At 36.5% G+C, this 144179-nt stretch overlaps 1 long non-coding RNA gene across 2 annotated transcripts; it reads right to left on the bottom strand.

Annotated features, from left to right (window-relative positions):
- Nucleotides 1-59805: 59805 nt before the first annotated feature.
- On the bottom strand, nt 59806-133098 carry LOC119620064 (uncharacterized). Of its 2 annotated transcripts, XR_012092663.1 has the most exons (6): nt 132930-133098; nt 131384-131461; nt 67693-67781; nt 66718-66781; nt 60806-60986; nt 59806-60053 (listed from the first exon to the last, which is right to left on the bottom strand). It is a non-coding gene; the product is annotated as an uncharacterized lncRNA (long non-coding RNA). The 2 variants fall into 2 exon arrangements; XR_005236452.2 differs by having other exon boundaries at nt 59806-60986.
- Between the last annotated feature and the right edge of the window lie 11081 nt (nt 133099-144179).

Here is a 144179-nt window from a genome sequence, read left to right as displayed (position 1 = left end):
AACACTTTGTTTGTGAAATTTTGCTCCAAAGAAATAAATATAGAAAACTTGGATCTTTAAAATGATGATACCTTCCTTAGACATTTTTCATTACTGTAAGTAATGAAACAACCTTCATTATAAGAAAAAAATATTTAACTTGGTTAATTTGATTATTTGTAATAATTAGATGAATTTGGAATAATTTTGCTATATAGGGATTCGGTTTTATTGGCATTTGTTAAAAGGGATTTGATCCCTGTGAGATATATAAAATCAGAAGGTATAATACAAATATGATTACAAAGTTGTATATAACAAAACATGGGGAAGAACATAAAACATTTTAATATATGAGGGCTCACAGCCTGCCTTCGCTCTTTAGTCCTTGCTTGCTTTTAAATCTCATTAAATTCTGTTCCTTTATTTTGCTTTTTTTTTTTTATCCCTTTAATCACTTTAAGCATAAGTATTTTATAATATCTTTCATATTTTTCCCCGAAGTTCTTGCTAGGTAACTTCTGACTCTCTGCAGTGAATCATTTCCTCCTGCGGTTTGTCATTTTTACCAGGGATTATTTTAACTCTGGGAGTTCTGTGTAGCCTGGGTTGTATAAGATTCCCTATGGAGTGGTGATGTGTTTGCTTCTACAGAACAATTCATAGGTTTTATCAGTATGGGACTAATTTTTACAATTAATTTCTTGGCCTAAAGATTTTCACCCCATGCCAAAAATATAAATTTGGTCACATAATCCAAACATGGTACAACTTGTGGCTTTGATTACTTATGGGAGACTCCCTCCACCTCCAGGGCTTTAAGCGGAGTGTACAGAATTTCACTGACCGGCCAGTGCTTCCAGCGTTCTGCTTTATGTCTGAGTCTCAATGCCAGCTCCCTGCTTTCTGCAAGTGAAGGCTCCCATCTCCTGTCCCAATATGGATATAAGAACCTCAGCCCTTGGCCTTAGGCCATATGACCAGCAGTTCTGGACCCCAGTTTGCTGTGACATCAGCATGGATGCTTACTCCTTTGGCTTTAATCTCTAACGTGGATATTTGTGTTTTCTTTTCTTTTTTTGTTTTTTTTTAGCACTGTGTTCAGGTATTTCAGTTTTGTTGTGTTTCATTTTGTTTCTATGGACTTACATTTTTTTATTTCTAATAGTAGGAGGTCAATGTTATATCAGTCTTCCATGCTGCTAAAATCAGAAGTCTTCTCCCTACTCTCTAATAATGGGGGAGGACAGATTTTACACACACACACACACACACACACACACAAAGAAGTGAAAGAAAGCTGTCAAGAGGAAAATAAATCCTCAAAAAAATATTGTAAAGTTACAATATTCAAAGCCCTTTAAAATTATTTTTAAAAATACGAGTATGAGGCCAGGTGCAGTGGCTCATGTCTGTAATCCCAGCACTTTGGGAGGCTGAGGCTGGCGGATCACTTGAGGTCAGGAGTTCAATACCAGACTGGCCAACATTGTAAAACCCCATCTCTACAAAAAAAAAAAAAACAGGATGTGGTGGTTGGAGCACACCTGTAATCTCAGCTACTCAGGAGGCTGAGACAGGAGAATTGTGTGATCCCAGGAGGAGGAGGTTTCAGTGAGTTGAGATCCTGCCTCTACGCTCCAGCCTGGGTGACAGAGCGAGACTCCATCTCGGAAAAAACATAAAAGGAAGAAATAACGAAAAAGAAAACATGAGTATGATAAAATCTTATCTAGAAAAGACTTATTTAAAAGAAAGTAGTACCAGTCATATATCAAACATGTTTTTCTTGCACCAAGAAGGTGGAAGCACATTGGTGTTACTGGAATGTGACAAATGGGAATTACTGATATAACTTAGTCCAATTCAAGATTTGAATGACAGTGAGACACTTTCATTAGTTTTACCAAGTACCTGTTCTATATCTCTTAACCCAACAAAGACCAGAATGCCAAAATGAACTGGGGTGGTGTAGTGGAAGCAAAGGGATATGGGGCAGTGAAGAACTACAGGGCAGTAGATACGGATTCAGTTCTTTCCTTTATAGAAACTTTTAGGGAGTAGCAGCTGCAATCAACCACCACCAAATATGCCCAAGAAGCATTCTATCCATGCTAGTACTATACAAAGGTAAATAGCAACAAGTCGAAGAGTCAGGCAGATAAGAAAGCCAGATTCTGGTATCGGAGATGAATGAAAAAGCAGGGAGCAGCGAGGCACAAGGAGTGCATCCAGAAGGCAAATCTGTTCTGACAGCTTATTTGCAATAGTGAACAATTCCTAAAGTTCTAATCCAGTCTCTGGGTAAGAATGCCTAGGATGGAAAATGCCTGATCCTTGTACATAGCCATAACCTACCTCAACAATACATATTCTACTGCTTTCACAAGAGTACCATCAAAGTATAGGCACCCAAAAAGTATATCAGCAGGGGTTTTGTCATAGGCAGGATAGGAAGTCTCTTTGCCTAATATTGACAAAAGAGAAAAGAGCTTCTATCCAGCCTTTTTTTTCCCCGATAAATATTAACTATATTGCTTCTAGTAATCATATATATGTGTGTAACTCTTGCTGCATGTATAAATAAACTAACATGTTCATATCAAAGTTTAAAGCCAGAAGATATGTTGCAGAGCATGTTATCAAATACCTGCATTTGGAGACATGAAATTCAAGTCCAAAAACTGATATGGCTTAGTCAAATTTGCACTGCCAGGCAGCAGCATAGCAAATATGGCAGAGAAAATACGAGAGAGTCAAATGTTCTGCTCTCAATTCAGTAGTCTTTCCAGAAGGGCAACATTGTTATGCAGATTTACCCTACTGGTAAAGAGAACTGAATTAATTATAATCCTCATAATCCTCAACTATTGGCACGCTGTCATCCTTAGTCCATATAAGGCTCTAAGTAATTTAAAATATTTTTCCTTCATTTTTTCCTTCATCTTTGACCCCCACTCAATTTCCCCTGTTCCACAGAAAAATCCATTCAAATGTGACCAATATATGACTTTGGATATGTAAATTTCCTTTGCACATTGTATGTCTGTTTATAAGTGTACATCAATGTGTTTTTAATTTACCTCAATGGTATTCATATAGTTCTCGTTCTTACTCCTCTTCCTAGAATCTACATTTTAAGAATTGAGCATGGTGTTGCATACACAGCCAGTTCATTGCTTTTTTAAAATTTTATTTTACTTTAAGTTCTGGGATACATATGCAGAAAGCGCAGGTTCGTTACATAGTTATACATGTGCCATGTTGGTTTGCTGCATCCATGTCTACCATCAACCCATCATCTAGGTTTTAAGCCCCGCCATGTATTAGGTATTTGTGCTAATGCTCTCCCTCCCCTTTCCCAGTATCCCCACACAGGCTCCGATGTGTGATGTTCCCCTTACTGGGTCCATGTGTTCTCATTGTTCAATTCCCACTTACAAGTGAGAACATGCAGTGTTTGGTTTTCTGTTCCAGTGTCAGTTTGCTGAGGATGATGGTTCCCAGCTTCATCCATGCTCTGGCAAAGGACATGAACTCATTCTTTTTTATGGCTACATAGTATTCTGTGGTGTGTATGTGCTACATTTTCTTTATCCAGTCTATCATTGATGGGCATTTGGGTTGTTTCCAAGTCTTTGCTATTGTAAATAGTGCTGCAGTAAACATACCTGTGTACGTGTCTTTATAGTAATCATTGCATAGTAGTCCATAGTAAATATCTATCACATTTTATTTATTCATTCTCCTGATGATAGAACCTAACAATTTAGAGATGATTTTTTAATTAATGTCTCTTTTTTGCTGAAATTCAATCAGTGCAATCCACAGCCATATTTTTTGGTTCAATAGGCTGGTTTTTGTATGTTGATATTGTTATTCTGGATGACATATCAAGTAGATGTCTTATGGGCTTCCTGTCTTCAATTTATGGACTCTTTCACTCACTGTGTCATTTCTTAAATATACTACTAACAGATAATAACATGGAAAAACGTCAGTGGTTATAGGAATTTGTGATATGTACATATCATTACCAAGATGGGTGGGGTGCAGATTTTCTATAAGATTATAAACATGGGCCGGGCTCAGTGGCTCAAGCCTGTAATCCCAGCACTTTGGGAGGCCGAGACGGGCAGATCACGAGGTCAGGAGATCAAGACCATCCTGGCTAACTGGGTGAAACCCCGTCTCTACTAAAAAATACAAAAAACTAGCTGGGCGAGGTGGCAGGCACCTGTAGTCCCAGCTACTCTGGAGGCTGAGGCAGGAGAATGGCGTAAACCTGGGAGGCAGAGCTTACAGTGAGCTGAGATCCGGCCACTGCACTCCAGCCTGGGCAACAGAGCGAGACTCCAACTCAAAAAAAAAAAAAAGATTATAAACATGTTCTCAAGTAAATTCATTTGTGGCAATTAGCACTAAAGTTATTGGTTCACAATAGAAAATGGCTTTATAATGTCTAGAAATATCATTTGTTCGTTAAAATTCTAAAAATACAAATGAGTTATTCTCTTCATGACTTTAGTCACAAGTAAATAGTGAGAAAGTATTCACAGTACAATGTTCAGGAGCAAATATTCAAAGCAAACAACAAACTAATGATCCAATATCCCAAAGACTAAATGTTGCCAAATGTTACCGACATGAAAAGAAGAAAGTTTGATTCTGTTAGGATATTTATTCAAATTTGATTATGTATTTGGTTCAATATGCACAATGCATTTTTACTGATAATTTTAAACTGCAACTTAGAGAGGAAATGATAGGACATCAGGCATGCAAAGATTGAGATGAATGGAGACTCTGGACAAGCAACCCAGCATGGCAAGCTAAGAATTATTTCATACATATTTAAGAGCTACATTAAAATGCAGCATCAACCCCAAGCAGTACTGTCAGGAAAGCTTAGTTCAAAATGGAACACCTTGTTTAATTGATGTATGACTTTAGGTTAGTCATCCAAACTCTTCAGAATATTCTGTTCCTCTATTCAAAGAGAGAAGGAACATGTCCCACCCCACGGAACATGTTTTGATCATAAAATCCAGTGACATTAAAGCACTCAGAATAAAAATGAACATAAGTATTTTAATATTCACATAGAGTGATTCACAACTGAAGTCGATGTGCTGACCACCAAGAAGGAAATGTGAATAATGTGAAAACTGGCGCTATAGGCTTTTGAGAATTTTCCCTTGCAGTTAAATTTCTTTCTATTGTAGTTGATGTGTTATATCTTGGGAATAATTTAGGATAGAAGAGTATTTAGAGACCAAGGAAAATTATTTAACAATATGATTAGGCTAATACACACTGAATCATCAACCAAGAAGTGTTATTGGGTACCATTAAAATGTGAACTACTACATACAAAGGAGTGAGAAAGATCACAATGAAGCTTACATGAGGGACAGAGTGATCTAAAGCTATCTATACAAGGAAGGTATCTCCATACCACCCACTCTACAAAACAGGTATACACACACACACACATAAGAATCAGGAAACAAAAATAAGTATAAAAATTACCTTGAAAGAGCTGAGGTAAAAATGACAATAAAAACGATGCAAAGAAAGGTAAGAGACTTCCAGGACAGACCCAGTATACATTTAAAAAGAATTTCAAAATAAAAGCAAGATGCAATGAAAATGTAAATAACACAAGAAAAACTATCTACCAGTAAAAGTTGAGTTTGCAAATTTAAAAGGACCTTTCCTAGCAGAATTCAAGACAGAATACTCATTTCTAGATCTATCTTGGTAAACTTTTTATCATGAAGAGTAAAAATTCAAAATAATCATGAAGGTAAGAAAAAGTAATCACATTTACCTACTAAACAATAAGTAGCAGACCATAAAAATTAGGGTAAGAGGAGAAGGAAGAAAGCATAAAAAGTTCTTATCTTACATTGAATAGATTAAATAGCAATTCTATTCTTTATAATTAAACAGATTCAGAAGAGATTTTTTTTTTTTACTTAAAGGTAATAATAACAGAAGTAAAAGAGGGTGCATACCTTCCACATCACTAATGAAGAAAAGGGAAAACAAATGTCAAAAAAAAAAGAAGGTATAAAAGCAAAAAATGGGAGAAATAGGAAGAAAATATCACAATTGCATCATGTTGTTCCCCTATAATTCTGGAACTTAGAAAAAAGTAGAAGAGCAGGTATGAATTGAGAAGAAGACATTACAACTCAAGGATCCTCTATCAAACCTAGATATCATTCAACTACTGGGACTCAAGAAAGCTATTAAGGATAAATAGATTAGATAGATAGGTAGGTAGGTACATAGGTTGGTAGGTCAGAAGATAGACAAATAGAGTAGGTTGTTAATATAGGAGTATATTTTTGTAGGGAGCAGGAAATAAGAAAAACTACTTCTTTTAAAAATGCATGTATATAATTACATTTATTGCACATTATATTTATGTACACATGTACAAATCTACTTATAAAATCCTAAATCAAAAGATATTTTTTGGAACTGTGTCCTCATCTCTCGCCTTATACAAAAATCAACTCAAGATGGATGAAGAACTTAAATCTAAGACCCAAAACTATAAAAATTCTAGAAGATAACATCAGAAAAACTTTTCTAGACATTGGCTTCGACAAAGACTTCATGACCAAGAACCCAAAAACAAATGCAACAAAAACAGTGATAAATAAGTGGGGCTTAATTAAACTAAAGAGCTGCTGCACAACAATTGAACAGTCAGCAGAGTACACAGGCAACCCACAGAGTGGGAGAATATCTTCACAATGTATACATCCAACAAAAGACTAATATCCAGAATCTACAAGGAATTTTTTAAATTAGCAAGAAAAAGCAAATAATCCCATCAAAAAGTGGGCTAAGGACCTGAATTGACAATTCTTAAAAGAAAATATACAAATGACCAACAAATTTGTGAAGAAGTGCTCAACATCACTAATGATCAGGGAAATGCAAATCAAAACCACAATGCGATAGCACTTACTCCTGCAAAAATGACCACAGTCCAAAAATGAAAAAGGAATAGATATTAGCATAGATGTGATAAAAAGGGAACACCTCTACACTGCTGGTGGGAATGTTAACTATTGCAACACTCCAGAAAACAGTGTGAAGATTCTGTAAAGAACTAAAGGTAGAACTTCCATTTGATTTAGCAATCCCACTACTAGGTATCTACCCAGCAGAAAAGAAGTCATTATACAAAAAAGATACTTGCATACACATGTTTATAGCAGCACAATTTGCAATTGCAAAAATATGGAACCATCCCAAATGCTCATCAATCAACAAGTGGCTAAAGAAATTGTGGTATACGGAATACTGCTCAGTCATAAAAAGAGATGACTTAATGGAACTCACAGCAACCTGTAAGACTGGAGACTATTATTCTAAGTGAAGTAACACAGGAAAGGAAAACCAAACACTGTAAGTTTCTTACTTATAAATGTGAGCTAAGCTATGAGGATGCAACAGCATAAGAATGATATAATGGACTTTGGGACCTAAGGGGAAGCGTGGGACGGGGCTAGGGATAAAAGACAACAAACTGGGTGCAGTGTATACTGCTCGGGTGATGGGTGCACCAAAATCTCACAAACCACCACTAAAGAACTTACTCATGTAACAAAATACCACGTGTTCCCCAAGAACCTATGGCAATAAAAAATTTTTAAAAATTAAATGGAGAAAAAGATATTTTTATTGAAAAATTGAATTCCTAAAATTGACTCAGGAAATGGAAAATATTAATAGGTCAATAACTAAAAAATAAAATGTTTTAGAAGTATTTGAAAGATGTTCAAATATCTGAAACATCTGAAAGATGTTTTAGAAGTATTTAAAAGATGTTCAAATATCTGAAACATCTGAAAGATGTTTTAGAAGTATTTATAGGAAAAGGTGTCAAAATATAAAAAGCTAAAATTCTAAAATACTAAAAATTCTAAAATAAAAGGAAAATACAGGACATTGGAACAGCATCCTTGTGATAGGACACAAAAAATACTGACTAAACAGAAAAAAAATACAAATTAGAATTCTTCAAATTAAAAACTTCAGTTCATCAGAAGACACTAGTAAGAAAATGGAAATAGAAGTATCTGAAAAAGAACATGTAGTCAGAATACACAGAGGACACAATTAGATCAATGATAATTTAAAATAATATTAATAAATGAGAAAATACTTGAAAAGATATTTCACAAAAGGAGATTAATAAATGCCCAACTAGTATATAAAATGTTGTCAGCATCATAAGGCAACAGAAAAATGTAAATTAAGACCACAAAGGAGATTTTATTTCACACCACTAGAATAACAAAAAACAGACAATATGAAGTATTGATGATGATTGCAATAACTGTCATTCTTACTCATTGCTGGTAGTAATGTAAAATGGTACAACCACTTTGGAAAATGTTTGACCATTTCTTTCTCTTCTTTTTCTTTTTTTTCTTTTTTTTCTTTTTTTTTTTTTTTTTTGAGATAGAGTCTCGCTCTGTCACCAGACTGGAGTGCAGTGGTGCAATCTCGGCTCACTGCAACCTCCACCTCTCAGATTCAAGTGATTCTCCTGCCTCAGCCTCCCTAGTAGCTGGGACTACAGGCATGTGCCACCACACCCAGCTAATTTTTTTTGTATTTTTACTAGAGACAGGGTTTCACCATGTTGGCCAGGATGTTCTCAATCTCTTGACCTCATGATCCTGCCACCTCAGACTCCCAAAGCGTTGGGATTACAGGTGTGAGCCACCATGCCCAGCCACCATGTTTGGCCATTTCTGGCAAAGCTTCAGGTATGAGCCAGTAACCATACTTTTATGTATATATAAAAGATAAATAAAAGTATATTTCTATAAAAATGACTGAACACAAATATATACACTGCTTCACTAACACTTGACAAAAACTAGAACTAGCCCAAATATCTATTAACTCATAAATATGTAAAAGAAATGATCACCAAAATAAGCAACAGCTTGAAAGAATATTAAAATCATTACACTGAGTGAAAAAAAGTCTCAACACAGAAGACTATATGCTTACTAATTTTATTCATATGAAGTTCAAGAACTGACAAAATTTTTGATAGAAATGAGAATAATGATTTCCTTTGGAGTGGTTACTACAAAGTAGAATGAAGAAATCCTTTGGGATGGCAGACACGTTCTACTAGATGGTACTTTCAAAAATGTATTTATTTGACTAACATCAACAAACATTTTACTTAAGATCTAGCCATGTTGCTGTATATAAGTTATACTTCAATAAAACTGAGTTTAAGAAGATGATCACATACAAAAATATGAATTAATAAAATTGGCACATATAAGAATATGAATGAGTAAAATCAGCACAGAATATTAATGCTGGAAGAAAAATTAGAGCACATTTTGCAGTTAAGAAAATTGAATCTACAAGAATTAAAATAAGATTAATAATAGTTTTAGTTATCATTTATTAAGAACCTTATCTGTGCCAAGTGCTGTTTAATGCTCTTTTCAACATGATTCATTTTAATCCTAATAATAATAATAACAACACTATTGATTCTGTTTCTCATTCTTTTCTACTAGAATTTTGTTTTTGTGCAAGTTCCCAGTCCTTTCCCACTGAGCCAGGTGCCTCAGGAAATCCTGCCCTCATCTTCAGCTCCACTGGGTGGCCCAAGTTCTACTTGATTCTCCTTGAAAATGATCCATTCAGGAATGGTCAAGTTATCAAATCTGACCAATGAGATGTAAGGGAAAATCTAATGAGATGCTCTTGAGAAACTGTCTTCACTGTAAAGCAAGCCACATAAAATTATCATTTCTCTTCTTCCTCTTGACATTGTTATGTCTGGATGCATGCCATCTTGAAGTCATCGTAGTGCCATCTTGAAGCTATTGTGTGGTTATTCATACCTAAAAACAGCCTAGGTGACATAGTTATTAGTAATCTCTTTTTACAAAATAAAGAAATTGACACTCAGGGTTTTGACAACTTGCCTGAGGTGACATTGTAAGTGATAAAATCAAAATATATCTCTGAATCTGTCTCATTCTGAAACTAATGTTCACTCTGACACCCTTATTATCTCTAGCCAAGTTTATGGTTAGAGCTAATATTTACTTTATATGTTTATAAAGCTTTATAAATTCTAGTCTATCATTTAGTCTACTACATCATAATGTAAAATACCCGGGGACACAGCCAAACCATATCACAAGGTAAGCCCAAATGCAGTTTGGGTAAGAACAGGCTTACCTTGTGATATGGTTTGGCTGTGCCCCTACCCAAATCTCATCTTGAAACATAGCTCCCATAATTCCCATGTGTCATGGGAGGGACTCAGTGGTAGGTAATTGAATCATAGGGTGGGTCTTTTCCCATGATGTTCTTGTGATAGTGAATAAGTCTCACGAGATCTGACAGTTTTATAAAGGGCAGTTCCCCTGCCACACACTCTCTTGCCTGCCACCATGTGAGATGTGCCTTGGCTCCTCCTTCATCTTCCACCCTGATTGTGAGGCCTCCCCAGCCATGTGAAATTGTGAGTCCATTAAACCTCTTTTTCTTTATAAATTCTCCAGTCTCAGGTATGTCTCTTTCAGCAGCATGAGAACAGACTAATACATTTTGCCACTGCTATTCTTGTCTTCTCTAGACTATCTCTTATGATCTCTCTTTGCATTATTGGCAAGACTCAAATGCTACCTCTGGTAAATCTTTTTGACTTCTGCAGACTCTATTTAGCTTCCTTTCTTTTGTCTTCCATACACCAAACATACATCTTCCCTTGTGAGCTTTTGTTCTAGTCCTCTCTTGTTTCAACATAGTGCCATGCCTGGCACATCATAAATGATTAATGATAAGGGAGAAGTCCTTGAATGAACTGTTGAATGAGTGAGTGAATGAATGAATGGTGGTAGATGCATCATCCTACAGTCAAGCTCTATTAAAGCTCCAAAAGAGTAAATTGCCATTGTTAAGCCCACTTTCTCTGAGTCTCAAAGACATGTTATTCCTCTCTTACTACACGTGCATCCTGCCTTATATTAAATTAATGTGTACACTTGCTTTCCTCCTTATCCGTAAGCTTCCTGAGTTTCAGATCTTTGTCATCACTAGTGATTCACTCACAGCACCCAGCAGAGTGCCTTCCACTTAATAAAAGCATATGAAATATATAAATGATTTAGAAGGATCTTGTCAGTAATGGGAGAGATTTGGAATAGTCAGCATTTTGAGAATGGCATCTTTAAAATCTGGTAAAATTTTCTGAGCTCTATTCATGGTAAAGCAGATCTCCTGCACTTGTAGACCTGGCATCCCCCTAATGTTTTTTTACATTGTTATAGTACTTAGCAGCTACTCTTCAAAAAGTAATACTTGTTTACAAAGCTTGATATTGTTGACTAACCATTCACCTACTGCAAATCTAGCTTTCTCAAAAAGATTGCAATTCTGAAATGAGAAACTGGAGTGCATAGTCTCTGGCCCTTGCTTTCCTTGAGAGTCTATTTCCATGTTTCTATTCCAGACCAAGACATGCATTATCTTATATGGTATCTATCAAGGTGCTTGGCATAGTAAGTATTTGCTGATCATTTGAATATCTGGATGAGCATGCCATCAAATGTGGGAGACTGGCTATCACACTAGTGGGGCATTATTAGAAGAGGGAGCAATGCTCATGTTGTTATATCGTGACATTTTTAATACCTCGGAAAAGTCATACTCTGATGATTAAAATTATGAGACAGGAAGGAGGATAACAATATGCCCAGTTAGGCTCATTGTGCCAGTGTGAAGCAGGGATAAAAGAATATGTGTATTAAGATACAAATCCATGCATAATTCTCCAGAGACACCAGAAAATAGCAGTATTTAAAGTGACCTATAAGATAAATTTGACTAAAGAACATAAATAATTTAGGTAGAGTATTTGAAAGTGATAACATGTTTTCCACATCCCCATGCTCCAGCAAATAGGTAAATGAGAGGGTCAGAAAACTATGTCTCACAAGCCAGCTAATTTTTAAATGAAGAGTTATTGAAAAATACGTATACCCAGTTGTCTATAAGTTGTGTATGGCAGCTTTTGAGCTACCATGGCAGAATTGAGTAGTTGTAACAGAGACCATATGTCCTGCAAGCCTAAATATTTAATGTCTAGCTCTTCAAAAAAAAAAAAGTTTGCAAATCCCTAGTCTAAACTATGTGCAAATATCAAGTTATTATGGAGGTGTTCCATCACAGTTAAGACACGTTTTAAAAGATGTGAAAGAGTTTATGTTTGACATGATTAGGATTAATCAAAAACTCTTCTCTAGCTTTGAGGGACAATTCAAGGGGTGTAGAGAGCGTAGGCACAGCACAAGCATTTATCGAATTACCCAAAATGAAAATTTGTCTTTAAAATGCCAAGTGGCCTGTTTTTCTTCATTAGAAAACAGTCACGGATACATGTACAGTATGGATTCATCACAGCAGCAACATTCTAATTGCAGGCTGTGAAGAGTTCTAATTGAAATAAGATTAATGAAGAGCCATGCCAACCTCCTACAAAATCACAATCTGTATGAACACTTAGCTTCTATGAGTCATTTTCTTCCCCAAAATAACTCAGATTAAACAGTGACTTCCAAACTAATGGCAACATTTCCGTCCAGATTTCTTTTTATGTCTTGCATCATGTTCTAGGATATAGCACACAGAGCAGCACTCATTTTCTGCCATCAGCTAATGTTGTTAAATGTCAGGCATTTTATAAAGTTAAAGGGCAAAAAAGTTTTAAAGGATTATTCTGCCTGGCAATCAGGAAAGGTTCAGGATAACTCATTGCTTTATTGACTGGATCAGAAGAAATTTTCTTATTAGGTCCTCAAAACATAACCCAATGCCCTTAGAAATTCTAAATCTCTATGAAGTATATTTATATACGTCTATGTATGCATATTTGTGTTTGGTTGTACATACCTATGTATTTAAGAATACTTAATATGATATTAACAATAACCTTGTACACACTAAATGTGGAATTTGCATACTAGGAAAGAGAGTCAGATTTGTTTGCAAGCCAGGATACAGTTCCTAAAAATGGCTAGTGATATGTTTCAGTTTCCCAAATAAGACTTTTCTGTATGAACCAAGACAACGGGAGACAGCAGAAGCCTGCCAACTCTGCAAACTGAAATAAAGGCTCTCTCTCTGGTCATCTTCCGAGTGTCATTCACAGAGGGTATCCCCTCAACCTGCCTCCTGTGTTCTCCTATTGGACCTGAATGGAAACATGAGGTTTCCTTTCTATTGCCTTGATTTTCTCTTTAAATATGCCATAAGGGGAGAGGAAATAGTTTCTTCGAAATTGAGGAGTAATCATTTAAAATACTATCTTAGAATAAAAATTCATATTTGCTAGGAAAGGTTGGTAGGAAGTGTTGGCAATGTCAAGTGCTCTGTTTATTGAGTTTCTGTGCTAAGATAGATGGTATCTATCTACACACACTCGACTGTAGGTATTTCTAGTTAAATTTTAACATTGTAGGGATTCTCCTTGTTTTCGGTACATTCCATAGAATTGATATCTCTATTAGCTATCTTAAAATGGAAATTCTACAAAGAAGAGACTTCTTTTAATGATATATGTATAATGAACAACACATCAGTGACAGACTACCCTTCTACTCCAGGAGCAAATTTACATAAAATATATATATATATATATATATATATATATACTTGGAGCTTTTTTAAAACCTCCAGACCAAGGTGCCATGAGTCTAAGAAATTGTTCTTTCTGATCTCTTGGGTCTTAATGATTAGCTAGTAGCATTCAATTACAAACCAGCCATTAACAAGAAATCTATTTGCTATCAGCTGACAGGTAAACAACTCATACTGGTATAAAAAGTACATGGAGGGTTATTTTATAGTATCAAGTGAAATATGGGTTTTCTTGCCAAAAAAAGTAACAACATTGTATTTATTAAACTGTGCTAACCCTCCACTTCATATACTTTGAAATACAGGAAAAGACAACAATGAAGAACAATGATACCTCATTTTTTAAAGCACAACACAAATGAAGCTGATGAATAAAAAGCTGATAAGTCACAAGGGCCATTCTGTGGGAATTACATCTCTACCATTGTTTAGGGATTCAAAAACTTAATCCACTACTGAAAATTAATCTTTTAACCAAAGGTGATCAAGAAAGTTTGACTCTGATTGTATTATGTTATTTAAAATATGTACTCATTTATTCTTTCAGTTATGTTTATTAAATATGTATATTATAGTTATATTTTTATTAAAACAAAAAAGGAAAATATTTTTTAAAGTATCAAGAAAATGTGATTTTAAGATAACAAAAAATTATGCGTTTTATTCCAACACTGTTTCAAATTCTTTTAAAAAGATTAACGTTGGTTCCTTGACTGGAGTGCCAAAGTTATTCCCCACCTTTGCGGAGTCTCCTAGGTGATTTTGCATCAGCTTCATCAGTTTATCAGTTAGAACTTAAGAACACACACACACACACACACACACCCTCCCTTCCAAAGTGATCAAACATCTTCCAGAATATTTTCCTCTCTAGGTAGAATCTTTTCCTCTCTGTGAGTTTCAACTTGCAAAGAAAATCTTATGCTAAAACCATACAGAATCCTAGTGAAACAAAAAAAGACCTATTATAATAAGAAATGTATTTATCCACATATAAACTCCATCTCACTGATAAAATATGTATAGTGATGACCATGTAGCAAGATAAACATGCCTAGAGTTTCATCAACAATTTAAAGACTCTTATGGCATTCTTTTGTGGCCGTAAATGTTCAAAATTGAGTCACAGTGGAGAAAAAGGTAAATATTCTGCTATCAATGTCATCATCGGGTTTGGAAAAACTAATTTTACCTGAAATTATTTTTAAAAATAGACTTCTTAGTGTTAGAGAGGCTCTGAAAAAAATAGTAAAGGTCAGGCAGTGTCAAAGCCATCTCAGATGTGCCCTAGGAATTTTGTTCTCAATATTGTATATCTCTGGCTCAGAGAAGGGAGGTTACTAAGTGATGTTCACCCCAAACATCAGTTTAGAAAAGTCCACAGCCCCACTCCCCTAGAAGTTGCCACTTTCACCATTGAATAGTCCTCATGGTTAAGAAAATTATATAATAATCATGTTCTTGTCTTTAGTCTAAGTTCTTGCCACTTTGCAAATTCATTTTCTCTTGTTTTCCTCTTTAGAGACAGAGAACAGCTGGTTGTCATCTTCCAAATGCTGTAACAATCCCTCATATACTTGAAGATAGTAATTAAGTCATCCTCTCAGCCTTCTCTTTTTGAGAAACTCAAATTTCTTTTTAACACAAATTATCAAAAAAATTGCCACAGCCATGGACGTGAAAAATTGTTATTACATAGACTTCCTCTGTAAACCCTTCTTGTTTCTGTAAATACTCCCTCTTTAGAAGCAAAAGAAGCAGCACATTTGCCTTGATGATTTTGAGCTCCCACTGCCTGGCTTTCTACTTCTTACAACATAACATCACCAGTGAACTTGGGTTCTCCATTAGCCTCCCACGCGTACTTTGCAGTTCTCAGGTAAACTTATGTGACTCTTACCTCCCAGTCACCTTTCACTCTGTACCTCCACCTCCTCATATTCTAAAATGAGAAAACATCATGAGGAGTAGGTTCTTTGGCAACCACGACAGGAGTGCAGTACCAAATATTAGGCTACTTGAGCCAAGTGTACCACTCTCAGCTGGGTGAAGTTTCATCAGAAGATATTAGTATGGCAATATGATTTTAAAACAACAAATACCTTTTTTAGTCATATCAATAGTTTTTTAGAATAGCACTCAATGCACAGGACATAAAAGAAAAATAAATCATGCTTACTAGCTGTGTGATCTTAGGCAAATTATTTAATCTTACATTTTCTTCATCTGTATGATGGGAATATTAACCCATCGAGTTGTGTTAAGAAACGAATTAAATAGTATGCTACCTGCCACACTGCTGAAAAAATTTTTCTGTCTGGCACCCAGATGGCATTTTCATCCTTTGGTGTAGTGTTCCTCATGAAAGTACAAAGAATTTATGAATGTATTCTCCTGGGTCACATATTTGCATTTAAAGAGGAGCTTTCTAGAGTTTTAACACAAAAAAAGTGACTCTAATAAGCATTCCAAGTAGAAAGTCAAACTTGTAAGGATGATGTTTTGAGGCAGGATTACCCCATGAATACAGCAAGCTCACTCACAGATGTGTGGTTTTATCTCATACGGAAGACATAAACATGTTTATTTAGAGAAAATATCCTCACCCTCAGTGATCCTGTGTAGTTTATAGCAAGATTTTCTCTGAAATACAATACCACATATTTTGCATTGTATTATCCCACACTAGTAAAAAGGATAACCCTAATCTTGGAAAGATTTGACATGCCAATTTATCTGCAGTATAGATCTAGAATATTAATGCATCATGCTTTTACTTCATTTTGCTTTGAATAAAGTAAGACAATTACTCTGCTTGAGAATGGAATATTTCGATTGTGAAAAAGTTTAAAATCTTTTTGCATATAACTAAAATTTAACTATTTATATTCTCTCTCATTCTCTGTGTGTGTGTGTGTGTGTGTGTCCCCTGAAAATAAATTGAGCAGGTAGAAAGAAGATCCACCTTATATGCAGATTTTAATAAATATTATTTGAGAATATATTATTTGAGAAGAATTTGACCATCAACTTACATGGAGTTAATGGATGACTTTTAAAGTTTCAGGATTCCATGATTTACCTGTTTGCTAGTATCCATAGATAATGATTAATGATCTGTCCATTAATTAATGTCACTTAAATTTAGGGACTGCAGAGAAGAGGTAGAGGAAATGTATCTCGTGTAGGAAACAGTCATCATTTTTGTTGGAAAAAGAGGGCAATATTAATTTTCTAAGTAGGCAAGTGAAATGGCTCAACTAGCTACAAGATGAAACACTTATTTATCTAATATAAACATCTTAAATGTGAGCCAAGACAAGCCATCACTTTGCTAGAAAGTTTATCCTTTTGTGTTTACAAGAAAACTATCTGACTAGGTACACAAAAATGTGTGTGTGTATGTGTGAATGACATTTGTAAAATGTGGGCTGAGTGGAGAATTTTATATGTATATATATATTTAAAGCTATTTCTGCTCTTCCCTAAGTCGCAATGTTAACTTGCTACTTAGTGATTCATTTAATATTTCACTTTCATTTTTGAAAAAAAAATTGACAGTAGCATTTGAACAAGCTGTGTTTGGTTTATGAAGTGTTCTACCTTAAAATGACTATCAACCTCATAGACCCACAACAAATGAGCACTGAGAGGTAAAACAATATTGATGTGAATGCGGAAAATATGAGCATTTTCTCTAAGTATTTCAGCAGCATTTTACCACTCTCATTGGCAATGCTTACTCCATTCCCCCTGCAAATGATATACTTTGTTGTTTGATTAAAGTTTAATCAATGTTAATACCTTTTCAGGAATTATAAAATTTTCCTTCAGGAAAATATGAGTCATATACCTCCTCTTTGGCATCCTCAGAACTGTACAGAGGAGGCAGATGACTGGGAAACTATTCAATAGCTAGCCAAGATGCCTGGACAGAGAAAGTTGAGAAATGCAGAAGGCCAGACTCTTAGGGCAGCAGAGACTAGTACAGAAGAGTGCAAGATTTGTTAAAGTAACTTTTACCTTAACACTCTTCTAGGTGGCAATTAGACCATTTATTTTGTTTGATCACCTGTTTCCTTAATATTGTTTGAAAGTTCTATGCCATTTCCTGGCCATCGTTTCTTCTGCCGTTCAACCCCTCCTCTGTCTGGCTTGTACTTCTTACTGATTTGCAAATGTTGCATATACTTTAGTTGTGATTTTAAAGGTTACATTAATAGGAAAAATGGTCTCCAAGACTTTCAAAGTTATCTTCTATGGCATGTTGTATTCATTTTTTGAATGTTCTCACTCAATCGGTATGCCTTTCTTTCCTAGTCTTCTACCCTTTCAGGTCTTGCTTTCAATAAGATTTTGGCTTCCTCTCATATGACTCCTTTCCACTTGTTATCTTCTCTTTTTTTTTTTCTTGCTAAATATAGTCATTGGACTATTGATAAGGCACCTATTTTATATCACAACTGAATCCTTCAGAATTACACAAATATATTTCATTTATACTTTTACTCATTTCACAAACTCTTAAAATATACTAGAGCTATATTGACCAGTAGGGATACAAGACACATGTATAATACTTACCAAGAAAATTCACAAATAATTTCTAACAATGCACATCAGCCACAGTCCACACAGCACTGCTCCCTGTAGCACAGAGCAGCTCCCCACCTCCTAGAAGTCTATAATAACATGTTTCCCAACCTTCTTCCCAAGCCAAAAGAAAGGAGATGGGAGGAAGAAGAGAATCAGTATACTGTGTGTCAGAGCAGCAGTGGATCTAAGAGGCAGTATCAGACATAGACTAGTGAAGAATAGAACTTGTGAACATGATGAATCAAGTGTAATAAACTTATTGAAAGAAAATAATCAATGTGCACCATATATACAGCTGAAGGGGGAAGGATATACAAAATGATGAGTTCCCTTAAAGAAAGAGTGTATGTGTCCAAAGAGCTCAGAGAATGAACTTAGGCAGAAGTATACTGAATCTGTCAGCAATTTGCTTGGGAAACTTTTGGTATAAAAGCAAGGGTACGCATGAATCTTCCTAAGTAAACAAAGGAGGAAGAAGAGAATAAAGAAGAAAGTTGAGTCAAATGAAGGTAAAAATGCATAAATAAAGGAAACGATAAAGGACACGTTTTTAATAAAAGGAAGAAAATTAAAAATCCACGAGCATATTACTAATATAATGATCATGTACATATATATACACCTGTGTGTGTTTACATATGTGGAGAGGAGGATAAGAATATATAAAATTATCATTTTATATATATATATATAAATAAATTGGATTAGTATTTGAATAAATTTTGTGAAATTTATACATTCAGGCTATTAATGAATTCAGATTCATAGCACGATGGAATAATGGACTACACCTACCAGTATGTAAGTTTGAACTGCTTTTCAATTCCTTTTGTGTTCAGGTAACTTTGCAAAAACATATAAATGCATAAGTAAAAGTAATCAATTAATATATAATGAACACATTTATTATGACCTCGTTATTATAGTGTACAGGCAAAACTCTCATTCCATGAAGCCTATGTCCAATTCAGCCTAGCCCTTTCAAATTCACAATCCCGAATTTTTCTAAACAACATTTTTCAAAAAGAGTTTTAATTTTTGCAAGAGTTAAATCAATCAAAATGCTAAACTTGGAAGAAAATGGTATACAGTACCAAAATAAAAGGATAATTAAGTATAATATTCTAGAATACTTAGAACTGTTTACTTCTTGCAGGCAATGATTTTTCCAAATAAAAGCTCAGGGTGAATTAATTGTTGTAAAATAAATACACAATCAAGCAAATAACATTTTATAATTCAGAATCAAGCATATAATGGAAACCATTTCAAAGATGCCTCATTCAAAGGAACTGGCAACTGGAAGTAGATTTGTGAATTAGCAAACGTGATGATCTGGCACTCTACATCTCCGGTTTTCACTGTTTAAATCACACTATAGAAAAAACACACAGGAAATTAAATATATGCACCGTATGAAAAATTAAGCAGGTGGAGGAACAGGGAAGGGGAATGAGTGAACAAGTCTAGCGGGAGCAGAAAAGCAGGGAAACTGGAGAAGGAAGAAGAGAGGGAAATGAAAAAAATATTTGAGTTCTCAGAAAATATAATTATCTTCTTTGTTCAACATCTTCTATTGATCACCATCAGTGTTGGCAACTAGCTTGAAGCTGTGATCCTGAGTTGATATTTAATTAAAATCTAGTTCTATTTTAATAATATGGTAAACACATCACAATTCTGTTTGTAAATAACATCAGCAGATGAAGGATAAAAGAAGAATCAAAACTAAGTGGTAGGAAGTTTACAAAGAAGGCAAGGAGCGAATCATGCAGAGAAAAACAATAATTAAACCCTGCTTCCAATTTATTGTTATTGTGGCTTTTATTAAGATTCTGCTTTAGTACAAAAGTTATTTTCTTTCTGTCTTATTTGTCTTGCCAAGGAGGAAAACAAGCCGAAATAGCATTACAGTCCTCTTATCAGTAATATAAGAGTGAAGTTTCCCTCAACAACTCACTCCCAACTCTCCATGGGCTGGGTTATTTTCTTGGTGGTCACCCTCAACTCCCTCTGAGTAAAATTTTTTCTCCAAATTCTTATGCCTAATTACATTAAAATACCAAGTAATGGGAGTTATACGTGAATTATCTAGGAACCATTGTGCATCACAGATAGATTCCACCAGTCAGCCTAGCCAACTTCTTTGAAAAATCACCATAATTTCTAAGAATCCTGACAGATTCTACTTCGTAGATATGGTACAGACTCCTAGGAGCCACTGTCATGCATATATGTTCATACTTATACCTTGTATGTATGTGCATGTATAAAATGAGAAAATAATTTTTTTTTTTGTAATTTGCAAACTTCTTTCTAAATTTGAAATAACTTTATATCTATAATGTTCATCAGTATCATAAATCTGTGGGCATCAACCCAAAAGTGGGCTAAACTATGATTTCTTAGTGGCCTGAAATAGTTACATCTATAGCAAATCTTTGTGTTCTCCAAGCAGGAAAGACTTGCTAAATACCACAGCTTTTCTTTCTCTCCCAGTTATTGGGAAAAGTTCCTCATAAAAATAGAACCATTGAAATTTCTACTTTATCTCCTTCTTCCCATTGATCTATTGTGCCTCAGTTCCAGAGTAAGAAAATGGTAAGCAAATAGAAATATCAAATGGATAGCCTCCAACCATTCAAGGTTGAAAGGAGCAGTTGGAAATGCCTTCCAATCCTGTCATAAAGGGAATAAAATGTAAGTTTACTGAGAAAGCACAGTCAAATCATCTATCTCCATATGCTCTACCTCACCTGAGCATCCCATCAGGCAAAGACTTCACAGAAGCTCCATGGATTTGCAGAAAGGAGAAGGAAAGCATCTGTCCCTCCCCTTTTCAGACTCCCATCTCTTCCAAAAGCATAGGGTCTAGTGCACTTCTGTGCACCATTATTCTGTTCCAAAATAAGCAGATCTTAAAAACCTAAGATTGCTGTACCAGGGGATTCTCAGGGTGAAAGGAATCACCTTTATCATTTGCATACATCTCAGAGATGTGTGTAGCAAAGTGTCTGCACAGGCGGTAGCAAGAGGAGAGGCTTGTTTTACTTAGTTATTCTATTCTTGAACTAGCCAAAAATTTCAGAAAAAGAACATTGAAGGGGCCAAAAGGGACGATTTTTCTTTCTCCAAGAGAAGGAAGACTGGCAGAAGGAAAGTAAAGCCAGAGCTCCAGCTCCTCCGCAGCTAGGCACACTCTAATTACTTGAATGGAAAGAAGCACACCAATGCCAGAAACATAAAACAGACAGAATAAATTCAAACACTTAAGAAAAGGATGTGATTTGGCTAAATTATTATTTCTGCCTTTCTACACTTCCAACCCACTTTAATTCAAGCAGTTCACATCTGGTGTTTTATATGAAGTCAGGAAGAAAACCTCATTGAACTGATGCAGAGCAGCTCTAGGCTGGGAACTAGGCCCATGTGCTCACAGAGGTAGAGAAAATCACAGAACAGACTGGCCTGCCAGGCTCCAGCTTTCAGAGCCCAGGATTTGCACCTTGAGTACCTTCACTTCAGTTAGAAGAAATTTAAAAAGAAGACATAAAATGTTTATAGTAAGTAAAAATCATACTGGACCCACGATATTAAAGAGTGATGACCTTATTTTTCTGCTTTGACCTCTAACAGATTAGGATGCTATTTTTTATATTCTTTTAGAATATCCTTACTTTTGTATTCAAAGTTTAGAAAGGGATTTAATTTTTAGTCATAAAACTTTTAAGGCTGTAATTACAAAGTTAGAGTTGAGATATTCTACGTACAAATCTGTAGGTCAAAACAAAATATAGCCATATGGAAGCTTGACCCACTGTACTCTCTACCTACATTGTGTTAAAATGAGCTCTGATAGCACCATGGGTCTCTACTAATGTTTAAAGTTGTCAGGCTAACAAAATAATCGAAGGAAAACACTACGTTCCCAGTAACATTTTTCAAAAATCTGGGTGCATAATTTGAAAAACTAGATTGATGCATGGTATTCCCTCAAGAACTAAAAGGAGAATTTCTGCCCTAGAAAATTCCATCTCTAATCTTACTCAGAAGGCTTGCTGCCAACATCTTGTATTTTTCTGTCCAAGTTTTATTCCCATTTATAAATGAGTATTTCAAAGTGATTTATCAGAAGCTCCTTAATTCTGAGTCCAATCTGAGCTGATAAGATAGGCACCATAAATTTGTGAGTACTCCTGGGGTATTTCCCAGTTTAGCCTGGCTTCAAGTTGAGATCCTTTTGTGAGTTAGCTCTCATTATTTTCTTCAATTCTCAGGGATCAGTCAGAGCTTCAGTTCTTATTGCCTATATTCCCTTTAGAGGAGTTCTGAGTTATTTCAGATTACTCTCTGTTTGCCCAAATTAAAACACACACACACATACACACACACACACAGAGAGAGAGAGAGAGAGAGAGAATTTTTATTTTCCTCAGGATGTCAGTATTATATGTACATCTGGTCAGACAGGGACACATTTCGTACTCTGCATGATAATGGTCTTGTATAAAGAAAGGGTCAGCCGGTCCCACTTCCTCCCAAAATCTGAACTGTATGTGGAGCCATTGCCAAAAATGGATGGTGAATTCTGTGATTGGGGGACTAGTCAAGGCCTTGGCTGGGAGAGGAGAAAACATGGTTCAAACTTCAACCATGGGCAGGAAGGGATGAAGAAACAATTGGACTACAATAGATGTGTTTATTGGATGTGCAAGAGGCAGGGAGTGTTACAGTAATTGCAGGACCTGGTGAGAGGTAATAAAGGGAGCAAGTAAAGTAATCCAAAGAATGCATAATGCATTGGTCAATTAATCACACAGGTAAGGGCACAAAGGAAAGGCATCATGGTATTTATGAAAAGCAAGCCACTAGTTAGACATACCTCTTTAAAGATGTTGCTGATGGCTGGACAATCTTCAAAAACCAAAATACCTACATGCATGACTCCTATTAATCACCAATTCAGTCTTGCAAGCTGCAACTTTACTTCTTACCTTTGTTTTCCACCTAAAGCTTTGGAGTCTCTAGGATTTTTCAATTCCTGGAATCTGAATTCTTTCAAAAAATAATGGCACCACAAAAGTATATTCACTTTAGCAATTGTCCTCCGTCCTATTTACTAATGATGAAAAAGCATCCAGATATTATAGAAAATGTGACCATGACTCTAAATGAATTAAATCAGCATTATTCAATAATATGAAACATACCCTGTGGCTACAAGTGTGTTTGTCTTTCTTTACAGCTCCATTAGTTTGGACCTGAACTTCAGCCCTTTGAAAATGTCAGTCCTACATAGGTTGTAGAGATAGTCAAATTTCTTATATTTGATTTATTAATATGAATCCAGTCATGAATTGGTTTGAATTCACATTAAGGGCATTATGTACCAGCACATTTTCAAAAGATAGTAGAGATGAGACAGAGCTGGAGATAGCAATTGGAAATGGATGTTATTATAGATAAATGAAATATAAATCTTGTATTATTTACACATCTGCACAGCAAAGAACTTTTTAAGAAGATCATGAATATCTCATTAAGGAAATATTTTTGATACTTTCTTAAAGAAAATGTCCCTAAAACCACTTTTAGTTACCTTGTAATCTCTATAGCATGTATTGTAGATTCTACTCTAGACTTGATATTTGCTTAGAGTTACCTTCAGAAAATAGAATTGTTGAAAGGTTATTGTCAAAGCTTAAATCAAGGGTAAACTCTTCGAGTCTGAAAGAGCAATCACAGATTTTCATTCTATTAATGGATATAAAAACTACAGAATACCACACACAGCTTGGCTCAAGTGTTAATTGCATAGAATAGAAACAGCAGATCAGGGTTTGGGGGACATGTGAACAAGCTATGAAGAAAAGAAGAGAGCAAAATGTCGAGTCAGAAGGAAAACAGGAATGTAAGTACATTGATGTGACAGAAAGTTAAGAAATGAAATTAAAATGTACAGGAAGGCAGATCATTTTTCCTTCAATTTTTAACATTTCCTTTTTCTGCCATGGCCTCTGATGTCATAAAAACTATGTTCCTGTATTTAAACTTTGCAAGTACACAGAGGCTTGAGAGTTCGTTGTTTAAAAATGAAAACAAAAGTTAAGCAAAACTTGACCAAATATTGAAAAGAGATTTCACTTCAATTTAAAATAGTACCTAATTCATCCCTGCTGATTTTTCATTCATGTTGGCAAGGTTAATTTGTGTCTCATATTATTACACTCTTTACTCACTATTTTTGCAAAGAAATAAAAATAAATGCAATCTCACCTTTGAAGAGTGATAATTATGTTTCTGTCACTTATATGAAAGATCTTAGTAACTCTCTCCTGCTTGAGACTTTTTGAGTTATGGGTCTTTCACCTTCATGACAGAAAGATAATAACCATACTTCACAGGTGAGGCATTCTGTGATTGTGAATGGGAAGATAGACTCCCAGTTTCTCTTGGCAAAATATCCTCCACTGGAGGTTGGAAGAATCAGCCTACTCATTCAAGGCGCTGATTCCTCAGGGAGGTATTCTTTTCATCAGATAACAGTTTGTGGATTGAAAAACCCAAGATTATCTGAGAACGGAAAACGGAAACACATATACACACACAAATGTGTATATATACACATGGTTATACATAAGCATACATAATCTATTAATTTAAATAATATAAATATATGTAACATATATATATATATGAAAATAAGCTTCAATCATGGTACCATTATATATGGCCTCACAGCAGGCCATATATTGTCAACATAATACCTTCTTCTCCATGACAGTCCACTAAATAATTGAAGATGTTAATATGCTTATAACCTTAAGCATAATTTCATAATTATCTCATAATTGGGATACAAAATAGGACTTTTGTAAAGATTAAATGAAATTATTCACCTATCATAATCAACAAACTGACACATAATAAAAATAATTTAATTGCTATATTATATCATTTCTTCAGACAGAATGACTTTGTTCTGTCGCAAAGATTTCATGGAAGAAATTAGGCTTTTAGTTACAATTAAAAAGTGATAACCCACTTGTTAGGTTCAACCGGTAAATTGTGTGGCACAAAACAAATTTAAAATTTTATGATATGGAAGAACTTTAAAGAGTCAGTTTAACATACTAAACCATAATATATCTGGGAGGAACCTCATTCTGAATTTCATTTTAAAAAACAAGGTTATTCCTTACCAAATATTCAAAGTGCTTCTCCTTCCTTTTTATTTCCCAGCTTCCTTGTATTTAGGATGGGGTCATGTAATTATTTCTGGCCAATTGTTAATAACCTCATATGTATGCTATTGCTGGTACAAGAGATTTAAGAGTGGTTGAGTTCTTCAAACTCTCCCAGCCATAAGATGGTACGTCTTATATGAAAATAACAGGGTCTTTGGATGGAAACAGCCCAGATTTCTCAAATATGGTCAGAGATTTCAACACCGCTATTTCAATAACTGAGAGAACAAGTAGACGTAAAAGCAATTTTTAAAAATTATAAGGACTACTTTGAAAAAAACACTGTCTTGACCTAATAACTTGTTCTAACCAACTTGACATAACAATTCTACCCCGTAACAGCAAAAAATACATTCCTTTAATACATCTGGAGTACTTAGCAAGCTAGACAAATTTCTGTTACATAAAAGAAATCTAAATAATTGGAAGAGTGTGTAAACCACACATGTTTTTTAAGTTAGAAGTTAATAACAAAATGATAAATAGCCAATCCCTTAATATTTATAAACTAAATAAAATAATAAAATTCTAAATAACTGATGGGTAAAAATAAAATTTAAAAATCAAATAAATTTTAAAACTATTTTGAACTGAATCAAAATAAAAAATAAAACATATTAAAAGTTGTGGAATGCAGTCAGAGTAGTATTGAAATGGTAAACATAACATTTATTTACAGTATTAAATAACTGTATTACAATAAAGTTTTCAAAATTGATGACTTTTGTTTTCATCTTAAAAATCTTTTAAAAATATAGAAATTTAAAGCACATACAAAAAGAAGAAAATAATAAAGACAGGATCAGAAATCAATGAAATAGAAAACAGAAAAGCAATTAATACAATAAAATCTGGTTATTTGGGGAAGTCTATAAAACTGATAAAAAACTAAACATATCATTAAGAAATGAAAGATAGAGACATAAATTACCAATGTGAAAAATGACAGAGATGGTGACACTATATCTTCTAAAGATATTTATAGAGAAATAATGAAATATCAATAAATATGTGCCAATTAAAAAAAAAAAAACTTTTTGCAAACACTCGACCACTTCCTTCGGTGCCAGTAATTCTGGCAATCAATATAAAATGTAAAAACTATTTGACTGACACAAACTATCAAAGCTCACTCACGAAGAAATAGGTAACCTATGTAGCTCTTTATCTTTTTTAAAGAAATTAAATTTGTAGTTAAAAACATTTCCCCACAGAACACTTAATCCATAAGACCTTGCTAGTGAATTTTAGAAAATATTTTAAGAGAAAAACAATATGAATTTTACATAAACTCTTCTAGAAAAAGGGAGAGAGAATACTTCCCAATTAATTCTACAGGACCAGCATATTATGGTATCAAAATTGGACAAAGACATTGTCTTAATCCATGTTGTGTTGTTATAAAATAATAGCTAAGGCTGGGTAATTTATAAGGATAAGTTTATTTAGATCATCATTAGGCAGGTTGGGAATTTCAAGAAGCATTGTGTTGGTATCAGCTAAGTTTCTGGTAAGGGTCATGTGCTATTTCAAAACACGGCAGCGAAGGTCAAAGTGGAAGTGGATATTTACAAAGACATCACGTGGTAAGAAAAGGAAGCAAGAAAGAGAAATCAAGCAAGGAAGTCAGACTCCAACAATCTACTCTCTTGGGAACTAATTAATTCCCGTGACAGAAAAACTCACCACTACCTCCCCTAACCCCTACCTTGGGAATCTGTCACATGACCCAAACATCTCCCACTGAGCCTCACTTCCCAACGCTGCTGCACGCAAGATCAAATTTCAGCATGAGTTTTGGTGGGGACAAACCATATCCAAACCATAGAAGGCATTAAAAAAAACCTATAGGCCTTTAACTCTTATGAACATAGATGTAAAAACTATTTGAAATTTTTTTAAAAATCTAATATAATATAACAATATATAGAAAAGAGAATACATTACAACCAAGTTGATTTTATCCCAGGAATGGAAGATAAGCTTAGTGTCTTAAGGTCAGTCAATGTAATTGACCATATTAACAAACTAAAAATGAAAAGTAAATGATCATCTCAATAAATACAAACAATAATAATTTGACAAAATTCAAAATGCATTTCTCATCAGAAAATCTTAACAACAGTAGGAAAACCTATAACTAACAGCATGTTTCATGATGAAAACATGAATCATTTTTATCTAAGAACCTTAATAAGACAAGAATGTTCACTCTTACCACATTTATTCAGTGTTTTTCCATAGATTCTAGCCTCCACAATGGGTCAACAAAAAAGAGTTTTAAAAACATCCTTAATGGAAAGGAAGAAATAAAGTGTTTTTTTTGTATTTTGAGACAGAGTTTCACACTCGTGGCCCAGGCTGGAGTGCAATGGTGTGATCTCAGTTCATTGCAACCTCTGCATCCCAGGTTCAAGCAATTCTCCTTCCTCAGCCTCCCGAGTAGCTGGGGTTATAGGCATGCGCTACCAAGCCCGGTTAATTTTCTATTTTTAGTAGAGACAGGGTTTCACCGTGTTGTCAGGCTGGTCTCAAACTCTTGACCTCAGGTGGTCTGCCCACCCCAGCCTCCCAAAGTGCTGGGATTACTAGCATGAGCCACTGCACCTGGCTGAGTTTTTTGTTTGTTTGTTTGTTTTTGAAGACAACATGACCATCCATGGAAAAAAAAAAAAAAAAAACTATATGAACTTTATTTTAAAAGCACTAGAACTATTACGTTTAGCAAGATTACAGGATACAAGATCAATATACAACAGTCAATTGCATTCCTATATTCTAGCAACAATCAGAAATTGGAGTTATAAAACACATGATGCCATCAAACAGTATTAAATTTATAGGGATAACTCTGGCAAAAGATTTTGAAGACTTGTACACTGAAAACTACAAGACATTCCTTGGAGAAACTAAAGAACACCTATATAAATGGAAGGATAAACCATGTTCATGAATCAGAAAACTTGTTAAAATCAAGAGACCTTTTTCCCAGTTGGTCTATTGATTCAGTACAAGCTCAATCAAAAGTGAGCACCTTTATTTGTAGAAATTGAAAACAATTCCAAAATCCATGTGGAATAATAATGAGCCTTAAATTTTAAAAAATGTTTTTGAAAGAGAATCATAAAATTCTGTGAAAGAAGACAAATTTTCAAAAGCAGTCAATCAAGAAAGGATAGTCTTTTCAACAAATGGTGCTGAAACAATTGGATAGCCATATACCAAAAAGAAGAAGAGAAAGAGGAGGAGAGAGGGGGAGAGGAAGAAAGAACTTTGAGTCACACAAATATTAACTCTAAAAATGGATCATATACCTAATTGTAAAACCTAAAGCTATAAAACTTACTATAGAAAAAAAAAGTAGAAAATATTTAAGATTTTTTGTTAAACAAGGCTTTCCTTGCAACAACACCAAAAGCACAATTTATAAAACTTTAATAAAAACAATAAAATTGGCAATTTTATTTCACTAAAATTAGGAAAGTCCTCTTTGAAAGGCACTGTTCAGAGAAAGAAAACATAAATCCAAGACTGGGAGAAAATATTTGCCCATCATCTATCTAATGAAAGACCAATATTCTCAAAACTCAACAATAAGAAAAAGTTAATAATCCAATAAAAACAAGAGCAAAAGATTTGAACAGATGCTTCATAAAGAGTATATAGAGTGCAAAGAAGTACATGAAAAGGTTTCTAACATCAGTGTAGTTCAAGCCATATTGGAACCTGAAACGAACAAATCAGTAATATTAGTACTATACTTAAAATTTAATATTTTGTTTATTGTATTTTTGCAGTAATTTTGTTTTAAAATATTGTACTAGAATATGATTTATGATGGTTACTGAATTTTTTGGTATCCCTTTAAATTTTGTGTCCAAAGTTAATGTCTCACTCACCTTATCATAATATTGTCTCTGATTAAAATTATTAGTTATTAAATAGAAGGAAAATAAAACCCACAATTAAATATATCTACACCCTATTAGAATGTCTAATGTTTTTTAAAATATTAATATTTTGTAATATTAGTAAGGGCAAAAAGTGACTGGGACTCTCATACACTGGAGATGGGAGTGTAAAGTACTGTAAGCCCCATTTTGAAAAGCAGTGTGTCAGTTTCTTAAAGAGTTAAACATACTGCTACCATATGACCAAATTGTTCCACTCATATATTAACCCCAGATAAATGAAAGCATACTTTCATAGAAAGACTATATACAAATGTTAACAACTTAATTAGCAATGGCCCAAATCTACAAACAACCAAAATGTTCAACACATAAATAGATTAACAAACTGTAGTTATCCCTAAAATGGAATACTGCTCAGCAACAAATAGGAATAAACTACTAATATGTGCAAAAACAGATAAGTCTCATAAATATTATGTCATTTGGAAAAAAAAAAACAGAAAAAATAGCTACCAAATGATTCCATTTACATAAAATTCAAGAAAATATCAACTAATCTATAGTAATAGAAAGTAAATCAGTTTGCTTGGGGTGGTGGAGGAAGTTGCAGGGAGAAGTGGGAGGTAGATGACAGAGGGGCACAAAGAAACTTTTGGTGGAAATAATATGAACTTTGTTTTCATGGTAGTGATGGTTTTTCAAGTCAGCACATCTGCCAAAACTTACGGAACTGAACACTTAAAATTTGTACCATTTATTGTAGGTCAATTACACCTTAATAAAGCTGTTTAAGAAACATATGGTTGTACAAGAAAGGAGTCACTTACTCTATCCCTTGATATATATCATTTAGAAGTGTCAAGGGAAATGTCTGGAAGTAATCAATGTTGGACTCAAGAAGATAATACATTACGCATGGTGATAAAAGAAATACAAGTGAAGTTCAGGGTACAGAAAGAGGCTGCTATTTTTCATTATAAGGCGTTTATATATTGTTACTTGAAAATTATCTATATAGTGTATTGGTTTAATACAATTTAAAGTAACTTTAAAAAACAAATTGTTGGTTTCCCTATAAATTCTGAAACTTCTTAAATTCTGAAATTTCCTGACAAGAAATTCTGATGCAAGGTAAAAGTTAAAACTCACATTATTTTGGTGGTGATACTAAATACTAAAATACTAGATACAATAATACTAAAAAATACAAGATAACAGTGTGTAAAAGAAGTTAAACTTTATTATTTTATGCGAAGAGCTACTGATTATTGGCCCTGTTTTTTATCTAGAATTATCTAGATATTAAACAAATGCTATTCGTTTTCCCCTAAAATAATAGTTCCTGAAATATTAGGAAACCACTACTATACCCCAAAGTACTTTCAATATGTTGGTTAAAAAGCCATAATTTTATACTTCCTGGGAGGTTCCCAAATATGAAAAGTACTTTATCACCTTTCTTTGTTTGATCATACAGTACTCTTATATTAAGAAAGAAATATGCTCACTGTATGGGTAAAGATAGCATTTTATTAAAAGTAAATAAACTTCATTCACAACAGTTGTTAGTGGTGACCTCTGAAATAACCTCGGTGTCACCATCATACATCAGAGAGCTGTATAATCGTGGGCTACTCATTGAATTTCTTTGGGCCTTAATTCCTCAAATATTAAATGGAGAAGTTAGACTAGTTCTCTAAATCTCTCCTGACTTTAGATGTATTTAGTTCTATAATATGATGACTAAAGGTATATTTTATTGAATCTAAAATGCCATTGATTTATATGATGTATTATTATTAACCTACCACAGAGAATAAAATAAATGCCAAGTAAACTACATTTTACTGTCCTTTGAGATTTTTGTTTTAAACCTATTGAAAGAGCATTTAAAAACATATTAGGTTTGGCTATCCTCCCTCCATGTAGTGTTCTTGCTTATATATCGAAAAGAGAAGTGTAAATTAAATAAATTGTTAAAGGTTTTGCAAAACTTCTTGGTATTCAGAAATCTATTCTTCCAAACTACATTTTTTACTCAGCCAAGAACATGGATGCAGCACTTCTTAAAACAGCATTTTGCTATTTTTTCAGAGTTTTCTCCAAGCTTCTTGTACCCATTCTTCAAGATTTCATCTCAGTGCATTCTTAGAAGAGTTTCAGACTAGCAATCTCATATTCTTTTTTCAAACCGTTCTTAAATGATGTGTTGATTAACATGTCAAGGAGTTACACTTTTTCAGTTATGCCAATACATTCAAATGTGGATAGGCAATGACATCCATGGCAAAACTGTCCCCAGACACCATTAGCTGGAAAATGTTCTTGATTTCAGAGGAGTTAAAATATGAGGGAAAACACATTCATCTTAGAACTGATAAAATATGACAATAGCAATGAAGAATCAGTGAAGTATGTAAATTACTAACCTAGAGCTTTATGGCAGCTGTACTAATTAAATTAACAAAGGCTCAGGACATATGCCCATGGATAGTCTCTCTCTGTCTGTCTCTCTCTCTCTCTCTGTGTGTGTGTGTGTGTGTGTGTGTTTCTCTCACACACACACACACACACACATACACACACAGACACACGGCGGTGGGTGACATAGAGAGAGAGATGTGCATGCCTTAAATAGACCAAAAATTAGGGTATGTGCAAGAAATATTCTTAATATAGGAAAACACCTTTGTCAATTTAGGTTTTTTCATCAGAGTATTAATGATTTTAGTCATACATTAAATTAATTGTGGTTATGCTCAGTGCAAGGAAAAATTTGAAAGAACTTCAAAATATACATCATCATCTTAGCCATGTAATAATTTCTGGTGTGCATGCCTCTTACATATACTAAAGTATAAATATGAACATTTAAATACACAATTTCCATTTCTCCCATCATACATTCTCACGAATGAGCTACTTCAAATGGAAAAATTCTCTGTTGATTTCTGCTTCCCAGTAGTCTCTGTGTTTTGCCTGCTCAACTGGATTTCATCATATCTCATTGCTTGAATGAATATTGGTTCCTCTCAGGAGTCAATAAGGACTGTTTCCTCTAAGAATTAGAAAAGCAAAGCATTGTAAGGTCATTAGCAGTATTATTGGGGGGCAGGCTATAAATAGGAAATAAATATACATGGGTCTTCATCACTTTTACTGAAAATGAATAGGCAGAAAAAAATACCCAGCTGATCGGTAACAAAATATGTATTTACTTTTGCTTGCTCAAGCTTGGGAGTGAGAGCAGAAGCAAGCTAGCTCTGGGGCCAATTTCTCTCTGCCCTTGCTGCCCTGCAAATGACATTCTTACCAGACCATTAAGAAAACTGTTATAACTTCTAGTGAGACCACCTGCTAGGTCTCAGTGCTGGGACGATTACATCTATCGGAAATAATGACCCATAACTAGAATAAAACACATTAATAACATCACATTTACCCAGGATAATGCATTTCACCATTTTATATCGCAGAGACCAAGTTAATCAGTAAAAGCATTACCAAAAAACGACGCAACTAACAGGCACAGAGTAGATAATGAATATAAAAGCAGAATGTTCAGGCTATTTTTTTTCCTTTAGAAATGAGAAGATGTATAATGGGCAGTAATGGATGAAGCATTAGGTTGGGAATGGCTAATCCTGCCTTCTGTCTGTGGCTTTATATGTTAAGGAAAAGCTGGACGTGCCTTCCTCTGGACATAAGAGAAAACATGAGGTTGTGCAGTACAATGGAAAGAGCCCTGGATTAGAAGTTGGAAATCAAGGTCTTATTCCAGCTGTGTTGTTAATGAGCTGTGTGACCCTGTGCAATTCACTTCACTCTTCTGAGTCTAAATTTCTTATCTGCAAAATGAGCAGCTTAGATGAGGTGATCCCTGAAATCCCCTCCAATTCTCATATGTTGTGATTCAAAGCAGACTGTCGACCTGACGTGGGAATGCTGCGAGATGTAATAAAAATGCCTGTAAAACCTTGAAGCTTCAGGATCCTCAGAGCTGCAGGCAAAAAGGATAAGATTGCAATGGCATTTAGGAGGCTACTTCAACTTTGGACCTAGGCCCTGGTAAAACACGGCGACTCTCAAAAAATGACACACCTGAGCCACAGCAGGGCAAGCCTATGGTTCTTCTATTACTCACTTTCTTAGGCAAGAGTTTGGGTTGACTGTATTTTGTTTTGGAAATTTTCATATGTAGAATTACAGGACAAAACTAGCCCAAAATAAAACTGAGAGTATGCAACCTACATAAACCTCAATTCTTACAATATACAACACACAAAATTTAACCTAACAAGTCCGTATTTTTGGAGTTTAAGGAAACACGAGAACAGGAAATTATTTAAGGATCTTGAAGCCCTTGATCTTTCCTACTTTTCTGTTTTGTTTCTGTGACTAAGAACAGTCGTCTTAGAAAAACACATTTCCTAACTCACTGCAGCAGCATTTCCACTGAGACATAAAGTAATCAGAACAGTCATGAGGAATTGCATATGATGAAACCCAAAGATCTAAAGATTCCAAGGCCAATGCCTAGTGTATCTCTTATCTGCTTCATCCTGGTTTGTAGATACTCAATTCTTAGGACTACTGTCAATATTTTGGAGGAGAAAAGTCAGAGTGACCTTTTCATTTCAATCAAGATGCAAAGTGTTGAGTTGATTTTAGGGAAAGGGTAGAAGTGGTTACAGTACATGCTGGCATTTTACATGCAGAAAACTGCACTGACACCTGCACACCAAACCCTCTGGGACATTAACAACTCTAATCTTGCTACATAATGCTCTTTCATTTCAGCCTCACATTATTACTTGAATCGAATTTTAAATTAGTCCACTTTAAGAACAAATTACCAAAAGTTTAATTTTCCTGTTTCAACAAATCCCACTACAAGCACCAGCCACCTGAAGCCAAGTGAATTGTACAGTTTTGTCCAAATGCTAGTGTATTAAATATTAAAATCAACTAATTCTCCCTCAAAACAAATATGCAACCCATTTATACTAACAATCTTTGGTCAATCCGTATTTTAGCCAAACATAATCAGAAATGGTTCATAAGTCAAGCTCTCCTTGCTACCCCAAAATAAAATACAGAAGATAATAGAAAAGCTGATAGCTTCTTGTAGTGAAGCAAAGTGACTGAAAAAAGATGTAAAAATTAATGATATCTGGCTGACATTATTTAAATAGACAATGGCTCTATCAATAAAAAGAAGCCCTAACAAATGTGTTTCATGACAGAAATATATTAACCACTTTTCATCATCTGGAACCTTCATAAATCAATAAGAGATAATATTTACTCTATCCTGCTGGGGTGGCTTTTTGTATTTCTAATAGAATTCATTTAATTCTGGTTTCCATAGTTACGACAGAGTTTTAGAATGAGTTTGTTTCATCATAATTGCTGCATGTTCGTATATAAACAGCTGAACTCTACCTTCAACTAGCAGCATTCATTTGTGAATAAAGAAAATCTCTTATCATAAAGTAATTGAACTAGAATTCAAAATATACCACTAAACCCTCGCCCTCCTCAGAGAGTTGGCAAATATGTCTCAAACTTCTTTTTTTAGCATAGTTATCTCTGAACAGCACATCAGGAGTACAAGAAGAAGTTAGAGGAAGATTAAAAATGTTTAAAGTGGTGTGGATATTTGCAGAATTTAAAATAATTTATTTTTGGCCTGTACCATAAGGCATAAAGAAAATTTTGTTTCTTCTAATTGCAACCTTTGATATGTCTTTTTACTAGATATTTGTCAGTTCATGTAAATATTACATTTGAAATGTGTTCTTTCCCAGCCAATTCAGTGCCAATTGGTTCAATATAACTTTATCCATTTTAAAAGCACAACAGCCGGAGAAATTACTGTTAAGCCTGATATCTTTTTCACATTAATTTCAAAAGCCACAGGTAAAGTAAAGGAAAATAAAAATGTGTTTTTTCTTGTTACTTGTTTAAAGTAGTAAAGAACCAGAAAACATAAAATCAAAAGGGAATAATTGGATCCCACTATCTTAGAAATCACAAGGAGCAGTATTTGTGCCCTAAGCAGAGCTGGTACAAAAATTTCATGGACAAACAAATCCATGCCAGTAGTAAGTAAAATAACAGTTAAGTTAAAGATAAACTGTTTAATTTTTTTTTTTTTTTTTTTTTTTAGAGGGAGTCTCGCTCTGTTGCCCAGGCTGGAGTGCAGCAGTGCAATCTCGCCTCACTGCAAACTCCGCCTTAGGGGTTCACACCATTCTCCTGGCTCAACCTCCTGAGTAGCTGGGACTACAGGCACCTGCCACCATGCCCAGCTAACATTTTTGTATTTTTAGTAGAAACGAGGTTTCACCATGTTAGCCAAGATGGTCTCGATCTCCTGACCTCGTGATCTGCCCATCTCGGCCTCCCAAAGTGCTGGGATTACAGGCGTGAGCCACCGCGCCCAGCTACCCTTTAATTTTTTAAAAACAAATATGTATGTTTATCACTAAGTTTTTTTCAGATGTATTTAACCACTTGTAAAATTCTACAGTGATGCACGTGAAATCCAAAAGAACAAGTCATGAGAATATGGAAGGACAAGGAACTTAAACCAAAATTGTCTTTTCCCAAATGGCAGCTTTAAACAAATAGTCTTAGCCATGCTATTTTGAGAGATACACAAGTTTTAAATAACTGTAGATACCTCAATTATTCTAGAAATGAAAACAAATACTTTCACTTACTTGCCTTATACTTTTTGTATTTAGAGGTTACTATTCAATGTATTCTACTTGAAACTCTTCATTCTCTTTATATTTGTAGAATGTATTGATTTTGGGGGGAACGAGTTTCCTATGTACATGTTAGATTTGAATTGTGACAATTTGCATGAAATTCTATTAAAATGCATGGTTTTGAGCATAAAGAAAATGATGTGCTAATAATTCAAGAGATACAGTGGTAAATAAGACAGTTCTTGCCCAAAGGAACAGATACTAGAAGAACTTAGGAAAAAAAATGGGGAGATATGTTATAATAGGTAATACTATATATTGTCATGAGTCGCTTAATGACAGAAATACATTCTGAGAAATGCATCTTTAGGTGATTTTGTCCTTGTGTGAACATCACAGAATGCACTTACACACATCTGGATGGTATAGCCTCCTACACAACTAGCCTGTATGGTATGGCCTATTGCTCTTAGGCTACAAACATGTACAGCATGTTACTGTACTGAATACTGTAGGCAACTGTAACACAATGATAAGTATTGTATATGGAAATATGGAAAAGACACAGTGAAAGTATGATATTATAATCTTATAGGACTACTGTTGCATATGCAATCAGTTGTTGAACAAATCGTCATTATGCAGCACACGACTGGTTCCATCATATAGGCTGGTTTTGGAATGTGGTAAAAGAAAATGGAGCAGAGTTTGTTGTGGGATTCAACACAGCAAAGAGATATACCCTTTGAAGAATTAGAAAAGCCTTCAAGAAAGAGGTAGTGTTTGAACTGAGTGTCCTATTAAAGGTAAAGTCGACAGGCTAAGAATAGTGAGAGACATTTGGAAAGAAGGGAAAATATTAGCAAAAATAAAATTGATGACCAGAATAAGATATGTGAAAGTTTGTTCCGGAACCTGGACCAACTTTTCGATGTTGTTACAACCAAAGGCAAGTGTATTAGTCTGTTTTCACACTGCTAATAAAGACATACCCAAAGACTAGGTAATTTTCAAAGGAAAGAGGTTTAATTGACACACAGTTTAGCACGGCTTGGGAGGCCTCAGGAAACTTACAATCATGGCAGAAGGAGAAGCAAACACATCCTTCTTCACGTGGTGGCAGCAAGGAGAAGTGCTGAACAAAAAGGGGAAAACCCCCTTATAAAACCATCAGATCTCATGAGAACTCACTCACTATCATGATAACAGCGTGGGGATAACCACCCCCATGGTTCAATTACCTCCCACCAGGTTCCTCCCACAACACATGAGGATTATGAGAACTAAAATTCAAGATGAGCCAAACCATATCAGAAAGTTATTAAAAATACATTTTGATTTTGGCCAGGCACAGTGGCTTACACCTGTAATTCCACACTCTGGGAGGCTGAGGCGGGCAGATCACAAAGTCAGGAGTTTGAGACCCGCCTGGCCAACATGGTGAAACCCCATCTCTACTGAAAAATTAGCCAGATGTGGTGGTGGGCACCTGTAGTCACAGCTACTCGGCAGGAGAATTGCTTGAACCCAGACAGCAGAGGTTGCAGTGAGCCAAGATCATGCTGCTCCACTGCAGCCTAGGCAACAGAGCAAGACTTCATCTCAAAAGAAAAAAAAAAAAGAAAGCCATGCAACATTTATGAAAATTTTAAGTCCTTTTTATAAATTGAGGGTATAGCATATTTTCACCATGCAGCAGGGACCTTGGGAGAGGAAAAGCAATGTTTGAGTGATGCCAGGAAGCCACTGCAGAGGTAAAGAACTGGCTTTGAAGGCAGCCTGTTTCTGCGTGAATACTTGCTCTAGGTGAAACTAGAAAGTTCCTTAACCTTTTTGTGCCAGTTTTCTGATATAAAGGAGGATTATTAATAGTACTTACAATTTAGTATTCCTAAATTGTCATAAGTATTAAATGAAAATATGGACAAAACACGTAGATGAACGTCCTGCAAATTGTAAGTGTATATTAGTTCTTACTATTATCTGTACAACAGAGCTGAAAATATTTCGATTCAGATACAAATATTGTTTTGAAAACTATCTTTTTTTCTTATAAGTAATATCATCCTGCTCTGGAATATCTAAGAATTTCAGTAATGAGGGGAAAACACAGTAAACTAAGCTAGTCAATTAAAGATAACATCCAATTTAAAAGTCTTCTTCAAGTATCTTTTTTCTTGTTGCAGTGGTTCTAGAATCTGGCTGTACTTTTTAATCATATGAAGAATAATCAAAGGTAAGAATGCCAGGATGCCAACTTCAGAGATCATAAGTTAATTGGCCTTGGCTTTACGGAATTTTAAATGCTTCCCAGGTGAATCTGATGTGCAACTAAAGTTGATCGCCTCTGATCTAATGGTTAAATCATCTACCAATTTGAAATTTAAAATCCCCATGAGAACCATTCACCCCTTTTCACCAAGGTTTTCTCTTCATTATGTCTTTACCCATCACATTGATACTGGGGAAATTGTGACACCTTATAGTTATGTATCTTTGATTTGAGTCTTGACTATTCTCCCCTATCATGAGTTTGGTCCACTTTTATTGGGAGAAGCTTGCACTGATGCCTACTAATGTATAGACCCCGTATGAACCCTGCATTCCCTGTCCTGATATCAGCCCACATAGCACTTAATCTTACCTAGTCTTGGTAGGCACTTTGCTTGACCTCCTGCTAAGGCCCACAGTCTCACACATGTGCCACATAGGCTCTCTGCTAGTCACTGGTCCTCTTGAAACCTCCCTAAACTCCCTACTCTATCCTCAAAGCCATGCACATGAAAATCTTTGGGTATCTTGCAAACTCTGTGTAAGCCTTGGTGGTTTGTGGTCATTTTACAGGTGTGTCTATCTAGACATCCCTTTCCCTCTGCTCTTGCTCTTCTACTCCTCTTGGGCAATACTGGAAGCAAAAGACAGAATAATCTGTGATTTGGCCAGATTTATATTATCTTATGACTGAGACCTAGGAGTGTAGATTCTAGTTACGCACAAGGGACTCGGGAGTCACCCCACTCCAGTCTGTCCTCTTCTGGTGTACCTCTTCCTTCCCCACTCCTCATCTTGTTTCTATTTCCTCTTTGCCCCAGGCTTCTCATTTCTATTATTAAGCTTGACATTGGTCATATCCTCTACACTTTCTATACTATAGCTAAAAGAAAACTCTGTGATCCAAGTCTCCTTGGATTGCCTCTGGAAGTGAAAAGGGGAAATTTCTGGAATTCAGAAAAATCTTTTTTCTATTAGTGAATGCTGGCATATTTTCTCACCACAGACTGAAAACTCTTCATTTGTAGTCCAAACTTGAACAGTAAACAAATTCTCTTTGTATTCCAGCCCTAACATTTCTGCCTAGATCCTTCCTGAGGCAATGGATATATCTGGCTGAATCAGGGGACAGCCCAATACAAGGAAGTATAAATAAGATAAGTATATTAATATATTTCAAACTATATTATTGCCATGATATATGTAATTGCAAATAATTTCAGCATGAATCTTCCACTTATCCTGAAGCACTTAAACCTTCTAGCTCAGTAGACAGAATATGCTTTTTTCAGTCTCATGCATTCATACCACTATTTTTTTCTTTCTATCTCTCTCAATTCAAATCTATGTCTGTTAATTCTTATATATTACTCTCTAGATGCTTTATGTACGTGTCACAACATGCCAATATATTCTAAGCATTTAAGAGTAGGAATCCTGTCTTGACTATCTGTTGTAGTCAGCTTAAGCTACCATAACAAAAATACCATAAACTAAGTGACTTAAATAAAATTTCGCTTCCTTACAGTTCTGGGGCTAGAAGTTCATAATCGAGGTCCATGGAATTTGGTTTCTGGTGAGGGCTGTCTCTTTGTGTTGCACATGGCCATCTTCTCACTGTGTCCTCACGTGACCTCTGTGATGAAGTGAGGGAGTGCAAGCTCTCTGGTGTCTCTTCTTATAAGGGCTCTAATCCCATCCTGAAGGTTCACACTCATGACCTCTCAAACATTCCACCTCTGGGTGTCACCATTTGAATTTTGAAGGAACATAAACATTCAGTCCATAACACTACATCTTTGGCTCTCAAAAAAAAATCTGCATCCTTCTTATATGCAAAATACAACATCATTTGGGGCTATCTCAGCCCCAGAAGTCTTAATTCATTCCAGCATCAACTCTAAAATCTAAGGTCTGAAGTCTCATCTAAATATTATCTTAATTTGCAGGTGTGTGTTAATATCAATGTGAAGATTTGTCCTGAAGTAAAATTTCTCTCCAGTTGTGAATTGGTGAAACCAGACACATGTTCTTCCAAAATGTAATGGTTGAGACAGGCATAGTATAAACATTCCCATTCCAAAAGAAAGAAATATGAAAGAAAAATGGAGTGATAGGTACTATACAAGTAAAAAACTTAACAAGGCACATATTATTGGACCTAAAGCCTCAAGAATAATCCCCTTTTTCAGTTCAACTTTCTGACCTCCAAGCCCAATATGGGTGACAGCATACCCCAACACAGCTCTACTGGGCAGTGGCCCACCCTTTGAAACCTACGTGAGGAGAGCCTTGCTTTCCAAGGCTGTGCACTCTAAGAAGCCTGTGGTAGGAGTGTCCAACCTAATAATCTCTGAATCACCTTTGGTGTCCTTCTTCCCTTTCCTTGAAAGACAGCACATGTTCATATCTGAAGAACTCTATGGTCTGGTCTCATAGAATCCAAGTCCAGCAGCTATCTTTTATCTCATCTAACATTCTCTGTCCCCTTTAGTTCAAGTTGGCAGTGTTTAACTGACATAATTCCATGTTTATTCCTGTCTTCTGTTGAGATGACTGACCCATGAGTAGCATGGTTGATCTCTTTTTCAAATCTAGGTTCACGCTCAGATGGAAAGAATGCATATTCTGTTTTTGTTGGGTGGAGTGTCCTGTAGATGTCTGTTAGGTCTATCTGATCAAGAGTCAAGTTTAGATCCTGAATATTTTTGCTAGTTTTCTGCCTCAATGATCTGTCAATTACTGTTAGTGAGGTGTTGAAGTCTTCCACTCTTATTGTGTGGTTATCTAAGCAACTTTGTAGGTTTCTAAAAGCTTGTTTTATGGCTCTGGGTATTCCAGTGTTGGCTGCATATATATTTAGGATAGTTGAGTAGTCTTGTTTAATTGAACCTTTTATCATTAGGTAATGCCCTTGATTGTCCTTTTTGATCATGGTTGATTTAAAGTATGTTTCATCTGAGGAAACATATCTCAATAAAAGTGTTCTATCTTACTGAATGGGAAAAGCTAGAACCATTCCACCTGATAATGAAGCAAGAAAAGGATGCCCACTCTCACCACTTCTGTTGAATATAGTACTTGAAGTCCTGGCCACAGCAATCAGGCAAGAGAAAGAAATAAAAGATATTGAAACAGGAAGAGAGAAAATCAAACTGTTTCTGTTTGCAGATAATATAATTCTATACTTAGAAAAACCCGTAGTCCCTGCCCATAGGCTCCTAGAGCTGACAAACAAATTCAGCAAAGTTTCAGGATACAAAATCAATGTATAAAAATCAGTATCATTTATATACACCAGTAAAGTACGAGCTGAGAGTAAAACCAAGAATGAAATCCCATTCACAATAGCAACAAAAAATAATGAAATACTTAGAAATACAGCTAACCAGGGAGGTAAAACTTCTCTGCAGTGAGAATTACAAAACAATGATAAAAGAAATCAGAGACAATGCAAACAAATGGAAAAAAATTCCATGCTCATGAGCAGGAAGAATTCATATTGTTAAAATGGCCATACTTCCCAAAGCAATTTATAGATTCAGTACTATTACTATCAAACTACCAACATCATTTTACACAGAATTAGAACAAAACTGTTCTAAAATTCATATGGAACCAAAAAAGGCCCAAATAACCAAAGCAATCCTAAGCAAAAAGAACAAAGCTGGAGTTACCATACTACCCAACTTCAAACTATACTACAATCCTACAGTAACCAAAATAGCATGGTACTGGTACAAAAACAGATGCACAGACCAATGGAACAGATTAGAGAACCCAGAAAGAAAGCCATGCACCCACAGCCATCCGATCTTTGACAAAGTCGAAAATAACAAGCAATGGGGAAATTACTCCCTATCCAATAAATGGTGCTGGGATAACTGGCTAACCATATGCAGAAGACTAAAACTGGACCCCTTCCTTTCTCTATATACAAAAATAAACTCAAGATAGATTAAAAACATATGTAAAACTTAAAACTATAAAAATTCTAGAAGGTAACCTAGGAAATACTATTCTGGACATAGGAACTGGCAAAGATTTCATGATGAAGACACCAAAAGCAATTGCAACTAAAGCAAAAACTGACAAATAGGATCTAATTAAATTAAAGAGCTTCTACACAGCAAAATAAACTACTGACAGAGTAAACAATCTACAGAATTAGAGAAAATATTTGCATACTATGCATCTGACAAAGGCCTAATGTCCAGAATCTATGAGGAACTTAAGCCAATCACCAAGAAAAAAAAAAATTAAAAATGGGCAAAGGCCATGAACAGATAATCCTCAAAAGGAGACATATAAGTGTCCAACAAGCGTGTGAAAAAATGCTTAATATCACTCATCATTAGGGAAATGCAAATTAAAATCACAATGAGATACCAGTTAGAATTGCTATTATAAAAAGTCAAAAAATAACAGAATCTGGTGAGGTTGCAGAGAGGAGGGAATGCTCATACACTGCTGTTGGGAATGTAAATTAGTTCGGCCACTTTTGAAAACAGTTGGGAAGCTTCTCAAAGAACTTAAAACAGAACTATGATTTGACCCAGCAATTCCACTACTGCCTATATATTCAGAGGAATATAAATCATTCTACCATAAAGACACATGCATATGTATGTTCATTGCAATGCTCTTCACAATAGTAAAGACATGGAATCAACCTAGGTGCCCATCAATCTAGTCCTAGGTGGACTAGATAATGGAAATATGGTACACACACCATGGAATACTATACAGCCATAGAAACGAACAAAATCATGTCCTTTGCAGCAACACACTTGAAGCTAGAAGACATTATCCTAAGTAAATTAATGCAGGAACAGAAAACCAAATACTGCATGTTCTCACTTATAAGTGGAAGCTAAACATTGAGTATACATGGACACAAAGAAGGGAATAATAGACACTAGGTCCCACTTGAGCATGGAGGGTGGGAGGAGGTAGGTGAGGATCAGAAAACTACCTATCATATACTACGTTCATTACCTGGGTGATGAAATAATTTATACACCAAACCCCAGTGACATGCAATTTACTCATGTAACAAAACCCCTGAACCTAAAATAAATTTGGAAGGGTAAAAAATAAAAAACACATAGACAGACCACAATAACAATACATCTTTAAAGCACCTAGTTGATTATTATAGTCGAGCACAAGAATTATGTGAAGAAAGCCTCACTGACATATATTTGTAAGTCTTTAAAACGATTCATATAAATGTAAGATTTTTCAATGTCCTCAGGAACAGTAATAATATTTAAGAAAATAAGACCTTGATCTACACTCAAACTGTTGTTGTTATTAAATGTAACCAAAAGACAAAACAGCCACTTTGAATATACTGGAGTACAGATATTAGTGATATGTTAACATGATACTCTTTTTCTGAGTTGTAGTGGAAGAGTAAGCACAGTAACTGTAGCAACCTGAAACTCCTTTTAAATAAAGAAGTACTAAGAAAAATTATGCACCTTCTTTTGGGTTGCCTTTAGTTCAAAGTGAAATGGTATGAGATGGGATGAAAAACCCACAAGACATTAGAATGATAAATAATAATAGTGTCAAACCTAGTGTACTCCAACATCTGAGATCTGCTGCTTGGGCATTAGTTGCAATTAATAAACATAGGATTGAAAGAGAAACTCTGGCTTTAGCCTAATGGTTTAATGTTATAGGGAATAGCCCTGTCTCTTCTACCAGATCACACAAAAATGGAATATGATATCAGAAAAAGACAAATGCATGTTCAACCACATCCTTAGTATCCTCTTAAGAATGAATGTTCTCATTTTTTGCGGTATGAATAGTCTGAGAGTTTTCCAAATCTTTATTTTCTGGTTCCTTTTTGCTTAACAATTTTTTTTCTCAGTTCATCTCTTTTCTTTCACATTTTATTATAAGAGATCAAGAGGAACAAAACCATTCCTTCAACAATTTGCTAAGAAATCTCCTCAGCTAGATACCCAGTCTTGTTGCTCACAAGTTCTACCTTTCACGAAACACTAGAACACAGTTCAGACAAAGTCTTTGACACTTTATAGCAATGATCACCTTTCCTCCAGTTTCCAATAATACATGTCTCATTTCTTTCTGAGATCTTATCAGAATTGCCCTTATTGTTCATATTTCTAGCATGTTTCTCAAAACCTATCCCAAAAACTGACGTCAGCAAGATGGTAGAATAGGACTTCCCAGCCCATATCCTTCTACTGAAACAGCAACTTGAACAACTGTCCCACATATAAATACAACTTCACAAGAGCTAACAAAGCCAGGTGAAAGATTACAACACCTGTGAGTAACAGAGAAATTTTAAAAGATGAATTGAAGAGGTTAGAAAGGAAAGTTTTATATTAGCCAAGTTTTCTCTCTCCAAATCCCAGGCAACACAGAATGGAAAGGAGAGAGGGAAATGAGCACTAGACTTTGCTTCAGACTCTGGGTTTCTAGGCCTATCCCACGGCCAAGACGGTCTGGCAGCCCTAGCCTCTAGACTACTCTCAACATCTGTCTGATCCACAGGGCCTCAGGCCTCAGCTTAGCATCAAGCCAGCTTAGAAACTCTAGTCATCTGGCCAGCACTTGCGGATCCAGTCTTCAAGTCAGTCCCTATGGATACAGGCTCCAGGTCCGCCAGCACCAGGCAAATCCCTGAAGCTCCAGGCTTCAGACCTACCCCAGATTTCAGACTATCCCAGAGCATAGCCTCAGGCTTTGTACCCTTTGTACCCTTCCCCCGCAGTCAACAACACTAGCCTCAGACAGCAGGCTGCAACCATGGACACAGGCTCCAGGCCTACTCTAGCAGATCCAGGGTTCAGGCTCATTCTAGTAGACCCCACTGCCAGGCCAACCCCCAAGGATGGAGGCTGCAGGTCTGTCCCTGCAGAGCAAAGACTCAGGCCCAACCCTGTGGACTCAAGTCCCAAGCCTGTCTCAGTGCCATGTCAGCCCCCATTAATTCAGTCTCTAGACCCACCTAGTGGCCACAGGTGCCTGACCCATCCCAGCAACTGTCAGCTCCTTTGGACTCAGGCTTCAGACCAACCTCCATTGATACAGGCTCTAGACCAACAACATAGACCCAGGCACCTGGCCCACTCACATTCTGACCCAGGCACCAAGACAACTTTGCTGAGGTCTCCAGCAGCTGGCCCATCTGTGGGCCATGCCAGACAGGCTGCCTTGAATCTCTGGATGGGGTGACTGGTGAAGGACTTTCCTAAACAAAGCCAGTCTACAAAGGCTGGAATTCATCCCTATTTCTTCAAACGTACACAGATCAATATAAGGCAATAAGAAACGTGAAAAACCAAGGAGACACAGCACCACCAAAGGAACCCAATATGCCAATAGCTTACCCTGAAGAAGTGGAGATAAGCAAAGTGCCTGACAAAGATTTAAAGATAATTTTTTTCAGGGAAGCTTAGAAAATTTAAATAAAATATAGAAAAATAATAAAATAAAATCAGTAAAACAATAAATGATCAAGATAAGAAATTTAACAAAGAGATTTAAATTATTTAAAAAATCAAAATTTGGAGCTGAAAAACAATGAAACAAATAAAAAATGCAATAGGAATGTCACCAAGAGAATTGATCAAGCAGGAATATCTGTGAACTTGAAGATAGGTTATTTGAAAATATCCAGTCAGGAGAAAAATAAAAAAGAATAAAGAGGAATGAATAATGCTTGTGGTATTAATAGCAGGGCATCAGAAGAGAAAATATTTAATTTATAGGAGTTTGTGGAAAAAATAGACAAAGGGATAGAAAGCTTATTTTAAAAGATAATAGCAGAAAACTTTCCACATATAGGAAAAAATATAAATATTCAGATACAGAGTACAGAAAGGCCAAACATCCCCAATCAGATTCAATCCAAACAAGATTACATCATGAGATATTATAATGAATCTGTCAAAAATCAAAGACAAAGAAAATATCTTGAAAACAGCAGGAGAAAAGAAGCAAATAACACATCAGGGAGTTTCAATAAAGTTAGCATCACATTTCTCAGTAGAAACATTACAGGACAGTAGATAGTGGGATAATATATTCAAAATGATTAAGAAAAATAACTGCTAATCAAGAATACTGAATATTAGACCCACTTGTATGGTTCCTGAAAGAGACTCACTTCAAATGTAAGGATACACATGGATAGCAAATAATAGACGACAAAAGATATTCAGTGCAAATGGAAAGTCAAACAATGTAGGGGTGACTTTATAGGTTGAGTGTATCTTATCTACAATGCTTGGGACCAGAAGTGTTTCAGATTCAAAATTTTTTTGGTGGGGGGAGGGGAATTGGAATAGTTGCATTATATTTACTGGTTTTGCATCCCTAATCAGAAAATCTGAAATCCAAAATGCTCCAGAGAGAATTTTATTTGAGCATGGCCATTGAGCATCACATAGGCATTCAGAAGTTTCGAATTTGGAGCATTTCAGATTTCACATTTTCAGATTAGAGATGCTCAACCTGTACTGTATACCACAAGTACCATTGTTACCATTTTGGTATATTTTCTTTCATGAGTTCAGAATACATTATGATCAAATACATAGCTGCCTTTTTCACTTTAGAATATTGTGAGGATATACTCATGCTATTAAAATGTCTGAAAATGCTTGTTTCACCTGTTTTTACTCTTATAAATAAAACTGATGAAAACAGCAGCAACAATATGAACAAAATGTAATATTACTTAAATTTATAATTGTCATGCACAAGTCTCACTCTTCAACATGTATTACATCATATAATCCTCAAAGACACTTTGTCAGTCATTATTAGCATCATATGCATTTTATAGATATGGAACCTGGGAGATCCAATTATTAAAATAATATGGCCCGTAACACAACAAATATAAAGATGTCTTCTGTGGCATGTGACACTACATTTTATAGTTACTAAATCTCTATTTATGTTTGAGTGGTGTGGACAGTGGGACTCCTGTTATAAAGTGATTTGTGTTAATGTGCTCTTGCTCACTCTAGGCTCAATTATGTACCACTCTTTGAATGAGGGTGTGAACTTTTCTGCCCAATACAGCCTGGCAGTCATCTCCAAGGGAAGGTTGAGTGAGGTCAAGGGATAGCCATAGGCCCTGTCTACTAACACCACCGCTTTTGAATATACCTCTCTTTACTCCACGTCACACAGATGGCAGGACCCACCTGAAGCACCAGACATACCAAGTGACCTACATGTAGGACTGCAAAGTAAGTGGCCCCACCCATGCTGCCCACAGCACTGACAGAATTTTTTTATAACTCTTCATCCTTGGTGTTCTCATGAAACTCCAGAGTAACAAAGATAAAGTAATAGACTGAAGAAAGTATTATTCTCCCCCAATGAGTATGGCTTTTCTTATTCCTTCTATTCTACTCTTATCCTAAAGCTATCTTGAGTAAGGCTCTCCAAATGGAAATGAGCTAACCTGAGATGGACTTATTAAGCAGCCAAGTTCTTTCTCCATAAAAACCTAACTTGTAGATTTTTTTTAAAAATGTTTCTCGAGCTGTTTAATTTACCTTAGTTTACATCCAACAACAACTACAACAAAAATGGAAAAGAAAACCTCTACCAAATGATATGAATACCCATATATAGATTTTTCACATTTGCTTTCAAAAGAAAATAAGATTTGAAGCTAATTTATGGTGATATAATACCTTATCTTTAGACTAACACCTGAATCAATGAAAGCTTTCACAATTTGAGCTACCATGGATTGTGCTTGAATTAGGTTAGGCAATGTCTAACATTCTCTACTTCAATTTACATTCACCAATAATTACCATAATATTTTTATTCTCTCCCAGAATTCTGCTACTGGCTTCTCTGCCCTGGCCTCTAACTTAGCCTGCCACTGTGAAGTTTGTCTTGGTTCATTAATTCCTATGTAGGTTTCTGACATGCCTCCAAGTCACGGAGAGGATTTGTGGCTCTGTAAAGCTCTTGCAAGCACCTAATCCATGAGGGTCCTTATAGCTGTGCAGGAGTCACCTCTGGCTCTGGGCTGCCCATATCCACAGGCACAGCTGACTGGTTTTCTCTTAGGTCTCAAGGCCAAGTATTGCACTGGACCCAAGACTTTAAGGCTGAGTAAGAAACTGAACTCCTTAGGAATGGAGGGAAGCCTTTAAGCCTTTTTACCTTATTACCCAGCTCTTCTCTTTGGGGTAGTGAGAGCTACAGCAAACAAAGACACTTTCTCTCTCTTCCCTGTAGAATTTCTTGACTAATATTAAAGCTGTCTCAAATATCCAAGTTCTGCTATCAGTTTTATTTCTGATCATGTCGTTTGTGGCTATTCTTTCCCACCAGTCAGAACAGACTTGTCCATGTTACCAGTGCACTTCATTTCCTTTATTCATTCTCAAATCCCACCTGCCAACACACTTAAGGATTCTATAAGAAGTCACTCAAGTTTCTTATTTATTTCCTTCTCACATGGTCTAGTTTATCGAAAAGAAAACTAGCTTAACATTTGAAATAGATACAAAAGAAAAAATCTATAACCAGCTAATAGAAATATCATCATCATCATCATCATCTCTAACAATTACGTAGTATTAAAAGGTACCAGGCACTAATATAACTGCTTTACACATATGAATTCTTTCAATCCTTACAAGTTAACAAGGGAGGTAATAGTATTGTCCTTATTTTACAGATAAGGAATCTACAGCACAGAGAGAATAAATAATGTGTGCAAGGTCACAAAAACAGTAAATCATAAAGGCAGCATCAAAACTGGATTTAGACAGCCTACTCTAAACCCCAGCAACATGCAGCTTTCCTACAATGTCAATTCTTGATGGCTTCCACAAATCACTATTTCATGTAACCAAACACTCTGTCTTTTGAGTTTCTAATTCTCTCCTGAGTGCGTATCATGGTGAATTTACCCTAAAGGGATACTCAATGAGAAATTGAGCAGGTATGATTATCAAACAGGCAAGTATAAAAACTGAGCTTGAATATCCACAACAGAATAGAAACTTTGACACCTGCATGCCAATATGTAAACTATATCAAAACATTTTTTTTAAATTTCCAATACTTATTTTCAGTTTGGGGGTACATGTACATGATGGGCAGGTTTGTTACATAGGTAAATGTGTGCACTGGTGATTTGCTGCACAGATCATCCCATTACTCAGGTATTAAGCCCAGTATCCACTAGCTATTTTCTTCCTGATTCTTTCCCTTCTTCCACCCCTCACCCTCCAATGACCCCAGTGTGTGTTTCCCCCACACTATGTGTCCATGTGTTCTCATCATTTTGCTCTCACTTGTAAGTGAGAACATGTGATATTTGGTTTTCTGTTCCTGTGTTAGTTTACTGAGGGTAATGGCTTCCAGTTCCGTCCATGTCCCTGCAAAGTACATGATCTCATTCTTTTTTATGGCTGCTTAGTATTCCATGGTGTATATGTACCACATTATCTTTATCCAGTCTATCACTGATGGGCATTTAGGTTTATTCTATGTCTTTGCTGTTGCAAATAGTGGTGCAGTGATCATATGTGTGCATGTGTCTTTATAAAAGAACAATTTATATTCCTTTCAGTATATACCCAATAATTGAATTGCTGGGTCAAATGGTATTTCTGTCTCTAGGTCTTTGAGGAATCACCACACTGTCTTCCACAATGGTTGGACTAATTTACACTTCCACCAACAGTGTAAAAATGTTCCTTTTTTCTCCACAACCTCACCAGCATCTGTTACTTTTTGACTTTTTAATAATAGCCATTCTGACTGATGTGACATGGTATCTCATTGTGTGGTTTTGATTTGCATTTCTCTAATGATCAGTGATGTTTAGCTATCAACAACTTTTATGTAACAGTATGGAAAGCATTGCCCCATTTTATGGAGGAGAAAACTAAAGCTCGGAACATTCAAATATCTCGACCACCGTCACATATGTAATGGCTGAACTATTTGATTATCAATTGTATGTTTTTTTTCCACTTTAACACACTTTCCATTCAATAAAGATAGTCTAGTAAATTGTATAAATGTCATAACATACTCTCTTACACTTAATCCTAGAGGCAATTTTCTTCCGCTATCAATATCCTGTGGTACTCGGAAAACAGATCCACCATCTCCATAGCCTTCTCTTCAAATTCAGATTACCCTCCTGAGACATTCAAATGTGGGCAGTGGCCTAAGGTAGAGGTAAGAGGAACTGTTAGATGGACCCGGCAAACATTATACAGAGACAGTCTATCATGTATGCTTCACAGCCACACCCTTAAAGTTTTCTGTGATTCCACAAACAGCTGAAAGTATTTTCTTCAATTTCTCTAGTCAGCTCATTCAGTGACAGAACATTCAAACTAACTTCTCTGCTAGGGGATAGCCAATCACTTTGCCCAAAACACATTTGCAAAGAGCAAAGTTTCACTGTTCACATTTTTTAGAGTCACTATGGTGTGAAGTACAGAAAAAAAAAAAAAAAGCTTCAAAAAAGCAACAATCAACTAATTCAAGTCCACTGATAGTAATTCACTATCAGTGAGAACATGGGAAAATATCCCCCAACCCCAGTTTTAGTTAATTTACCTATAAGTATATGCAAATAATATGTATTGATTAAAAAATAAAATAAAATAAAAAGGAAAGAGGAGATGGAACAAAGTTTGAAAGTGCTAATATCTATCTTTCAAATCATAGAGATAATAAGTATATTCTTTAAAATTAAAAAAATCTATATATGAGGTGGGAGGATTGCTTGAGCCCAGGAGTTCAAGACCATCGTGGGCAATATAGTGAGATCTAGTCCCTACAAAAAAAAATTTAATTAGGCAGGCATGGTGGCATAAACCAATAGTTCCAGCTACTCAGGAGGCTAAGGTGGGAGGAACACTTGAGCCCAGGAGGTCCAGGTTGCAGTGAGCTGTGATTGTACCATTGCACTCTGGCCTGAACAACAGAGCAAGACCCTGTCTCAAATATATATATATATATATATATATATATATATATATATATATGTATACATGTGTGAAAATATATATATATATAGGCTTTATGCCTAACTCTAGGCTCTATTATGTACCACTCTTTGAATGAAGGCTTGAACATATATATTTTTATTATTTACATCAATATATAATACACATATATGCATACACACAATATTGATATTAATTTTTTGGATTAGAGAGAGGCAGTAAATGTCACTGTATCTTCCACTGTAGAGTTTAGAACCAGCTAAGAAATAAGAGAGAAGAAAAGGGTAAATCCTTAACAAAATGCCTGATTTATTGACAAAACTGTTCAAAGACCATAACTTTAGTTCTGCAGCTGGGTTGGGTTCCTTGAATGTCTCCAATATTGGGCATGATTAGTCCTCTACTTATAGGTAGAGTAAAATAAGCTCTAGCCACTGGCATCTAGCCCAAATGGAAATCTACTCCTGTGTCCTGAAGACATGTGAGCTCTGCCAAGAGCAGACCCAAAAAGCACAAAGCCAAGCATGCTAAGCTCCTTCTACCAGATTTATCAGTAAGATAAGTCAATAAATTCCCTCAAAAGAGGAGTCAGTGAGGAGGAAGAGCTGAAAGTGTTCCTTTAATATTTTTCTTCTGTGGAGTGGAAATTTGCTCCTCATTATAAATTCACAAGGATGATGTTTTTAGCTCAGAACTCTCTTATGCATACCTAATTGCATGTTGAATATTTCAATTCGGATATAACACAAGTACCTAAAGTTTAAAAGCCTGAAATTGAATTACTAATCTTACTTCTTAATTTATTCCCCCTCTAAAGTGCCCCATCTCAATAAAAGGTACCACCCTCCTTTCAGGGACTCAGACCAAAAATCTAGGCTTTCCTAATGCTTCTCTATCTGATTTTATTGAACTAAACACAAGATCTTACTTAATTCTACCTTCTAAATATTTCATATAAATCTCAATTCTCTCCCCATTCCCACCATTATCATTCTCTTCCAGGACATTGTCTTCTCCTGGATTTTTGCCTTACGTCCTATTTTTCTTTTTCTACTCTTGCCCTCTACCTTATCATTTACTTGAACTAATTCTCCTAGCAATTCCCAAATTTACTTTCCAAATATGTAAATTGAGTTCCATTTATCTGATGCCAAGCTATGATTTCTTTGGATTTCAGCTTAAATCTTAAAGGACTTTATAATCTTCTGTAGAATTAGTTTACAGCATCCTATTATTTACTTTGTCTTATGATAATATTCATCATTCTTTAATTGCTTTTAATATCTGTCTTCTCCACTAGCTTCTGATTTTCATCAGAGAAGAGACCAGGGTCAAATTGTTTACAACTGTACACAGAAATTCAAGCAGCATAGCTGGAGCATAACAGGTGCATAAAAATATTTAATGAATGAGCTCTAAATTATCATATTAATCTTGGCTGATATTGAAAATATCTAATATGAACTACAAATGAGTCAGTCAAAAACCTCTGACCAGCCATCTTGCAGAAATGATACTCTAAGAACTTATCAGATTTTTCTCCTGCAGAAAATAACTATAAGATCTGGAAACAATACAAAAAGCAATTTCATAAAAGTACTGGAAGTTAAAAAAAAAGCAGACAGATTCTGGCATGAGTACATACTCAGAGGAAGAAAGTGGGGTGATTTACAAATAAGTTCCCATCTTTATGGCTTTTAGCTTAGGAAAGTACAGTTGGTACAGTGAGATGCTGATTGAAAAAATATAGTCTCTGTTGCCTAGGTAACCAGACAACTGAAGCAAAGTGAAACATGGTTGTTGAAGACAGCAATGAAATCTCAGAAAGAAAAGAGAGAAGGGGGATTCCCCATTTGTGTCTACCCACATCTCTGATTGAGGGCTGGGCCGTAAATATTTAGAACAAACCAAAGCAGAATTTCAGCTAAAGCAGAATTTCAATTCATGTAATTCTGAGCTGAAATCAGAGCTACCACCCAAAAGTCTGGGTTTTCCCTTTGTGTCCAGATTTTTTAAAATGCCTGCTCAGAATGAGGAGAAGGAAGAGGAAGAAGAGAAACAACAATACTAGTTGAAAAAAATAATAGAATCCTGAATATTCACAACTTTATATTCACAATGTCTAGGATATAATCCAAAATTACCTGATGTCTAAAGAACCAAGAAAATGGAAAATATTCGCGAGACAAAAGAAAATCAACCTTCCTCAATCCCTAAATGAACATAATGCTAGAACTACCAAATAATGACTTAATGATTACATTTTAATGCTAACAGTACTATCACATCACATTTCAGTGCTATAGCAGTTAATCTAATTAACTGTTAGAACTTTTCTAAATACAAAGTAAAATAAGTGTACAATACCTTTTTAAATATATATAAATCCAGCAAAGAAATAGAACATATAAAGAAGAACCAAATGGAAAGGTGAGAACTGAAAAAATACAATATTGAAATTTGAAAATCATTGGATGGACTTAACAGACAAATAAATATTACAAAGGAAATAGTACATGAACTTAAATGTACATCAATAGAAATTACCTTAGGGACTTCTCATGAAAACCATGGAGGCCATTAAGAAATTGTAACACATCTTTAAAGACCTGAAACAAACAAACAAAATCTTGCCAACCAGAATTTTCTAACTAGTAAAAATATTTGTCAAGAATCACAGAAAATAAAGATATTTTGGATAAAACAAATTAAGAACATGTGCTGTCAACATTACTCCATTAAAATAAATGCTAAAGGAAGTTCTTCAGGTTAAAGGCATACGATGTAACGTGAAAACTTAGACTCTCAGTGCAGAAGAAAGAATATCAAAAATGTTACATATCTGGGTAAATGTCGAAGACTTTTTTCTTTTTGATTTATTCCTCTTAAACTATACAACTGCTTAGAACTAAAATTGTATTGTCTTATGGGCTTTATAAATGTATTTAGATGAAATTAATATTATGATATACATTAATTTTCTATAGCTGCCATAATAAATCACCAAAGCTTAATGGATTAAATAGCACAAATTTATTACATTATAGTTCTGTAGGTCAGAATATCTGATTAGAATCTCACCAGGCTAAAATCAAGGAGGTGGTATGTGTTTTTCTCTTAAGGCTCTAGGGAAGATTCTGCTTCCTTGCTCATTCGGTTATTGGCAGTAGTCTCTTGCATGTATAGGACTAAGATCTCTATTTCCTTCTGGCTGTCAACTAAGGGAATTCCTAATTTCTATGGGATACACTTATTCCTTGTCTCATGAACCTCTTTCTTTAGCTTCAAACAAATAGCAGGTCAAATCCCTTTTTCAATCTTTTTTTCTTTCTTCCATTTCATCTCTGTAACCTAGCTAACAAAAACTCTCCTCCTTTAAAGACATTATGATTAGATTTGGTCCACCATATAATCAAGGGTAGTCTCCCCATCTCAAATATATCGGTGAAATATGTTTTCCCATAGAAGGTAACATATTTACAAGCTCAACATATTTACAAAATACAACATATTTACAGAAATTAGGACATGGGGATCTTTGGAAGCCTATAGTTCTGCTTATCACACAAAAGTACTAAAATTTGGGGAAAGAGAATATACAACTATAGCATTGAAATTTTAAAATATTTTACAGAAAGTAATACAATATTAATTGTAAGAAAAATATAAAAAGTTAAAAAAATGCAACTGCAAAGAAAAACATTTTTTAATATTGCAGAAAAATATAGCTAAAATTTTATAGACAATTTTTAAGAATTGTAAAACAAATTCAAATTTTTTAAAGTCTGTCAAGAAAGGAGGAAGTGAGGACCAAAAACAAAGACAAAGAGAAATAGTAACAAACGGTGAAAATAAAATTCAAACACACTGATAGTTACATTAAAGTACAATGAACTAAACACACACCAATTCAAAGGCAAAAATTGTCCTAATAAAATTTAAAAGATAAAAACAATTATATGATACTTGTAAGAAATGCATTTTTAATATAATGAACAGACTGAAAGTAAATAAAGAGAAAAGGACACACAAACAGTAAGCATAGAGTGGAGTGACTGTTTTTACCAGATAAAATATATTCAAAGACAAAAATTATTCTCAGAGGAAAAAAAGTCTGACACAGAAGGCCATATAATATATGATTACATTTATATGAAGTGTCCACAAAAGGCAAATCTGAAGAGACAGAGAGTGAATGAATGGTTTGCAAGTGCTTGAGAAAGTAAATAATGGAGAAATACTGCCAATAGGTACAGAATTTATTTTAAGAATGACAAAATGTTTTGAAATTAGATACTATTGATGGATGTAAAACTCTGTGAATATACCAAAACTAACTGAGCTCTGCACCTCAAAAGAGAAAAATTTATCATATGTGAATTATATATCAATACATCTATTATTTTAAAAGTATTCTGAGAGTAAATGTATAACTCATAATAATAAAAGGGTCAATTTATCATAAAAGACAGGATAATCATAAATATGTTTGTACTAATTAAAGAGCTTTAAAATACATAAAACAAAAATATTACAGTATTTAAGGGAGAAATAGACAACCTCACAATCATTGTTAGCTATTTAAAGACCCTCCTCTTACTTGATAAAACAACTAGACAAAAATACAGCAACAATATAAATGATCTGAACATTATCTAACACATTAAATTAATAGATAGACAACTGATGATAGATGATAGATTCGAGAGAGAGAGAGAGAGAGAGAGATAAAAGAAGGGAGGGAGGAAAGGAGGAAGGAAGGATGGAAAAAAGGAACTATACCCAACAGCAAAATACTCATTTTTTAGAGTACTTAAGGTGCTTTTCCCAGAATGTATCATATAATGTGCCATAAAAGAAGTCTCAATACATTTAACAATACTGAAATCACACAAAATTTGTTTCTGAACCTCAATGAGACTAAATTGGAAATCAATAGCAATAATATAACTAGGAGAAATATAAATATTTGACAATTAGAGAACATACATTCAAACGATAGGTGCATTAAAGAAGACACTCAAGAGAAATTATAACATCATTTAAACTTAATGACAATAAAAATATAACATATCAGAATTTACAAAATATAGTTAAAGCAGCATTTACAGAGATATTTATACATGTAAATGTCTATGCTAGAAATAAATTTTAGAAGATAATTATTTTAATTCCCATCTTAAAAACTAGACAAAGAGAAAAATGAACCTAAATGAAATGGGAAAAAGAAAATAATAAAGGAAGAAATCAATGAAATGCAAAAGAAGAAAAACAATAGATTATTATCATTAAAACCGAAGTTAGTTATCTCAAATATAAGTAAAATTAAAAATCACTTGTCTATGCTAATAAAGAAAAGAGGGTCCAGGCACAATAGCTCACACCTGTAATCCCAGCACTTTAGGAGGCTGAGGTGGGCAGATCACTTGAGGTCAGGAGTTTTAGACCAGCCCAGCTAACATGATAAAACCCAGTTTCTACTAAAAATACAAAAATCACCTGGGTGTAGTGGCACACACATGTAATCTCAGCTACTTGGGAGGCTGAGGCAGGAGAATTGCTTAAACCTGGGAGATGGAGGTTGCAGTGAGCCAAGATTACTCCACTGCACTCCAGTCTGGGTGACAGAGCAAGACTCTGTCTCAAAAAAAAAAAATAAAATAAAGGAAAAAATAAAAGAGAAACACATGTCAGAATATCAACATAGAAAGAAGGTACATCAGTACAGATCCTACATACAATGAAAGCACAATAATGGAATACTATAAACAACTTTATGTAACATATTAACATCCTAGATGAAATAAATTCCTTAAGGTCATAAAGTACCTAATTCAACCAAAGAAAACACAAAATCCTTGAATACCTTATATAAATTAAAGAATGAATGTATAATTTTAAAATCTTCCCACAAAGAAAACTCCAGGATCAAGTAGCTCTGCTGTTGAATTCTATCACATATTTTTAAACCAATTCTAGACAAACTCTGTCAGAAAATAGTGAAGAACACTTCCAAAATTCCTTTATCTGGACAGAGATCCCTAAATCAGAAAATATTATAAGAATTATAAAAGTATAAACCAACATCCATCATGAACATGACTGCAAAAATTTTGAACAAAATTTACAAATCAAATCCAACAGTATAAAAACAGATAAAATGCATCATGACCAAGTGAGACTTATCACAGGAATGGCTAAGTAGGTTTAACGTCTGAAAATCAATGTAATTCACGGTATAAAAAGCATAAAGGAGAAAAACTATATAATCCTTTAAATTTTTTTAGTGGCTTAAATCAACACACATTTATTATTTTATGGTTCTGGAGGTTAGAGTCTCACCAGGCTCAAATGAAGATGTCACCAAGTCTAATAGCTTCTGATGACTCCAGGGGCATTTCCTCGCCTTTTCTAGCTCCTAGAGGCCACCTGCACTCCTTGGTTCCTGCCCCCTCCCCCATCTTCAAAGCTGGCAGCACAGCACCTCCAAATGTCTCTCTCTGACTCTGAACCCTGCCTCTGTCTTACAAGGACCTTTGCAATTAAATGCTCATCTCTGCATCTCGGGATCCTTAATCATTCATATTGCACATTCCTGTTACTGTGGGAGGTGCCTATTACAGGCTCTAGGGATCAGGCATGGACATTTTAGGAGGTCATTATTATGTTTACCACCATACTTCTCTCAAGGGGCTCCAAAGAAGAAAAGGCTTGGGAATGGGGCTGGACTAGGGCAGGGAGTTCACCCAATCAACAAGCCTCTATCAGAATTGGGAGTGCCACAGGTGTACCTATGGACAGGCTATGAAGAAGATGCTGCTGAGCAATTAACTCAAGCTCCATCTTAGAATATCTGGGTTTGGTGAGGTTTGACAGGCCCAGGAGGTACAAGCTGATGCTTACTGTGATCAGTGGTGAGTTCCTCATCAGTGGAGGTATTCAACTAGAGGTTATGAGATGTTTGACCCTGGTCATCTTTTTCTCCTTTTTAATTTATTTTGAAATAATTTTAATTGCAAAACTAGTACAGAGAGTTCTCATACGACGTCACCCAGCTTCTCCTAATGTTAACATTGCATGTAACCACAGTACACTGACACTGACACACTTTAACTCACTACTCTGCAGATGCCAGTGGAGTTCCACCCATTTACCCCCAAAATGTCCTTTCTCTGGTTGGAGACACCACCCAGGGTCCCACATGCATTTGGTTGCCATGCCTTCTTAGTTCCTTCCAGTTCAGTACAGTTCCTCGGTCTTTCATCGCCATGACACTTTTGAGAAGGGAGCATTGGCCTGTTATTTTACGAATGCCCATGAATTTGTGATTGAAATTTTTCATGAACCTTTCAATAGATGCAGAAATAGTATTTGACATGAGTTATAATAAGTATCTGAAAATGAAGAATAGGAGGCAAGTTTCCCAACTTATTTAAAGACAGCAATGAAAATCTGCAGCTAATATCATACACAGCTGTGGCATATTCAAAAACTTTTAGCCAGGATCAGGAAAAAAGCATGGATTTCTGTTCTCCCCCACTTCACTTTAATATTGTACTGGAAGCACTAGCCAACTCAGTAAGGCCAGAAAAAGTAATAAAAAGAATAAAGATTGGAAAAATGGAATCACGCTGTTTATAGAGGACATAACTGTTTATAGAAAACCCTTTAAAAATCTACAGAAATATCTACTAGAACAAATAAGTGATTTAAGTGATATATCAGCATACAAGATCAAACAGCAAAACCAACTTAAGTTTACATATTAGAAATAAGAAATTTAAAAATAACCTTTAAAAATGCAACTATTAGGCTGGGTGTGGTAGCTTATGCCTGTAATCCCAGCACTTTGGGAGGCCAAGGCGAGTGGATCACTTGAGTTCAGGAGTTCGAGACCAGCCTGGCCAACATGGTGAAACCCCCGTTTTGACTAAAAATAAAAAAATTAACAGGGCGTGGTTGTGAATGCCTGTAGTCCCAGCTACTTGGGAGGCTGATATGGTAGAATCACTTGAACCCAGGAGGTGGAGGTTGCAGTGAGCCAAGACTGCACCACTGTACTCCAACCTGGGCAACAGAGTGAGCCTCCATCTAAAAAGAAAGTAACTATTGCAATAGCAGGAAAAACAAGTAAATTTAACAAAAGATTTCTAAGAACTGAGTGATGAAAATTACAAAAAAATTGCAAATAAAAATTAAAGACCTAAAAAAATGGAGAGACATACTATGCTCATGGTTCAGAAAACTAATATTAGTAAGATGGCAATTCTCCACAAATTGGATATATAGGTTCAGTGTAATTCTAATAAGATCCTAAGAGGCTTTGTTGAATAAATTGACAAGTTATTTTATACTTTACATGAAAAGAGAAAATAACCTAGAATAGCCAAAAACAATCATGAACTCAAGAGTAAGCTTGAAGTGTTAGCTTTATTTGCCTTCATTACTTAAAACAAAGCTGTAGTACTCATGTCAGTGTGGCATTGGTATAAGTTGAGAATCCACAAATAAACTCACACATTTATGGCCAATTTATTTTCAACAAAGGCACTGAGGTAATTCAATGAAGAAAAAGTCTATTCAATAAATTGCACTGGAACAACTGGATATCTGTAAGAAAAAAATAATAATAAACCTCAACCTGGGTTACACAAAGATGTCTTAGACAAGACACAAAAGACTACTAAAATAGTGATAAATGAAATTTCATAAAAATTAAAACCTTTTTCTCTTTGAAAGACAGTTACAGATCATATAACTGGCAATAGGAAATTGGAATTCCATTTTAGGTATCTTAGACCCTAAAACCCTAGCCTTTTTCACCACTCCAAGTGGTCTCTAGTACTCACTCCGGAGTAAGGTAGTCTGGTCAGAAATAAACAGCATATATCAGCATATATATCTAAAGAAGCCTAGGAAATATTTGATATAATGAGTCAAAGATCAATGATATTAGCTAACATATGTATTACATAAAACTGAACTTTCTGGAAACTTTCTGTGTAGTGTAAGAAAGTAGATACCTTTTGCTTCTTCATATTACGTAGATAACCAATAAAAATGATGACATACAAAAGTAAGAAAGGCACCCAGAATGGAAATAGCACTGACTGAGCAGGGATCTGGACCCTGGTCTTAACTCCTTACTGACAAGGAGTATGACCTTAAATTTCTACACATTAGATTCCCTCTACCTAAAATACAAAGGTTAACTTAGAAGGACAAACCCTCATGCTCCTTTCAGATTCATAATGTTAGAAAAGATTCTCCAATCCTTTAGTCAACAACTTTTATTGCCAAGTTCTAACTGTGCATAGTTCCTCAGGTTGAGCGAGGAGTGTTAGCACAAACAGAGTCCGAACCCCAGATCTGAATTCAGGACCATCACGATGGCTGGCGCTCCCCTTTGGCAGTTGAGCTGCATAGTCCCTGCTGGGGCACCGTCTGTCACAGCCCTACGAAGCCAGAGGATAAAAGGTGGGAAATGTTCACTAGCTGTGGTGTTTTATGTGGTGGGTTATTTTTCACCAGCTGCAGATGGCTCTGCAAGAAAAAAAAAGAGAGGGCATCTCAGTGACTGGCAAATCGCACCCAACAGCTTCACCAGAGATGAATGAGCTCTCTGTCTAACTGGGAGCTAGGCCTGGAGATTCACTTTGGGGAGAGTCCAGCCTCCTCTATATTTTCTGACAATCTCCATCCAAAATCCCCACAGGCCTGTGGTGTCTAGTACTGCACAATCTCACAGCCCCCATGTACTCAATTCACAATGATTAATGATGCAATGCAGTGCCTCAGACTCATCCACCCATTCTAGAAGTCCCTATAAAATAGCAGTTTGTACCTGGCCCACAGTAGGTGCTTGACAGGATATTTATCCAAATGTATTACATTGAAAAGTCCTTCACGTCTATCATTGAAAACTACAGATGGAGCTTGTTCTTTCACCTCTGTCAAATATTTTCTGAAAATAAAGCTATTTAAGCATATGAGGTTGAGCCTGATTCTATCTGATTGTCACTGTTGTTCCAAGTCGTCTTCCATTGTCCCAAATTCCTGCTTTAATTTTGAGCTAACTGAAATTGACCTCTTGTGCATCCAACACAGCTGGGGTAATGAGAAGTTCTAAAATTAACAATAACAGAGTTAGGGCTTGACCTAGCCATTAAATGGTGAAATTTGTTTGGGGCATCCAAAATATTTCCTTTTTGCATCAGCCAAAACACCACTGGCTGCTCTTTTTCACTTCTCTTCAAAAACTTGCTTTCAGAAAAAGCTCTGACATCCATCATATATACCATAGCATAAGTTTGTCAATGTGATGGAATTCTGAGGAAATTTACATCCTAAGGCATAATTCTAAATGTTTCATGAAAACTTTAGCCAACCAAATAAGCAATTCAGTTGGGAGAATTCAGGGAGAGGTTCTGTTTTTTTTTGTTTTGTTTTGTTTTGAGACAGAGTCTCACTCTGTCACCCAGGCTGGAGTACACTGGCACAATCTCGGCTCACTGCAACCTCCGCCTCCCAGGTTCAAGTGATTCCCCTGTCTCAGCCTTCCGAGTAGCTGGGATTACAGGCGTGTGCCACCACACCCTGCTAATTTTTGTATTTTTAGTGGAGACAGGGTTTCGCCATGTTGGCCAGGATGGTCTCGATCTCCTGACCTCGTGATCCGCCCGCCTTGGCCTCCCAAAGTGCTGGGATAACAGGCGTGAGCCACCGTGGCTGGCCCTGTTTGTTATATCATAGAGACTATGTTACCTAAAAGTAAAATAGGCCTTAACTTTTTGTGTACTCTCCTCCACTACTTCTTTTGACCTTTAGCTACCCATACACCTGATTCACTGTGTTAATGATTTTGATGCTAAAAGGTGAAATGGATGGCTAATGACTTTAAAAAGCTACTACCAAGGAGTGACTAACGGTCTGGAAAGACACAAGCAGACAGCATCATGAAATACACCTGTGCCTTCAAAGAGTTAATGTATTTCTGAAGGTCTCCTCCGCCTTAGAAAGATATTCCTCACTTTGAAGTAGAAAAAAATCTAGGCGTACCTGAGGAGGAATGCTAAAAGAAGAGAGGCTGCTTTTAGGAGATATTGAACTCCAAATTTTAAATGATTTAAATGCAATCCCCATGTGCAGCTGCTAAACCAAAGCACCTCACCCCAGGGAAGAGATGAGAAATTTTGAGGGCAATTGAACACTGAGAATTCTCATTGTGGCTTAGCAAAAAGTGACTTAGCACATGTGTTTCAGTAATTATGAAGCGTCAGAGTGCTCACTGGCTCTGAAACACAGTCACAAGTATGACAACTCAGGTGCTGGTGTAAGAGGCAATCAGATGAGGCAGGAATGAACACCTTTTGCCTTTGCAATCTGCTCATGCTCTGGGCAACTTTTCTTCTGGGAATGGATGTCTGGGTTGTGCACTCACACCAAGATTATTCATTACTTTTTAAGATTAGCTGTGCAGAGCTAATCAGGGGAAGAAGAAAGGTAGAATATTTATTAGGTAACCACCATGTATTCAGCGCCTATTAGGAACCTGGAATTTTACATATACTCCTTAAAAACAAAAAGTAAAAAAAAAAAAAAAAAAAAAAGTGAGATCTCACATACATTACAGAAAGATATAGAAACTGCAAGCTCCTCTGTCACTCTGCACAAATCATAAAATACAATGTTGCTAGGCACTCAGAGGGCCTCTGCAGATCCGTGCCTTAGAACCACCTACCTCTCCCCTAAAGGTTAGCCTCATTTATGTCACTCCTTTTACCATATATATTCCTTGTAAACATGCATTTATAAAGGCTTGGTTTCGTTGTGCTTGTTTCTGAATTATATATAAAAGGAATTAAGCAGCATGAACTCCTTTGTATCTGGCTTCTTTCATTCAGAACAAAGTTATGTTTATGATGTTCGTGTTTTTGTTTATAAATGTAATTTGTTCATTTCATTGCTGTCATATTATATTACATGACTATATCACAATTTGTTTATTCAACTGTTGATGGGCTTTGGGTTAGAACTACTATAAATAATCAGCTATGAACATTCTTATACCTGTCTTTTGAGGCATGTGGGCATGCATTTTTAGATATATACCTAGTGGTAGAATTGAGGGTCATGATAGACTAAGGGCCTATATGGTCAAGTTAGTGTAGACAAGTAAGTCCATTATGTTATTCACACCTACAGACATTTATGGAAACTATACACAAGTAGTTTGAAATCAGGAATCATCCAACTGATAATTATCTTGAATCTCATGCAATGTACTATAGTAGACCTGCAAATGGAAAACTCACAAATGGTGACTAAATCAGAACCAACAAAAGTCATTCATTCATTTATTAGACTTTTTTCATTGAATACTAGCTATGTACTACATACTGTGATAGGAGCCTGCATTGTTCTCTGTAGAGTAGGACTTTCTAATAGAAAATAAGAGAATCCCTTTTCGGCCGGGCGCGGTGGCTCAAGCCTGTAATCCCAGCACTTTGGGAGGCCGAGACGGGTGGATCACGAGGTCAGGAGATCGAGACCATCCTGGCTAACACGGTGAAACCCCGTCTCTACTAAAAAATGCAAAAAACTAGCCGGGCGAGGTGGTGGGCGCCTGTAGTCCCAGCTACTCGGGAGGCTGAGGCCGGAGAATGGCGTGAACCTGGGAGGCGGAGCTTGCAGTGAGCTGAGATCCGGCCACTGCACTCCAGCCTGGGCCGCGACAGAGCGAGACTCCGTCTCAAAAAAAAAAAAAAAAAAAAAAAAAGAAAATAAGAATCACAGAATCGCAGCAGTGTATAACTGAAAAGAGATACTATAGTTGAGGCCATTTATTAAATAATGAAATTCAGAGCCACAGAGAAGGAAAGGAATTTATTCAATGTCTATAGAGAGCTGTAGGATCCAGGTCTCTTGGTTCTCAGATCCAGAGAAATCTTTTCTGAGAAGGAAGAGTGGGGTCAAGGAAAGGAAAGTTGTGTGCTCATATTAATTAAATTCAACTGTTTCTGAGATTCTATTTTCCCTTTCTTCTCCCTTTTAAAGGTTAAAATAAGAAGTAGACAACTGACCAAGGTACAAAGTTTGTTTCTTCTCTCAGTCTCCAAAGACTTTGCCTCTGACATGGTCTACATCTTCCTTCCCCAGGTACCTATTCTAGCAACCCTGAGGTGCTTAAGAAACTCAATCCAACTCTTCTATAACATCTATTGATTTTGTTAATAGTCCAAAAAGCCTTGCCTTCTAAGCCTCGCCCACCATGTTGCCACAGCAGCTATGGCATGAAAGAACCACAACTGCAAGAAAGTAATGCACCTTTCCCAGATCAGATACAAGCTTTCTGGCAAATGAGATTTACATGGTCACTTTAGCCTCATTAAACCTAGTTCAGTTTGTACCTTTCCATACATTTCTCAAAAAGTTTTGAACAGTTACAATTCAGTAATCATAGAAGCTTCATTTTGACCTATTTTTCTTTAAGAAAAAAATAGGACAATGCTATTTTCTTCCAAGACATCATTAGTACTCTTGGGTTTCTTCTCACTAAAAATTGGAGAGTTCAATATTCTGTTCAATGGTAGAAAGAGCATGGGAACTAGGGGACAGAATACATGATTTATATCCAGGCTTCCAGACAAACCATCACCTCTGTCTCAAGGTTGTTTATTATGTATAATCCATTTGAAAAATTGTTTAATAGTAAGTGCTTAAAAATGTTACCCCCTTTCTGTTTTTTCCTTTATTTATTTTGGCTTAATTGAGTTCTGAAACAAGTGCTAATTTAACTCCTCAGAATAAAAAGACTGCAAGGTCTTGTCAAGCTCTGTATGATTCTGCAGAAACAGTGTTGTGTCTAGTTCCAATGGCAGCTACAGTCCCCAGCCTGAATGCAGCAATGTATGAAAAGGAGCATAACTATCTCTGGGAAGACCAAACTAAATTCAGCTTCTCTTGATGACAAATCTCCACTTTGAGAATCTGCTTCTTAAAACAACTATGTCTTTTCCATGTTTATTCTTCTTCTACCTCCCCAGCATTTCTTTTTTAAAATCTGGGGAGTCTCAAAAAGATATGAGGAAGTTCTTTTTAATTCATCTGTCAGAGTGTTATTACCCACTACATAGAGTCTCATAAGTTGTACCCCATAGAGCAGGCAATCAAAGATTCAAAAATGACATGTTTAGCTAAGCATTTTTAGCTCTGGGCTAAAAATCAATACTGGAAAGTGCTGGAACATGGCTCATCTTGCTGTGAAAACACTCAATCAGGGCTCAACCTACAGCAGAGTTAAATTAGTAGAATGCTTATCTTTCAAAGTGTTCAATTGGGAGTACTCAAATTTTGATGCATTTTAGTTGGGTACTAATTAGCAACTAGCTGACTGCTAAATGGACTGTCACCTTTCCTTTCAACAATTCACTGAAAATTAGTCCCTCAACGTTATTTGAACACAGAGGAAATGGGTTGGGAGGGCTAGAGTTAAAGATGGGATTTCATTTGGTGCATTTATGTGAGAACTTTTAGTGTGCTGCTGGTATTTAAGGACTTCAGTAAATGCAAAAGAGGGGAAAAGGTTGGGAATGACAGACAGTGAGTTCTGCTCAGCAGGCGTTGACGCTGTAGTCAAAGTATGAATGGATCTAGTTCTTTTTAAATGTTAATAAGCTTCTACACTGGAAAGGATTTCATATGTAGTTGCTATAATATCAGGCACTGGCCTATTCTGTGGTTGCTGAGGTAGCTTGGGTGTTTGAATTATTGCCAATATTAGGTGAGAAGGAATTCAAAAGAGATGTTTAAATGTTAATACAAAAAAAATCCTACATTTGAAAAGTAAATGTAAACTATAGGTATTTTCTTCACATCTGTTTCTTAATTGTATTATTTTGATATAGAATTGACTTTCAGTCCATCATGACATTAGCTATCTTAGTAACAGAAAATGCATGAAAGGCAAGCATAAGCATGGGCTGAGGTAAGTAGGATCTCTACTTTCCAGTGCTTAGAGAAAAGTGTTTTCCTGAGTATGTAGTCATTTTATTGCAGGGTTTAGATCTCAAATCTTCACATTCTTCCCTAACTTCTTAGACAGCAAATGTCAAAGAAACAAAGTGATGTGAGAGGAGGTGGAGTGATAATAATTTGGATCTAATAAAAATTAAATGATAATTGTCTTGGCTTCCAGAAAAAAAGTCAAACCTATCCTAGGCAGAGTTTAATATTGGAATTATAACAACAAAAAATTGACTCAATATGCTCTTACCAGATGTATGCCAGGGTCTAGACGCCAAAGTCACCCCGGCCAGAAACGGTCCCTACCCAGTCATCTAGAAAAAAGAAAACAAATAGCCGTTGGAGAGAAACTGATTGCATTAGTCCAAACCCTGAGTCCAGTAAAACAGAGAAATTAGAGTTTATTGATGTTGAGCAACAGCATTGAGCATTTCCCATAAGACCTTCTGAACAGGGTGATCTTAACTCTCAGGCTAAGAGACCTATAATTTTAGGTGTATGAAACAACTCCTGGTACAGAAACTTAATTGTCAAGAGAGTGAAGGCAGATCTATCATGTGGGAAAATGGAGGACAGAAAGTATAAATTACAGGATTATATAAATGTATAGATTCCATGAAATACAAATGATGATGGGTTTTGGAAATAAAATAGCAGATTAAAGTTTATCTTAAAAACATGTATGATACCAAGCTTAAAATAAACCTTGAAAAAGAAGGGTAATGAGAAGGCGTATGTCCTGCCTAATAATAAAACAAATATAACTGTGACAGTAGAATTCTTATGTTTGGCCTGTGAGCTAAGAATGTTTTTTGTTGTTTTGTTTGTTTGTTTGTTTGTTTTACATTTTTGAAGCTTTGGTAAGAGGCGAGGGAGGGAGTGGAGGAAGAATCAATGCAACAGAGGTGTATATGGCCTACAAAGTCTGAAATATTCATTGTCTGCACCTTTTCTGAAAAATATAACCTTCAATTTATAATGTATATATACATTATTTATATTTTTAAAATATATTTTATAATATTTTTTTTAATTGACTGCCTAGTCTCTCTGCTGGAGGAAATGAAAGGAAAAGTCAGTTACCTATGTAACAGTGATCTGCGAATCTTTACTCGGGGCAAACACTGAAATAATAGGATACCTTTTTCTTCCTTTACCAGCTCCACATACTCACTGCTAAGAAAGATGACCTACATTCCAAAGGACTGGATCGAAGGTTACATACCAGGTATGAGACAATAATCATTGGAAATAAAAGCAGGCCCCAGGACAGCTGATATCTCTCCTCTCTCCTGAAGAGGAAGTTGAAGTGAACTGAAAAGGAAAGGGAGAGGGTCGGGATTTGTGGAGAAAAAAACAAAATATTTGCTCCTCTTGATGACTCCAGCTCTCCTAGGATGTGCCTTTCAGGTCCTTCTCAAAGTTTGGTGGTTCCCTGGGACACAAAAGACCACCATTTTGTTTCTCATTTACTCCTCCATAGACAAGAAAGATATTGGATGGGGTGTACTGGGAGAAAACAGAGCAGTGGGAAGAGCAGACCGCAGACAGTGCCAAAGGAAGACGCAGGACTCAGGAATATATTCCTCCCTGCCCTTACTCCCAGCTCAAGGCACAGATCCATGCATTTCTATACCTATGGTGTGGGCCCAGAGCGAGCCAGCGGAATTCAATGAGGTCACGAGGAATAAGTTAGCCTCCGTTGCTATCCCTATCCAAAGGTTGTCTGGCATAGCAGGAAAACTCCTACAGCAAAAATAAGAGGAGGTATGCTTGTGGGAGCAAAGGACTGAGTGAAGAGAAACTGAGCCTTTTTAAAATCACCAGTAGGTGCAGGAGGGTGTCCAGGCAGCCAGGACACTTAATGGGCCACCCCTTAGAGCTAACAGTAAAAAGTGATTGGGGGCAGCCAGATGGCAGCATGAAAGCTGTGTGCTGTTGAAAATGGGATACTAGTAAGTGGAAAATGACCAGAAAAAGAGAACAAACCACTTCATCGAAACCTCTGCCCAGGTGTTTTCTGTATATTTAGAGGTTTCTGAATTGCTGATGCTTATCCACTTAACAATAATAAGCAACAACTTAATAGTAGCTAACTAGTAAGAACTAAACTACCCTGTTGGAAGAACTAGATAAACATTACTTACGGGAAAGGAATCACTATTATGCTCTCTCTCTCTCCTTCTCAACAGGTCAGCCTCCTTCCTACATATTAGTTATATTTAGAGTGACCACAGAATTTATTTGGAAACTTTTGAGAGTAAAGAGTATGTTACTAATGATTTTGCCAGAACCAGGAATAAACAGATTCTGTCTGGAGCAACCAAGAATGCATGGTTACCCTAGCAATATTTGTGCCCTTTCATTTTCACAACCACAGGCTTCGTAACAATAAAAGCTGTCACAAGGAAGTGCCTACAATGTCAGGTGCTTTACCTATGTTGTACCATATTATCCTCAAAGCTACCCTATCAAGTAGGTATTATTTTCACAGTTTTATAGAAGAGGAATCTGAAACTCAGAAAGGTTAAGTAACTTGCCTAAGGTCACACAGCTTTGATCCAACAAGAGAAGATTTTATCAAGCCTGTAATATACATGAAGTCTTTTGCTAGCTGTTTCCACATTTGATATGCCATGTTAATACTTAACCTTTGAGAAGTGGGTAAGGATGTATCTTTACAGATGAAGAAATAACATTTCAGAGGAGTTATTATGTTATTCAAATTCAACCAATCCAGGAAGTGCAGAAGTCCAGGTTGAACCCAGGGCTCTCCGAACCTGATGTGTATAGGGTTCTCAGCTTCCTATGCTGCCCTTCAAGGGGCTGAAAGGGAATGTTCTCAGTCTTTAATTGCTGAAGCCTAGTTTGGTTTAAAAAAAAAAAAAACAGAGTGAACAGACAACCGATGATGAAGTTCAGGTTTTCCATTACTTTTATCATTGGAGCTTTGTACCTGTCAAAGATACATTTGTTTAAGATGCCTAGAAAAAAAAGCCATGCTAAATTATCAGCACCACAAATGAGGCATAAACCTGTAGCTCTCCATACCAGAACAAATCTCACTAAGATGCTACCAAAATTAGAGAGAATCATGTTTATGTGCAGTGTTCCCAGATAGCCTCCTGCAAGGCACACAGCGAACAGAATGCACTCATCCTTACCGACTCATATCCAGGCCTTTCAAATGACTTACATGGAACCAGGGTAACTACACACTCCATCTCTTCAACATTGAGATATGTAGCTGCAAATCCTTTTCGACCCTCAAGTAGATGAACGGTGTGCATACAAGCTATCTAAATTTGTGAGTAGCCAGAAAGAATTGAAGGTGGTCAGGAAGTGTGCAAAAATTAGAAAAACAGTGCCTCAGCCTGCCTTCCCTGGTGACCTGAAGGGAAATATAATAGAGTTAGTTTTTGTAACATGTCTTATTACTGTATTAGGATCATGTTAAGCATACTGTCAAAGCCTGATACAAGTGGGGTAATCCTAAAGAAAAGACTAGAAAAAGTCTAACAGTGAGTTATTTTCTGAGGGAAAATAGATATTCCCAGGACACCCTCGAAAGTAGAGATCTTTCTCTGAAAATTAGTTCATCCTTCAGCTTATGAAGTCACCTTCCTGAACATGAGATGAGATTAGGACCATGGGCTTTGCTTTCAGGCAGAGTTGGATTAAAAAGTTAATTCTGGGACTGACTGGCTTCTTTCAGCTTGGGTTAGTTTATCATCTGTGAGACTCAGTTTCTTCCTCTATAAAACATGATCGTAACACCAACTTCCAAGGGCTGTGGTAAAAACTAACCCGAGAGATCATATATGTGCACACCAGGCAAAGAAGACAACATGGAGTCATGTAGTAGAGGCTTAGTGAAGGTTAATTTTCCTTACATTGCTCTAAATGTTTGACCTTCTGTGAGTCACTCAGTTTCTCAAAGTTTCAGTTTCTTGATTTGCAAAATGTAAATAATAAAATTTGTGAGCATTAAACAAGAGAATATATGTAAAGTACAAATCACAATTCCAGGCACAAGTCTAGCACTCAGTAAACATTACTTCATATCCCTCCAGTGCTATTTCTCCAGGCAGACCTTCTGTTCAGTTGCACTAGTAGATACTGCATTATATTTGCCCAAAGTTTGCACAGGATCATAGGAGTTAAAATAGTGCTGCTATTCCTGAGCAATGAAAGAAGTGAATGGTGTCTGCCTGGTTTTGGCCGTCACACCAGTTGAACCAATCTAGAATATGTGGCCTTTGCATTAACCCAGAGCCTTCCAGCCTACTTCTACCACTCAACTGCAGCACAGTGACCCACCTCCTGCAGAGGCTCATTATCATAGACACTGATTCATCATGCTGGACCTTGCTAGCAGCTTTCTAGTCACTCACTTCATACTTCTCGTGGCAAATTATATTTGACTTTCAATTTAAAATCCAGAATACTCTGAAATAAAACCTCAGTGTAATCATGGTGATAAAGCAGTGGCACGTGCAGTTTTGACAGGATGAGATTTTTTGTTGTTGTTCATCATGAAGAATCTCCTTCTGCATAGACCCATGCCCAAATCTGACCTCCAAAAGCCCCACACACATATCAGGGAATGATAGATGATTCACTCATCCACACTACCTTGAACTTATAGGGAGCTCACAGCACTAGAAGTTTCTTTTAGAAGCAGAGGATTACTGTCCTATTGAAAGTCATGGAGTCTTAGTTAGGCTTGGTTCAGTGAGCATGAAATGAATGAAGTTAGAAATGGAAAGAAAAGCCATATCTCAGCAATAAAGTTTTCATCTTATTTAATCAAACACATATTTGCATATTTCTTTGGCAAAGACATCAGGTTCTCCAGTTGACAAGCTAAAGCAAAATCTGCCAAAGGAAATTGTTTTGGTTCTCTCTCCTGAATAAGAAACATTAACGCCAATTTTTCAGCATTAAACTTTGGTGGCTATTACTGCTATTTTCAAGTCCATTTGACTATCAAGTCCATTTGACTTAATGAATTTCAAAAACACAATCTGGGATTCCGAGTATTTAGAGAAAGGATACTTAATTTCAATAGATTATCAATTGCATGAAAGTTTGCAAAGGTTGGTCAACTCTGGTTGAGCGATCAATCCAAAAGTATTTACATTTGGTCCTAAGCTACAAGCATACTTACATTTAAGTATGGATGTTGGACTTGTATCCTATAAAGTACTTGATATCTTTAGCATCTTGGCCTTGGAAACCTTAAAATTAGCTACAAATTGGGGAATTATTTAAACCTAACTTTTGCAAGCATTCTTCATGATACTTCTTCACATATAATGTTGTCATACTGATTTATACATGATCTCCTCCCTTAATGCCTTCCAACTGGAAAGCAAACCGTTGAACAAGCCAAATTTAATTCTGATATTGAAAACTTTATAAGTGCCAAAAATATAAAACCCAAAGATAATTCAACTTGCCATTGGAGATATGTAAATTATATATATTAAAATTTACAGCTTATCAGATATTTTCTATAAAAGCATTTCAGCTGCATAGAAAATTGGTATTTATAAATATTTGACAAATTTCCCTATGCCATAAATTTAAAGAATAGGCAAAATGCTGTTTGCCCCCAATGACATTGTAACCAAGGGAAAGAGTTGTGTGATTCAGCCTCCAAAGAACTGTGCAGGGACTCCCCTGGCTGTATTTTCTTCAATCTCCCCATTTGCCACTGATTTCAATGGTTCCTCTTTTTCTCACACCATCTGGTATAATCTGGCCATGACTATTTTTATGACTTAAGAAGAAGAAACACTGCCTCAACACACAAGAGGTTTCCAACTTTAGTCTTTGAGAGCCATTGCCAGGAAAAGAAAGTGGGGATGAAGACAAAAATTCCAGAGACTGACCAGATGTGAGCAGCACCTGTTAATGTTCCCCCTAACTTCTCTGTGACTGGGGTAGATCTGTATCATACACTATAATCAGAAAGCAGTACTGTGCTCAGCCAGCTTCTCATCTTATGCTCTCATCTTAAGACTTCACAGTCTTACTCACAATTAAATTAATATGACAGGTTATCTTTCTTGTCAATAAAACCATTGTCCCTGGAATTCCTCTTCCAACCATATATTTTTCTCAAGGCCCTTCTTTGGTCCAAGATCCATGTTAATATAATAGTCAATATCTATTGAGTATTTACCTTATATTGGCCAATTTACCAAATTCTTTATATATTTTAACTCAAAATAATGATATTATTACCATTTCCATTTTACTCATGAGGAAATGAAGGCATAGACTGGTGGAAGCATTTAATGTGAACTCCAGAAGACTAAGTCCCACAAAGTTAGGCTTAGCATCTTCTTACCCTTACTGTTCTCCAGAAACAGTACCTTGTTTTCTCAGCCTGGCATTATTAGTAAGGTCACATATTTGATTCTTAACTTTTGAGCTTCTGATTCCTAATTGCCTTGGTGAAAATGTATTTTGAGTTCTAATTATGAAATTGGCACTGAGTCATTACTTTAAGGTACATGAAGCCAACCAAAAACCCATCTCTAACTACCATCATTGGCTTCTTCCACCAACTGATCCATGGATCCTGACTTATGCTGGCTCAGAAGGTAAGGAAGTTTTGATTCAGTAGAGTCAAGAATATTGTCCCATTCCTGGAGTCAGGGATTCTCTTACAGAAGAGAAGGGAATAGTGTTCTGAGATGAGCCCTCTAAAAATACCTAATCTGCCTCATTGGGAAAGATTCACAAAGGAAGAGAGGGAGTATGTTGTAATAGGAATTATAAAGGCACTGTGATGTGGCCTGAAAGTGAGAAAGACACCAAAAGTACAAAAAATTGTAACAATAACCACAGAACCCATTTGTGAAGCATCTGATATATGCCAGCAATATACCAGTGATTGTGACAATGATGATTATGATGATAACAATAAAAAAAATGCTTATATAGTGATTCTTATGTGCAGGCATTGTTCTAAGTTCTTTATATATCATAACAAATAGAATCTTCACAACAATCCTATGAGTTATATGTTATTAATATACTCTAGAGATACGAAAGGGACTCTTATGTTGAGCAATTTGCTGCATGTTGGCTCAAAGATGGGTTCTAGAATATCCTCTCATAATGAAGCCCCAATTTGCAATATAAGACATAGTTTGGTACTGAAAACCCAAAAGACTTGACACTTCTCTGAACTTTCAGACAAAGATGGGTGGGGACGAGGAAAGAAAACAAATAACAATAAAACCTCTACTCAGGAATAGCTACCACAGATATTTCAAAACACAGAACTTTATAGAAACTAACTTTATAGAAAACAGCCAAATTACTCATGAAATGAAAGACTATGTCTTGGGATGTAAAAATGTTGGAGATTTCATAAATAATTTCAAAGTATATATTTAATTTAATTAATTAATTTATTTATTTAGATAGGGTCTCACTCTGTCACCCAAGCTAGAGAGCACAAGCTGGAGAGCTGGTGGCACAATTATAGTTCACTGCAGCCTGAAACTCACTGCAGCCTGAAACTCCTAGGCTCAAATGACCCTCCCACCTCAGCCTCCAAAGTAGCTGGGATTACAGGTGCACACCACCACATCCAGCTAATTGTGTGTGTGTATGTGTGTGTGTATATGTGCGTGTGCATGTAGGTAGATGGGGCCTCATTATATTGCCCAAGTTGGCCTTGAATTCCTGCCCTTGAATGATCATCCCACCTTGTTGCCCCAAAGCATTGGCATTATAGGTAGGAGCCTCCATGCCCAGACTTAAAATAGATATTTTATGAATCTGAAAGAGTTAATGACAAAAATACCATTCTTAAAAGAACAAGAGATTATGAAACAAAAGAGACAGATATAAATCTAATATTAATAAATATGAAAAAAACTGTCAATTAGAAATTCAGAAAATAAAAAAGTGTAGCCACTGAAAAACTTTTGCAATAGATGATATAGAGTAGTAATATTAATAGCATGGTATACGATTCCCATAACTGATTGAGAATCATTAAACTGAAAGATAGTCCTAATGAACTTGCCCAAAATCATTATAATGAACACAAAAATGTGAAATAAAACCTGTTGTAGTATTAAGAAACTCCAACTATAAATTCAAGAATAAGCAGAAGCAATATTTGAAGAAATAATGACTACAACTTTTTAGGAAAAAATTAAAAACAGGAAAACTCAGATTTAAAAGACACAGTGCAACCTTGGGTTAATTACAAAATAAAAACAAAAGCAAACGGTAAGGTATACATTTATTATTTGACTCAGCAATCTTACTATTAGAAATTTATCCTAAGGATACACATCAATAAACTAAAGCAATATATGCACAAGTTTATTCATGGTGGAACTTTTATTATACCAAAATATTAGAATAACTTCAATGCCCATCCATAGAAAGCCAATTGAATAAACTTGATTTATCATCGTAATGGAATATTATACAGCTGCTAAAACAGATTGAGAAAGATCACTATGAATTCATATACAGTGATTTAGAGGATACGTCATTACATGAAAAAAGCACAGAAATATATAAAGAATATACAGTGTTTGCTGTTAGAAAGTCTGAAAATATGTATGCACATATGTTTATTTTGGCAAAAAGAAATACAAGACAGATTGAAACAGAAACAAAAATAACAACAAACAGGTCACCTAGAAGTGGTGAGTAGGAACAAGATGAAAGGGTTAGAGAAGGGAATAAGGCTTCTCAGAATACACAGTGAAACAAAATGAATATAGAAAGAAAGCAATGTAGTCAATAAATTAAATAAATTGGTTTGAAAATGTTGGCAAATCTATTAAGTAACATCTTTTTTAAAAGAAGCCATTATTACTATACTTCGTTAGTTTAAAAATACTCGAAATAGAATTTTATCACAGCAAAATTTTGGAAATGCTAATTTCTTTGTCTTATTTTTGTAGGAAGAGTTTCTAAGATCCTTTAGTCATGGTTTAAAAACTATATTAAATATGTATGATAGAAATGTAACAGTAATCTCTAAGAAAATAAATATAATTTAAATCTTCCAAGGTAATGGGAAAAAAGCATCAAGACAATTTTGTCAAAGAGATGGAAAAAAAAAAAAAGCTAAGTGAAAGAGAACCAATATAAAATGGCTACAACACATCATAACGTTTCAAATATAAGGAGATTAAAACCAATTTGACAAGGCTGAAGAAATAAATAGTCAAAGATAAAGAATGTCTGAACATTGGACATAGAAATATTCACACATGGCCAGGCGCGGTGGTTCATGCCTGTAATTCCAGAATTTTGGGAGGCTGAGGAAGGCAGATCACAAAGTCAAAAGATCGAGATCACCCTGTCTCTACTAAAAAATACAAAAAAATTAGCTGGGCGTGGTGGTACACGCCTGTAGTACCAGCTACTCAGAGGCTAAGGCAGGGGAATCACTTGAACCTGAGAGGCAGAGGTTGCAGTGAGCCAAGATGACGCCACTGGACTCCAGCCTGGCGAAAAAACGAGACTCCATCTCAAAAAAAAAAAAAAAAAAAATTATATATACATATATATACACACACATAAATAAAAATGTGCACCACTGCCAGTTCTCCCATCCTCAGACAGTCAATTCTCTCACTTTTGGGAACCACGTGAAAAAAGCCTTGGAGAATTTGGAGAATCTGATTCTAATTTCACAATTAGAAGAAGGAAAGTAAATATTTTGAACAAATATTATTGAAGCAAGTAAATATTTGTTCAAATTAATTTAGCAATGAAAAATGAAATATTAAAAAACCAGAAGCACCTTAAGAAAATGAATTTGGGGACAATATTCTAGGCAGGGCTGACTTGACAATATCCTGAATCCTTCTTCCCAGAGTCATACAGACACAAACACACAAACACTATTTTCATGTGATCTCATGGTTTGAAATTCCACCAGTCAGAGATGCATATGGGTTAAGCATCTAAATATACGAACACATCAGGGTTTATGGAAATTCTCTGCTATACGTGGAGGGCTTAGAGGGGAAAGGGTGAGGGGAATATGAATTTTGGAAAGTGCAAAGAAAGGAGTGAGTGCACAGATAAATGAAAGTGATGGGAAATTAGGCAACTGGGTGCAAAGACAAAAGGAAAGGAGAAGGTGCCAAAGATACTTCATCTGCTCACAAATCTTGCTTTAAGCTCAGATCACATGTTTAAAAGATGCAGGAAAAAAAGAGTTATCTCATTCTCTCTTCTGACTCCTCCTGAACTGCATGGCTCTGGTTAGCAGGCGATGGCATTTATGGCTCTGCTATCAGTCCTTCTGTTATGCCAGGATTAGAGATGCTTTGGCTGCCAAACACAGAACTAAATTAACCTATACCAATATTTCTACAAGTTACTGTGTTCCAAGACAAGCCATAGGCGTGAAGCAGATGTTCTCAAAGCATATATTTGACAAAAGATTAATGTCCAGAGCGGTATGTATTCTAAACAACTGATTAACACACATAGATTTTGCACATAACTCCTGTGTTGGTTGAGTTTTTCCTCTTTAGAATTACTTTGATATTTTTCTCCATTCATTTTTCTTTGAAAACCTAATGTGTGCTGGGTACCTCAGTGGATGAGGGCTATACATGGGTAAGTAACACAAGACCCTGCCTTCAGAAAGCCTTGACGGGGTAGCAGAGGAATTCACTGCCAAGGCAAAAATTACCAGATGAAAGAGAGAGAAAAATGTAAAAGTCGGCAAAGAATAAGAGTTCAGTTGGGTGTGTTTTCTTTCAAATCATTTATTCAGTTTTTCTCATTGCTTTCTACTAAAAGCCTGATTTCATTAAGAAAGTACTCACGAAATTTCTAAGACAACAGACACAAAAGAAATTTTTCAACAAAATCTGCCTCACATATCTCCCCCATCTTACTCCTTCCACCCCATGGAGCAGACAGCTGGAGTCAGCTGACTTGTTCATATTTGTGTATTTGCAGGGTTTAACCTCTTCACTGCACCAACAAGCCAGGCATGACCATTGAATTGTCACTGTTCTGCCCACAATCCATACTCTCCTCAGAGACAACACTGTTGGCAGTTTTTTAAAGGATTGATGTTGCATAATAGGCACTATGCAAAAAATGCTCAGTCCCCAATGCAGCCTGCTTGCCATACTCCAGAGGTTACACTTTGTGAAGTTCATGCCAGAATGTTCTGCTTTCACTGAGTGCTTAAATGCTCTTAGCAGGAAGAGAGGATAGGATTTGTTCCCCATTGAGACTCCGGAAATAATAAGTAGTTTGCAAAAAGTGAAATCTCTCAGTCAGCGATCTGTGCTTGGGAATGAGCCTTTGACCCATAGGAATTTGTTAAGTTTACTTTCAAACTCTTCATTTTTAAAAAAGTTTTTTCCTTGTTGTTGTAGAGAATTGTTTCATTTGATGCATCACTAGCCTTCTCCTGTTGTTATTTTGTTTTTTGTTTTTTGTTTTAAATCAAGGGCTGTGTGTTGTACTTTGCCCTCCAAATAAAAACCATTGCGGCTGCAGCCTTTGCTGAGAACTTTACCCAGTGGAGACTGAAGCATTTGCTTCTTCTGATGAACCTGATCAAGCCCATCTTCTAGCAGTATCTCGATTCTGAGTGCAGCCCCTCAATTAAAGGAAAAATCAACCTTCTGCAGCCCTGGGCCTAACCCGACTTTCTCCCTTGTGTAGTTTCATCTACAGACTTTCCAAACCTGGCTCCTTTCCTGGCTGCTTCCTCCCTGGCCCCTTGTAACAACAACTGGCATTTAAGCACCAACATTTACAAAGGGCTTCCACACACAGAATGGGAGGCAAAATAGACTAATCACTTACTGTGAGCCAAGCACTGGGCAAGACACTTGAAAAACATTACTATACCTAATCTATAAAACTCTGTTGGGTTTTTCTATTCCCATTTTACACATGAAGAAAACAAAATATACATCTCCTCAGGGAAATCTAGCCTCATGATTATTGTGTAAACTACAACAAAATGCGTCATTCCATCATCTCAGTATCTGTTTCCTAAAAAGACTTATGATGATCAGAAGCCAACAAGATATTTATGATTCTATCTCCATCTTTTATAATCATCTCATTCATAATTAACTCAGCAATATTTCTTAAACATTTAACCACTTGGACTTTATTGAGTCCTTTTATAGCATTCAACTTAGTTTATGGAAACTACAGTCTTTCCTTTTGAGCTCATATTTCAATGGCTTACATAATGATATATTAAAACATGCAAGTGCTATAGCAAATGCCAGTGGCAAAAACAGGCTTGGGAAGAGCCCAACTGGCTTTTCATGAGATAAAATTTCAACTAGTGGCTGCCAGAGTGGGGAGACATACTAGAGAGTAACTTTCTAACCTCTAGCTTCCGAATGAGCATTTCAGAAAATGGAGGTTAGCAGTTTTACTGCTAAATGGTGTGTATGGCATGATCATATTCTTTCCTCGTGTGTATGCCTGTATTATTATAAACAAAGCAACTGAAATAGGCAGAATATCCTTTAAATGTTTACAGACTCACCTGGGTTTGTTGCTTTTAGCTTAATTAACTGGCATATTAGGGTGTGGCCTCTGGAAAAGGATGTATTTTTAAGTGCTAGACAGAGACTGTGACCAAGAGCTAAGTCTGGACTAAAGCAGGATCCAAGGTTGTGTGAGATATCATCCCACATCAATCAGAATGGCTGTTATTAAAAAGTCAAATATAACAGATGCTGGTGAGGTGGCAGAGAAAAAAGAATACACTGCTGGTGGGAAGGCAAATTAATTCAGCCATTGTGGAAAGAAGTTTGGCAATTCCTGAAAGAACCTGGAACTACCATTTGACCCAGCAATCCCATTACTAGGTATATACCCAAAGGAATACAAATCATTATACCATAAAGGCACATGTACACAAATATTCATCGCAACATTACTCACAACAGCAAAGACATGGAATTAACCTAAATGCCCATGAATGGTAGACTAGATAAAGAAACTGTGGTACATATACCCCATGGAATACTACACAATTGTAAAAAAGAATGAAATCATGTCCTTTGCAGCAACATGGAACAAGCTGGAGGCCATTATCCAAAGCAAACTAACACAGGAACATAAAACCAAATACTGCATATTCTCACTTATAAGTGAGAGCTAAACACTGAGTACATATGAGCACAAAGAAGGGAACAATAGACATTACTTGAAGGTGGAGGGTGAGAGGAGGGTGAGAACCGAAAAACTACCTATCGGGTACTATGCTTATGTTACCTGGGCAACTAAATAACATGTACACCCAACCCCTGCAACATGTGATTTATCTATATAACAAACCCACATATATACCCCTGAAACTAAAAGTTAAAAAACAACAAAAAAAGATGGACAGTGCTTTGTAACTAAAATGCATTTGTTTATTCATCCACTTATTCAACAGTATTTACAGAGGATTTTCTATGTTTTAGGTGAGGAGGATGCAGTGATAAAAGCAGACATGGTCCCTCTTATAGTTTTCAGGCTTTAATGAAACCCTTAAAAAATAAAAATCATATTACAACTACAACAGGTGCTATAGAGAAGAGCTTCTTGGTGCTTCAATTTTATGTAGTCAGAAAGGTCAAAGGAGATATTCCTGGGTAAATGATACCTGTGAGAAGAAGGTGTAGGAATCAGCTCCATAACCAAAGGAAAGAAGTGCATTCAGAAAGAAGGAGAAACATGTAAAAAGATGCTGTTGTGGGAGCAAACAAGGCAATTTCAAGGCAATAGAGCTATCAATAAACATAACAAAGTATCTTCAGTCAGAAAGGTTATTCTCAGAAATAATACTGGGCTTGGTAATAAGCATCTCACAAGTTGGAAGGGGGAACTTACAGAGTTCCCCTTGGTGACAATCCACAGCGTCAAAACCAAGCAGTAGCACTGAATATCTTAAAGAAGGACATGTGAGAACTAAGCTCAGGGATCAAACTCCCAGGGCACTGGGGCTGTACAGGGAATGAGAATGACCAGATATGTCTACAGATAGGTCACCAGGCTGCACGTCAGGGGACCTGGGTCATAGCCCTGCCTCTGTTAAATAACAGCTGTTTGACATTTGGGAAGACATTATTCTTTCTGGGTCCACAGATTATGATCACCTTTCTGGGTCTAAATTGTGACTCTGCCCCTTATTAGTATATAACCTTGGGCAAATTACAAGACTACTCTGAATTTCAGTTAATCCCTTTGAACAAATAGAGATTAAAAAATCCCTTCCTCCTTGAACTGTAAGGATCAAATGAGATAATATGTGTAAAGTGCTTAGTTGTAGCAGATGCTGTTGGTCCTCTACCCATATGCCTTGTAGCTGCCAATGTTCCCTGACAGACTTCCAATTGCCAGTAACTTCATTTTGTGCCTCAGGACATTTTCTCCAAAATCTTGAAAAGTCACTTTGCCCATGCAAAATTAACACCTGCCTCCCTTCCACAGCAGCCATTAGGCAATGATTCAGAAACTGCACATAAATGCTTCAGTTTCTTAGCCCTTTAAATGGATTACTTCTGAGGTTTGGGTTTTACTCCTTTTCTCAGATTTTCCCATAGAATTAAGCTCCACCCACCCAAATGGAATAAACCACTTGCATTTGAATCTTCATCTCAGGGTACACTCCTGGAAGAACCCAAACTATGACTCTGTACAATATTTTTTATATAATAAGCACTTAATAAATATTTGATTAATTGATGACTTACATTTAAAAGAGAAATCCATTATATCTACTAAAGCAAATAAGTTTTCTAAAACTTTAAAGATTGTTTCAGTTTCTAGGAGAACTCTAAAAATTGTTCTAGCACAAAATAACTAAAAAGGATTCATTACTTTTTCCTGGTACAAATAGAAGGGTAGCTGTATGGGCAAAGTAAAAGGTAACTAGATTCAAAGCACAAGTCATCTGGACTGTTAAGAAAGCCAAGCAAAGACCTGAAGATAGCAGCAGATGGTATCCATAAATTATTTGAAGGAGCTTAAAGAAGCTGCAAAAAGCAAAATGATGATGCTTCCTCTGGGAGACAGCCCAGACTCCTGTTAATACTCCAAACTTGGTAGCAACTGGCCCCTCTTTCTGTCTTCCAATATTTCAGGATAGCCAACCATATAAAAATGCAATATATTATGTAAGTTTACATTATAGAATTTAAGCACCCTCATGGCAGTGCTAGGTCTAGAGAAGGCTTTGCTAATCAATGAGGGGGAAGCTGTGGACTTACAAGGATTTTTCAAGCTTGTAAGAAGCTTACATTCACAACCAACTACCTTGACAATGTCAAGCCTCCCCTTTGGGTAGGGTAGTAATGGTAGCAAACTCTAGCCGATAAGTACAGTATACAAAATAAGTGAACATTCAAGCCCTGAGCCATGTGGGCCCTCATCATGGAGCTCAAGCTAACGATAATTATTATACTATTTTCTTTTTTTTAAATTTATTATTATTATTATACTTTAAGTTCTAGGGTACATGTGCATAACGTGCAGGTTTGTTACATATGTATACTTGTGCCATGTTGGTGTGCTGCACCCATCAACTCGTCATTTACATCAGGTATAACTCCCAATGCAATCCCTCCACCCTCCCCCCTCCCCATGATAGACCCCGGTGTGTGATGTCCCCCTTCATGAGTCCAAGTGATCTCATTGTTCAGTTCCCACCTATGAGTGAGAACATGCGGTGTTTGGTTTTCTGTTCTTGTGATAGTTTGCTAAGAATGATGGTTTCCAGCTGCATCCATGTCCCTACAAAGGACACAAACTCATCCTTTTTTATGGCTGCATAGCATTCCATGGTGTATATGTGCCACATTTTCTTAATCCAGTCTGTCACTGATGGACATTTGGGTTGATTCCAAGTCTTTGCTATGGTGAATAGTGCCGCAATAAACATACGTGTGCATGTGTCTTTATAGCAGCATGATTTATAATCCTTTGGGTATATACCCAGTAATGGGATGGCTGGGTCATATGGTACATCTAGTTCTAGATCCTTGAGGAATCGCCATACTGTTTTCCATAATGGTTGAACTAGTTTACAATCCCACCAACAGTGTAAAAGTGTTCCTATTTCTCCACATCCTCTCCAGCACCTGTTGTTTCCTGACTTTTTAATGATCGCCATTTTAATTGGTGTGAGATGGTATCTCATTGTGGTTTTGATTTGCATTTCTCTGATGGCCAGTGATGATGAGCATTTTTTCATGTGTCTGTTGGCTGTATGAATGTCTTCTTTTGCAAGATGGATTAGAGACTTAAATGTTAGACCTAATACCATAAAAACCCTAGAGGAAAACCTAAGTAGTACCATTCAGGACATAGGCATGGGCAAAGACTTCATGTCTAAAACACCAAAAGCAACGGCAGCAAAAGCCAAAATTGACAAATGGGATCTCATTAAACTAAAGAGCTTCTGCACAGCAAAAGAAACTACCATCAGAGTGAACAGGCAACCTACAGAATGGGAGAACATTTTTGCAATCTACTCATCTGACAAAGGGCTAATATCCAGAACCTACAAAGAACTCAAACAAATTTACAAGAAAAAAACAAACAACCCCATCCAAAAGTGGGCAAAGGATATGAACAGACATTTCTCAAAATTATTATACTATTTTCACTATTAATTATTACTACCTTCACAAAAATTTCTTAGGAAAACTATGGTCAGCCATTTTTCAGATGGAAAACACTAATTTATCCAGTAAAATATGTTTCCCAGGTATTTTTGTGCACATTCAAGCCAAGAGAAGAAAACTAACTTTCAGACTTTAAATTGATCTTCAAAAATAATAATTTTTATCACCATAAAACAGAAAATAGAGGGTGCAGAGAAACATGTTATCAATGCCACAGGTATGCAATCAGCAAAATATAGACCATGGGAAACTCTACCAGACAACTAACCAAGTTTCTTATGAAAATTGAAGAGAGGTGGAATGTACATATGTATAAAGGAGGGGAACTATAAATTAAAGGATACTTCAGGAGACTTGTGACAATAATGATCATAATTTTCACTATTTACTATGTGATACACAGTAAATGAAATATTTTGTGTGTATCATTTTATTTACCTCATAACCATCCTCTGATGTTACATGTGGCTGTATAACAAACCATTTTAAAACTTAATGCCTTAACACAACAAACCATTTATTATTTCTCATCAGTACAGGACCACACTGCTCTGGATCAAAATAATTAAGAACCTCGTCTGGGACAACTGGGTTGACCTGGCTGTGTTCCACAAGATCTCTCATTCTCCAGGAGGCCAGGCTTGATCTCATGGTATAGGCACAGATTCAAGAGAACAGAAGCATGGGCTTGGTACTGGCACATCATTTCTTCTACCATGATGTGCTGCCATAGCACTGACTCAGGAAGTCGGGGGAAAAGATTCCATCTTTTGATGAGAAGAACTGCGAAGTCACATTGCAAAGAGAATAGATACTGAAAAGAATAAAGAATTGTGGTAATTTTTAAATCAGTCCACAACATCTGCTAATTGTTACGATTGCCTCACTGATACTGTAAAAAGAAACAAAACAGCAGATCTTGGAAGTCTCAAGGTTTGCAGGCATTTGCATGCAGTCAGGGCAAGGATAGGGTTAGAATTCTTTAGAATCTTCTCTTCGGGCACCTTTTAATTTTACTAACTAGATTTTTCCTCTGTTTCTCTGGGAAACCCCCACTCAATCCCCTGAGGCTCTTTTTTTTTAACCTTTATGTATTATTATTATTATTATTATTATTATTATTATACTTTAAGTTCTAGGGTACATGTGCATAACATGCAGGTTTGTTACATATGTATACTTGTGCCATGTTGGTGTGCTGCACCCATCAACTCGTCAGCACCCCTCAACATCCCTATAGCACTCTCGTATTCTTCAGCCTTGGCTCTCATCATATTGTATTGTATTTCTTTGTTTAACTCCCTGACTTTCTTTAGAAGGTAGCTGTCTGATGGCAGAAACTGCCTTTTCCCTTCATCATTATATCCTATGCATATCAACTGCAGAGTCTGACAAAGCATCACCACACAAGAAAATACTGTATTATTTGCTGAATGAATGAAAATTCAGAAAAATATGAATGAAAATAATAATGAAAGCCACTGTGTGACTGAGGGGACACAGAAGCATGGTTGCTCTCATTATTATTCAAGTGAAGATATAGGAATTCCCTATGATAGAGAAATCCCAGCAGTAAAATGCTGGTTAGCATACAGCCAACTCCATTCTTACTCTTTTCCCATGGGTAACTCTCTACTAGCAAGAGAACCATAGCATTTTAACACCATAAAAATTGCAGTCAGTTATTTGTCTGCAGGCTCTTGTGCAATTGAAAGCTAAAAGTCTATCAGAGGGTTCTAAACAAGGGTGTATTTCTTGATTGGATTTCTGTCTACCACAGAGCTTGGAAATAAATTGTCCTCAATTTTTGGTGAGGTATACAGATCTGCTGAACCATTTTCTTTTCAGCCACGTTTCCAATCACTAACTAATTATTTTCTCCAATTCCTATCTAATAAAACTTTATTTGGATCAAAATTGAATAGTCTTGGTTATGTGGAACTAGATCTGAAAAACATCGAGTAGTTGGAGAAGATATTTGAAGATATCAGGGTTGCCTCATTGGATACAACTAGCCTGTACAATTTCAACTTAAAATTCACTAAAACTTAAAATGATTTTTTTAAAAAAGAACAACAAAATAAATGTAATACAGTTACTTTTTTCTGCAACCATTTTTCTTATAGTATTTTAAGCTTGAGCAAAAAAAGTATTAGGTTACATGTGATTTTGCTAAAATAAGCCTCAATAAGACAGACTTCCTGATTATAAGCTTTTTGAAATAAAATTCAATAACAGCTTTATCATGTTCTGAACTTCAGCATATTTATCAAGCAATTCAACTCTGAGAAACAAGTTAAAGGCTTCATAAAAATAAAAGAATAAATAAGTATTTATAACATTTGACCCAGCAAAGTTACCTATAGAAATTTATCTTTCAGATGTCTTTTCATATGTTCACAAAAATGTAATTCAACAATACTTATTACCATTTTTACAGTAAAATATTAGGAACAATCTAAACATTCAATAAAAAGCTGATTAAATGCATCATATATATATATGTATGTGTGTGTGTGTAGAAATAATGAACTGTTATGCAGTAGTTAAAATAAGGCAATACACACATATTTATATCAATACGGAACTTTCTCCAAGATAAATTGTTAAGTCTAAAGAAAAAAAGGAAAAAAACAAGGTGATGAACAATGTGATTGAATACTAAAGTTTGTATTAACTATTTTTAATTGGTATAAATATCTGTATTCTCTTGAAGAATGCACCAGACACAAGTAAGAGTGATTGTTACCTGGTGAGACATGGGTCTGTGGAACAAGGATGAGAGAAAGAGTTACTTTCACTGTAATTGTTGTATATCTTTTGAATTATTGACCTTGTAGTTGCATTACTAGTCTTGAGCAAAATAATAATGCTAAAACAAGTAAAGCAAAACTTATGTCTGTAAAGCAGAATATTAATGCAAAGGCTTAATTACAATCAATATTTCAAGTAGAGACCAACCAGAACTTGAAAATAATGAATACTGCTTTAATATATGTATGTAAGTTACAAAGCCAAAGATAAGTGTATTTAAGACATCTTGTTATGACTCAAGAATTAGTTTCAGTGAAAAATTACACTGGCTTTTCAGCCAACTATTTGGTTTACATGCTACTCCCCAAAAAGCCTCTATCTTAACCAGGAAGAGAAAAGGGCACATGCACACACACACACACACACAAACACACACACACACACACAAAGAGAGAGAGAGAGATACACAATCATGGGCCATCCTAAGACAGAAAAGTGTCACTTGTTTGGATACCTCATTTCTCCAATGGATGAGAAATGAGGTGCCTTCATTTGGATGCCTTCATTTCTGGCCTATTTTGGAGAAAATGAGATAATCCAAGATTCATTAATGGTGATGGTATCATTTAGAGAATAGAGACTTAAAAAATAAGCACTGTGTTATGAAGAGTAACTTACTTTGAAATAAAAATACTAGTTTGCCCTTCGAAAAAAATGAAATAGTTAAACAAATAAACCTGAAAGGACACAACTTCCACTTCTAACTATGACAGTGAGAGTGTGTTCAATCCACACTTCTGCTGAGATCAACTGTAAAAGCTGAATAAAATACAGAGCAAAAACAAAAGAGTTTGAGGGCATCAGTGAGCACATAGGCAGATAAGACAAAAGGTTCTGAGATGCCATAGAGGGGGCAAGTGCACTGAGCTGAACCAAAATTCTCAGCCACTTTTTCTCCTAAAGGCATAAGCCAATTTCTCCATGGCAAACAGGGCTTCCATGCAGAAAGCAGTGGCTCTGAGAGTTTTAACCTTTGTCTTGAAATGAGGAAAAAAATAACTGAAGTTCAGTGTTCCTAAAACAACCAGGAATGGAGGAACCAAGACCTTAGAGAAAAGACAACCTCAGAGAATTGGACATCATTATTTTTCCCTCAAGCCATCTGCAAATTCCTAGTCGATGATACTGAGAGGCCAGTAAACAAAGCAGACAGAAGTAGCTGGCATGCTGAAAAGCTAAAATAGAGCTTTTTCAGGAGTCTCAATGGTAGGAAAATGAAAATAGAAATCAGAACCCACCACCAATAAGAAGCCCTGGTAACCACTCCAGTTTTTCAATTAAGAATAGTGAGGGCTAGGTGTAGGGAAAGGGGTAAATAGGAGATAGAAAGGTGCCCATAAAAGCCAAAACTTTGCCTCAAATTACTGGAATCCCTGATTTGAACAAGGTAACCTGCCCCATTCTAATATCAATTTAATTTTATTAGAAATTAAATAGAAAATATTAATATTGACATTTAATATTAATATTTATTAATATTGATATGTCTAAGTAAGAGCTTTGCTATCTCTAAGTAGCATCATAACTCTAAGTAGCATCCTAGCATTTGGTCAATTACAGAACACTGATGAGATTGTCTGCAATCTCTGACTGCCTTTCAAACCCAGTTTCATGAAGAATTTCCAAGCAAATACCACTGGTTGAAGTTACCTGGGTTGCCACCCTATATTTTCTCAGGCAACATATCATTTTATTACCATCTCTGTGTATATTTTCTTTGACTTCTTACATTCGAACAAATGAACGATTTGTTTAATGCAGTTTTAAGTGTATTCACACATATTAGAATGGCTATAATTTACGAGACAGACAATACTAAGTATTGACAAAGATGACAAGAATGTACACCAACCGGAATTCTCGTCCTCTGCTGGTGAAAGTGGAAATGAATACAAGTTTTTGGAAATGTTTCATAGAAATTCCTAAAGCTAGAATTACTTACTAATCTACTCTGATCCAGCATTTTCACTCCTTTGTAGATACCCAAGATAAATGAGTGTTGATGTCCACTGAAAGACACATACAAGAATGTTCAGAGAAGAATTACTTTTAACAAAACCACAAACTGGAAACAATCCAAATATCTTTTAACAGTAAAATCAATAAGTAAAGTATAGTATACTCACATTATGGAATCACTATATGAAAGACAGAAAGAATCACTAGTACACTGATATGGTTTTGCTGTGTTCCCACCCAAATCTCATCTTGAAGTGTAATTCCCATAATCCCCACATGTCATGGGAGGGACCCAGTGAGAGGGAATTGAATCATGGGGGCGATTATTCCCATGCTACTGTTCTCATGATAGTGAGTGAGTTCTCACGGGTGATGATTTTATAAGGGGCTTTTACCCCTTTTGCTCTCTACTTCTCCTTCCTGCCATCATGTGACAAAGGATGTGTTTGCTTCCCTTTCTGCCATGATTGTAAGTTTCCTGAGGCCTCCCCAGCCCTGCAGAACTGTAAATCAATTAAACTCTTTCCTTTATTAATTACCCAGTCTTGGCTGGGTGCAGTGACTCATGTCTGTAATCCCAGCACTTAGGAAAGCCAAGGCGTGTGAATCACCTGAGGTCAGGAGCTCTAGATCAGCCTGACCACTATGGTGAAACCCCATCTCCACTAAAATTACAAAAATTAGCTGGACATGGTGGCATGCGCTTGTGGTCCCAGCTACTCAGGAGGTTGAGGCAGGAGAATTGCTTGAACCCGGGAGGCAGAGGTTGCAGTGAGCCGAGATCGCACCACTGCACTCCAGCCTGGGTGACAGAGTGAGATTCCGTCTCAAAAAGTAAAATACCCAGTCTCAGGCAGTCCTTTATTATAAAGCAGAGTGATAATGGACTAATACATACAAATAACACAGACATGTTGCTTTTTAAAAGCCAGAAAATGAAAGTGGACATGCATAATGATTCCATTTTTATAAAGTTCAAACATAAATTCAAAGTTACCTATGGTTGCAAGAAGCCAAGCAACATGTAAAGGTAGAGGGCATAGTCACCTCAGGCTTGCCCTCTCTTCAGATACCAGCCTCAAGCTTGGTGTCCTCAGAGCCACCCTCACTTCAGACCAGTTAACTGCAAATTTGTGGGTCTCCACAACTGCCCTGAGGTTCTATAATTTGCTAGAAAAAGTCATAGAACTCAGGAAATTCTACTCTACTTATGATTATATTCTTATTAACTGAAAGGATACCATTGGAACCAGCAGAGGAAAGGAAGCATAGGGAAGAATCTGGGAAGATTTCAAATGAGAAACTTCCTTATTCACAGGGACACATTACTGTCCTGGAAGAGATGTGTCACAGTATACGTAGAGAATTGCCAACCAAAGAGGTTCACTGGAGCCTTTGGGGTCCAAAGTTTTTACTGGGGCTTGATTAGTCACTGTTTGCAATAGTTTCAGCCTGTCCCATAGGTTTGGCTTAATACCTTTAGTTGCCAGCTTTTCTAGAAATCAGAATTGATCTGTTAAGTCCCACCTTAAATCACAGTCATATTGTTAGAATTTTTGGTGGCCAAAATCCCCAAGCAAGCAAAGACCCTGCTCTCAGATGGGACACTTCAGAGGCCTAGAGATCAGCTTCAAGTAACCAAGGGTAACATCCAGACCTCTCTTTGGGCAATATTAATTCTTCACTATACAATATGATGGTCAGAATAGCAGTTACCTTTAAGGGCATGTAATAACCAGAGAGGAGCAGGATCTCATTTCCAGGGTCCTGGTAATGTTCTATTTCTTGGCCTGACAGTGGTGGCACAACTCTGTTTATTTTACTACATTTATTGAGCTGTGCTTTTATGATTTGCATGCTTTTCTGTATGTGTGTTATACTTCAATAAAAATATATACTTAGGGAAAAAAAAATTTAAACCCAGAGATACGACTCAGCCCAAGCAGCTATTTAATAGTATAAAACAGGGAGTGCTATACAATTCATGGCTTCTACCCAGTAGGGAAGCACTTTTCAGGTTGAACTCAACACAGAAGCTGCACTCTTCCTGCCAGAGAAACAGCTGCAGTGAAACCCTTCCTGCTGCTAAGGGGCTGAAAGGCCATTTCAACCCAAAATGGCATAGGTCATGAATGGTGTGTGGGCCAGAAAATATCAATGAAGGATGCAGAGCAGTGTAAGAAAGAAAGATGGGGTTGAAAGAAGAGGAGGGAGAAGAGGGGGAAAAAGGAGAAATAAGATCAAGACCAAGTTGAAATATTATTTCTTTAGCTGAATATTCACTCATGTCTTAGCATTTCCCAGAACAGTCTCTGAGGCAGGATTTGTGTACAAGTGATTTATAAGAGAGTAAGGGAGTTGTGATTTATAATTGATTCATAAGAGAGTAATAGGACAGTGAAGGGCAGCAATTCAAGCAAGGTGGCCATCTTAGTCACAGTCCCAGCCTCAGCCTGATCCCACAGAGGAGCCCTATAGTATAAATTGTACCTTAGGGTTCATCTCTACTCAGGGCAAGGGAGCTGGATTTCCATACTCCTCTACTAGTTGGTCACTTGCTAGGGGCAACATTAAGGGGGTCATAAGCTCCAAGGCATTTGCAACTCGCTGCAACTTCAGACAAAGCAGCTCTAATATTTTGAGGACAGTCCTCCAAAGAGAATTGTCATGTGAACTGTTACAAGCTAAAGTATACAGATCAAGACAGAAGCCTACAAACTATGGAAGGGACCTGAGAGGATCACAGTGGAGCAGTAACTGTTCACTACACCAAGCGACAAAGAATTGCAAATTAATATGCAAATATGCTATATATTTGTTACACATTTACGTACACTTTCTTGTTTGTTAAATATTTAGTACACCCCAGCCAGGCACAGTGGCTCATGCCTGTAATCCCAGCACTTTGGGAGGCCGAGGTGGGTGGATCACCAGGTCAGGAGATCTAGACCATCCTGGCTAACACGGTGAAACCCCGTCTCTACTAAAAATACAAAAAAACAAAATTAGCCAGGCGTAGTGGTGGGCGCCTGTTGTCACAGCTACTCAGGAGGCTGAGGCAGGAGAATGGTGTGAACTTGGGAGGCGGAGCTTGCAGTGAGCTGAGATGGCGCCACTGCCCTCCAGCCTGGGCAACAGAGCGAGACTCCATCTCAAAAAAAAAAAAAAAAAAAAAAAAAAAAGCATTTAGTACACCCCATTCCTTGTATCCTGGTATGACAGTCATCATTCTCAGTCAATCTTTTATAATGTTCCAAGTTAGATAGTCTTTTAAATTATTGTTAAAGATATTTAACAATTCAATTCAATTCAAACTGAATTGAAACAATTCAATTCAAACTGGCTGAATTACTGCCAATAATTTCAGTCACTATTTTAGCGATCAGAGAAGGAAGACAAGAGAAAGATGTCTCTGATCTGAATGTAATTTAGTATAGTCACTATGGAAAACAGTATGTAAAAATAGGCCTGCCATATGATTCAGTAATCCCACATCTGGGTACATACCCGAAGTAAATAAAATCAGTATGTCAAAGAGATATCTGCAGTCTTATATTCACTGCAGCATTACTAACAATATCCAAAATATAGAATCAATCTAAATGTCCATTGGTGGATAAATGTATAAAGAAAATGTGGTGTACATACATAATAGAATACTATTCAGCCATTAAATAAAGAAAATTCTGTCACTTGAGACAACATAAATGAACCTGGAGGAAATCATTTTAAGTGAAATAATCCAGTCACAGAGAGATAAATAATGCATTATTTCACTTATCTTTAAAATATAAAAAGTTGAAACTCATAAGGAAAGAATAGAATAGTAGTTACCCAGGGCTGGTAGAAGGAGAAAGGGAGGAGACTGGGGAGATGTTGGTTAAAGGATACAAACTTTTAGTTAGACAGGATAAATAGATTCTAGAGATCTATTGTATAGCACAGTGACTATTGTTAATAATGAACTTGAGCCAGGCGCGGTGGCTCACACCTGTAATCCCAGCACTTCGGGAGGCCAAGGTGGGCGGATCACGAGGTCAGTAGATCGAGACCATCCTGACTAACACGGCGAAACCCCATCTCTACTAAAAAAAAAAAAAAAAAAAAATGCAAAACATTAGCCGGGCATGGTGGCGGATGCCTGTAGTCCCAGCTACTCTGGAGGCTGAGGCAAGAGAATGGCGTGAACCAGGAAGGTGGAGCTTGCAGTGAGTTGAGATTGCACCACTGCACTCCAACCTGGGCCATAGAGCGAGACTCTGTCTCAAAAAAATAATAAAATAAAATAAAATAAAATAAAATAAAATAAAATAAAATAAAATAAAATAAAATAAAATAATTGCTAAGAGATTCGGTCTTAAATATTCTCACCACAAAAAAAGATAAGTTTGTGAGGTGACGGATGTGTTAATTAGCTTGATTTAATTATTTTACAATGTGTACATATTTGAAAACATCACATATAGAGCATAGATGCATATATTTTTATTTAAAAAATATATCTTAATAAATCTGGAGGAAAAAATGGAACAAAATGTTGCCCATGAACTTATGCTATCCTGAAAAATCTTAAGCCTGTCACAGTGAGCTATGAGCTATGATCATTTATTTAAAAGGCAGTAAGTGGGGAAGACATTGTGCTAGTTTCTAGTGATACAAAGATAAACATACATAGAACTTGCCCTTGAGGAACCCATATTTTAAAGAAGAAAGTCAAATTATAACTTATAAGACAATATGGTAAATGGTATAATAAAAATGTAAAAAACATACTGTAGAGAAGTACTATATTTGAGTAGAACTTCACAAAACAAGCAACTTCAATAAGCATTTTCTTCATTCAATACACTTTTGCTGAGTGTCTTTTATGTAATGATATTATTCTGTGCCCTTCCGACATACTACCACACTTGAAACAGGTAAGGAGTAGTGCTATTTAAGAATAAAGAAACTGAAGTTGTGGCAAAGACAATACTCAAACTATTCATTAAAGGTTAATCTGTATGCTTCATAAACATGATCCAGCAGAAACTATTTAAGGACAATATTTCTTTTTTTTTTTCAGTCAGTTCTTTTTTTTTTTTTTTCCTTTGATACACAGTCTCACACTGTCGCCCAGGCTGGAGTGCAGTGGCATGATCTCAGCTCACTGCAACCTCCACCTCCCAGGTTCAAGCAATTCTCCTGCCTCAGCCTCCCATCAGTCAGTTCTAAAGAGGTAAGCATATTATATTACAGAGGTCAGCAACCTACTGCCCACAGACCAAATCCACTCCAATGCCTATTTTTATAAATAAAGTTGTATTAGAACACAGTGAAGGTCATATATTTATGTATTGTCTATGGCTACTTTCCTGCTAGAGAGACAGAAATGAGATGTGACAGAGATCAAATGGTCTTCTAAGCCTAAAATATTTACTATCTAGCCTGTAAGGAACTGTTTGCTATTTTTTTTTTTTCCAACATAGTAGAATAGAGGCTCTCCCAGCATACCTTACACACTTGGAAATAGCAAAATAGTGTGTAGAGAGTCATACTGTGAAGTTAAATTCAAGAGGAAATGGAAGTTCAACAGAAACGTAAAAGAAAACTTCAAATACTGCTAAAAGGAAAGGAGGCAGCAGCCCACATAGTGGGGTATAGGGAAACCCATCAATGAATCCCCGGTGTGTGAGAGGGGAAGTGAGTGCCTCCATAATACATATTCCCACTGGGGAGTTAGGTAATTGAGGCCACAGGGGAGTTCTTTGACCTTCTCAATTCCTGGATCTGACTTGCAGATAGTCGGGAGGCGGTAAGGAGGAAGGGCACTGGGACATACCCCATGTGCACTCCCAGACATAGATGCCAACAGACCATTCCTGATCCTAAGTCATAGCAAGCTACATGAGAACCTGCCAGTCAGCATGCCTTTCTTGGGCTGGGAATTAGTGATCTGGTCTCAGGCAATATAGGAACCCCAAAGGCCAGAACTGATAGGCAAGTGTGGCATAGGCTTTAGCCACAGGTGTTGGAGTTGGGCACCCCCCTTCATGGGACCAGACTGGGAGGGGGTAGCATAAAGGATTGAATTTTACCCAGGTAGCAAGTTTTGTGGCCTGGAATGGTTTTGTGATCTGAAGGCAACCTGCATGTGACTTAGCTAATAGTATCAACTTGCTACCAGTATCAGGCCATGGATGGGAGCTCTGCTGGGTTGACAGAGTGAGAGAAGAGCAGTTCCCACTTGCTTTGAGTAATTTTTGCTACCACCACTGCCCATGCCACCTCAGCTACTCAGGAGACTTTGAGTTTGCTCACTCGCTTGGTATATCACTCACTGTTACAACCAGCATTTCAAAAAGCCACCACATTAAAGCTATTTATAACCAAGGTTATTATACAAAGTCTACACTACTGAAGACACCCAGAACTAAGGCCAAATGGCCATCCTCAACATACATCATAATTACATCCTCAAAAAGAAAGACAGCCCCACCTCAATGAGAAAGTTAATTTAAAAATAAGGAGTTACTACTGTTTCTCCAAATACAAAAATAAAATAAAATAAAGATTAAAAAATCAGCATAATATTACCAGGCTCAAACAATCCTCCTGCCTCAGGCTACCAAGTAGCTGGGACTACAGATGCACATCACCATGCCTGGCTAATTATTAGTATTATTTTGTAGAAACAGGGTCTCCCTATGTTGCCCAGGCTGGTCTAGAGCTCCTGGGCTCAAGTGATTCTCCAGCCTTGAACACCCAAACTACTGGAATTAGAAGTATGAGCCACTGTACAAAACCAACACAGAATATTTTTTAAAGAAAAACCAAACTGAACTTCTAGAAATAACAAAATAATAGCAAAAAATACAAATTACAGTTGAAAGTTTCAAAACCAGACTAGACCCACCACAAAAAAGAAACTCAGAACTTGAAGACAGGTTTTGTGAATTAATCCAGTCAGACAAACATAAATAAAAAACAATAAACAAAGCCTTTGAGAAGTATGAGGCAATCTAAAGTAACCAAACTTACAAATCATAGACACTCCTGAGGGATAAGAAAAAGCAAAAATCTTAAAAGCCTATTTAAGGAAATAATTGATGAAAACTTCCCTAGTCTAGCAAGATATATGGACATCCAGATACAAGAGGCCCAGTGAACTCCAGGAAGTGCACTGCAAAAAGGACTTAGCAATAATAGTCATCAGTCTATCTAAAGTAAATATGAAGGAAAAAAATCCTATAATCAGCAAGAGAAAAGTGTCTTGTCGTGTGTAAAGAAACTCCATCAGACTAACAACAGACTTCTCAGCAGAAACTGTACAACCCAGAAAAATTGGGTCTCTATTTTCGAAGTTCTTAAAGAAAAAACTACTAATCATGATTTTTATATCCTGTCAGAATAAATTTTATAAATGTAAAAGAAATAAACTCTTTCCCAGACAAGCAAACACTGAGGGAATTTGTCACCACTAGACTGGTCATACAAGAAATGCTCAAAAGGGCCATAAACATGGAAATAAGAAATCAATATTCACCATCATAAAAACAAATGAAAGTATGAAACTCACAAATCTCATAAATAATTGCATAAAGGAAAAAGAGAAATAAATCAACGGTCAACATGTCATAATGTCACCCAAAAAAAAATCAGAGAGAAAAAAGAAACAAAGAATTCATAGAACATCTAGATAACAATTAACAGTATGATACAAATGAAACCTCACATATCAATATTAACCTTGAACATAAATGAACTAAATCCTCCACTTAAAAGATATGAACTAGCAGAATGAATTTTTAAAAATGAATCAACTATATGCTGCTCACAAGAAACTGACTTTACTGCTAAAAATACACAGTGAAGGTAAAGGGTTGGGAAAATATATTTCATGCAATTGGAACCAAAAGCAAGCAGAATTAGCTATACTTATATAAAATAAAATAGACTTTAAATCAACAACGGTGAAAAAGAGTCAAAGAAAATTATTATGTAATGATAAAGGGATCCATTCAATAAGAGGAAATAACAATCCTAAATATCTATGCACCCAACACCTCAGCACCCAGATTCATGAAACAAATATTCCTAGACATAAAGAAAGAGATGAATAGCAACACAATAATAGTGGGGGACTTCAGCACCCAACTCACAACACTAGACAGATCATCAAAACAGGAAATCAACAAAAACACAGGACTTAATTAGGACTTTTGACTAAATAGACTAGACCTTTACAGAACACTCTACCCAACCACAGCAGATTATACATTCTTTTCTTCAAAAAATGGAACATTCTCCAAGATAGACAATATGCTAGACTATAAAACAAGTCTCAACAAATTTTTTAAAATAAAATTCATATAAAGTATCTTCTTAGACCACAGGAGAATAAAACCAGAAGTCAATATCAAGAGAAGCTCTCAAAACTATACAAATACACGGAAATTAAATAGCATAATTCTGAAGGATTTGGGAATCAATGATAAAATTAAGAAGGATATTTAAATTTTTTTAAATAAATGAAAATCAAAATCCTGAAACAACCAGTAATTAGTAGCAAATTAAATCAGTAATTTTAAAAATCTCCCAACAAAATAAAAGTCCAGGACCAGATGTATTCACAGCCAAATTTTATCAAACATACAAAGAAGCGGTTACAATCCTCCTGAAACTCTTCTAAAAAATTGAGGAGGAAGGAATTCCTAAACCATTATACAAAGCCAGTATCACCCTGATACCAAAGACAGACAAAACACAACAAAATTAAATTAAAACTACAGATCAATATTCCTGATGAACATAAATTTTTTAAATCCTTAACAAAACACTAGCAAACTGAATCCAACAGCACATTTAAAAAAAAAGACACCATGATCTAGTGGGTTTTATTCTAGGGATTCAAGGATGCGCCAATATATGCAAATCAATTAATGTGATTGATCTATAAATAAAATTTAAAGCAAAAACTACATGATCCTCCCAATAGATGCAGAAAAAGCATTTGATAAACTTCAGCATTATTTCATGATAAAAATTCTCAACACACTAGGCATAGAAGGAATATACCTCAAAATAATAAAAGTCATATATGACAAACCAATAGCCAACATCATACTGAAATGGGAAAAGTTGAAAACATTCTCCATAAGAACTTAAACAAGGTTGCCCATTTTTACCACTCCTGTTTAACATAGTACTGGAAGTCCTAGTCAGAACAATAAGATATGAGAACAAAATAAAAGTCTTCCAAATTGGAAAAGAGGACATCAAACTATTTCTTTGCTGATAATATAATCATATTTATAACTAGCAAATTCTAAAAATTTCTACAAAAGACTCCTACATTTGATCAATTAATTCAGTAAAATTGTAGGAAACCAAATCAGTGTACAAATATCAGTCACATTTCAATATACCAATAATGATCAAGCTGAGAATCAAATCAAAAAGTTAATCTCATTTACAATAACTACAAAAAACACAGAAATATATATAACCATAGAGATAAAAGAACTCTACATGGAAAAACTACAAAACAATGGTGAAAGTAATTGTAGATAAACAAGTAGAAAAACATCGCATGCTTATGGAATAAAATAATCCATATCATAAAGTGGCAATTTTATTATATTGCTATACATTGCATTGAATCTGTAGGTAAGCTCAAAGCTTTAATAAAGTTTAATATAAGCTTAATAAAGCTTTAATAAGCTTATAATAAAATCATTTTTCAACAAAATTAGAAAAAAAAATCATAAAATTTATGTGAAATTTAAAAAGAACCTGAATAGCCAAAACAATTCTAAGCAGAAAAATCAAAGTTGGAGGCATAATATTACCTGGCTTCCAATTATACTACAAGGTTATAGTACCAAAACAGTGATGTGCTGGTATCAAAATAGACACATAGATCAATAGAACAGAATAGAGAACCCAGAACTAAAAGCACATGCCTACAGCCAACTGACCTTTGACAAACCCAACAAACACATATACTGAAGAAAGGACACCCTATTCAATAAATGCTGCTGGAAAAATTGAATTGCCTTATACAGAATAATGAAACTGGACCCTCATCTCTCACCATATAAAACATTCAACTAAGGGCTGGGTGTGCTAGCTCACATTTGTAATCCCAGCACTTTGAGAGGCCGTGTTTTAAGGATCACTTGAAGCCAGGAATTCAAGACCAATCTGGACAATATAGCGAGACCTCATCTCTAAAATTAAAATTTAAAAAAAAGAGGAAGAAAAAATAGCCAGGTATGGTGGTATATATTTGTAAACTCAGCTGTTCAGAAGGTTGAAGCGGAAGGATCACTTGAGTTCAGGAGTTTGAGGCTGCAGTAAACTACAACTTACACTGCATTCCAGCCTGGGTGACAGAGCAAGACCCATCTCAGTAAATGAATAAATATATCAATCAATAAATAAAAATACAAAAATTAAAAAATCAACTCAAGATAGTTAAAAGACTTAAATGTTAAACTTCACACTATAAAAATTCAGAAGAAAACCTATGAAAAACTCATCTGGACATCAGCCAAGGCAAAGAATTTATGACTCAGACCACAAATGCACAAGCAACAAAAACAAAAATAGACAAATGAGACTTAATTAAACTAAAAAGCTTCTCAACAGGAAAAGAATAATTCACAGAGTGAACAGACAACCTGTAAAATAGCAGAAAAGATTTATAAACTATGCATCTTACAAGGGACTAATATCCAGAATCTACAAAGAACTACGCCAAATCAACAATAAAACGAAAAACAGGTTACCCCATTGAAAAATGGGCAAAGGACATGAACAGAAATTTTTCAAAAGAAGACATACATGGCCAAAAAGCATACGAAAAAAATGCTTAACATCAGTAATCATCAGAGACATGTAAATTAAAACCACAATAAGACAACATCTTATGCCACTTAGAATGACTTTTATGAAAAGGTCAAAAAATAGTAAATATTGGCAAGGGTACAGAGAAAAGGGAACATTATATACTGTTGGCAGAAAGGTAAATTAGTACAACCTCAATGGAAAACAGTATGGAGATTCCTCAAATAACTGAAAATACAATTTTCATTTGATCCAGCAATCCCACTACTGGGTATCTACCCAAAGGACAAGAAATCCACGGTATCAAGAAGATAACCTGTGCTTGTAAGCTAATCACAGCACTATTCACAATTGCAAAGATTTGGAATTGATCTAAGTGTCTGTCAACTGATGATTAAATAAAGAAAATGTGATATATATATATATATATATATATATATATATATATATATACACACACACACTTGTGTGTGTGTGTGTGTGTGTATGCAATGGAATACCACTCAGCCATAAAAAAGAAAGAAGTCTGAAAAATCAAATGCCACATGTTGTCACTTAAAAGGGGGATCTAAATAATGTGTACTCATGGATATACAGTATGGCATAGACACTGGAGATTCAGCAGGGTGAGAGCATGGGCATGGGGTGAGAAAGAAGAAATTACTTAATGAGTACAATGTACTTTATTCAGGTGATAGTTACACTAAAGCCCCAGACTTCACTGTGCAATATACCCATGTAATAAAACTGCACTTATACCCCTTAAATTTACAAAAATAAGAAAAAGAATACAAAGAAGAAAAAAGAGGAAATGTTCCCTGACCACTGTTATATCACATTAGGTGTAAATTATAAAATTTGAAAATATCTGCTTGGAATTTACTTATAGCTTTAAAAGAATTATACTCTTGTCTATGCCTTCTTAGAAGCTGGATATTGGTGTCATTTTCTATCTAATGTACTAAAACTCTGGGGGCAGAGGTAATGCCCATTTACATTCTTTTCACTCACTACTTTTAATACTGAAATGTAAAACCAGGTCTTAAAAATAAATGTTTGTGATGACTCATTCCTTAGCCTTTCTGTTAGCAGTAAGTCTTCCAACAGATTGTTGAAGATGGTTGGTCAATCTAAAGGCAGTGAGAAAATTAAATAACCAACACCCCATAAAATGGATGATAATCCTGATTTAATATTCAAGAATAATATAGAGATACAAAAAAGAATAAGATAGTTTTGGTACATTTCCAGCTTCTAATTGGGTCCAAATATATGAAGGACAGAGTTAGAAGAAAACATATCATGGCCTTCTTCAAAAAAACCCATGAGAAAAATGAGAGTAAATTACAGGTATTAATAGTCTCAAAATTTAGAAAGTTGGAAAACTTGCATATATTTTGCAGATGTGCAAACAAATTTAAAGGTATAAATTACCATTTCATAAAACACACCAAGAAAGGATTTTAAAACTGAGGTGAGGACAGGCGTGATGGCTCATGCCTGTAATTGCAGCACTTTAGGAGGCCAAGGCAGGTGGATCACTTGAGGCCAGGAGTTTGAGACCAGCCTCACAAACATGGCAAAACCCCATCTCTACTAAAAATACAAAAATCAGCCAGGTACAGTGGCACGCACCTGTAGTCCTAGCTACTTGGGTGGTCAAGGCATGAGAATGGCTTGAACCTAGGAGGTGGAGGCTGCAGTGAGCTGAGATTGCACCACTGCACTCCAGCCTGGGCAACAAGGGAGACCCTATCTCAAAATGAAAAAAAAAAAAAAAAATTGAAGTGAATAAATTCTTTAAGAAAAAAAAAAGAGTAGTAAGTTTATAGCAATTATCACCAGTTATTTGGCTTTGTTTAAATATTTGGAAAGTCATTCAAAAATTCCATAAACAACTTAATGTCTTAAAAAAGAATAAATACTTGTTTTCATCACAATGGTACTTATTATTTACATTTTTGAAGGACTTTATGGTTCATGGGGCATGCCAATCATATCACATCTAGTTGTGTAGCTTCTCTCAAATTTTATGATTTATGTCCAAGTAGATTTGTCCATAACCTTATTGTAGTTCAGCAATGTGGCCGTCTCCATTGAGAATTGATTTGTACAAAGGTGTTTGGCTTCCTGCTGTCAGAAAAGAGAACATTTAAGCTCCAGGAATGATTAAGGTAAAGGCTGAAGTAAGTTTTTCACTTTAGAAAAATATCAAAACACTTCGAGATTGTGCTTTCTTAAATCTAACTATGTGGACTATAAAATTCAATTATCACTAACTTTTAAACCTTATAAATTTTCCAAGATAGCTGAGGTTAAGTTGGAACTTCTGACTCTCAAGACACTATCATGGTCTTACCTCTCCATGAATATGCTTCCTGATCTTTGTTAGTTTCTGTTTACTCCGATACAAAACTTTATATTAAGAAACCGAACTTCCATTAAGTTTGCTTTTATTTAATTTCGTTTTGAGCCCAATAAACAGCCTTCAGCATGGAGCATATAGACTTCTGCTCTTATTATAAAGCCCAAACAAGAGTCTTGGGAAGTAGTGTCCTGAGGATTTAATAATAAAAGCAAATCCTTGAAAGCCTCAGCCCCATTCATTAGCATAAATCAAACCCCTGCAACTAACTGTGGAGGTAGATCTAAGGTGACTCCCTTGCCAGTCAATATTTAAATAAGAAGGTCTGTACCTACAGAATTTGAATTATTACAGCAGGGAGCTGAGTTCAAGCCATAAATAAAACAAATAGCTTGCTCCTCATAAAGGTGATGCTAGGTAGGAAATCAATTTTCCTCTCTGCAGAAAATGACCAGTCTTCCATCACCCAGAAGGTTTGTTTGGAACAGTGCCAGTCACCTAATGGGTGCTCGATAAATACATCTAGGATTATTCCAGTCAAATCCTTCACAGTCTTTTTTAGGACAAGTCAATGTATCAGCATGATCCTCAACGTTGTTCTCTTGGGGTCTTTCTTGCTTTTAGAGTGGGAATTGTTTCCTTAATCACTCTGAACTTTGGCTTAGTGCTTTTTTTTTTTTTACTTGGCAGTTCATTCCAAAAATTCTTCAATAAAACAGGTTTTGCCCTGGAGATCTTTTATAACTGGACAGAAAACCCCATCTGACCAAAATAGTTACGTGCTGTCTTTACTGCAGGTCAGATACCCAAAGTAAACATATTTTTATTGCTTTTCCTTATAATCTTTTAAGTCTCTGATTTCAAAATCTACACATAATGTTCTAGAAGAAGCTTTTTCTAAGTGGACCCTTCAATGGGCCTGACATAGTCACTCTGTACAGAGATTCTGGTTTATATATTAAGAAGTATCTTAATGCCACTCCAAAAAAAAAGAAAATAATAAAGTTATCTTTTTAACGTTACATTTTGTTCTCTCTTTGTAACTGAAATGAACTAACTCAGAAATCTAAAATCTTTTGCAGCAATAACACAAAAGGGTTCTTCTTCTTATTTCCATAAATAGAATAATTTAATCCCTGTCTATCATTCACAATTTTTTGTACTCGTCTTCCCACTCCTTACCTCACAAGCCCCACAGAATGGTGTCAATGTGGAAGGTAAGAGTTTTAAATACTTTGAGGCCATAGGCCAGGTTTTATGAACAGTGCATTTTACACATCCTTATTCTCATTCTATCTCTTTCTCTCTTGCTTTCACTTTTTTTTCTCACTCAACTTGTTTGTTTACAAATGCTTCCACTAATTATACCATTTTCTCCCTAGAAGAACTCCAAGATTCATTGTTATTACCTCAATTTTATTTATTTTTTATATTTTTATTGATGGATCTCATTCTTTTACCCAGACTGGAGTGCAGTGCCACAGTCATTGCTTGCTGCAGCCTCATTCCGCTGGGCTCAAGTGATCCTCCTGCTTCAACCTCTCAAGTAGGTAGGACTACAGGCATGTGCCACCACACCCACCTAATTTTTAAAAAATCACAGAGATAGGGTCTCTCTATATTGCCCAGGCTGGCCTCTAACTCTTGGCCTCAACAGTTCCTCCCACTTCAGTCTCCCAACGTACTAGGATTACAGACATGAGCCACCATGCCTGGCCAACTTCCACTTTAAAGATGAGAAAACTGAAATGTACGGGCTTATCCAAAGTAACATGGTGATTCATTCATTCATTTAGAAACATTGAGACAAGAGTCTACTCTATCTTCTGCCTAAAACCCTTCATCGTCTTCTAGCTGCTCTTATAACAAAGCCCAATAACTTTGACTTAGATGAGGAGGTTTTTTCCGACTGGTCTCTGCCTCAGTCTCTCACCTCTTTCACTCTATTCTCCCTATTGCTGCTTCCCCTCCAGCCACATTGCACAGCTAGCAGTGCTTTGGAGTTCTAAGTCCTCTCTCACCCAGGCCACTTTGCATATATTATGGATCCATATACATGGATCTCTCTTCCTGGATAACTTACCTATCTCTTAATAAATGCTTCAAATCCTTTATTTTGGGCTTAAATTTTAGTTCCTCTGAAAAACCTTCTCTGATTCCCTCAGACTACAGAGGTTCCGCTCATTTACATTCTCATAGAAACTAGCATTTCTTCTCATATATTAACCAGAATTGTTATCTAAAAAGTATTTGCTTAATTACAAGCTTCCTGAAGGCAGGCACTGTTCAGGATATTTTACACATAGTTGGTAATCAATCAATATGTCTGAATATGTATAAATATATATGAAAGAATGAAGTGTATGAAAAAATCTTATCTGCCTAGCAAAGCAATAATCTTCCTATAACATTTTAATAACATAAAAAGTTATTAAAACTTAATGACTGTGATTTTCCATTTGAATTTATTAATTTTGCTACCATTTTTTGTACGCAATAGTCATAGACAAAATTGTAACAGTATATATAATTACCTGTTTTCAATCACTTTTCTCTTAACAACTACTTTACCTTTTTCATTTGTAAACATCTTTAATGATAATCTAAGAGAATATAATAAATTATTATTTATACTGTGTATTCATTGACCATGCAAACATACACTAATAATACATACTATTATTATCCCAGTTTTACATAAGAGCAAATGAAAAGTTTAGACTTCCCCAAAGAAATAGAAACATGGTATCTGAATGGTTTTGACACCAAAGCCTATGCTTTTAATCCCCACTTTGGATCATCTTCCCAAAATGTTTCCCAAATATTCTCTTATCCATCATCAAATCCCCTCATATACAATCTGGGAAAAGTGTAAATATACCCTTAAAAGGCTTAATAAGTATGCTATTGGGCTTGTTTATAGCGTTATATATAATTCGTAATTACAGCATGATTGGCTACACAATGTTTTCAGTCGGGTGCTGAAGACTCGTGGCAATTTTCATGAATAAGTATTGTGTTATACATTAATATAATTATTGATTATTATAATTAATGAACAAATGTTTTGCTGTTTAACTCAATTCATAATCTGCCTAGTAAGTACAGATAATCCCCAACTTCTTATTTTTTGACTTTATAATGGTACAAGAGCAATATGTATTCAGTAGAAACCAGACTTCAAATTTTGAATTTTGATCTTCTTCTGGGCTAGTAATATGTGCTTTAGTACTCTCATTATGCTGGATCAGAACATGCCACACAAAACCAATTTTACAATAAAATGATGAATAGCTCATGTAATTCACCAAATACTGTACTGTCAGAGTACTGAGAATGTTTAAAGCAGGCTAGGCTAAGCTATAATGTTCAGTAGGTTTGGTGCATTAAATGCATTTCAACTTCATTATTTTCAACTTATGATGGATTTATCTAAGCATAACCCCATCCTATACCAAGGAGCATCTCTAGTTAGTATACAGTCAGGATGTCAAAGATCTTACATATCACTGGGATTCAAACCACACATATATAAAACAGATAACCATACAAAACAATAAATAATTAAAGATAGAAATAAGTAATACATAGAGAGCCTATTGTGGATAGAAAAAAATATTAGTAGGGCAAGAGTTTTTTGTTCTAATTCTTTCAAATCATAATGTGTATGTAGTTACCATCTGAATCCTTCATTTGGCCCTTATACTTCTTTACATAATTACCTTCTACATGTTTTCTGTACTTTCTGAACTAGATTTTATTTTCTTGAAGACATATCTCAGAGTGTATAGGGTTTTTCATATCCCAGGTATCTTGAGAATACATAGAAAAATTGGCATTCAATTAGTATTTATTTGCTCTCTGGATAGGAGCAATGGAGTCGTGTTGTTAAGGCTTTTGAAGACAGTAAAGAACAAATTCAGCTTAATCCCAATAGCAAGGTAAAATGTCTGAATGTTTTTGGGGGGAGGAAATTTTTTATGATATGTATGTTTCAGTGACATTTATTAAAGATAGTGGGAGAGTAGACAAGGATAGGAAAAACTTGATCCAGGTAAATCAGTCTGGAAGCTCTGAAAAAAAAAAAAAAAGAAAGAAAAAGTAACACTGGGAGAGAAAGAATGAAGGGAAGAGATACTTACAGGTAGAACTAGAGAAAACTTAGTAAATTATTTGTGAGGTGGGGCTGAAAACACCTCATGAGTCAAAGATACCTTCAAGATTCCAAACCTGGGTAATACAAACTATGGTTTGGTCATTTCTAGCAATAGGAAATTAGGGAAGGATATCAAATTGGGATGTCAAAAACATAATGAGTTGTGCTTGAGATGAGAGAAATAGCAGTAAAACTAGGTAGGAATAGTTGAAACATTAACCCGAATCTTGAAGAAAAACTAGGTTAGAGATATGGATTTTGTAATGAACCCCATAAAGCTGATAATCACAGCCATGAATCAGATGAGTAAATTATAATACTCAGAACAAACGCAATGCCTATTTTCTTTCTTTCTTTCTTTTTTTTTTTTTTTTTTTTTTTTTTTTGAGATGGAGTCTCGTTCTGTCACCCAGGCTGGAGTGCGGTAGTGTGATCTCAGCTCACTGTAACCTCTGCCTCCCAGGTTCAAGTAACTCTCCTGCCTCAGCCTCCCAAGTAGCTGTGACTACAGGCGCATGCCACCACGCCCAGCTAATTTTCTGTATTTTTTTTTTTTTTTTTGGTAGAGATGAGGTTTCATCGTTTTAGGTAGGATGGTCTCAATCTCCTGACCTCGTGATCCACCCACCTCAGCCTCCCAAAGTGCTGGGATTACAGGTGTGAGCCACCGCACCTGGCCTGTAATGCCTATTTCCTTTTAGGTAACTATCTCTAATTTTTAAATAATTTGATAGTATTCTATTACATACATATTTATAAAATGTTCAGATCTTATTGTATTCTCTTATATTTTTGTAAGCTTATGTTCTTTAAAATAAACTCAGAACCTCAAAACACTGAATTTTTAAATAATTATTAAGGTTTATTTCTTGGAAATTATTTACAGTATTTTTTTAGTCTTATGCTGTATTCTAGAAACCCAAAATGCTGCACTGTGCCAGTTGGAACTGTTTCATTCTGTCTTGTGTTTTCCCTAAACATTGCTAATATGATTAATGAACCAGAGTAGAAAATTGGAGTGCTTTTTTTTTTTTCTCCCACCGCCTATGGATGTAAATGCAGACAACACTTTAAAAAAAATTCTCTATTCCCTTCCCTCCACCCGAGGGAAGAAATGTACGCTTCTGTTTCTAAGTTACACATCCTCTCTGGCATCAGACTTATTCCCAAAAGATTTTCGACTCAAAACACAGTGTGTTTTCTGTGCAAATCAAATAACCAATCTAAATTTTAATAGCTTCAATATTGTGCCTTTTGCCATGTCTACTGCAAAATAAAAGTGCAAGGGTAACCTTTAGAGATCCCCACTTCTTCTGGAACTCTGCACTCAGTCATTGTGAAAAACAGTGACCCTATTTTAAGTAAGTCCAAATGATTTTTGAGGACTCCTTCTATCTTTCATGATAGCTTCTGAAGTCTTTCACATTGCTTCTGTTTGCAAAAGTCATTTATCAAGCACTGGCTACTTAGCTGTTACCAAATGCAACCAAGAATTTTAATGGAGTACTATTTTAATATTAAAATAAAGAAATGTTGTTAAAAAGTAGTAATTAAAAGGGATTATACAAGAAAGGCAAATATATGAGCCAAGGGTACACACAGGCTCCGTGTTCTATTTAAAAGATAAACTTTGGCTAAGATACATAATTGTGCATTCAAGATGTACTCTGTTCTTGAGAGGAAAGTTCTATTTTCTTGTGAGAAGATCTGATGAGAAAGACTTTTGGAAAAGCAGAAATGAAGGATTCAGCAAATTATCCATAATTGAGTAAAAGCCAAGTGATATTCTGAGATTGTCTTCAGAGGACCCAAACAATCTGCCCAGACATAATGGTGGTATCTGGCAATTACTCGGCCTAAAGGAGAATAACTGTTATGATTTGGCTGAATATGCATAAAAGCACAGAGAAAACTCATGAGGGTGTTTGTGCATATGTTTTGCGTCCTAAATTATATCCAAGAAAATGGTGCCCTGAGTCGTGCAAGCATTGTAGCAAAAGGGTTGGCCTAGGATGGGATTATCACTCAAGAATGAACATATTTTGTCAATTGATTCACATTACCCATTCTTTAAAGAGTATTATTGATAAATCAGGATATTAACATAAAGAGTATTGATCAATAAAATATAAATCTAAAGTGAAACCAAAACAATTAAGTCTAAAATCCAGACACCTACAAATACTATCAAAGGATGTGGAACACCAACTTGGTAATCTGAAAGTATTTTGTTAAACCAAGAATCAAAACAAAATGTTTTGGATAGTAATACAGCACATATAATTTCTATTATATTTGAGGCTTCAGAGTTTGCCCTTCTAGTAATTTAAATGTTTCTATTAAATATTGTCTCCTCAACTTTTGACTAATTTAGGGGCTATTTCTGATATGGTCTCACCGTCCAGTTCTCATAATATATCCCATTAAGACAACTGACATTTGTTTGAATTTGTCATTAAGTCACTTTCCTTCGTCATATTATAATTCGAAGTTTGTAGATGATGTGGAACTGGTAATATTTTAAGTTAACTGCTTTCTGCTTACATAAATAAAAGAATCTTTAACCCATCAGGAAAATATTTCTAGTCTACATTTTTCAGTGGATGATTTCTTATCCTCTTCTGAGAACTAATTCATTCAACTTACTTTGCAAGGTGAGGCAGCTCTCCTTATTAGACTGTCCATATGTAATTGCTTTTTTATTTTAATTTTCTCTGATCACTTTAGGTTTTATCCACTCATTACAAGTGTTGGAATAAATTTGATTTACAGATTTGTTTCCCAGTGTATTAATAACCCAATTCAAATGTAGAAAACCACTGGAGACCACCTGAGGCTGCCCGCCAGTCAATCAGTGCATATTTGTTGATTGCCTATCAACATGCATAAAGGTGGAGAAGATACTGTCCTCGCCCTCCGAGATTTTACAAAGAAATGTGTGAGAGAATTACACAAAAAGCTAATATACAAGGCACTGTTTTAGAGGAAATCTCAAAGAAGCACACAGTATCCTAGAGGAGTAAGAGAATCAAGAAAGCTCTCTGAAGACATGGACTTTGAAGAATGGGCATGATTTTGACTGGCAGAATTGGGTAAAAGCACATTCCAGATATAACAACTTTTTCTTCCAGCTTCAGGCACAAAATAATTCTGTGTCTTTTTTGCTTATCAAAGTCAAGTCCTCAAATGCCTTACATACATTTTTTATATACTTTTATTCATTCTATGGATTCAATTGATCATAACTATTAGTGATATTTACATGTCATCATTTATTGCTTTCAAAGTATGTGGACCCAATTGATAATACTGTTTTTGATGACAAAAAATACAAATTATTTTATTCTAAATATGGTCAGTGTTTATCTATAAATTGTTAGTTTTCTGAATATAAAACATAGTACCCAGAATGCTGCCTCAGAGCTAACTGAATTAATATGGGTACAGCGACCAAGGGTTCTATCAAGAAAGCAAAAAGCAAAACCTTTTATGTAAAGCTTGATTGTGGTGCAACTGCTTTGGATATTATAGGTGAATCCATCAATTTCTTTGTAAAGCTCTCTTGTACTTCCTGGGGATGAATATGTACTTAGTTCATAAGACCACACTTTAGAAGACATACTCTAGAGCTAGACTTTCCCAATTCAAATTCCAGATCCAATACTTAGCAGATCTGTAACCCTAGACAAGTTATTTAACCTCTCTCAGTTACTTCATGAATAAAATGAGCATAACAAGAGTAGTCACATCACCACGGTGTCAGGGGGATTACATGAGTTTATAGATGAAGAATGTTCTCAACAGCACACTGGAACATCACAAGCCATCAGTAAATGACACTAAAACTCAAACTCAGCACACAGTAAGCATCATACAAATGTTTGCTCTTATAATTATTGTTGCCCTAAATGTTAGATACATTTTTTAAAAAAAGAATGCCGACTGATGACAACCCAAATTGACATGGTAGAAGAGTTAAGTGGCTAAAATAATGCAAAGTATTTATTATCAGCTTGTCAGGTGAAGACATTTCCAGGAGAATAAAACTTTAAATGTGGTTGATTCTGTAAGTCAGAAATTTACAAGTGGTCTATGGCTCATTAATGAAGCACTAAATTGGACAATCCGTGTTAATGGGAATTGCACAGTAAAAGCACTTCACATCAAGTTGAGACTCTGGACTAAATGCGTAATCACACACTTCAGCAATTCAGTTCCAAACACCCCTTGTGTCAACCTTCAGAATAGATAGATGGATAGATAGATAATCATTATTTGTAAAGGATGTTTTATTTTGTCATTTATTAATTATATCTTACCTAGTTCAAAGAAAGAATTACAATCAAAAAGGGCAGTTAAAGTAGATGGAAAAATACTAAGTTGGAGCACAGAAATAGAATAAAATTTATCAAAGAAACTAATATAGTTATTGTGATTGAATACAAAATTGAGTTGAAAACCTCCTGGTCATAAAAAATAAGAGCAAGTGTTTCATTTTATTGGTAACTCTCTTAGCAAGAAATTTTTTGAAATCTATTTCTCTTTTATACCTGATATGCTTTTTTTTCTATTAAGTATGTAGGAGACACTCTCTAAATGCCCCACATTCGTTTCTTCACTGCTTTAAAGTTTTGTTTTCCCTTTATTTAATATGAGGAACTGCCCAATTGTTGCAGAAGTTTCTTTATCATGTCTCCTAGGAAACCTAACTAATCTTCAAGCAAATAAGCCTATTTGTATGACAGCCTTAACTCCCAGAGTTCCCCAGAGAGAGGTGAAGAGTAGCAGTCTACACACTACTCCTCCTTGAAGAGCTAACCTTTTGCTTGTGTGATTAGGCATCTGAAATACATCTCACTTTTCTTTTATAGCTTATATTTCCTGGACAGATGATTGACATGACACCTCACAGTTTAGCATCATAGAGCAGTTAAATCCGACTCCATTACCTGTCGAATTTAGTTTCTTAATCCCAAACACAATATGCACACAACTTAGCCCTATCCAGCTTTTATTTAAAGCTCATGTCACGGTGCTTTATGTGGAGTCAAGAAGTATTAAACGGTGTGGAGTGAAGCAAATGGAAAGATTAATTTTGCAATGTGACACTAAAAGGAACACTTTAAAACAGGGATTAGGGGCTGGGTCTGTTTGGGAAAAATACTGAAACGTATCCATTATAAGCATTTCTATTAAGCCTCAACCTACTGCCATGAGAAAACCCAGCTTTATAAATATAACTTCTATATTTTTAGGAAAAAACAAACATAGAATAGAATAAAAAGTTCAACATTTCTGGCTAGAAGTAGTCAGGTACCTTTCTGATTTATCCGCTCCACCCCACTGACCACCACCTTTAATCAAAAGTTTTTAGAGGAAAATAAAAACCTAAGTTTCTACGGAAAAAAAAGAAATATCTGTGAATGTAACTTACAGAAAATTCAAGCTCCTGGAGCACTGCAAACAAGTCTAATAATTAGCCTCTCAAAATTAATCATTACAACCATTTTGGAGAATATAAGTATGTCATGGCTTTTCTATGAGCAAAAATACAAGAGAACTAAAAGAATAATTCAATTTTGATTTTATTTAGTTTTTGCATGTTTCCTCTGGTGTTCTTTTGAACACAACTACAAGCAAGACATCCTTGTTAAAAATATATATAATGATCATTTGAAGGCCCATGATTTTGTCTTAAGAAGCAGCTGAAGGAAGACATGAAAGTCCAACTATATAAAGGGCCATCATCAGAGAGTGTTTGAAAGACTGTGAAAAGAGGAAATGGCAGGAGGTATTCAGACAAGAACCAAGGGCAAATTTCTTGATAGTTAATGCTGATAAACCATGGGATGTGGTTCCAAAGGACGCTGAGGAATCTCATTTTCAGAAATATTTAAATACATGGTAGAGTCTCATCTCACTGAACAATAAAGCTTATTGAATTTCTGTTCTAATTAGAGGACTTATTATAGAGTCTTGGGAGGATCAAAATAAATAGAGGGCATTCTCTAACTTTGAAGAACTTTGAGTGGGAAGATGGAAAACGCAACTATGAAATATTTGAAAATGTTGAACCAAAATTAAGTTGGTGAACTCTCTTTAACTGCATAGTCAACACTTCTCAATTAGCTAATATTTAAAAACACAGAAAATTATGACAAAGAAAGGTTTTCCAGGCAAAAGAGATATTGTAGGAATTAGAGAAGGTCTTACCAACCATAGAAGTACTGAATTACGGGCCAGGCGCGGTGGCTCAAGCCTGTAATCCCAGCACTTTGGGAGGCCGAGACGGGCGGATCACGAGGTCAAGAGATCGAGACCATCCTGGTTAACACGGTGAAACCCCGTCTCTACTAAAAAAATACAAAAAACTAGCCGGGCGAGGTGGCGGGCACCTGTAGTCCCAGCTACTTGGGAGGCTGAGGCCGGAGAATGGCGTGAACCCGGGAGGCGGAGCTTGCAGTGAGCTGAGATCCGGCCACTGCACTCCAGCCTGGGCGACAGAGCTACACTCCGCCTCAAAAAAAAAAAAAAAACAAACAAAAAAAAAAAAAAAAAAAAAAAAAAAGAAGTACTGAATTACATAAAAATAATATTGGCGTATTCTGTTTCTTCCTCTGGAGAAAGAGAACAGTAATAATTTCTTCACATGATTATAAAGCTACAAAAATAATCTATATAACACATGGATCAAGCAAGAACTCAACAAATTGAAACCGTTCCTATCATCATCACCACCATTATCATTATCATGAACATCTTCACACCACTTCTACTACCATACTACTATCCTATCACCAGTAATAGGGTTGAACGTATCAGGTAGAAGTTTCCAGTGTTTCACTTCTACTGCAATCTGCATTAAACCTGTTTCTTCTAACCAGCTCACAGTCATGCTGGTTAACATGCCTAAGGCTTTGTGATTCCTGCAGTGTTAAGCAGGATCCGATAAACGGAAAATAAAAGATTCTTCCATTTCACTCTAGGTTTAATGGGAGTCACCCTTGTCTGAACACAGGAAAGCCAATGTCTCAAACCCAAACTCTTGGGCAAATAAATCAACAAGTTGAAGCCACATTTATGTTCAAGATTAATTTTTACCTGCCATTTCCTCAAAGAAAGACCTACACTTATGTGAAGGATGTTTTTCACGTTTTTAGATTCATATTTATCAATTTCATGTGGGTGGTGAATGATTTTATTAGTAGTATTCACTCAGCCCTATAATTTGGCAACTTCCAGCAGATATACTCACTAATTTATTATTGTGAATTCTCTCTTCAATCAGAAGCAAAAAGTTCATTACTGCATTCAAAATAGTCCTTAATGAATGTGCTAATTGGGAGCACATTAGCACATTTCATTTGCTTCTGTGTTTCTTTAAAAAAGTAGTAAATTTGTTTCCTGTGTGTGTTTAACGTGAAGTAAATTTCTACTGTAAGAAAACTATTTTCAAGTTCTTCACCTCAGCAGCAAAGACTTGAAAGATATAAATAATTCACCATCAAGATTTTTTAAAAGTGATCTTATTCAAAGGAAAATTGTTATGACTTTCAATAGAAATGACTGAGGACACTACCGGTATCTTCTGTCTTGTTACATGGAGGAGTCATTCATGATGTTGACCAACAGGAGTCTACTGAACTCCTGAAACTCAGCAAAATCCCACTCAGTTTCAAAATGGCTAAAAATTTATAGGCTTAGTGCACTGATATTTACTTAAATGCTCACTGAAGGACATTTCACAAGGTAGAAACATATATATGTTTTCTAGAGGAATCACTAATTTTAAGGACCCCAATTCTGCCCAGTTTTCAACCCCAGTTTACAGTTTAGAGATTTTGTTTTGGAGCAGTGCACATATCTGATAAAACGCTTTCTTTGTCTTTTTAAAAAATGTTTTATTCTTTGTTCTACAAGCATCCTTTTATTTTGGACCCTTATGGAATGAAATTCAATGGTCAGTGAGAAACAGGACACTGCTCTTGAGGTGGAAACACACATTTCATCGCCACCCTCCTTCAGGACCAATTAATTATTCTATTCAATAATGATTTTGAGTTTTGTTATAATTCCAGTAAATGAAGAGGAGTAAAACAAACTGAACTTTATGAGTCAGGGTTCTACAGAGAAACAAAACCAAGAGTAGATAGATAGATGAGAGAGACACAGAGAGTTGAAAGATAGATTAATAATAGATGGCCGGGCGCGGTGGCTCAAGCCTGTAATCCCAGCACTTTGGGAGGCCGAGACGGGTGGATCACAAGGTCAGGAGATCGAGACCATCCTGGCTAACCCGGTGAAACCTCGTCTCTACTAAAAAAAATACAAAAAACTAGCCGGGCGAGGTGGCGGGCGCCTGTAGTCCCAGCTACTCGGAAGGCTGAGGCAGGAGAATGGCGTGAACCCGGGAGGCGGAGCTTGCAGTGAGCTGAGATCTGGCCACTGCACTCCAGCCTGGGCGGCAGAGCCAGACTCCGTCTCAAAAAAAAAAAAAAAAATAATAATAATAATAATAATAATAATAATAATAATAATAGATATATAGGTGAAAGATAGATGATAGAAATATAGATTACAGACACATGATAGATGGAAGACATTTTTGAAGGAGTTGACTTACATGAATAGGAGGCTGAGAAGTCCCATGATATGCCATCTGCAATCTGGGGAACCAGGAAAGCCAGTAGTGTGGCTTAGTTCAAGTTCAAAGACCTAAGAATCAGGGGAGCCAATGGTGTAACTCTCTATCTGAAGCCAAAGGCCTGAGAAACTGGGAATCTGCTGGTGCAAGTCCTAGACTTTGAAGGCTGGAGAACCTGGAGCTCTGATGTTCAATGGCAGGAGAAAATGAGTGTCCCAGCTTCAAGACAGAGAGGGAAGAATTCACTTTTTCCTCTGCCTTTTTATTATATCCAGGACTTCAACAGATTGGGTGGTGCCTGTCCATACTGGGTGAGGGTGAATCTTTCTTACTCAGTCCACTCTTTCAAATGCCAATCTCTTCTAAACATAGCCTCATACACAGGAATAATGCTTTACCAGCCACTGAGTATCCCATAATCCAGTCAAGTTAACACCTAAAATTAACCATCACACAAAGAAGACAAATAAAACAATAATGGCCTTGAATTTTAAAGGGAAACTTTGTTATAGGGTAGAGAGCAAGGAGTTCAGACAACATTGCTTCTTCTTTACACTTCATTCTCTGTCTATCCAAATATCACCAGTCTCTTGAGTTCTCACTCATGTTCCACTCTCTCTTTAAAGCAACCACCAAAGAGCCAATAGTAAGGTGTATTAGGTAGCCCTTTTAATGAACATATTTTAAGAGGAAATCAGGTCAGTTTTTACTACAAATTATTAAACATTATCCTCATCATTTTATATCTATCTTAAAATGCACCACATCTAATACTTAAGTGCATCCAATATACATATTTATAAATACTCTGGTTTCCCTGTTTCCATTTCCAACTGGGTGTACTGCAATTCAATTCACTTCTGGCACTAACTAGAGTAGTGCAGAACTCACATGTTAAGGGCTCAATCCTCCACAAGAGTACCTTCATTTCAGATGACAGCCACACTTTGAGGATCCCCAGTGCACCCTCTCTTCTGACTGCCTAGCTATTATTCATAAGTTTCCACAATCCTATCCAGTTCAGTAATTCACTAGAACAACTTGGGAATGTACTATGTTTATGATTCCAGTTTTATTATAAAGGATACACCTAAGTAAGATCTGAAAGGGACGCTGGGCACAGTGGCTCATGCCTGTAATCCCAGCATTTTGGGAGGCTAAGGCAGGTGGACCACCTGAAGTCATGAGTTCAAGACCAGCCTGGCCAACATGGTGAAACCCTGTCTCTACTCAAAACACTAAAAATTAGCCAGGCATGGTGGCACATGCTTGTAATCCCAGCTACTTGGGAGGCTGAGGCAGGAGAATCACTTGAACCCCAGAGGCAGAGGTTGCAGTGAGCCAAGATCACGCCACTGCAGTCACTGCAGCCTGGGCAACAAGAGCAAACATCCATCTCAAAACAAACAAACAAACAAACAAAGAAAAAAAAGATGTGAAAGGGAATACGGAGCTTCCATGCTCTTTCCATGTGAAATCATGTCATCCTCCCAGCATGACAATGTGCTCACCAACCTCCAACACAGAGTTTTTATTGGGGTTTCATTATGTAAGCAAGTTTTATTAAATCCTTGGGCACGTTACTGAACTCAATCTCCACTCCTCCTGTCTTTCCCTGAAGGTTGGGCTCATCAAAAGTTCCAACTCTAATCATGCGGTGGGTCTCTCTGGTCACAAGGCCCCATCCTAAAACTATCTAGAAGTCTACCATTAGTCTCTTCATTAACATAACAAAGACACTCTATCACTCAAAAAATTTCAAGTGTTTTTGAAGCTTTGCACGAGGAACTGGGGACATAAACCAGATATATTCTCCATTATACAACAATATGTTATACTTGTTTATTATTTATCCTCCAGTTGAAAACATAAATTCCATGATGTCAGAGATTTTTATCTATTTCATTCACCCCTGTACCCTAGCACACAGATGAGTTGAAGCACACTGTGGATGCTCAATATTTATTAACTGAATAAATGTATGGGTGAATCAGTTCTATATTGCAACTTCTTCATTTGAATCTTGACATACGTAGTATTCCTGTCCTCTTAAACCACAATATCTATAATGATTATCACTCATAAGCCCTGAACAAATAACACCTGGATCTGGATAGACTCAAGATTGGAAAAAGTTCAGTTTAATTCAACAAGTATTTTATTGAGTACCTACTAAGTTCCAGATGATGTTTTAGGTGCTATGTGTTTAGCAATTGGCCCAGGTGATTTTAACTTGAGGAAGTTTGAAATCCGCTGTGATCTTACCATCTGCTGATGTCTCCTATAAACTATCTATCTGTATTACTCCATTCTCACGTCACTATAAAGAAATAGCCAAGACTGGATAATTTATAAAGAAAAGAGGTTTAATTGGCCCACAGTTCCATATGCTATATAGGACGTGTGATGTTATCTGTTCGGCTTCTGTGAAGACCTCAGGAAACTTACAATCATGGCGGAAGGTGAAGGGGAAGCAGGCATATCTTACATGACTGGAGCAGGAGCAAGAGGTAGGGGGAGGTGCGCTGCATATGTTTAAGCAACCAGTTTTCATAAGAACTCACTATTGTTACAACAGCACCAAGGGTGGGGACGGTGTTAAACCATGAGAAACCACCCTTATGATCCAATCACCTCCCACCAGGCCCCACCCCCAGCATTGAGGATTACATTTCAACATGAAATTTGGGTGAGCACATGGATCCAAATTATATCACCAGCTCATGCAGTACTTGCCATTTAATCATTCTGAACACCACTTTTATTATATCTTTTCTAGATCAAATCCTTGGAATTGTATCTACAGACTAGTGGATCAAGTCCAGGATCTATCACCTGCAGACCAACATAATCATTCTCGTTTGTATCAACCCCTAGGATGAATGCTCTATTTTTCATGGACATCAGAACTCATCTTAGTTGCTCCTACTTTAAAGCACTTCCTGCTTCATTGCACCATCCAGGAATGCTATGCTCTGCCATCTCCATTAATCTTTATCTGATTGATCTATCTGTTGTGATCCAGCAGAAGGGCCCTGTGTGGTGGCTTCCCTAACCTTTCTATCTATGAAAACCTTAATTCCTACAGTGTTTGCATCTTAAACACTCATTTGGTACTTGCCTACTGATTATATAGTTTATGTATATGTACTATAAAAGATTATTACTGATATATTTTGAATCTAAATCAAATGTTAACTGATACTTTCAAATTGCATTCTCTATATTTGGAAAAGAACTCTGGAATATTGTGGAATATTGGGCTCTTATTTTCTGTTTCTTCGGTCACTTATTTATTTGTTTGTTTATTTATTTATTTATTTATTTTGAGACAGGGTCTCACTCTGTCATCTAGGCTGGAGTGCAGTGGGATAATGATGACTTACTGCAGCCTCCAACTCCTGACCTCTTGCAATCCTCCATCTCAGTCTCCTGAGTAGCTGAGACTACAGGTGCATGCCACCACACATAGCTAGTTTTATTTTTTTAACTTTTTGTAGAGATGGGGCCTTACTATGTTGACCAGGCTGATCTTGAGCTCCTGGCCTCAGGCAATCCCTCCTCTTCGGCCTCTCAAAGTGCTGTGATTACTGGTGCGAGCCACTATGCCCAGCCACAGTCTTATTTTAAGCATTTAGATACCTAGAGTTTATTGTCTGAATCTAACTTTTTACTATTCTCCAAAACCAAATAGCAAAACACAAAATCATCTTAGATATAACCTACTTACTTATAACCATTATTATAGACTTTCTGCTAATTAATTTCTCCAGAATTTAATAAGGCAAACTCTTTTTTCCTAATCTTCAAAATCTCCAATAGATATAAGAGCATTTTTAAAATCTGTGGTTTAAAACTATATAGAGCCTATATGCAGCTTTCTTTAGGGGCCATTCCAAAATAAGTGGAGTTATTATATAATTGTGTATTTGTCACTCACAATAGAAAATTATGTGGACAGCTTTCATTATAGCTGGGTAAATTTAGATAAATGAAGTGTGTCAACTTAGTAATTACTAAATGTTATATGTGAAGCCATTAAAGCACGAATGCTTTTAGACACTGTTGTAGCTACAGGCTGTTTTTGTGAATTGTGATTCAAAACAATAAGAGCTGGCTTGAAAGTGAGTCAAAGGAAGAAAAAAAGGTGAAAATAACATAGGAATCATTCTACTTTCAGGAAGGTTGTATTTTGCTCTTTGGTAATAAGAGTGTAACAGTGAGATGCCTTTGTATAATGACATCCTCTCCCCTTATGCTCAAAAAATGTACAATGCATAATACTTTTAATGTTTCTAAGAATGTAACTGAGGCAAAGATATTGTACTGTTTCATAGATTAAATTATGTTTCACTAACTGAGGTAAGACAAGAACCCAGAATTTACTTATTACTTATTAAAACATATCCTCTTGACATTCCTAATATTAGGCCATTTCTCAAAACCAGCAAAGTTTTGAGAATTCCTTTACAACGAACAAAATAATACAAAGTCTAAATCCCCTTACAAGAAACAAAATATAGCATACATAAACATAGTACAAAGCCTGAATTCCCTTACAATAAACAAAATATAGCATACATAAACTTCATGGCAATCAGGCTATTTCAAACAATGGTAATTTACAGATGGTGTCCTAAAGCAAGCTGATCAATATTCTCTTTTCCTTGTAAATATGTTGCAATAAGATCAAGCCATGCATTCATTTTGTTAAGCTCTGTGAATTCTCATCAGTTCAGGGAACTACCAAGTTTACCTATATTGATATTTGGCTCCAACTGAAAATGAAAAATCAATATTTTAGAGAAAGAAGTGCGCCTTGCTCTTTAAATATTCCTTCAATAGATAAGTCACAAATAAGTCTTCCTCCCGCTTTCTCCCACTCCTTCTCCCTCCCCCCAGCGTCTTGCCTGCACCCTGCCCGCCACCATCCTGTTCACAACATAGTGATAACTAACATCTATTTGGCTACTATTTTTAAATCATTCACTGAATGCTATCAAGTTTTTAAAGATCTGTCCATTGTCCTCACCATTTGATTGTTTCTTGTCAATGATATCTCTACCAGATAATATAGCCCAGGAAAGGTTATACAGAACATGGTCACAGAGACAATAAATATTCTCCCAATCTCTGATTTTAAACTGGGTACAAGGCTGCCCAGAATAAAGCAACATTTCCTAGCCTACATTCTTTCTTTTGTTTCTTTTTTTTTTTTTTTTTTTTTTTTTGAGACAGAGTCTCGCTCTGTCTCCCAGCCTGGAGTGCAGTGGCGCGATCTCGGCTCACTGCAAGCTCCGCCTCCCGGGTTCACGACATTCTCCTGCCTCAGCCTCCAAAGTAGCTGGGACTACAGGCGCCCACCACCTCTCCTGGCTAGTTTTTTTTCTATTTTTAGTAGAGACGGGGTTTCACTGTTTTAGCCAGCATGGTCTCAATCTCCTGACTTCGTGATCCACCCGCCTAGGCTTCCCAAAGTGCTGGGATTACAGGAGTGAGCCCTCGCGCCCGACTTCCCAGCCTACGTTCTTTTAGGTGGAATGTAAGCGTATGTCAAAGGTAAAAACTACAGGATGTTCCTAAGGGGACATGCCCTTTTTCAAACTATTTCTTCTTCATACACTCTGAAATGGGAGTACATGGTAGCTAGATCTTACGCAGTCATCTTGGATCTCAGCGTAGAAGACACACATTGCTGATAATAAAGCAAGAAGATAGAAATAAACTGAGTCTTTCTATCTTCCACGGGGGCACTATGCCAGCCCATGGCCGATTGTTCCTGCCTACAAATGTAAAAGTGCCGTGGCTATCTTTCTTTTGCTATTTTTCTTTTGTCTGAATATGGACTTACGGAAATCCAAATGATGGGTGCTCTTAAGAACAGAACACATCTTCCATTGCACTTGTCACTTAATTAAATTTATCTTTTCCGGTCACCTCTAATACTGAACTCTAACACTTTAAAATATGTTTCTAAAATAATTGAAAGCAAATATATATATGTATATGTGTGTATATGTATACATAGATATATTTAAAATTACTTTTAAGAAAATGAAATCTGTGTGAACATTAAACCTATATCTTCACCCTCTTCAGGGCCACACTGAAACATCCTGGTGTTATTTCACGTTCTTAATAATATCCAATTCGTTAAGCCTATTCAGTCACAAAAATCTATTATAATTCCAAGAGTAATCCAAGTGTCTACCACTTGAATGTCTTCAAGAACTCTAGTCATCCTGTGTCACCTTTTCCTTTAATGTGTAAATAAAACAGCCCCAGTTCTACGCAACCCAGCAACAGCAGTGTGTCGTAGGAGTCCTTGGAGTGCTTAACTTCCTCTTGATCTGAAACCTTCCAGTTTCTTGCCCCCACGGACTCCTTGACACCCATTCTCTTCTTGCTTTCTGAATCGACTCTTTCCTTTCTTCTCTGCTTTACTCCACACTGGACACGAAACCTATTCTTACTTTAAAAAACCACACACAAGGCTGATACATGTGGTTCAGGTCAAATTTCTGATCATAGACACCACAGAAATTTCTCACTGTCCACTTTTGCACTGTAGCTCCCAATTTGTATGGATTTCTTCCCCATCTTTCTTCTCTTTTCCTCAGTTTCTTGACTCTAAGAAACCGTTCTCTCCAACTCTCGAGAATGTCCCCTAATTCCTATTACCTTGTTTGCAAATCAATGTAGTCATCTTTGATGTCATCTTTAATTGCAGTCCAGAAAAGAAAATGGGGAGAGGGGGACCCATAGGATCTTTCCTTTCCCAATCCAAAGTATCACTGAGGTAAAGGAAAACAAATGTCATCATAAGAGACATAGCCTATATCTTCCATTATGAATAGAGATCAAAAGATTAGAAGTATTAGTTCTTAACTTTGGGCCAGGTTAAAGTTTAAATATTTAGGGAGGGCTTTATCCTAAATGAGAAAAGTCTCTGTTAATGAAAGGGATAGCTGTAGAACTTCTACTCCTGTCCTTCAGATCACATTCTGCAGGATTGTGATTTTTTTTCTTCATCATTATGTAAACCCATCCCCCTCTACATATAACAGCACCAGGGTCTTCTAGGTGACTTCTAGGGCAGTGCTCTTTCCATTAAATCCCATTGCTTTTCAAACCATTTTATTGGAGTTTCTAAACCCATTTTGATCTCCTGTACAAAAGGAACAGTCGTTAATGATCACTTTGAATAGTATGTCTCTTTAGTGAATTAATGAGAAGGCTGTCTCATTCCTTTGAGTAAGGGCATGACCAGACCACATTTACTTTTCATAAGTGAAGAGACTCTCTCATCATAACTATGTAATCCTCATATACAGAATGAAAATTATTTCTTAGAATAAAAAAGTCCTAAAAATGAATTCCTATAGAAGATTCAGTCTCAGAATTTTCAGAATCAGTTCAGTTTTGTTTTTCAATAGATTATGATCTATTGGATACTTTTTATCTGCTAGTCATCACACTGGTCACTAGAGCTATTTAAAGATAAGTAGGATTTAATTGTACATTCTAGAGGAGGGGAAAAGTAGAAAAGAGATATGATAAAGGTATGATAAGGAGCTATGTGAGTGCAAAGAAGGGTCCTTATTCCAGTCAGAGAAGTATCACCTATGGTTTCATGAGGGATACAATATCTCAGCTAAATTTTCAAATTTAAAATAAAGTTAGCCAGAAAATAAGGGCTCAGAGGATATTTTATTCAAAGGAAACAATATGAGCAAATATTTAGAGGATTAAACTTCATGTGCAAGGAATTTAGAATTGCTGTAACATTAACTGCAAAGTGACAAATGGAAGAAAGTAAGCTGTGCTTTCCTTATGTGTATATATACATATTTATGTTCCATCTGTCTTCCTTATTAGCTCTTTGAGAGTGGGAGTTTCATCTATTTTTTTCGTCTGCACCTAAAACAATGTTGGTCACATATTAGATTAAAAATATTGGTTGAATGACTGAATGACTCTAAAAGTAGCCAGGGTGGGAGACAGTATATAGTATAGGGATGAAGAACATGAGCTCTGTCCAAAGAAAACCTGTATACACAAAAAATAGAAAACATGTGTAAGAATGTGCATAGCAGTACTGTTCACAAATAAAAAAATTATGGCCACAACCCAATGCCAATCAACTAAAAAGTAGATCAATAAAATGTAGAACATTCACAAAATGGCTTATTATCTAGTAATCAGAGTATAATAATGTAGATCAATTTTAGCAATAATAAGTCCCAAAAGATTCCATACATCATGATAGGTTTTTTGAAGTGAAAATCATCTAACATAAAAATATATGTTTTGGGAATACATATAATAGTAATAAGACCATATAAAAAGAAAAGTAAATTCTTAATAATGGTTACTTCAGGGAAATAGTGGAAAGGAAATAAATAAAAGGACTACATTTTGTAAATTATTGTCAAGGTCTTACCTTGTGTTTGGGATAGCACTTGGGGGCATTTATCACATTATTAAAAATAATAAATTATCCATGCATGGTAGCAATAAGAATGTGTCATGAAACAAAACACTAAACCAATTTTGTGTAATTACAGCTCAAAGAATAAAAAGAAGGGGAAAAAAATGTTTTCCTGGACACTTGCTTTCTCCTGGTAGTGGGGGTAGGGACAAAGGGTATTCTGTGCTCTGGTATCAGGTCGTCTGGGTTCAAATTTCAAACATACAGCATTCTAGCTGTGTTATCTTGAACAAATTCCTTAAAGGCTTTATGCCTCAGTTTCTTCAACCATAAATAGCAGTTAAAACAGCACCTTCATTTTACAGTTGGTTTGAGATTACATTAAATATATGTAAATGCATGTGCCTGGCACTTAGTGCTAAGTAAATGTGGTGATAAATCTGAAGAATAATTAAATATTGGTTGTTAACAATACAGGGCTAGAAAATGGAAGACCTTATGTATTATGCTAAATAGTTTCTGCTTTACCTGCAAAGGCTTTCAGATTCCAGAAATAGTTTAAGTCAGGAAATAACATCATTAGATTTCTATTTTTCAACAGGTCTCTCTAATTGCAATATTATGAAGGGGTGTAATTTCCAGCAGGGAGGCCAATCAACACATTATTACAATAGTTATGATGAGAGATTATGAAAGTCTTAACTAAGGCTATAATAGTGGAGGAGGAAGAGAAGGGGACAGAAATTGTGAAATAGTAAGGAAATGGAATTTTGTTGCACAGTTATGCATGAAATGAGGAGCTTGGAATGACTCCCAGGATTCAGGATCCTGGGGTGAGTGAGTGTTGACACTGTTCCCATGATTGGAAATATAGAAAGAGTGGAGATTTCTCAGTCTTAGCATCATTGACATTTTGCTGTGAACAAGTCCTGTAAATAAAGAAAGAGAATATTTAAAGGGAAAGATCATGAGTTCAGTATTGTATATGTTAAATATGTTGGCTTTGAGATGTCTGTGGGGCATACAGCTAGTGCTAATAAAGATTTGGATGGTAAGAGTATGCAATTCAGAAGAAAAGTCAGAATTTCCAGTATAAATTTGGACTCTTGATTCATATACTATAAGCCACAGGAGGCAATGAGTTCACCTAGGTGGGGCATGTGGAGTAAGAATATAAAAGCATTCAGGATATAAGTTTGGAGAGCACACCAGTTCAGGATGAGCAGAAGATACACCAGTGTGTAAGTTAATTTTAGGCATCAACTTGACTTGATTAAGGAATGCCTAGAGAACTGGTAAAGCATTACTTCTGGGATTGACTGTGAGGGTGTTTCTAGAGGAGATTGCCATGTGAGTCAGTAGACTGAGTGAAGAAGGTCCACCCTTAATGCGGGTGAGCACAATCCAATCAGTTGAGGGCTGGATGGAATCAAAAAGGCAGACGAAGGATGATTTTCTCTCTTTCTTGGGTCTGGGACACTCTTCTTCTCCAGACCTTGGACATCACAACTCCAAGATCTTTGGCCTTTGGATTCCAGGACTTATACCAGTGTCCTCCCCTGGTTCTCAGGCCTTTGGCCTCTGACTGAGAGTTATTCCATAAGCTTTCCTGGTTCCGAGGTATTCAGAGTTGGACTGATGCATGCTACCAGCATTCCAGGACACCAGCTTGCAGATGGCCTTTTGTGGGACCTCTCAGACACCATAATCATGTGAGCCAGTTCCCCTAATAAATCCCCCTTTCTATATCTATGTCTGTCCTACTGATTCTTTCTGAAGAACCCTGTCTAATACAACCAGCAAATAGATTTTTTTCATTGTGTTATTGCATCCTCTGGGACCTCCACTAGAGTGCTATATAGCAGTGATAGCAAGCATTAGTGTGTTTTTCTCAAGTACAATAAGAGTGCTTCCAAAATATTCATCATTTGGAATGACGTTTCTGGCAAATTTTGGTAGATATCAATGGGAAGATTGTTAAAGAGTTTATTTCTAAGGAGATTAAAAATAGATAGACCAAGCACACAGGTGAAGGAATAGGCTTGAACAAAGAAGCATACAAAAGAGAATGTAACTCTTTCTCCAAGAATAGAGAAAGGAGGTGAGAAAGGGTTTTGGCTGTTTTCTAGTAATTACCTCCTTTTCTTTTATATAAAATATATGAAGTGCTTAACTTAGTTAGACTAACTCTCATAACCATTCTGCCAATAAAATCAGAACAATATTTTGGACTGTAAGTTTGTAGGTTTAGTGGATGAAGAAGAGCTCATGCCTAATAGCCTCAAGTTTTTTGTTTTTATGTTTGCTTTTTTTTTTTTTTAAGTAGTAGGCCATCTGGATGCAGATGTTTTTAAATGGATTCAAAGTGCCCCCCGAAGGTTAGTCAAAGCTATATTTATATGGTAGACCTGAACAAGGCTAATTCCACTTAGAGAAAGTAACCCTTAAATATGATTTTTCTGCATGTTCAAAATAAATCATATTGTTGCTACAATAAGTCAAATTCTACTGTTGCTACAAACTTCAAAAACATTTGAAGTTTGAGAAAGTTCCTTCAGACTGAGATTAAATAATCCTCTGGGAGAAAAAGGAAGATGGTGAAACGGACGATACAGAATCAGGGATTGGGGAATACAACAAACTGCAGCCCAGGAACCAAATTCTCTTGTTTCTCTAGAGCCCATGGGCACCGCATGAACCAGCTAGCATTATGAGGTACAAAGGGCATCTGCCCTGTGTCCTGATCCACAGCAGCACCTACCCTCCAGCTGGCAGCTGAGCCTTGTTGCTACACAGGACCAGCACTCTCTGACACCTGAACGTTGGGGACTTCACTGTCAGCATTGAGTGGTAGAATCTCAGTCCAGGAGTCACCTCACCACCAGACCCCAGCCCCTGGAATCAGTTCCTCTTCCTCCAGAGAATACTTCCACTGAAACACAACTGCATGTGAAGTTTGCCCACCACTGAGGGACTGTCCATTCCAGGCAAACCTAGTGGGAAACAGCAGGAGTTTTCTCTCTTAAGACATAAGTAGCCTCAATTTTGCCTCTTCGCCCTACAAAGGCTAAAACATTTACTATCTGGAACAGAAAAAGTTTGGTGAACTCTGGTATAGATTAATTAGTAGAAACAGAGTAAGAGAAGGAGCCAAAGATAAAAATTTGTTCCATAGAAAATTAAATCCATTTGCCTAGCTACGGAAAACGTATCCTTTTCTTCCTAGATAAACTAAATTACCATTTGTAAACAATATGACTTTGTTATAATTAAGGTAACTCAATATTTCTCTACAAAGCTACAATTAATATTTTAGGCTTGAGAAGTTCTGTGTACTGAAGTATATTTAGGGCCATCGCTAGCCCATAATAATTGCTGCAGGTAGCAAACCCCCTACCTTCACCCAGCACAGTTATGAAAATCAGTGTCGTCAGATATTGCCAAATGTAGCCTGGGGAGTGGGGCAAAATTCACTCTCAGTTGAAGATTACTGGAGTAATTAATTGGCAATGAACTCTCCTAGATTTGTCCACTTTCATTCTATCAGTATTTTAACTTTATAAAAATTACTTCATCACTTCAGGGAAATTATTTTAGTCGTATTCTTTCCTCAATCAGTATGAGAACTTTAATCACTGAGACATCTGTACCAGAATGCTCCCCTAGTGATGTGTATAGGCAGGCAGGAAGAATGGCAAGGAAGGAGGGGATGTAAAAGAGGTAGAGGGCGAAGTGGGGAGGTGAAGGAGGCAGAGGGTGAAAGCAGAGAGAGGAAAAGTGATTAGGCCAACAATGATGCCACGCCCAGCCCCCACATCCACTGGACACATGGAAACCAAGGAACCAGGATCACACACTGAGGATCTGTTCTCTAATATCTTGAAGTAGTCCCAAGGTTTGCCAAAGAGAAACAGGCCAGAAGCAAGGATTAAAACGGGACTGCAGAGCTAGGAAGATGATGGCAAGCACAAGACATCACACAGAAATGGGGAAACATCTGAGACAGTTGCTTTGAGAGACTTCGTTGGCTATGGCTTTTATTTGTCATCTACCATATGGCATTTTAACTGCCTAGCAACGTTGAAAGGGCCAGAGAAGATAGTGACATACTGGTCTGATCTTTTTGGGACATATGTTAGCTAAGAGAAGTCAAATTCTTCACTCAGAAATCACTTCCTGAGATGGAAGACATGGTGACGCACCTGTGGTTACATGAAGACAAATTATGTTTCCTAAGGCTTCAAGTTTTCTGTGATTCATGGACAGGAAATGGGGCTTAGTTTGCCAAAACAGCCATCCAAGTTAAGATGGAACATATATAGGAACTCCCAAGAGGTGTTTGAGCAGAAAAAGCTAAGAGCGGTAAGGTCTTCCTGTTGCTTTGCACCCTCACTGTTGCAGCCCACCGAACATCTCTGTTTAGTCTTTTTTCTACTCGTTGCAAATGTATCTTGGTATTCAAGGGCTTGCCAGACAATCCTCTGTAGGTCCTGGTTCCTTCTTTCATCATAGCAACATCCTTAACACTCAGATAGTGATGTACAGGATTACACATGTCTCTGAATATAAGTTTTTTTTTTCTGTGTATTTTCAGTACTTTGTGTTCTGTCCCTCTTATTTTTATTAGAGTGCCTTGTTCCCACATAATTCCCTGCTGTGACCGGGACAGTTGTCTGCATCACTGCAGGTTCTTAGTAAATGCTGCCCGCCTGCCTGACCACTCAGACAAGGACTCCCATCCCCAGCATATTAATGACAGGACTTCTTTTGAGATGACATAGCTGTTGTATTATGTCTATGCTAGAGATTCTTTGATCTCTGTTGGTCTCTGCCTCATTATCTCTTTTTCTAAAGGCTTTATCAGTCATACACACAAGAATTCTAGCCATGTATTTCCCTTAGGAATAAGAATATGGGCAAGAATAGCAAAATGAGATCCGACTTAGAAAAGTGCACAGAATTTTTCCTAAGAGATTCTAAGAATAAGGGGAAAAATTCAATGAATTGGAGAGGAGTAAATTTTAAAGAAAGAGAGAGGAAGACAAATAGCAGAACAATAGTACCTCTCTTGATAGTTTGCCCTTGAAGACACCTGATCAATTTATACTTGTCTTAATGAGAGACCACAGTCTCCTTGTCTTCTTGAGAGCAATGTCCAGTGTGTGTGTGAGTGCATGTGTGCGCGCGCACGTGCACGTGCAGGCACATGTGTGTTTTAATCTAGTACCCCTACATGTACATATAATAAACAGCAATTATTCTTCCCTCTATGTAACCCTTAATGTTCTTACAATAACATTCTTGGGAGACGCTGGAGGACAAGTTATAAGATCAGATAGTTTTGGAAACACCTTTTCCCATAGGTGCATCCCTCACATCCTCATTGTTTAACTTTGCATTATACTGTGTGTCCCAGCTTTGTTTGACCCCGAAGCCCTTCCATCATGTCATTCCTAGTTCTATTCCATTGCCAAGCTGGAAACACTTTGCATTGCAGGGTGAGGTTAGAGAAAGAACTATAGCAGCAGCTAGAGACTGCTGTCCTAAATGCATCTCCCCTCCATTACTATAATCTTACCAGGGGCAGGAGAGCACCAGACGGGGCAGCCTCTCTCTCCTCTCAAAGCAGAAAGCTTTCATTAGCAGACTCAGCTAGGAACAGAAAGGATGAAACACACATACTTACTCCCTCGTGACTTTCCAGAAAGCATTCCAGAGGATTCCAGAAGGCAGCCTGAAGCCAGCAGCGGGACTATGTCCAGCACTGACCCAGGCAGGAGCCTGCTGGGGTTTGGATGGGACTTTGACAGCCAAAAGACTGTCAAGTCAAAAAAGTATCTTAAAAGGGAAGGTGGGCGAGAGAGACACCAGCCTGCTGTCCTTTTCTCGTAAAAACAAAGGCTGCAATAAACCATCATGACCTCCCAGGCCAGGCAACTCACTGGGCTTCCTTTTGGCTCTTTTCATTCTGCTTGGAACCCTATGAGTGACAGTTACGGTATGAAAAAAGAAAAAGACAAGTCACGACACCTGTTCTTTTTCTTCCTTCCTTAATATAAGCTTCAAATCCTGCAGAAAGGCCAGAAGTTAGACTATGACTCTCTGTACTGTCTGCTGTTAATGAGGCCTCCAGTGACATTTCCCCGCTAGACATTGAAACAGGTAACGATATTGGTTCTGAAACAGGAGAGGTGGATCACACCTGGGGCATCCATGATTATTTCCATCTGCTGACCCCTACCTTGGGGGAACCCTAGCTATGGCAGGTATACTAATCACAGCAGAGTGGCTGGGATAAAAGACCCTGGATTATTGGGGTGATGGTCATGCTAGCCTGCAGACCTTTGTGATGATACTTCTCTCAGGGAGTCTGCAAGTGAGCTGCCTGTGTAGAGAGAGATACTGGTTCCTGAGAGCTTTTGCAGCCCTTCAGCTACTTACAGGGAAGAAGATACCTCTAAGGCTTATGCCATGCATTTGTTGATACTCAGTAGGTGGGTTATGTGGGCTTCATCTAGAATCTAATCTGCATGCAGACAAAAAACAACCTGTTACCAAGACTAATATGTTTGCTTTTCCAACGTCTGTCACCAGTTCAAAGCCTCTGAGAATAAGACACTCAGAAAATGCTTCCTAAGATGGCAATGATTATGGCTGCTTCCTGAGTAGGTTGATGTCTTTGGATAGAGAGTGCGAACATTTATACTTCTCACCATCCCACCCTCTTCAGATATCATCTCTACAGGCTAATGCATGCAGCTCTGGCTTGGCACAAATGTTGCCCATTTGTGTTAGTCATGAACTGGCTCTTTTATCTGATCCATTTTACGTTCTCATTTTTTCCCCCTTTAGTGTGTCATTACATTCCGAGCAATTGCCACTTCCCTGACTATGATTGATCCCCACTTATTTCATCCTGCATGCAAAGTATTTGATTTCAAGTGTGGTTCATTCTGTTCGGTGAACTCATTATAAAGTCAAGCTGAACATCTCACAGATGTGAAGCACCTTGTCTTTGAGGTTCAGCAATCTAATTTGGAATCTCATTATAGAACTTCTACTAGTAGTGGGCACAGGGGCAACTACCTGGCTGGCATTTTCCTGCCCATCTCCTATCTCATAAAGAAACTGTCATTTCAATAAAGGCATGCCAGAATATTCCCCATTTTGGAAAATAGCTTTATTTATCTCTCCACAAATGCCTCTTGGCACTGATGAGAGAGTAATACTTTGTAGGCAATTTTATTAAGCATCTCATGAGGTCAGGTGCTGAAAGAGACAGCTCACAGCTGCTTGCCTTCCATCTAGTTAGTAGGCTTCTTTATGGATCTGATGTTACATTTTCTAAGGTTTGTAGTGTAGTTGTCATTTTGCTAAGAATCTATGTACCAAGAATCTTTGCTTGGTACCGTAATGCAGTTTAACTCAGGGAGCACTGATTTCTGGTGTGTCTATGGCGAATGAAGGGAGAATGGGGTTGAAATGGAAAGTTCACTTTATTTCCAGAGAAATGCATTGATTCTGAAAGATTGATGCATTCATTTTTTTTTTTTTTTTTCGCTTATTTGGTGCTTCAAAACCAATGAGCATCCAAGGCGCAGTTCTCACTGCTAATGAAGTTTTTGTTTTTTTTTTTTTTTCACTTTCGATTTTAAAACTTTGGTAAGGAGAATATTTGTTCTTCCAATTGCAATTGTTTCCGTTCACCTATAGAGCAGGCTGAGCCTTCAAGAGAACTGTACCTTTGTTTCTTTGCTATGAAAATGTAAGTAGATTTATTTAACCACATAGAAGGAAAAGTGAACTAATACATATATTAATGAATAGGGATAGGTTCATGTGGTTATGTTCAGCAACACACATAGATTCTTATCTTGCATTTCAGTTCAGCAAAAATACAGATTTTCTGGGATCACACCCCATCTCCTGACTTCTCCATTTAATCTAGAAAAGGGGTCAACAAACCACAGCCTGTGAGCCAAACCCATCCCACTGCCTGCTTTTGTAAATAACATTGTTTGGAACACAGGCACATGTATTAATTTATGTTCATTCCTGCTTTCCAGCTGCCTGGACGGTTTAGTAGTAGAGACAGAAACCATACATCCCTCAAACCTAAAGTGTTTACTATCTGAACTTTTACAGGAAAAGTTTGGTGACCTCTGATCTGGGAAAAGAGATTTTACAGTTCTATTTAATTCACATGTAACAAAGCATGTGTTTTGAAAATAATTTTCAGTAGGATAACTGAGAGGAGAATTACAATGAGCATGGAATGAGAATCTGACCCTACTGACTGTCAAAAAAGGTTTATGAATGTTAAACCTCTGCTTTTTCTACCCAAGAGGTCTTTGAATGGAATGATAAATTAATAACAACAATGTGATATAATTTATTCATATTTGAATGGTATTTTTGACTTGGAAAGCTTCCTCTCCACTGACTTTTGATTTCCACTTATGGACTGGGGAATTAATTATTTCATTTTATTTTTATTGCATTTCATTTGGGTCAGATGCATTGCTCAGGAAAGGTGGAATTAGGAATAAGTGACACTCAAGTTTTATAGCACATTCACCCCATAAAATTGTCTCAGTGCCTTATTTCCCCCCATTTGGTGCCCCCTTCTGACAGTTCCCTCTCCTTGGCATGACCCTTCAGGAAGTACTGGCAGCTTCAGTACCATAAGGGCTGGCTCCTATCACACATCACTGTGCAGTTGGGAGGATGTCACCACATGACTATTCCTCCTGGAGTCAACTCACAGACTTTGAGTTACTTCCAATCATTCAAACAGGTACTGTGAGGCAATGAAATTAGATGGATGAATACAGGCAGATACCTGTAGATAGATGATGTAAATAGGTAGATAGATTAGACAGATAATAGATAGATGATAGATAGATAGATAGATACATACATACATACATACATACGTACATACATAGATCAATAGACAAAGGGACAGAAACAGAGACAGGCAGACAGAAAACACAAGACTAGGAGTTCAAAGACCTAGATTCAAGTTTTGTCTCTGCACTTACCTTAGCCAAGCCAGGAAGGTCAGGTGCTAAAAGAGACAGCTCACAACTGCTTGCTTTCCATCTAGTTAGTAGGCTTCTCTGAAAATAATAATAATGTATTGTAAGAATTTTATAGGATATTTTACAAGACAATATGATAATATAACTGAAAGTACTTTTAATTTGTAAGTTAATCTAAGCTATTACAATTATGACAGGACTAAAAATTACTTTTTACCTCAAAGTTCACAGCCTCTCCTATGACCCACAAAAGAGATTTCTCACATTGCCCAGGTCAACCTGCTCCTTCCTCCTTGCTTTCAATCAGAAGGAAGTGTGTGCCGCTAGAGATGAGATAGGTCAACAAGCCTTGTTAAGGAATGGAGTGTGGAGACACAGAGCGTAGGAGGAAGGACACTGGGTTGGGGAATATGCCGTAAGTCTGGGAGTTGCAGAGAAAAGCCCTCTAGAGCAACTTCGAGTGTGTGATGGAAACGAGAAGAGAAAAGAAAGAAGAGTTTTCATAAGTGCTACTCGGGTGATATAGCTCACTACCCGTCACAGGCTGAGAGATGCAAATTAAAATTCGTTACTTTGGAACTTGTTGGTTGCTTGAATTTGTTTTATTTAAACTGGAAAATACCAATGGAAACTGAAAAGAATAGTTCCTCCAGACATTTAAGGGTGTATTATGCGTTTTTATTATTTATGGGTCCCTGGTTTGATTTTATACTATTACTTTTAAGAAGGCCTAAATTTATACAAATGTGTAATTTTAGGTATATATTAAAAACCGTCTGATTTAAAAAGCTTTTCTCTAAAGCCAGTGAGAAATGCCTGACATTGATATTTTCCAGACAACGTTAGGGCACCATTTCCTGTGTGTTGCAGTCAGAAGATTAGTTCAGAGATTTTTCAAACTGGGGAATGTGTGAGGTGTGATGAGTGTATAGTTTGAAAGAAAACACACATACTCAACCTATTGTTTTCTGAAAACAAACTAAAGAGAATATGACACGCATCTCTCATCCATTGGTGATATGGAAAATACTGAACCAGAAGGCCCTTAAAGGATACAAATCTAACACATGAAAAATGTTTAAAGAGATTGAGAAACCTGCTAGTCAGTCACTAGGACTCTAGGATTGAGTTAGCATCATGATAAACTTGCCCTAAAATATTTGGGAAAAAAGTTAAACATATATATGTTTTACACAGATTATTCCATTTAACCCACTCAATACCTCTTAAAGAAAGTATAAAGGTCATTATAGTATAGAAACAAGGTTGAGATTTACAAACCTGCTTATATATAGTAAGTGGTAGAGGTGACATTTGCACCAAGGTGTTTTGGTTCCAAAGCCCTGTTTCTACTAAGCTGTAGTCCCCTGCTGGGTGACTGGCAATGTCAGGCCCACAGGCTTCAAGATGAGTTGACTTTATGAAGGGTTTAAGTGACATTCCAGGGTGGCATAATTAATTAGTGATATCTTAAACTCCTAATCTTCTGAATCACATTCATACCTATTCCTCAAACTGCAGATCAGATAAAACAGACAAATAGTACCTGGGACCAGCTCTCCAGGAGCAATGGAAAGGCTTGTCGGCTTCCACTAATGGTGCTGCTTCTTCAATTTTTTTCTGTCAGTATCTTCTGGTCATCTTGCCTTTTTTCTCATTTTCTATATCAAACAAATATGGCCCAAATTCAGATTTTCATATATTATGATTTTCACAATTTCTAGAAGAGAGTCAAACTGTATTAGTTTCCCATGTCTACCATTTAAGAAACTACCACACAGTTCATCACTTAAAAATCAAAAATTTATTTTCTCTCAGTTCTGGAGACCAGAAGTACAAAGTCAAAATCAAGGTGTTGACATGGTTGGTTTCTTCTAGAGGCTCAGCGAGAGAATCCGTTCCATGTTTTTCTCCTGGCTTCTGGTGGTTGCCAGCAAGTCTTGGTGTTCCTTGGCTTGTAGCTGCATAACTCCAATCTTTGTCTTCATCTTTATCTGGTCTCTGTGTCTCTGTGTCTTCTCCTTTCTTATTTCTTATAAGGATACTCTGCATTGGAGTCAGGGCCCAAGCTAAGTCCAGGATAATCTCATTTCAAGATCTTTAATTTAATTACATTTAAAGGTGATTTCCAGATAAGGTTATATTCAAATGCACTGCATTAGGACTACAGATAGGTTTGAGTAGACACAATTCAACCTAGTACACCTCAAAGGCGTTGTGACCCAGGAAGTGATTAACTAAGCCCACAGAAGCAATAGGCTCTACACACCATATTCCAACCATAAACAAAAGGAGACTTCTCATTCTAACCTCTCAGCATCATTAACATGTATGCTGCCAGCTGAGATTTTCAAGGATTCAACAATTCAGACTAGGCTATGCTGGAATTAAATGAGGTTCTTGGAGAAAGGGACTATGGTCTGAACCCCAATAGCTTGGCACAAGCCAAGATTGTGCCATTGCACCACCCTGACCTTAGGTAAGTCATTAAATGCCCTTCAGCTTTAGTTTTCTCATCTATAAAATGGGACAACAATAGTAACATCTATAACCAATTTTTCACTGTTATATATAAAAGTGCTTTGTAAATTACACGATAGTTATTTTCACTATTAGCTAGTTCAAAGCCCAAGTAAATAACTCTATTTCCTTTTTTATTTTGTATAGCTTTTCCTTCTTCTGTTTTTTAAGGAGCAGCATTTATCCTTATAGCATTTTTTGAAGACATTTTGTGTATCAGACCCTGGGCATGATCTAAAATGGCTTTCTGTATTTTATATTTACAGTGAAATGATTATATACAGGTGTGTATGGGAAAGCAGAGGTGACATTAACAACAGTTAATTTAGGAAATCAAATGCTTCATAAGTAGGAGATGTATCTAAATATTTCACTATATTCATGACTCAAAATATGGCTCATCCTAATAGCAGATACACAAGAAAAAAAGAGAGGGAAAAGTTAAATGTCTTTCACAAATATCATGTAAACTTGTCCTTCTGAAAACATTTTCATGATCATTTAAAAGGAAATGAATAATATAATTCAAAAATATAAATAGATGATCATATTGGACTGCAATGAGAGCAGATGTTTTAAGTTATGTAAAATCTTACCCCATCTGGTAAACAGTAAAAATGTCTCAACAGCAACCCACAGATGAAATGTTGCCAATAAAGCAAGTATAGCGGGGACTGACTAGAAGTCAATTTTACTGGATTACTTCATAAAATGCTTAAAGGCTATTAATATGCACATAATAATTTTACCCCTTACAGCAATTACCATTCTGAAAACTATTTTTAAAAATTTTAGAAATTTCATCTAATTTCATGATAAATTTCACCATAAATCACATTTGTTAAATTAAACAGCTTATTTTCTCCCAGAGTACCTTGAACTTAGAAATATATCCTGGAGTAGTTATATGTTTAAGTTAATTAAGACATTTACTCCATCTCCAATCTAATCAGGATGAGTACCAATAAGACAGAATAAAATTAGAGATGGACCAGACTCCCACTGTTGCAGATCCCATTCTGTTTGTGAAGAGTAGGTGGATCTATCAGGAACATTTGGTTTATGTCAGTTTGCCTTGTAGCTGGGTTTCATTGTGTGAACTATTTCCAGTTTTTTCAGCTACAAATAGGTGGCTACCAATATAAACTTGCTGCATTATTCCAAGTTGAATTATTACCAGAAAACTTTTCTAAGAGCAATAGACTTGGATCTCTTCGAGCAGAAAGTCTGTTCTTAAGATTCTTCCCCATTTGGGTCTAAAAGTTGTTATTCCCATCATATTTCTTGTCCCCTTCTTTAAACTATTCTATGGAAACCCAGTACCATTTCATTCATTCATTCTAAATAGAAGAAAGGCCAGAAAGTTACCCCATACTACAAAGAAATCTGTAAAAAAGTTAATTACTCCCAGGTATGTGGAAACTCCTACTTAGATCAATAAAAGAATTTTGTAAATTTATGAGGAGTAACCCCAAATGAAGAGAGAAATAAAGGGAAGGGAGGGGATTTTATTACAAAGACAAATTATTGTACTAGTTTTTTAATGTGTTCTGTGAATTCAATTAAAGGGGTGTCACACTCACACAAACAGATACCACCCCCCACTCTCCAGGGCTCTATTTATACTAGAAGATTGTTTATTATTGTTTAGCCAAACCTTGTTCATAAATCAGTAGAAATGAAACAATTAAAACTAACTGACCAAAACAAAGAACATGAAAAATTTGAATTAAGTATTCTTTTATTTTTAATGGTTTTATTCATGGAGTCTTTGAAGGTTCTTCAAATGTTTCATATGAAGAAACAAAGACCATTAATATTCAATTAGAGTAAATAAGCCCTCTTCTTATGAATTGATAGTTTAATTCAACAATTATCTATATTATCTTTAAAAATACATATCATTTGACTGGGCATGGTGGCTCATGCCTGTAATCCCAGCACTTTGGGAGGCCAAGGTGGGCCAATCACTAGGTCAGGAGTTCAAGACCAGCCTGACCAACATGGTGAAACTCCATCCCTACTAAAAGTACAAAAATTAGCCGGGAGTGGTGGTGTGTACCTGTAATCCCAGCTAGTCAGGAGGCTGAGGCAGGAGAATCGCTTGAACCCAGGAGGCAGAGGTTTATGTATTATATATATATACATACAATATCACATTCCTGCTTAAAACCATGCAATGGCTTCCAACTATGCACAGTCTGGGCTGGGCATGGTGGCTCACACCTGTAATTCCAGCACTTTGGGAGTCTGAGGCAAGCAGATCACTTGAGGCCAGGAATTTGAAACTAGCCTGGCCAGTATCGTGAAACACTGTCTCTACTAAAAATACAAAAATTAGCCAGGCGTGGTAGTCTGCACCTGTAATTCCAACTACTTGGGAGGCTGAGGGAGGAGAATTGTTTGAATCCAGGAAGCAAAGGTTGCAGTGAGCGAGATTGCACCACTGCACTCCAGCCTGGGCAACAGAGCAAGACTCTGTCCAAAAAAAAAAAAAAAAAAAAACACACAGTCCAAACTCTTTGTTGTTGTCCTGAATGATCTGGCACCTGCCTAAATATCCAACTCTATCTTCTACCTGTCTATCCCTTACCACAAAATGACTTCTGACAATTCCTGCCTGCCTTAGGACATTGTTGCCACTCTTCGGAGTGCTCCACTGCCATTTCTCATCTCCCAGATCACCACTACAAAAAAGTTAGCTCCTATACTCTATCTAATGAAATATCCCCCTCCCCAAGACTCTCTTATCCCATCGCCCTGTGTGCTTGCTTTATAGCACGTATCACAGTTTGTAACTACTTTGTTTGTCTATGTTTCCTATCTATTGTTATTCTCCTGCCAGTGGAATATCAACTCCATGAGAACAGAGACTACACATGCCTTCTCTTTGTTTCCCTGGCACTCATCAGCATGTGCTCAATAAATGTTCTTTGGGAGTACTACTTTTTGAAAGAAAAATTGTGAAAATGATTCATTGTCCTCTGGCCGGGTGCAGTGGCTCACATCTGTAATCCCAGCACTTTGGGAGGCCAAGGTGGGCCAATCACTAGGTCAGGAGATCAAGACCATCCTGGACAACATGGTGAAACCCCATCTCTACTAAAAATACAAAATTAGCCGGGCATGGTGGCGAGTGCCTATAGTCCCAGCTACTCAGGAGTCTGAGGCAGGAGAATCACTTGAACCCAGGAGGCAGAGGTTGCAGTAAGCCGAGATCATGCCATTGCACTCCAGCCTGGGCTACAGAGCAAGACTCTGTTTCAAAAAAACAAAAAAAAAAAAAAAAAGAGAGAGAGATTCATTATTCTCAAGGAACTTACAGTCTGAAGGCAAAGGGGATATTGAAACACAACCAGAATACAGAGAGGAATGTAAAAATGTTAAAACTACAGAATGAAAGCAAAGTGCTATAGGAACAGAAACTGGATAGTAATGATCTAAACAGGGTTACTACGAAGATCAAATGGGAAAAAAAAGATGAAATTTGAAAGGAGTCATTTAATGTGATAAGAATATCAGAACAGCCAGGTGCAGTGGCTTACACCTGTAATCCCAGAAGTTTAGGAGGCCGAGGTGCGTGGATCACTTGAGGTCAGGAGACCACCCTGACCAACATGTTGAAATCCCGTCTCTACTAAAAATACAAAAATTAGCTGGGCACCATGGTGGGTGCCTGTAATCCCAGCTACTCAGGAGGCTGAGGCAGGAGAATCACTTGAACCCAGGAGGTGGAAATCGCAGTGAGCTAAGATTGCACCACTGCACTCCAGCCTGGCGACAGAGCGAGACTCTATCTAAAAAATAAATAAATAAATAAATAAATAAAATAAAAATAAAAATCAGGAACAAAGACATAGAAAGGGACCACAAGTTGAAGAAAGTCTGCAGAATGATGGAAAGTTTGGGATGGATACGACATAGGGTATACGTGATGGAAGTGAGGTATAAAGACAAGGTGGGCTGGGGCTGAGGCCAGGGAAACTTCAGGCTTTGCCGAGGTGTCCAGAGTGAACCTTAAGGGCATGTGGGGAAGCATAACTTCACCAGAGAGAATGAGCATGATCCCCACAGAAGCGTGTGCTCTAAGAGAGCCAGAGCAAAGGGAAGCCAACAGGAGTTCTTGCCGCAGCATGTGCCTTGATGAAACCCTTTTCCCATCTCTTAATCTCTGTTTGCTTCAGCATCTCAGACTCTTGATTGAATACGCCCTCCAGGGATAATGCTTCTATCAACTGTGCCTCAAAAGTGAAATCTAACATTTTACCCTCTTTAAGTGCATTTCATTACAAGTAGTTACCTTACTCCCCTCCAATTCTCAAAGGCGCTGGTGAATGATAAAGGAAGAGAAGTAAGGACTTAGGTATTTGAGGTTTATGTTTCTAAGTGATGTTTTTAAACCCATGTCTAGCTTTATCAAGAGAAGAAATCGGGCAATTTTTCACAGAGTGAAGATAATGGCTTATGCCTGTGGCAGTTAAAGTATCTCCCAGTGCCCCTCTCTCTTTTTCTGGCTTTAATACCGACAGCAGCAGCACTAAACCTCCACCAGACAAAGGGTGACACCGTCAGCAGACTGTTTTACCAAGATAAGAATACAAGTGAAAATAAGTCTTTATGCTCTAAGCACCTATGTTTTATTCGATGATAGCAAGAATCCCATCTATTAGCTTTTTGAAAAGTGGGTTTCTAGTTGACATAATGGAAACAGACTTTTAAGTCATCAGAAACAACACCAAAAATCCCCTTGGGTAAGACCTGTGTTCTCCTAGATTCCTTTTTGAAATCTGCTAATAGTCTAACTCTGTAATGCTATATGACTCAACATTTTTAATGTGGGGAGTTTGGATTCCCATGTATCTTCCTACTACACATAATGATATCATTTCTGTGATATTATTTCATTTTCTTTCTTTTTTTATTTAAGTTTATTTTATTTTAGACAGGGTCTCACTCTTTCTCCCAGCTGGAGTGCAGTGGTGCAATTATGGCTCACTGCAGCCTTGACCTCCTGGATTCACACAATCCTCCCACCTCAGCCTCCTGAGTAGCTGTGATGACAGGGGCATGCCACCATGACAGGCTATTTTTTAAAAAAGAAAAATCTGTAGAGATGGGGTTTCCCCATGTTGCCCAAGCTGGTCTCCAACTCCTGAGCTCAAGCAATGTTCCCATCTTGGCCTTCCAAACTCCAGGGATTACAGGTGTCTCTAACCACGCACCCACCCACACACACATACAAACACACACACAAGTAAAATACATAATAACTTCTGCATTATTTATATAGGGCCTTTGTAGCCGTGTATCTATAGACTTACATATTAAAATAGGTTGACTGATGTAGAATCCTGGGAGTTGGGGGAGGCAGGGACAGAGCAACCTCCTCAAGGAAGTTTTTTTGTTGTCCAAAAAAAAAAGAGATATATTTATTATTAACAGATTTCCTCCCACCTTATAAATTCATATCTCGGTTATCTATAAGTCGATACATTTGGTTAGGGTTCCTTTTCACTTCCTGACAGTTGCTCAAAGAAATTTTCATAATTTCTGGGTTCAAAGACTTGCTTCTCTTTGAACTCCTAGTGTCTGAACTTCAGGCTGGGGACACATGGGTCATTTGTATGAATATTTTTTATTTTTGTGTTGTGTCTTTCCCCTTAAACAGTAAATGTTTATCTTCTCTATGTGTCCAAAGATACTACATAGCAAACATTAGACACAAGAAATATTAGAATGAATGGTGTAAGAGGAAGAAAAACTGAAATCTGTGAATTTAGAACAGTATCGGTTTTGTCAAGAACTCCAAGTTATATCAATATGCCAAGGATATTTAGAAATGCAAAGAAAATAGTCATGCTGTCCAAAACACTGGTCTGATCCTATCTCCCCCAACTTAGAAACTTTCAGTAGCTTAACATTGCACTTAGAATAAATCCAAATGTCATCCCGTGACTAGGAATGCCCTGCCTGCTCAGACCTTCTGTCCATGACGCATCACTCTTTCCTTCTGCCCGTACGCAGTCTGCACACTTGAGTACAGTTTCAGTTCTTCCAATACATTCAGGTTTTCCCCACTGTCAGGTTTTTGTGCCCATTGCTTGGAAGGTCCTCACCTTCCCTGAGGTCACTATTTCATAACCAACTCCTTTTATTTTAGGTCTCAACAAAAGGGTCACGTTCTCACTGAGACCTTTTCTTATTACCTGAATTAAGTAAAACACTGTGTTTGTTGTTTGATGATTTTCTTGATTTATGAGCTCAGCCCCTTCCTGTGTTCCTCCATGGGCCTTAAATACATCTTTCCAATCAATCTGTTTCTGTGTAGCCTTACTATGCACAATTGCATGTGTGTTTCTGTCTCTCATAGAATGTCAGCTCCATGAAGACAGCACCCCTTTCTGTTTTGCTCACCACTCTATCCTTAGCAACTAGCACAGGGCCTGGAAAATGTCTGTTGATTTTTAAAATTGAAGAGTAGGTGCCAGGCCACTGGAACTCTACTGTTTCCTTCTAAACTCCATCTCTGGGGGAATATGTCTAATACAAACATTTTAAAACATCTTCTGACCTAGGTTTTTCAGACTATTCTTGGAGCAATGAGTCATTAACTTCTCTAGCATCAGGGTCAAGTGACTGGCTACTTGGACTGGTTGAGCCATTTAAGTATAATCCATCTGTAAGTACAATTGCAGGTCATTTGGTGAGTATAAAATTGCATGCTTAAAGGGAGCACTCCCTTTTGGAAATTTGGCTCATTAGTAAGTTGAGGAGTAATGGAGTGTGATCACAGCTTCAGTGCTTTCCTTGGAGTCAGTGGCACCTTGGGAACACTCTAATAACTAATCCCAACTTGCTAGCAGCAGGACCCGCCCCGACTTTAGGAACTGAAAACCTCTGCCTGAGGGCAACAGCCATATGCCTTGCTCCAGGCCTGCTTTGTTTCACAGAATTACAGTCCTTTCTTTCAGTCTCCAAAGCACATTGCTGCTTATTTAGATAATAAAGAACAATCTAAATATCAACCACATGGAAGTTTCAGTGCCAGATGTATGCTCTCAAGCTGTCAAAAGAAAAAAAAGATCTCTTTATTATTAATGGATCTCCTCTCACCTTATAAATTCATATCTCAGTTCTGTACGTTGATACATTTGGTTAGGGTTCATTTTCACTTCTTGACAGTTGCTTTCCTTGTTTAAAATCCTCAGAAGTTCATCCTGTATGGAGATGAAATGCGGAAAGTCCCTAGAAAATTTAACTGAAAAGACAATGGCTATGTCTGTCAGTTTTTATCAGAAACCTCAGTTCCCATTCCTAGTGCTACATATCTTGCTTTGAAAAGTGCACCAAAGGTCAGCTGGAATTCAAGTCTCATCAAGTTACCCCTAATCGTAAAGAAGGCACACTCTAGATTTTGAACAGCTAACAAGTGTTTTGGCACTTCTGGAGTTGCTTGCGAGGCAGGTCATGTTTGTTGACAGTGTAATAACCACATAAATGTACTTCAGTTGTCCAATTGAAACTTTACTGAATTGATGCCTTTCTGAGTAGAGTCAGTACTCTTGGAAAGTTTGACATTGCTAAAAACTGAAATAAAGTGTTAGTGTAATTACAGTCTTGAAAGGGCAGCCACACAGGTTTTACAACAATATTAGCTACACCAAGAGTAAATATTTGAAGCAACTACAAAAATTGAACACTCTAGTTAAGGCAAAAGATGTGTACATTAAAAGTTAGAAGACAGTATAAGGTACGAGCTCATAAGGAAGTGAAAGTATGTACCTTCCATTCCTTAAACCTTACAGTGGCATCCTATTACATCTAAAAAAGCAACTAGGCTCATTATCAGGGCCTGTACAACCCCCACGTGATTATTCAACACCACTTCTCCAACCTCTTGTTCTCCTGCTCTCTCCTCATCCACTCCATGCCAAGGTTGTTTCTGCCCCAGGGCCTTTGCACTTGCTGTTCTCCCTGACTGAAAATTTATTCCTTCAGATGGAAGAAAAGACCTAAGCTCACAGAGTATCCTCTTTTCTCACCACCCCCACCTCTGTTTCATTTCCTTCATTGTGTTTATCAAAGTCTGAAATGATCTTATTTACTTTTTTGTTATTAGTTTATTATTTGTCTCTTTGCTCCAGAATGCAAGCTCCATGAGGGCAGGGACTTTGCATGTACTATTGTCTGCTATACATGTAGAACCTACATCTGCCACACCATGTTTGTGTGGTTTTTGTTTGTTTTTGAGACAGGGTCTCACTGTCACCCAGGCTGGAGTACAGTGACATGATTATCGCTCCATGCAGCCTCGAACTTCTGGTTCAAGCAATCCTTGTGCCTTAACCTTCCGAGTAGCTGGAACTATATGCACATACCACCATACCTAGCTAATTAAAAAAAATTGTTTTAGAGGTGAGGTCTTGCTGTGTTGGCCAGGCTAGTCTCAAACTCCTGAGCTCAAGCAATCTTTCCACCTCAAACTCCCAAAGTGCTGGGATTACAGGCATAAGCCACTGCACCCAGCCACACTGTGTGTTTAATAGATGCTTGTTGAATGCATAAATTAATAATAAATAAAATATTAATAATAGTAGCAAATACCTTAACACTTTTATGTGTTAAAGAATGGCATTAAACCGTGATGTGAGAAAAGTATAAAATAGATGGAATAGATACAAGGACTAGAGCAGTTCAGGGGAGAAGGAAACCTTATGGGATAAACCTACCAGAAAAGCAACCTGTAAAGAAAGGGTAAATGTGGGGACAGAAGGCTTGGAGAAAGGGATTTACTGGAATAAATATGAAGGAAGAAGCAATACATACAGCATGTTGGGGTCACATAAATCAACCAGAAGTTATAGAAGAGGGTTCAAGTAGGAAAATAATGGGAAAGAAGACCAGAGCCTATAGTGCAGAAGGCACTGAATGTTAGGCAACAAAAAATGATAGCATTGTTGAGTGTTATGAGCACAGATAATAAAATGACAGATGATGAAGAAAATGGTACCCATAATTATCAGAAAGTGTTGCCTGTGGGTACGGGTAAGTGTTGCCTTCTTCTGATGTCACAAGGGAACTGAATCATAGCAGGCTGCACAGGAAGTTTCTAGAGCACTAGCAGCTCTGTTTTTATTGATTGGGCTAGTGCTTATACACGTGTCTGTCTTACAAGTATTCTTTAAATTATGTGTGTGTGTGTGTGTGTATGCTTTTTTATGTGTATGCTATCTTTCAGAAGAAGATATATAATGTTTTTAAAGGCACTAAAACAAGAAAATTAGAAGGATAGGCACTGGTGTCAGACTACCTGGGCCTAAATGTCAGTTTTGCCACTTATGAGTTCTGTGTTCTATAGCATATTACTTAATTTCTCTGAGCCTCAGTTTTCCCCTGAAAAACAGTTATCCCCTGAAAATGGGGATAATATACTACTACTTCCATGGGTTTTCATGAGAATTAAATTAAATAATACAGGTAAATCATCCAGTAGAGTGCCTGGCAGATTATTTGTTCATATTAATTTTGTGGGATTTTGTATCCCAAATTGCATTTATTGGATGCATATCTTCACTATGTTGTCTATGCATAAACCAAAGAAAGTGCCATGTTACTGCTGAAAAGGCACTGATACACCTAAGAAGAGTTGGTTGACAACCCTCCATTCCAGCAATCTGCCTATGTCCCAGCAACATATCACAGATGCTCCAGTGACTTAAAGTTTGAAGATTCATGAGCATGCAGAGGCCTCTAAGATGCAATGTATTCTAAAATGGATTATTACAAAACCATGATGGAACTGAAACCAGCCCACTACTCCCATAGACTGTTCTTTTGGATCAACATAGAAATTGGCGCTTCTGCTCTTAAAGCTTGAAACCTGTATTTGTTTTATCTGAGTTCCTTCTTCAGGAAAGGACCTTCAAGCCTCTCAAAAAAAGTATCAAAGAACTGAAACTCATTAGATCAGGGCACCAGAAGTATCCTTTTCCCTCCCTAGTTCTTGTTTCAACACTTTGTCACATTTCTTCCCTGCTATATAAACCCCTAGTTGTAGTCAGTCAGGGAAATGAATCTGAGACTGAGCTCCCATCCTCTCAACTGCAGCACCCAACTAAAGCCTTCTTCCCTGGTAATACTTATAGTTTTGGTGATTGGCTTTCTGTGCAGTGAGCAGACAGATCTAGACTGAATCCCTGGTGTTTTGGTAACATAACTTCAAACTAAATTTGAAAAACTGTGAGATCGATGTGTCAATTATACTATTGTTAATAAT

The sequence above is a fragment of the Chlorocebus sabaeus genome, chromosome 3 (genome assembly GCF_047675955.1).
Source record: "Chlorocebus sabaeus isolate Y175 chromosome 3, mChlSab1.0.hap1, whole genome shotgun sequence".
NCBI lineage: Eukaryota > Metazoa > Chordata > Mammalia > Primates > Cercopithecidae > Chlorocebus > Chlorocebus sabaeus.
Note: the sequence above shows the minus strand (reverse complement) of the source record. Positions and strands in the feature narration are given on the sequence as shown.